Consider the following 134,064-nt stretch of genomic DNA (forward strand, 5'->3'; position numbering starts at 1 on the left):
GAAGGCAAATAAAACATAATTCAAAATATTATTTTAAAAATCTCATTAGTTTCCAGTCAATGTCATGATTTGGGTGAACTGACCCATGACTTTGGAATATCGGGGAGTGCCAATAACAGTGTTTAACCCAATTTTCACTACTCACCCTGAAAGATTAAGCAGAGGTTAGATGAAAAACTACATTTCCCAGAAGCCTTTCCGGGGGACTTATTTATGTCACTGAGCACAGACTTTGGAGCATGCTTATCAGGAGAGAGTGGCGTGGAGTCAGTGCTAATTGGTGTTGCTGGACCTTTGGGAAAATGACCGCAAGCGAGTGACTCGCTGACTTTTAATTCTTTACGGATTCTTTTGGGTGGGTTAGCCTGTTATGTTCCAAGCTGAATGTGCCCCCAGGAGGAGAGGAGTTTGTCTTTCCCAGAGAGATGGCCCCGAGCCAGCAAGTTCACGCTGTCAGCCTGTGCAGCGGCTGTTGCAGAACTAGGTACTCGCTATTGTGATCATTAGAGGGACGAGAGTCGTGATTAGGGTTCGGGTGGGGAGGGGACGAGGGAAACTTCACCCCACTGCTTCGGGTCCCTGTTTATTGCTGCCTCAACGTCCAACAACTTCCTGGCACCGGGACCTTTGTACACCCCCTTCTCCTCGGTATACTTGTCTGTGTTTTGCAGCTTACACAATATATTTCATCGCATGGCTTGTCCGGATCTGTAGGTTTGAAATTGCTCCACCGTGGGTATTTCAAACCTGAATCTTTGTTGCTGAGAACAGCACGAGTGTTGGATGCAGGAGTGAATTAAGACAATTTGGGAGTGATTTAAATGTGCAACATACTCTTCTTTCTGACCGAACACCAAAAAGGCAGACGTTGTCTGTAAGCCAAGGTGATTTACCTTCTACAGGTTAGAGTAGTACAGATTCCTCTTTCCCCAAACAAAAAGATCTAATCTAATCTAATTGAGAAGCAAGTGTTTCCAGTTACAGCAGATTTGTCTGTGGAGATGAGTACAACAAAGTGATAGAAATTTAAGGAAGAGGAATGCCTCTGCAGTGCTGCAGGGTCATAAATAATTGGATATTTTGTAATATCTATGAGTGAAAACTATTTGTACATCCAAACTTGGTGCAATATCCTAGTGATTTAAGGGTTCTCTTTTGTTTAAAGACACCCAATACCAGAAATAATTTATAATATGGGGCTAAGAAATTTATTATTTGTATCACTGTAGTGCCCCAGAGACCTAGTGGTGGATCAGAACCTTAGATGCTGTACAAGCGCAGAACCAAGAGGTAATCTATACTATAAAGAGATTGCATTCTAAGTATAAAAGAAGAGCCAACAGATGGATCCAGACCGCCTAGGGCAGTGTTTCTCAAACTGTGCTCCGCGGAGCCCCAGGGCTCTGCGAGACACCTCCAGGGGTTCTGCGAGTTGACAAACTGGAAACATCAATAGGTACAACACATACAATCAGTGGACCGCTGGGGTGCCGCATACATTTTTATGCATGTAAAGGGCTCCGGAGCCCAAAAAGTTTGAGAACCACTGGCCTAGGGAATACGAGGCAGTGTTTCTTAGCACCATGGGCAGTGGTCTCAGCACACCAGCAGCCTCACTATTGTCAAGGTTTTTTGATGCAAGGGGTAGCCTGTAGGTTCACTACCCCGGAGCAGCACAGGGAAGGGATTGAGGTATGATTAATCTACTAATCCACTTGTTTCAGGGGGTAGATGTGTTAGTCTGTAATTGAAAAAACGTAAATAGTGGGTAGTCCTGCAGCAACTTAGAGACTAACAAAAAATTTAGATGGTATCATGAGCTTTCGTGGGCACAACCCACTTCTTCAGATGGATGGAGTAAGAGGTCCGGAGTTGCAAATAAATAGCAGAAGAAGAGAGGTTCGGGAGGGAAAGAGAAAGGGGGAAAATTGTCAAGGGGGAAAATTGTCAATTGGGATGGGAAGGAAAAAAATTGTCAATTAGAATGTCCATGCTAAATGAGGCTAATAGAAGGGATATAAATACCTGATACCTATCTTGTAATGTCATTAGGGTGTTAAATGTAGCCCATCCACGTAAGGTCTTTGTTCAGACCTTAGTTCAAGGTGTCAAATCTGTAAATGAAACCAAATTCTATAGCGCCTCTCTCAAGTTGGTTTTTAAAATTGCTTTGTAATAATATACTCACTTTTAGATCCATTAGTGAGTGCTCGGGCAAGTTAAAATGTTCCCCAACAGTTTTCTGTATGTTACCATTTTGAATATCTAATTTGTGTCCATTAATCCTTTGTCGTAGAGACTGTCCAGTTTGGCCAATATACACGGTAGAGGGGGTATTGCTGGCACTTGATGGCATAGATCACATTGCTGGATGTGCAGTTATATGAGCCTCTGATGTGGTGGCTTATATGGTTAGGTCCTGTGATGATGTCACTTATATAGATGTATGGACAGAGTTGGCATTGGAGTTGATTGCAGAAGTGGGTTCCTGGATGAGTATGGGAGAGGTGTATTGTGTAGTTGCTGGAAATAATTTGTTTGAGATTAGGGGATTGGCCTGTCTTCCCAAGACCTGTGAGAGTGAGGAGTGATTTTCCAGGATAGTTTGTAGATTGTTAATAATGCGCTGGAGGGGTTTAATTTGGGGGCTGTAGCTGATGACCAGAGGTGTTCTGTTGTTAGGCCAAAAGTGTTCTTTCTTTGTTAGGCCTATCTTGAAGAACCTGATGACTGGGTAGTCGTCTGGCTCTGTCAGTCTGTTTTTTCACTTTCCTGGATGGGTATTTAAGTTTTAAGAATGTTCTATATAGATCCTGTAGGTGTATATCTCCATCTGTGGGACTGGAGCAAATCTGGTTGTATCTTAGGGCCTGGCTATAAACAATCAATTGGGAAATGTGTCTTGGATGGAAGCTGGAGGCATGTTGGGAAGTGTAATGGTCAGTAGGTTTCCCGTATAAAGTGGTGGAAATGCGGCTGTAGAGTAATTTAATTGTACTGTAGTGTCAAGGAAGTGGATCTCTTGTGTGGACTGGTACAGGCTAAGGTTGATGGTAGGATGGAAGTTATTGAAATCCCTGTGGAATTCTTCTAAGGTCTCCTTCCCATAGGACCATTGAAAATGTTGTCATTGTTGAATAAATAGAATAATGGTGTGAGGGGGCGAAAGCTGAGGAAACGTTATTTGAAGTCAGCCATAAAGACATTGGGATATAAATTGTCCCCAAATTGGAAATAGGTGTGGGTGAGGACAAAGTTGCAGAGCTCTGTAACCAGGCGTGTTGCGGCGTCATCCGGGATAGTGTTCCTGACAGCCAGTTATTCATCATCGTGTGGAATGTTGGTGTAAAGAGCTTCTACGTCCATGGTGGCAGGATGGTGTTTTCAGGAAGATTACTGATGCTCTGTAGTTTCCTCAGGAAGTCGGTCATGTCTCGAAGGTAGCTAGGAGTGCTGGTAGCATAGGGTCTGAGGAGAGAGTCAATATAACCTGATAATCCTGCTGTAAGTGTGCCAATGCCTGAGATGATAGGTTGTCTGGGATTTCCAGGTTTGTGGATCTTGGGTAGCAGATAGAAAACTCCTGGTCAAGGATTTGTGGGGGTGTTTGTGTAGATTTGTGTAGATTTTCACTAATCCATGTGTAATCCAGAGGCACCGAGAGACAGGGGAGAGTGAAGTCTTCTCTACAGCATTAGCTAACAGTCAATTGACTTTTAGCTCATGCTATGAAGGCACATGGATTTTGCCCCTAAGGTTTCAGTTTCAATCCCTCTTGCTGAGGACCAGGGTCCATTGACTTTACACATGCCAATAGCAACTTGTTTCCTCCTCTGCTTGAAGCAGCTCCCTCATGTTGCAGGATGGAGTGGTCAAACATCTGTCCATTTAATGCACCCCTGCATGGGGATGAGATTACTGGCTGTGGGGGGCACAGACGAAATGAGGAGTAAGTGGGCACCTGACCTGCCCAAATGCATTGGTCATAGAGTATGTACAAATGTGAGAGTAACTGGTAGGTATTTAACGTGCTCCTGCATCTTCCAGAAACTCCAAATGCTTCTCCAAAGAAACCTCAAAAGCAGGGGCAGGTGGTAAGCCTTGGATCTGGAAGGGAAAAACCTTGGGATAGAATGCAAGATGATTGATGTGTTTTAGTTACCTTGTCAAAGGCACGATGAATACAGCTCTTAAGGAAGAAGCCGCAGATTCCTATATTCATGGGCAATAATGAGCCCCTTGCCTCAGTCAGGATGAGCACCAGCTAAGAGCGCCTGGGGCAAATGCTGCCAGCCTATATTTCATACCAGTGTGTTCTGCAGCATGGGGCCTTGTTCATCTGTGTTCCCTGTTCTTTTCTACTAGTAACCTTTCCCCTGGACCTCACGAAAACGCGACTGCAGATCCAAGGTGAAGCTGCTGTTCATCGGTATGGAGCCGCTGCCGGAAGAGCTGTCCCCTACCGTGGCATGCTACGTACTGCAGCAGGGATTGTTGAAGAGGAAGGCTTACTGAAACTCTGGCAAGGAGCTACGCCTGCTGTCTACAGACACATAGGTGATTCTCTTGTCTCTCATCAGTGAGCCAGAATTCTTTATGCCAGTGTTTTCCCAAATGGTGCACTGTGGAATTCTGGGGTTCCATGAAGTGAAAATAGGGGTTCTGCGAGAAAATTCCATTACAACCTGAATTATTGGAATGGAATGAAATTTTCATTAATTTATTAATTTTATTGAAAACAATTTTCATTTCTGTTTGCCACGATAAGGGTCCCTGTGTAATGCCAGCTTAGCCAGAGAGCGAGGACGATGTAATGCCAGCTGAGCCAGAGAGCGGGGATGATGATGTCACTACTCAGCACTGCGCGTGCAGTCAGCCAGGGGTTCCACAAAATTCGTTCAGGTTCAAAAGGGTTCCATGGCCAAATAAAATTGGGAAACACTGCTCTATGCTATGTGCCAGACCTGTAGGCTGTGTCTACATTGGCACCCTTTTCTGGAAAAGGGATGCTAATGAGACAAGTCGGAATTGCAAATGCCGCGGGGGATTTAAATATCCCCCACGGCATTTGCATGAACATGGCTGCCGCTTTTTTCCGGCTCGGGGCTTTGCGGATTTTGAGAGGAATAAGGGATCTTCCGGAAAAGGCTTTATTTTCCGAAAGATCCCGTCTAGACTGGCACTTTTCTCCGGCAAAACCCCAAGCTGGAAAAAAGCGACAGCCATGTTCATGCAAATGCCACAGGGGATATTTAAATCCACCGCAGCATTTGCAATTCCGACTTGTCTCATTAGCATCCCTTTTCCGGAAAAGGGTGCCAATGTAGACACAGCCGTACTGTCTTGTGCGATCATCGTGCCATGTCAGTTTGTAACCCCTCTGGCAAGCGCCAATGGCAGCACAAAGACTCATTTGATATGCCTAGAAGTCTTCTAAAATTATGGCTTGAGCCCTCGGCCAGAGCCATACTCTGACTTCTGGCTCTGGGAAGTTAAAATAAACTTCCTCCCCTGTTACCTTTGCAGGTTTGTGTTCCCCTCTCACAGGCACTCAGCATCCTTGGGATCAGATCCTGGAACTATTACTTCCTTTTATATGGCCAGGGGAAGACAAATTCCAAGCATGATTACTGCACATGTATTTATATGAAATACAACTGTGTCAGCTGCTCAATCCTGCAGACCCAAACAGTAACTGAGCAGCTTACTGGGGATTCTTAATCACACAACAATTCTCATGCATGTGAAACCTCACTCCCAGCTCCAATTGGGGCTTGTGTAAATGAGAATACTCTGGAAATTTAATCCAAATTAAATGTTAAAGTAGTTTAGTAAAACCACATTAAATACCTGTGTGAACACTTAGGCTATGTCTACACAGCAGTGTTATTGCGGAATAACTGACGTTATTCAGAAATAGCATAGTCTGCGACTACACAGCAAGCAGTTATTTTGGCATAATGTCAAAATAATGTCGAGCTGGAGGACTTCTTACTCTGAGTCCTGTAACCCTGATTTTTCCTGTAACTCATTTTACAAGGAGTAAGGGAAGTCAGAGGAAAAGTGCTCTAAGATTTCCTGCTGTGTAGACAGTGCCAAAAGCCAAAATAAGCTATTTTGACTTAAGCTACTGCAATTGATGTAGCTCAAGTTGCACAGCTTATTTCAGCTTTAGCCCTGCTGTGTAGACGTGCTCTTATTCAGAAGTGGCCTCATTTGATTTAGCTTGTTGCACTTTACAAGTGGTCTGAGACTCGGTTGTTGTTAGAGGGAAGCTCCCCTCTGTCTTTTGTCTGCTCCGGTCCAGAGAAGTCCCACTCCATGGTGAAGCTACCTAGTCCAGTTAAAAGAAATCTGCTTTTGTGATGCTGATTCAATTGGGCCTCACTGAGAAGTCAGTTTTGCACCCCAGGGTGGATCACACTGAAATGTGACCTCTGTCCCTTTGCTGCAGCTAGTCTGGTCAGGCCTTGCCATGATGTCAGTTCTTGCAGCTCCACTTCAGTTGGTTCAGTTGGACCTCACAGTGTAGTCACTTGTGCACCACTGCCACAGCTAGTCTAATTGAGTCTCACCGTGAAGTCAGTTCTGCATCCCTGCCATGGCTAAGGATTCTTTCATCCCCAGAATACAGGCTGTCGTACCTCGGTGTTTTCGTACCTCGGTACCTTCGGTGGTCTGGACTGTCAGTGTCAGCGTCGTCTGGTCAGGGTTGTCCTGGCGCGCTCCTGACAGGACCTCTACTCCATTGATAAACTTTCGGCTGCGTGCGTAACAATCGGTACTCCCTTTATCTAGAGTGTTAGACCCCGTGCACTTGGGTCAACACAAGAGATCTCTGAGAGGCCCCGGAAATGACAGATGCAGGCAAGGTTTGAAATCAATCGAGCAGGTTTATTGTCATATGTGAAGCTCTACCAGTTGGTAACAGAGATCAGTACAATGTTACCCCACTGGGCACTATGGCCCGCGTTGACAAGGTACCAACACCGGGCAGGCCTATCGCCATATAACAGATATTAACAGCAGTTAGTCAAAGTTAAGCTACTGTGCACTCTGTAAGTTTAGGCAATGACACCTGCCGTTCAGGCGCCTAGTGCGCCCCCCCCCCCAAGGTCGGCTGGAGAGCACCCTCTGCGGTGTCCTTTTATAGACAGGTACAAACAACTTACATCATTTCTTTACGTACCAGGTTACCACCCTCTGTTGCCTAGTTACCACCCCTCACCTTACGGAAGGGGGGCTTACTTACTATCCTTCATGCTGTCAATTTCGACCCAGTCCTGAACCTAGGTCGGTATGTGCATTAGTTTTTAGGGAGTTTTTGTACCAAGACATTTCTTATTAAGATGTTCCATTACTCCCCTTTGGCTTACAGTCTGTACACAGTGCCTCCCTGTGTCCTTCCATGCTCGACCTAACTTACACAATCACACAATTATCAATAGGGCCTCTTTCTTGGCTCTTGTTACTGAACCAAAGTCTTGCTCACTAGATTGCAGGCCTGTTGCTGTTTTCATGTTACAGGCCTCTATTTAGGCCTGCTGACTCCATGTTACTGACCCTCAATTTACTACACAGGCCATTCCAGTACTTCTGACTACAGCATAGATCTGCCCTCTAGCTGCATGACTTTACTCTCACCAGAGTGACCTCGTATTCATGATGCGTGTGAAATCATGCCAGCAGAGGTGGTGCATTGTGCACTTCAAAACGTTACCCCCCATCTATGATACCAGGCAAAAACTGCATCCTGTATTGTCTCAGTACAGCGTATGGGAGAAACATTGTAAAAACAGGTCTTTCCAGCCTAAAACTGGAAGAATGGCCTATCATGGCTACTCTAATTGGGTCTTGCCATGAAGTCCATTCTGTATCCCCATCACAGCTTGTCCAGTTGGGCCTCATTGCTGACATGTCACAGATGGTGTCAAAGTTATTCCCCGCTCTGGCACTACGAATGCAGAAGGTGGGGGCATGCAGGAGAGCTCCAAAACCTTGCCTCTACAGGCACTGGTTACAAAAACTTCCCCCCAAATCCTAATACACAGATTTTGGGGGATTTGCTGCCATCATGAAGTGCTTTTTGATCCCTAAAAAAGCAGGGGTGAAGACTTGAAACCACCCAAAGGGGTACCCCAAGCTCTTTTGCTGAAAAACAACTTGAAAAAAAAATAAAACCAAGCTGCAGTCTCTGATAGCTGACCCCTGAGTCAGAGGCAAACAGATACACACAGACAGACCTTCCAGGACACAAGAATCAAACCACCTTAAAAGAAGTGATCTTTATTACAAAACAAAAGATAAACTTGGTAAAGCATACTTGGTTGCTAGATGTACAGAGCAACTAAGGAAAACAAATTTAAACAAATCAGAGAACATCTCTGGCACAATGCTTAGTTGGTAAAGGGAAAAGAGAGGCATAGACTCACACAGAGCAGTTCAAACAAAACCACAAAACAAAGAAAAATTATCCTGAAGGTGACTGGACTCGCATTTCCCTGGTACTCACTTCTAATTTTTCTCTTTGGCTGTGTCCAGACTCAGGGGTTTTTTCGGGAAAAGTAGCCTTTTTCCGAAAAAACTTCACCTGCGTCTAGACTGCAGCCGCGTTCTTTCGAAATTAAATCGAAAGAACGCGGCTTTTCTTTCGACGGCAGTAAACCTCATTTCACGAGGAAGAACGCCTTCTTTCGAAAGTGCTTCTTTCGAAAGAAGGCATTCTTGAATGTAAATAGGGCTTCTTCGAAAGAGAGCATCCAGACTCACTGGGTGCTTTCTTTCAAAAAAGCGGCTTGCTCTTTCGAAAGTTCCGCGTGCAGTCTAGACGCTCTCTTTGTTCAGTCTGCTCCCATGCTCTGAATTCTGGGGGGCGGGTATGGCAGTCCTGCCTGGGTTTAAACCATTGTCTCTCTCAGCTCCTGGTGTTAACTCTCCCCCCACAAAGAAAGCAGGCAGGGAACCTATATCCCATTCAAATGTCAAGCCTCTATCTCAGTTGGCTCTCTGAGTCCCCTGGCCGACACCTTTGCTAGGTACCTGAGTTAACCCCTTAATCACCGGGTGCTGGTCAGCACTCCCCCTGTTTATAACAGATGGTCTGGTCAAGGTTTGCTGTGAGGTCAGATCTGACACTTCTGCCACAGCTGGTCTAGTCAGCCTTATAGTTTGGCTTCATTGCCGTTGGCACTGCCATCAGTTCAGTCCTACAGAATCACTCTGCGCAGGATTCAGAGTCTCCAAGTGCAGAATGCTGAGACTGAGCCATGCTTGCTGGAATAGAGCTCCTGGTCTTCGGAGAAGATTTCTCCCAACCTTGCCTTGCCGAACTTGAGTTTCATTCCCTAATCAGATTGTACTACTTGTGATGTCTGGTTGACCCATCTACTCCAGGGCACGTCGCACCTTGCCTGTGAACTTTCATGTCTCTAGTCACATAACAATTTTTTATTCATGCAATCAAAATGAAAACTAGTTCCAACACGCTATATAGAACGATGAGTAAACAACATTATAATTACGGCTAAGACTTAATTGTGGTTATTTTTATTAAGGCTCGTGCACAGACCATGGACAATAAACAAAACTTCATGGCCCATGACCTGACCAGACTTGTATTATAAATACCCCTCACTAAATCTTAAGTGCTTTGGGGTGCTCCTGGGGCATTGCTGCTGCACAGGTTGGTGGGAAAGGAGGAAGGATAGGGCTCTGGAGTGCCATTGCTGCTCTGGAGGGGGGGCAAACAGGGTTCTGGGGCACTGCTGCTGCTCTGGGGGAGGGGTGTAGCGCTCTGGGGCATTGCTGCCTGGGGCTTATTGGGTAGCCCTGTGGTCCGCTATACTGGCTGTAACTTGCAGGAGTCTTGGACATGCAATCTGTGACTTCCATGACAGACTTACAACCTTAATTATAACTGAGGCTGGCCTGAGGTGGCATTTCCCTTTTAGAGGGAGCCAAGTGCTCCATCTCTAAACCTTTTCATGGTTATTTATGTCCTCGCTTGAGCTGGCATGTGCAGACAAATAATACAATCAGACATTTTCATTTAACCCCCCTAGTCTTCCTCTGAGGACCAGGACTCAAAGGGTACATCAACACAACAGCGTCATTTTGGAATAACTGATGTTATTCCAAAATATCATAGTGTGCATCTACACTACAAGCCTTTATTTCAAAATAATGTCGAGCTGAAGGACTTCTTACTCAGACCCCTGGCAACCCTCATTTCATGAGGAGTAAGGGAAATTGAAGGAAGAATATTCTTCGTTCGACTTCCTGCTGTGTAGACAGCGCCAAAAGCTGAATTAGGCTATTTCAACTTCAGCTACGCAACTGACTTAGCTAAAGTTATATAGCTTAATTCAGCTTTAGCACCCTGCTGTATAGATGTACTAAAAGAGCTTTGTTTCTCAGGGACATCCAGGAAAATAAATCCAAATTAACTAAAGTTTGGAATTTGAAGGGGATAATTATACAGCACTTTTCATCAGTAGGTCTCAAAGTGCTTTAGAAAAGACATCACTATTACTATCCTCCATTTGTAGAGGGGAAGTGGCTTTTTCAAGGTCACCCAGCAGGTCCATGGCAGGGCTAGGACTCAAACCCAGGATCGCTGAACTCCAGTCTAGTGCCCCACTTTGCCTTTCCCTTAGCAGTGAGAGGTTCTCAGAGAGACCTAGTTTGTATTTTTTTTAAATTGCAAATACAGTTGACAGTAGTAAATCATAAAGGGAGAAAACACACACAGAGGATTCTTTTATGACTAATTTGCTGGAAATAAAACAAATCTCACAGAGTGGTGAGATGGACAATGAAGTAAAGTGTCTTAAAGTGCTGACACAGCTCGTCTTTGTAACAAGAAATACCGTTCAGCAAAAAAGATTCCCTTACACTAAAAAGTTCATGGGAAGGGCAGATATTCCATTCAGCCTCTTTTTTTGCTCCCCTTTTGAATTATTTGTTATTACAGAATCAACCAAATCCTCAGTCAGGATCAAGGGTCCCATTGTGCTAGGTGGTTTACAATTCATCTCTTGGTTTTCTGTTATAGTACAAACAAAAGAGATGGATGCTCTAAGCCTTCTATTGTGGTTTTGTTTTCTGTAGTATACACAGGAGTGCGGATGGTTACATATGAACATCTTCGTGACTCCGTGCTTGGCAGAGCTGAAGACAAGAGCTTTCTTCTTTGGTAATTCTGAATAAATCTGCTACTGCTTACTGTTGGAATTGTTCTTGTTATAGCAGTTCTGTTAGCCCTGGAATATTGTCTCTCGCAGTTTACCTACATAAAAAAGCTGCATTAGTTTAACTAAGATTTGAATTTAAAATGATTTAATTAATCCAGTGCAAATATCTGTGTGGACACTCTTACTTCAATTGAAAAGAAGCTTCCTTTGGTTTAAGTTGTCTGGGAACAGGTTTGAGCAAAACTGAAATAAGAGTGTCCACACAGTTTTCCATTCGTTTGACCAAATTGGTTTAAAAACCTGTGCAACCTTCCTATGTAGACAAGATCCTGGAGTGAAACTCATTCATATGCAAGTCGTATGCAACATGGTAAATTACTATTCAGTCTCTACTTTGAGGATTTAAGTGGTTGATAGTCCTTGCGTTGGCCGTTTGCAAGAGTGAATTTCACCCTAAATCACTAACTTGCAAAAGTCAGTAATTTGCGGTGAATATCCTTATCATTTAAGAGAGTTGGCAGTTTTTCAACAAGACGTTTATTAAGGACATAAGAGTAAACTATCCCACTGCATAGGAAAGAAAGGACATATGGCAAGAGATGACCCTCGCTTAACCAGGATCTTCAAGAATCTGAAACTCAAAAAAGAGTCCTACAAAAAGGGGAAACTAGGTCAAATTACTGAGGATGAATATAAACAAACAGCACAACCATGTAGAGACAAAATCAGAAAGGCCAAGGCAAAAAATGAGATTAAATTAGCTGGAGACATAAAGAATAACAAGAAAACATTCTACAAATACATTAGAAGCAAGTAGAAGATGGACAAGCTTGTATTCCTTCCCTCGGTTGTTAATATTCATTGTGGTGAGCATCTTAGGCTATGTCTACACTAAATGGAGATTACCACTGCTGTGATTGTTCTTCTGGAGTTCAATTTAGTGAGTGTCATTAAGACTCACTAAATTGAACTCAAAGGTGGCTGCCAATATTCCTGCTTGTGCGAGGAGTAAAGGAAGCTAATGGGAGCATTTGCTTCCATTGGCCTCCCACTATGGGGACAGTGGGGAAACATGAAACAAGGTGCCTCAAATCCAGCTATGTAATTAACATCGCTGGAATTGCGTATCTTGCTTCAATGTCTCCTTTTAGTGTGTAGACCTGGCCTTACCATCATTAACCTTTTTAGTGAAGACTGAAGCAAAATAGGTGTTAAACACCTCAGTTGTCTTGATGTCATTTTTAGCTCTCCTTCCCCATTAACTTTGACTTTCTGTTGTTCCTAGAATTTTTAAATAAGCTCTATTTATTGCCTTTTATGTCCCTTGCCAGATATAATACATTTTATGCCTTAGCCTTTTTGATTTTGTCCCTACGTGTATGTGCTGGTCTATTGTACCCTTCCTTACCAATTTGACCATCTTTCCATTTTTTTACTATTCTGTTTTGATTTTCAGGTCATTAAAGAACACCTGATGGAGCTTCTTTTTTTAACCCTCTGTTGAGGTCATATTTTGTAGTGACAATCATTTAGATTTAGTAATAACTTTTTGTTATACTAGTAATATATGGAGCAAGAGTAAAGACTTATTTGTAAATTATATGTTCTTTTTTATCTTGTCATTGTGCCTTTAAATCATAAGTGTGGAAAAATTCTAAACATAAGAGGTTATCAGAAGATTTTATTTTCTCTTCACCACAGAAACCAGCTTCTGTTTGTAAGTGGAAGTATGGGAATAAAAATATTTTTATTGAGACATAGAAAAGGGTACCAAACGTTAAAAATCACCACATTCCCGGTCCCTCATCGTTCATCACAATTGACATCAGTAACTGTGATACATTTAGGGGCATCTCAGTGGAACTAGGTTCAGTGATGCACAAGTTGATTGACTGTTCAAACAGCCAAAGAAACAAGATTCCTTTTGAAGTGCTAATATGTTGAATGTCCCTCCTTCTCAGCCTGGCTAGTTGCATGACCTGCCTGTGCTCAGACTTCTGGGGGCTACCTCTAAAAATCTCAGAGCTTACGGATGGGCTGCAGGTGGTGTAATCATGAAAGTAACAACTTGGAATGCATTGGGAATAGCAAGAGTTGTGAAGAAGACTATTCTTGAGCCCCAGTGCTCTACGAATTCACTTAAAAAAACTCTAGGAAAATCCTATACTGACTTTAAGTATTTGATACCAGCTTCTTCCCAAATAAAAAGAAATCACAAAAGGAAAATGCAGTTAAAGGCACATATAGTTCCTGAGTGCAATTAGCATATTTTGGTGATGTATATTAAATATTTTATTTCCAAGTCACTTTTAACACTGTATTATAGACTGTACTATCCATATGAAGTTACTACAATTATTAAGTTCTGGCTGTTGATGCGAGAAGTGGTTGCTTAAGATTTCATTTCAACTGGAAGATGCTACAAAGCTCATTAGCTCAGGCATTCATTTTCACTGGGGAAACAGGCATTGTGATTTCATAGTTGTTAACATCTTGAATGTAGTTTGGAGAAAAATGGGAGCTTAGGTCCCACTTTAATTTTTTCCAGGAAATCTGTAGTTGGAGGGATGGCAGCTGGTGCTATTGGTCAGTTTTTTGCCAGTCCAACTGATCTGGTGAAGGTGCAGATGCAAATGGAAGGAAAGCGGAAACTAGAAGGGAAACCATTACGGTGAGTTCTCAAGTAAGCTCATTTTAATTGTCATTTTTTTATGTTGTCAGTGGTCATTCTGTGGATGTTGACAATTGTCATGTAGTGTGGGACAGATTTTTGGGACTTTGAATCTGCGATAATATATTACCATTACTACACAAAACCCTGTGGTTTAGGTAAGGACTTTTGTTTGCTTGTTTTTTACACAGGAGAACACTGTTACATGGATTTTAAATGATTAATGGACATGAATAGTGTAGCCCCTAGGCTGGTGTATTTTAGCATAGCTTCATGAATGGAACTGTGCCTATTTATACCAGCTAAGGCTGGAGACTGAATTTCCATCAAAATAATTCCTTGAAGTTATGATTATGGCAAATTGGTGGGGCAGTGTGGGGAAGCTTGCCTAATCGCTGCCCTTAATGTAAAGGATCTCTTTTGTGAGTAAATAGAGGACTTCAGCTTCCACGGATGCCATATCACTAACCTTTAGTAGCATTAAACACTCCTATTATTTTTTTAATTGTGTACTACAGAAAGCACAAGAAGTCCTCCGGCTATGTGTACAACAGGGGCTCATCTACACTGGCCCCTTTTCCGAAAGGGGCATGCTAATTTCACAGGTCGTAATAGGGAAATCCGCGGGGGATTTAAATATCCCCCGTGGCATTTAAATAAAAATGTCCGCCGCTTTTTTCCGGCTTTTAGAAAAGCCGGAAAAGAACGTCTACACTGGCCCCGATCCTCCGGAAAAAAGCCCTTTTCCGGAGGATCTCTTATTCCTACTTTGAAGTAGCTTTGAAGTAGGAATAAGAGATCCTCCAGAAAAGGGCTTTTTTCCGGAGGATCTGGGCCAGTGTAGACGTTCTTTTCCGGCTTTTCTAAAAGCCGGAAAAAAGCGGCGGACATTTTTATTTAAATGCCGCGGGGGATATTTAAATCCCCCGCGGATTTCCCTATTACGACCTGTGAAATTAGCATGCCCCTTTCAGAAAAGGGGCCAGTGTAGACGTAGCCCCAGAAGTTTGACTGTCACTGAGTTCTTTACTCATTAGCTGTATAACTGAGTGTTTGTGAAGACATGTGTCATCTGTCATGCTAAATAATGTCAAATGTTATGTATTTCAGATTTCGTGGAGTGCACCATGCATTTGTGAAGATCCTGTCTGAAGGGGGAATTCGGGGCCTTTGGGCAGGTTGGGTGCCAAATGTCCAAAGAGCTGCTCTGGTAAACATGGGAGGTAAATCTAATAACGTAAGGCTGAGCTCCTTAAGTGATTATCTCTTTGTCTTTCCAGAACGGTTGGATTATCTTTGCCACCCTTCCTGAGGCTTTTTTTTTTCCTGCAGGATGATGAGGTCCTTTGAGTTCAGGAATGTTGCCTAAGGAACTCCCTTCACAATCATGTCCCAATGCTCAGAGTGGCTTCTAATTTCTAGGCCATTTGACTCAAGGTTATTTTAAGTATCGTTGCTGGTGTCTGTGAATCCTGTTTTAAGACTGAGGGGCCAGTAGTAAGGGAGTCTAAGACTAGTGTTAGATAGAAGTGAGCCTGAAGTGAGAATTAGAGAAAGGATAACAACTAACAAGAAGATATAAAAGTTAAAGTATTAATTTTGTCACAGGTGAGACCGGTCTGTTACTTACCTCTGAATAAGGTTTTTGGGGGAGGAGCATGTGGTAATTATTAGGAAGAAGGAGGCTAGCAGGACACTGGAAAAGCAGCAGGGTAGGCCATGTAAGGGGACCTAGAATCCCTGATTTGGGGAAGAAAAGTGATTGGGGCTTAGGGAAGAAGCCGGCTGCTCGTGAAGGCCTTTGGAGGAGCCACTTTGTAAAGGAAGTCTGGATGTACAGTTATTGAGGACTGGGTTTAAGACAGTTTTAAGGAAGAACAGCCCAGGAACGGCTGGACTGGAAGAACTTTGGGGAAGAGGAGCCTGTTGTTGTATCTGGAGGTTGGGTGTCTGAAGGTGGGGAATCCTCCTGTGACTGAGGGAGTAAGAAGGAAAAATTGTGCCAATAAAGAATTCTGAGTTGAAGACTGGTATAATTCTTGTATAAAACCATTGCCTATGGTTTAAATGAGATAGGCACAAACTGTGTTGCTGAGCGTGGCCTTTGGAGGATACTCGTGCCTGGGTGTTCTCTCTCTCTTTCAATCACATACATACACAATCTTTAATTTAGTCTTTCCATCCCTCAGAACAAACACAGTAGCAATTCAGACTCCCTTACATTTACTTACAGCTGCTTACTTCTACCACCCTACATATTTGGTCTGAAAAACACTATAAAGTACTAACTATGAGCAGTCCTGTGGCACCTTAAAGACTCACACATTTATTTAGATATAAGCTTTCATGGGTCAAAACCACTCCATATATCTGACAAAGTGGTTTTGACCCAGGCAAGCTTATGTCCAAATAAATGTGTTAGTCTTTAAGGTGCCACAGAACTCCTCGTCATTTTTACAGATACAGATTAACATGGCTACACCTCTGAGACTTATAAAGTACTAAGGAAGTCAGCATGGCTCTGTAGATAGAGCATCAAATCTAAGGTCAGGACACCTGCCTTTTACTCCCAGACCTACCATTAATTTTCTAGGACACTACTGGCCTTCATTTAAATCCTTAGGCACTTTAACTTACACTTACTTCCAATCCCTCATCAAGTTATTCCAATGTAGACTCCAGTGAGCCCTCTATTGTCATTTTTGCCATCTGCAAAATGGGGATAATGGTATTTACCCAGGAAAAGTGTTATAGAAGTGAAAAAAATTATCCTTGTTAGGACTATGTTAATGTTCCCAAATTTGTTTGACAACATTTTAGCCAAACTTCCCCTTGGAAATTTGTTTTCCATGTTGCTGTTTTCATGTTGAACAGGAGGTGAGTGGTTTGTGGGGAGGAGAGAGTTCAATTATTCTGTATATTAGGGATGTGAAAAGTTTACCAGTAACTAGTGGGAGGCTGGAGCAGCTCCCTACCTGCTGCGGACAGGGGGCTGTTTCTGCCCTGCAGGGGGCTGACTGCTGACAGGGATTGCTCCTATGTCAGAAGAAGCCTCTGTCTGCAAGGAGCCTGGCCTTCTATTATCGGTGCTCCTCTGGCAGGGGGCTGGGAGCAGGAGCTGGCAGTAGTCCCAGCCCCTGTGCTAGGAGCTGGGAACGGGAGACCCGTGGGCTGGGGGGCTGCTGCAGCCATGTTGAAGTGTTCACCTGCCTGGATCCTGCTTAATCAGCTAACCAGTTAAACATTAGGTTAACCTAACATTTAACTGTTTAACCAGGATTTTACATCCTTACTTTATACATACTCTACTAATATGTTTTGTGGTAGAGGTGGGGGAAAGCAGAGGGACTCTAGATGTAACTGATGGGAGTAGAAGAGATGAAAAGGGCATATGCCTGCCTGGTGCAATGGTTGTAGTTCCACCAGGGATTTATTTATCTCAGGACTCCTAACTCCATCACAAGCAGCCTGAATACCATGTCACTTCTCATCATGCTTATTTCCCCTAATTACTCTCTTTACAGATCTGACTACTTATGACTCAGTGAAACATTTTTTACTTCTGAACACACCACTTCAGGACAACAGTGTGACTCACAGCATTGCAAGGTGCCTCATTATTTTATTATCCTCTCTACCCCACATATCTAATGAGATGACTCTTAGCCACAAGCTAATCATTCAATGATGTTCTGTTTTTCAGGACTATCACATTGCTGCTTCCCTTTGTCTGCTAATTGTTTCTTGGAGGTAGCCAGAAAAGGGCACGCAATGTCAGCCTAACTGTCAGTAATTTGCTGTGTAGTCCTGGGCAAGTCACTTCACTTTTTATTGCTTCAGTTACCCATCCTGTAGCTGGGACTAGTGCTACTACTTACCCAATGTTACAAAGCATTTTGAGACTGTGTATGCAAAGTGCTAGGTGGTGTTGTTAAATTATATACAGTGTATTTGGAATTCTCTGACTATTAATTCTTCCTTGAGGTAGAGAAGGAGCAGACCGAGGATAGACATGAGCTGATTGGTAATCAAAAAGCAGGAACTTAGAAAGAATAGGAGACCCACTTAATGTTGATAGGTGCCTCCATGGTTAAGAACGTGATCTGAGGCAGAAGTGGGCCAGATGCAGAGAACAGGGTGTTCTTTGAGTGCTGTCCCTGCGGGATACTCCACTTTAGGTGTTGATGTGCCTTTGTGCACGTAGCTGTTTAGCCCACACATGTGCACCCCCTCATCTGGCATTGCCTCAGGCGTTTAACTGATGCTGTGTGGCTATCCCCTTATGCCCCCACTTCCTTCTCTACCACCACTGGCTAGAATCGGCGCTTTCAGCAGCATCTCGCAGTTACTAATTCCATCTTCTGTCCTTTTCTTTACCTGTAATCAGTAGTCCTCATTGAAATACAGGCAGTCCCCGAGTTACGCGGATCCAACATGTCGGATCTGCAGTTACGAACGGGGCCGTCTCCCTGGTCTCCAGCAGACCAGGGAGAGGAAGCAAAGCGGCGGAGCACGCGGGCAGCGGACAGCCTAGACGCGTCTGGGCTGTTCGCTGCCCGTGTGCTCCGCAGCTTTGCTCTGCTTTGCTCCCCGTCCCCTTGGTATGCAGACCAGGGGGACGGGGAGCAAAGCAGCGGAACATGCGGGCAGCGGACAACCCAGACGCGTCTGGGCTGTCCGCTGCCTGCGTGCTCCGTGGCTTTGCTCTGCTTTGCTCCCCGTCTCCCTGGTCTGCAGGCCAGGGAGAAGGGGAGCAAAGCAGAGCAAAGCCACAGAGCACGCGGGCAGTGGACAGCCCAGACGCGTCTGGGCTGTCCACTCCCCCCTTCTCCGCAGCTTTGTTCCCCGTTCCCCCTGGTCTGCAGACCAGGGAGAGAGGGAGCAAAGCAGAGCAAAGCCGCGGAGCCCGAGGGCAGCAGGACAGCCACGGCGCGTCTGGGCTGTCCCGCTGCCCCCGTGCTCCGCGGCTTTGCTCCGGACGCCTGTGGTACAGCAGCTGGGGCGCTGCCGGTTGGTCCCGTAGCGCCGCTCTGGGCGCTACTGGACCGACCCGGCAGCACCCCAGCTGCTCTGCCCCAGGCGTCCTGATTCAGCCACTGCTGGTCAGTTTCAGCAGCGGCTGAATCAGGACGCCTGGGGCAGAGCAGCTTGGGTGCTGCTGGGTTGGTCCAGTAGCGCCGAGGAGCGGCGGCGCTACTGGACCAACCCAGCAGCACCCCAGCTGCTCTGCCCCAGGCGTCCCCAAGTCAGCCGCTGCTGAAACTGACCAGTGGCTGACTACAGGAAGCCCCTGCCCCGGGCTTCCTGGAATCAGCCGCTGATCAGTTTCAGCAGCAGCTGACTTGGGGATGCCTGGGGTTCTTAAGTTGAATCTGTATGTAAGTCGAAACTGGCGTCCAGATTCAGCCGCTGCTGAAACTGATCAGTTTCAGCAGCGGCTGAATCTGGACGCCAGTTCCGACTTACATAGAGATTCAACTTAAGAACAATCCTACAGTCCTTATCTTGTACGTAACCCGGGGACTGCCTGTACTGCCTCTCCTTTTTCTCTTTCCCCATCTCAATTTTTTCCCTTCATAGTACCCTAAGTTTCATTTACCTAGTGACTGCAGCAGCTCTACAACCATATCTCTCTTCTTACAACTGACAGACTAGGCTCCTTCTGCAGCATGCCTGCCCCCTCAACTTTAAATGCTGCCTTATTTGCTGGCTGTCAATACCCCTCTCAGACAGCCACTCACAGTGTGCTTGGGGTCTTGGTGAGGACACATGCAACAAAAATGTCTGCACTGCCACCACCACAAATCACACACAAGAAAGGCAAGAAATATACAGCTGAATCGTTTCCTTGTGGAGAAATCTCTTCACCCAGCATCTGAGCCAGAGGTATGAATTCACCTGGCCAGAAATTACCCACAGCCGCATCAAACAAAGGCCCTTCTTCCAGGGCAAAGCAGCCCAGCCAAACTACTAAGAAGGCGGCAAATAGACAGGAGACTGCATCCCTGTCCTTAGAGTTGTCTAAGGCCTTGTCCATACTATGGGAAGATCAATGCTCTTTCAGGGTTCAATTAGCGGATCTAGTTAGGGTCTCTAGTAGTAAGGGAAATCAACCCGAGCATTTCTCCTATTGACTTTTGACAGTGGGGCTGCCCCAGAATTTCATTTTAAGGTATGGCAACTCCAGCTATGCAATTCTCATAGCTGGATTGGCATATCTTATATCAAATTTTTACCGTAGTGTAGACCTGGCCTAAGAAAAGCTGCTCCAGTAGCACCCAGGTTCTCCTGGTACCAGCAGCACCAGCTATATTCATGTCCCTCACACCATGCACTAAGGGGAAATCCTACATCTCAACATCTACAACAGCCAGTAAGTCCTGGGTACTGAGCATTTCAGTGCTCATGCTGCCACCTGCCATTGGCACTATGAATTTCAGCCAGACACCTATGAACACAGTGAGCTATATGGTCCTGTGCTCTCCTATCACACCCGTAGCGACCTCAACCATACGAAAACAACTCCTGCACCACAGAGACTAATCTCATCAATACATCAGTCCCCTTCCTCGGTGCTTTGATACAAAGGACTCTTTCTCAGCCCAGCTTTTCACAGTTGTCAACACACTGCTTCAGTGGGGAAGACAAGGAAGAAGAAGAAATGATTGGCTTGCCTCAATATTCCTGTAGTTAGTTCTGCCACACAGATACCACCAGCCACTGGCTTCTCTGCAAACTTTGCAAACCAACCCTGGTTTGGCCGGCCCTGGATGCCTTCTATACCATTCCAACCCCGGTGGCATTCCAATCATTCTGGCAACTTTGAGCACTATACCACAACAACAGGGGTGATCCTACACTCTGCCCTGCAACTGATGCATACCAACCACCCTGTGCTGCCATCACATACACCTCCTAGTTTCTCTAAACAGGAGGATGAAGAACCAGAGGAATTCTTGGACACACATGACACAGCCAACAATCTTTTTTTCCCCTTTTGGATGACTGCCTACTGAAAGCACCATCACTAGTCATAAAATCCAACCAACTTGCAATCCAGCTCTTTACCTTCTTAGGGCTTCAAATAAACTTTCCAAAGTCCACCCTAGCACCGGTCCACAACCTCAAATTCATTGGCAGACCTTCACTCCCTTAAAGCAACTGCTTCCCTTCTAATAAAACACTGAGGCTCTAGCTGACTTAGGGTACGTCTAGACTACATGCCTCTGGCGACAGAGGCATGTAGATTAGGCTACCCGACAGAGTAAAATGAAGCGGCGATTTAAATAATCGCCGCTTCATTTAAATTTACATGGCTGCCGCGTTGAGCCGACAAACAGCTGATCAGCTGTTTGTCGGCTCAGTGCGATAGTCTGGGCGCTCCCCTGCCGACATCAAAGGGAGTTGTCGACAACCCAGGTATGCCTCATCCCAGGAGGCATACCTGGGTTGTCGACAACTCCCTTTGATGTCGGCAGGGGAGCGTCCAGACTATCGCGCTGAGCCGACAAACAGCTGATCAGCTGTTTGTCGGCTCAACGCGGCAGCCATGTAAATTTAAATGAAGCGGCGATTATTTAAATCGCCGCTTCATTTTACTCTGTCGGGTAGCCTAATCTACATGCCTCTGTTGCCAGAGGCATGTAGTCTAGACGTACCCTAAGTCTCAACAGCATGGTAGAGCCTGCAGTTTTCTGCCAGGATGTACCTATAGCTTCTAGGCCACATGGCCACTGTGACCTTTGTTGTCCATCACACGAGGTTTCACATGCTGTCTTCACACCTAGCTATGGACACAGTATGTTTCTCATAGGGAAAGCATGCACAAACTCCCTACCATGCCCAGCACAGTCAAGGATTCCCTGTTAAGGGGGAACAATCTAGATAATATCTGCATTGGAGTGCACTTCACACAGAATCCACCTACCCTTGCCATTACTACAGACAGGTCCCTCCTAGCTGGGAGGCACACCTACAGACTCATTCTGTACAGATCTGCTGGTCTACCGTGGAGTCCCAACTTCAGATCAGTCTTCTGTAGCTTCATGCAGTTTGCAGTGCCTCACACTTCCATCTGTTGATCCAAAACAAAATGATACAGATCTTCATGGACAACATCACCAGTATGTTCTACAAAAAAAGACAAGGGGGAGCACAATCACATTCCATGTGCATGGAAGCCATATGCCTCTGGCAATAATGCATCAAACACAATGTCCGTGTGATAGCATCATACTTACCTGGCTGCCAAAATAACATGGCAGATGCAACCTCACAAAATTCCAAATCCCTCTGATTCTGCTCCAGGGTGACTTGAATCACCCAGAGAGTGATGGCTCTCATTAAGTGGAATGTTCCCTTCCTCTATGCCTTCCCCCACCTCCTGAGTATTCTGCAAGATAAAACAGGATGGGGCCATAGTGATCCTAATAGCCACCACATAGACATGACAAATGTGGTATCCATACTTTCTCCACAGGCCAGTCTGTTCACTGCACAAGCTCTTGCCTCTGCCTTGACTCCTATAGCATCCATCCAGATCCCCACAAACTTCAACACAAAGCATGGATACTGAATGGCAAAATGACATAATGGTACAGAGTATATTGTTAAATAGTCATTGGAAAACTACTCAGCACACATAAACACACATAAGTGGAAACACTTTGAATCATGGTGCCAACATAAACTGACTGCACTTGTCGGCCTCTTTTTTCCCCTTATTCTAGATTCCCTGCTGGAACTCAAACTAACTGGAATTTCTATACCCTCAATCCATGTCCACCTGTCTTCCATTACGTTTTTTCATTAAAAAACCAATGGATTCTCTATCGCACATCCCATCACCACTCTCTTCTTAACGGGCTTCTCAAACTTCTATCCAGATGTGAGAGAACCTGCCCCACCATGGGACCTTAGTCAGTTCCTCCATGCCCTCACCGGACCCCCTTTTGAGCCCTTAGAAACAGACTCCTTATTACACCTTTTCTAGTGGCCATTACATCATCCAGATGAGTGGGAGAGCTAGTGGCTCTCATAGCTGACCCATCTTGCGCAGTCTTTTTTAAAGTGTGTCAAGACCACATCCTAATTTTTTACCTAATGTGGTATCATCCTTTTACCTCAACTTAAGGTACGTAACTCCAGCTGTGTAAATAACGTTGCTGAAGTCAACATACCTTAAGCTGAGCTTAGCATCGTCTTCACAGTGGGAGGCTTATGGGAGCAAATGCATCCCTTGGCTTACCTTACTCTTCACGGCTGCTAGATCTTACTAGACCCGCTAAATTGAACCCAGAAGATTGATCTTTGGTGTGGTAAGAATAGATGTGGCTTGCATTTGGGGAGTTGTTAGATCTTCCACTGTTGTAAATAAGTTTATCGCCTTTAAAAACAATGAAGCAATGCTAATTTATTCCAGTTACCTTCCACTTTTCCTCTGAGTATAATCTTCTGTTTTATTTTATTGTATGCTTGGCTCTATTATGGTGTGACTCTACAGTTCTTATATATGCTATTTTTCCAGAGAGCATTTCCTGGTGTTTTAAATATTTGTAGTATAGTCCCCTTGGGAAGGTCCCATGTTCCACAAAACTTCAAGTTGTACTTCAAGAATATGTACCACTTCATGACAACACATGCTTCCTGCTACTGAGGGAGCACAGTCTACAGGGGAGAATACGTGAGAACCTCGTGGGTCTCCTTCACTCAATGATCTCCCTGCCCAGCAGCTACCTGGAGCCACCACACTCTTCTTGCCCCATCAGAGTTACCAACTGGGGTTGGAGAGGCTCTGTCCTTCTCCTGCTATGCCTCCCCAGGTATGTTGGATCCTGTTCCAGGCAACTGGGCCCAGATGGAGAGCCGAGGGAGGAGGCAGGGGACCACTTCTCACACCAGCCGAATCTGTCTACTCCAGCTTCTAACTTTGTGCGGTGTGTCCAGTGCCTGAGAGAGAGTCTGGTTGGGCCAGCGGACTGCTGCTCTAGCCAGGCTCTCTCGCAGGCAGCAGCTGTGCTGCATAGAGCAACAACCTGGAACCACTGGCATGACAAGTTTGCTGGTCCTGCCTTTTCTGCTCTCCACTCGGCCTTGATGCCAGGAACTGAGCATGCTAGTGCAGCAGGCATAGCAGGAGAAGGGAGCTACTCTCCCACCCTATGCTGGGCAGGACAAGCAGAAATGGGGGAGGGGGCACTTGATCTTGCATGACCTCCATGCACTGTGTATGCGTCACATTGTACTAATGAAGCTAGGGCAGTTGGTTCTGAGTGGAGATATGGGAGCCAAAGCTGGGCCAGTTCTTCCCAGCTCTGTCCTAACTGGGAAACCCACATTAAGTTATAAGGTATTAATAATGATTTAGTGACAATAGCCCTGAAATGTCTTTATTTTTGAAACTGGGATTTAGGTGGTTGAATTAGAATGCTAACCCTTGATTTGTTTTTTCTTTAAATACCATCTTTTGTTACTAGTGTGTGTTCTGGTCTGGTAGCTGCAATCCTGGGAACTCCTGCTGATGTCATCAAAACACGGATAATGAACCAACCAAGAGATAAACAGGGAAGGTATAGATATTTCCAAGAGGGTGTTTCACAACTTCAGTAGTAACTTAGGACCTGGACTGAACTCCCAATGAAATCAGTGGAAAGATTCATATTAATTTCTTTAATGCATCATGTCTTGGACATCTAGACTCTTAATCTTTCTGCTAATTGTTTTGGTGTTTGTTTTTGCATATAAAAACTATGCTTGTAGTAATGGTCCATAACTACTTTCAGAATTTTACATATAGTTTCCTTTTTGGTCTAACTTCGTAGACTCCAGTGGGTCTATGCCAGGGATATTGTTTCTAAATGTAACTTTTCATAGGAGCTACCCTGATGATTTTGGGGTGGTGAGCATGCTGAAACACTTTCATTTCATAGTCTATTTGTGTATTTGTAATACTAACTTTGATTTGTTCTTTTTCCTTATTTGTAGGGGACTACTGTATAAGTCTTCTACAGACTGCTTGATTCAGGCTATACAAGGTGAAGGATTTATGTCTCTATACAAAGGCTTTTTACCAACCTGGATGCGAATGGTAAATTACTTTCTCTTTTAGTATAAACTCTTTACAGTTAGTTTGTAATGCAGTGTTGTACAACTACAACACTGATGTGTTAAGAGCCTTATCCTGACAGGTGTTGAATGTCTTCAGTTCCCACTGACTATGCTAGGAACTGAAGTTGGACTACTTTGTAGGAGGCACTGAGCACCCTGCGGGATTGGGTCTTAAAACAGAATGAGCACACTACACAGAATACATTACAGCAATACTGATTCTCAGATATGTATTTCATAGTCCTTTGTCATATTTATTAAATCATTAAACTTGGAAAATACTAATATGAGGTTTTAAAAATGAACTGAATTAGAGTACATTGTTAGTGCACTAGTCAATTAACTCTTGAGGCATGAACCCAAGCCTTGCCTCCAGTTACATGGGAAAGACAAGTCTCTGTTTAAATACCTTCATGACAGGCATCATAAAAACTCTTTAGCTAGATTTGAGTTCTCATTTGTCCACCTCACCAAACACCCACGTTGGCTAACATGATCATCACTGTTTGCTCAGAAGAGATCCTGGGCCAAGACTGATGTGTACTGACAGAACTTTGTGTTTGGTTATCCTGAATTGCTAAGTTCTCAGATCACATAACCTAAGTGCTTCTCTATACAGGTAATCAGACAGGCACAGATATAGTGGGATAATAATTCTGCTATAGCTATGCCAGTACAGTATAACTGTGTATGGATACTCTATTCCAAATAAACATGACTTTGTTACTCTGCTTGTCCCAGTCTTTTTGTCCAACCACTGCAATTCTTGTCCTGCTCTCCCTGCCCAGTTAGATTCAGCCCTCCTTTAGGTGCTTGTCCAATGTCAGTCTTCTCCCCACTCACTTAGTCCCAGAATCTAAATCCCCTGGTTTCTCTGTCCAGCTGCCTGTCTCCTTTGCCAACTAGTCCCAGTCCCACTCCCACTGACATCAGTCTAACTCTTGTTCTCTGCAGTCAAGTCAAGCAGCTTCTTCCTTTAGGCTCCCTGAGCATCAGCAAAGAGAGCACTGAGGCCTGGTCTACACTACATGGGAGGGTCAAAGTAAGATATGCAACTCCAACTATGTAAATTATGTAGCTGGAGTTGATGCATCTTAAATTCCCGTCCACAGAGTGGAAGGTCGACGGAAGCAAATGCTCCTGTCGGCTTCTCTTACTCCTCGCAAAGAGTAAGAGTACCGGCACTGATGGGGGCTCCCTGTGAGTTCGATCTAGGGGGTCTGTACTACACCTGCTAAATTGAACCCGTGGCAGCGCTGATCGTCCATGAAGTGTAGACATGCCTTGAGAACACAGAACATAAAATATTTATGCTCTCAGTTCCTCTGCCTGGTATCACAGCAGCTAGAAGGAACAATTACAAGAAAATCCCTGCTCAGCTATTGCATCCATGAGTTGGACTATGCCCAGTAAAGTCAGAATTTCAGAGAATTTAGGAGCCAAACTCTAAGGCTATGTCTACACTGGCACGATCTTGAGCCAGAGCTATGCAAATGAGGCTAAGCATGGAGTATCACCGAGCCTCATTTGCATATCTAATGAACCGCCATTTTGTGGAAGAGGCTTTTGCACTAGAAGGAGCTGTCTACACTGCCCCTTCTTGCGCAAGAAAAACCCTCTTGCGCAATGCCGTTATTCCTGAAAATAATCAGTGTAACGGCATTGTGCAAGAGGGTTTTTCTTGCGCAAGAAGGGGCAGTGTAGACAGCTCCTTCCTGCGCAAAAGCCTCTTCCGCAAAAATGGCGGCTCGTTAGATATGCAAATGAGGCTTGGCGTAGCCAGGGAAGAGGCGTTCTTTTTAACAAAGAGGAAAAAGTACAGGTATCCTGGAGGCCACTCCATCCAAAGTGATCATAGCTTAAATGCAAGATAGTGTCCATTCAGTGTGGATGCTATCTTTTGAAAAAGCAGATTGCTTTTTCAATGCGCTTTTTCTGTGTAGATGCTCTCTTTTTGCAAGAAGTTTTTTCAGAAGATCTGTGCTGGAAAACCTTCTTCTGAAAAAAAGCCTGCAGTCTATACATAGCCTAAGTGTCCACTGAGCATGTTGCAAATTTTTTTTTCAAAGATTTATAATTTGGCCAAATTTGGGGGGTTTTTTTTGGGGGGGAAGCAAAAGCACATCTGTGATAGAGATAGCATTCTGTCAAATTTCAGTCCCTTTCCACAATATATGTTGGTATTACAGCTGTTCTTCTAAATAGCTGTAAGAATTGCTAGAAGATGGGCAAAATGATGTATTTTCCCCTAATTTCATTTTTGAATATAGCTGAATGCTTTTTGCTGTAATTTCTGAAAGAAGTTCAGCCTTCAGCAGATGCCTGACATGGAAAATTTCAGTCCAAAAGCTTACATTTTAGCAAAATAAATTGGAAAGGGTGTCTTATGGGAAGGATTGGGCAATGTTAACTATAGGCAATGCTATCACCTTGACATGTAATACATAATACTGCACCCTCCATAAATGTTAAATCTAGCTAAGAAAAACATAAATAGTTTAATATAGTTATATGTATCTCTGTTAAACTGGCTAATAAACACTTATTAAAATATTACCTCTGTTCTAAGTTTGTAATCATTTGTGTGGTTTCTTTTGCAGGCTCCTTGGTCATTGGTGTTCTGGCTTACCTATGAACAAATCAGAAGGATCTGTGGAGTTCGTTCTTTTTAAGGTCTTGAAAGCATCTACTAATCACATAAAAAATAAAACAGAATTGGAAATCCAGTAGGTCATCAATAAAACAACCAATCCCTATGGAAACTGGCTATTTTGGGAGATTGGCAGTAGTCTCTCATCTTTAAGTCATCACTTCAAATTTAGGTGGATGGGCAGTGATTCAATGTTACCTTCTGATTGCCACTTGACAGACTCTTGAGAGTTAGCAAAAGTGGTCACTTTGAAGGGCAACCACCTCTTAAAAGGTTTGCACACAGGAGAGCATTGGCTGTTGGCTGGATGCCCAGGTTGGCCACTCTCACCAGCAGTGCTGCCACCAACAACAGCACAAAAGTACAGATGGTGTGGTATGGTATGCTAGTCAACTACTGATAAGTGAAAATCAGTTTCTCCTACAGGTTTGTTTTAATGGATAGGAATAAGAAAATGTGGTCACTGGTTGCAGGTGACTATCTGGTCACTCTTTATAGTTTCTTCACAGATAAATTACAGGGGGAAAACTTTCCATGGCCTCTGCAAGTAGTCACTCATGAAAGATGGTCTCTCTTTATATAGTAGAACCTGCTTTAGCAACTACCTCTTGTGTTGGTAGTCTCCACGAAAGGGTCTATTACAAAAAGCATTACTCCAACTGGCAAAGTGTCAGCCATGCCGGAAGAGGCAGCAGAGGCAAAACAATACACTAAGGGTACTTCTAGACTACAGGCTTTTGTCGACAGATACTATCGACAAAGCTTCTGTCGACAAAGAGCGTCTAGACTACATTCAGTTCTGTCGACAAAGCAAGCTGCTTTGTCGACAAAACCCTGTAGTCTAGACACAATCCTAGATGCAATAACATCTTCTGTTGACAGAACTGTCAACAGAAGGCATTATGCCTCGTAAAATGAGGTTTACCAGCGTCGACAAAACTGCTGAGTTCTGTTGATGTTATGTCGACAGAACTCAGCGGTAGTGTAGACGCAGGTTTAGTTTTCTTGACAAAAGTCCACTTTTGTCGACAAAACCCTGTAGTCTAGACACACCCTAAGTAAATACATTTTTGATCCTAGAGAGGGCTCCTATAGCTAAGGATGAGACTCTAGGTCAGGGCTACTCAACACACAGCCCGCATGCAGCCTGCAACCTGTTTGTTTGCAGCCCGCGGTGCAGTTTGGGTTTACGTGGGCTTAACATGCGGCCCATTGGTGGGATCCTTTGAACATGGCCTCCACTGGGAATACACTCCACAACAACGAGGTGTCCCCCAGGCGGGGTGAACACTGAAAGATGCAAGTGGATGGGCTGGCTGGAACAGACGGGTACAGGGTGTCAGCATTTCTAGCCCCCAGGGAGGAGGTGTCAGGAGTGCCAGGGCATTGTGTGAAAGAAGCTATTTGCATATATATACAACCACACTTAAGTTGCAGCCCTCGGCATGTTCTGTGAGTATCATTGTGGCCTCTTGGGGCTTCCAAAGTTGAATAGTCTTGCTCTAGGTACTTCTGTAGAGCTCTAGGTACTTCTATATAACACGTATCTTTTAAATCATGTATTATATAAGTTCTGTGGATTAATAAAAGACCTGAGTGTAAATTTTGGAGCTTTTTATTAGAATTATACACACGTGTACACACTAAATAAAAGTACATCTCATATAGGTCTGTCCTTTCTTAGCAAATCAAGCATTAGGTGCTGTAATAGATTAATACAGTAGACTTAGCTGTGCAGACTTGACCTCAAATGTGTTTGATATAACGCGAAAGAAGTTGATAGGCTCAACTTATTTCTCAATGGATGTATACCCACTTTATTCTACCACTCCCTGTTTGGAGACACTCCTGTATAAAGGGAAGCTCAATGATTTTAGACTGCTTAAGTCCCACATAAGGTCTTTTGGACAGCTTTGTCTTTTGAGAATCCCCATGGTAAGTAAGCAAGTCAGGACTAATTTGTACCTCCAGAGCTTCATGTAAAAACATGTATAGTACCTGCCAAAAATATTTCCAATCTACAAATTGTTAAATAATATGAACAATTTGAATATCTTAATCAGGATGGATGGTAAATGAAAAACATCCTGTAATGGGAGGATCTGAACAACATCCTGTCTAACCATACCCTTTACCAAATGCTGCCTGGACTGCAGAGGAGGTGGGAGGATACAACCACCTGATACTGTCCTGTGACCATCAGCATTTGGAGAGTGTGCTGGAACACAAAGTGCAAGCCTGCTTTCTAAAACTGTAGGACCCCATCTTCATGTCTCAGTGACTTTGATGTCAAATGTTTTCTGTTCATAAGTAGAATTTTGTTCTATCTGCTGTGAAGACTCAACCGGGGTCTCTTATTTCTCACACATCATCACAATCAGTAATAAATTCTGCCCACACCTTCTGTGGCCCTGCAATTCTTGCCACCCAAATACACATAACTGTGGATACAGGTAGGTAGCTTTCTCTTCAGATGCTATTTTTACAGTTACTTTTCAGTGTCTCACAGCATTTATTTAAGGAAGAAACATAGGGTACATCTAGACTACATACGAATGTCACCAGAGGCATGTAGATTAGGCTACCCGACATAGGAAAATGAAGCTATACCTGGGAGGTTGAAAAGTGCCTTTGATGTCGACCCCCCCACGCGTCCAGACTACCATGCTGTGCCGACAAACAGCTGATCGGCACAGCGCAGCAGCCATTTAAATTTAAATGAAGCGGCGATTATTTAAATCGCCGCTTCATTTTCCTATGTCGGGTAGCCTAATCTACATGCCTCTGGCGACAGAGGTATGTAGTCTAGACGTACCCATAGTGTTTAATAAAGTCACAGAATTCATTATTTTGAGTGACCTCTGAGTCTGCAGCCCACAGCCAGCAGCAGGTGTAAGGTCTGCCTGCAGCAGCTGGGATCTGCAGGGACTCCGTCAGAGCTCCTGGCCACCATAGGTGATGGTTCCCTGGAACTCGAGGCTGCCACAAGCAGTGGGAAGACCCTGGAACTCCAAGCCCTCACACGTGGTAGAAGCTCCTGGATCTCTGAACAGGTCCCCATTGCAACCTAGGCACTATGGCGACACCACTGCTCAGCTTCCTACAATTCACAAACAGGTCATGGGCTTCCATTATTTTTGCTTTTTGCCCATGATCTGTCTATGGCTGTGTCTACATTGGCAAGATTTTGCACAAAAGCAGACACTTTTGCGCAAAATTTTGCCACCTGTCTACACTGGCTGCGAGTACTTGTGCAAGCACACTGACGCTCTAATGCAGTGGTCTCTGACCTTTTTACACCCAAGATCACTTTTTAAATCCCCGAACAGGTGAAGATCTACTGCCCTGCCCCTTTCCTGAAGCCCTGCCCTCTCTGTTCTCCTCCTGTCCATCATTTGCTGTCCCCAGTCCTTACTTATACACTCTGATAAACAGTTTATTTTTAAATTATGCGATGTATAAAATTAAAATCATGTGTTTATAGTTATGAAATAAATGGTCTGTTTTTTATTCATGCTATTTAAATCTAAAATGAAGCATTTATAATTATACATTTTGTGGGGACAGAGTTCTGCAGCTGGGGGGCAGGGGAGAGGTAACAGAGTGCTGGGAGGGAAGAGGACAGGGTTCTGCAGCAGGGGACAGAGTGCCAGTGGGGACAGGTTTCTGCAGCTGGGGACAGGGTGCCAGTGGGGACAGGAATAGGGACAGAGTTCTGTAGCTGGGAACAGGGAAGTGGGAACAGAATTCTGTGGCTGGTGACAGGAGAGTGGGAACAGAATTCTGTGGCTGGGGATGGGAGTGGGGACAGAGTTCTGTAGCTGGGGACGGGAGTGGGGACAGCGTTCAGGGAGTGGGGAGGGGAGGGGAGTGGGACAGAGTTCTGTAGCTGGGGACGGGAGTGGGGACAGCGTTCAGGGAGTGGGGAGGAGAGTGGGGACAGAGTTCTGTAGCTGGGAACAGGAGAGTGGGGACAGAATTCTGTGGCTGGGTACAGAGGAGTGGGGACAGAGTTAGGGGAGTGGGGACAGAGTTCTGTGGCTGGGGACAGGGGAGTGAGGGCTGGGGAGTGGGGTGCCAGTGGAGGCAGAGAGTCCCCTGTATCTGCCTCCTCCCAGGATTCTCCCGCCCCCAGAGGGAAACCAGCATGTGCCTGTCCCGGGGCCGACCCACCCGTGGTGCAGGGAAGCTCCAGACGCGCCTGCCCCGGGGGCCGACACCCCGGTGCAGGGAAGCCCCACGTGCGCACGCCTGCCCCGGGGCCGACCCCGTGCAGGGAAGCCCCCTGTGCGCGCGCGCCTGCCCCAGAGCCAACCCCCCAATGCAGGAAAACTCTGCGTGCGCCTGCCCTGGGGCCGACCCCCCCAACGCAGGAAAGCCCTGCGCGCACCCCCCCCCCCGGTGAAGGGAAGCCCCGCGCACGCCTGCCCCGGGGCTGACTCACCCCTCCTGTGCGGTGCAGGGAGCATTACTCCCTCCCGCAGTACACCTGGCAGAGCAGCTAGTGCTATTTCCGGAATCGCTGGAAGTGGTGTTAAGCTGTGGGACTTCTGTCCATCCCCGGGAAGCCTACGCTACCTCCATTTTCACTGGAGGTAGGTAGTGGGGCTTCTCGGGGGTGGGAGGGAAATGGGGGCGGGGCGGACAGGACACCTCGCGATCGACTGGTTGAGGCCTCGCGATTGACCAGTCGATCGTGATCGACCTGTTGGTGACCACGGCTCTAATGTATAAAATCAGTGCTTCTTGCGCAAATACTCTGACGCTCCGACTCAGGGATAAGCCCTCTTGCACAACTGTTCTTACGCAAGAGGCCAGTGTAGACAGGCAATGTTAATTTCTTGCGCAAGAAAGCCCGATGGCTACATCTCTTGCGCAAAAGCACATGCCAGTGTAGATGCTCTCTTGCGCAAATACTTTTAATGCAAAAACTCTTGCGTTAAAAGTATTTGCACAAAATCATGCCAGTGTAGATGTAGCCTATGACTTTTACTAAAATGTGAAAAAAAGACCTCAGCCTTGTTTATACACATTGCTTGGTCAACACTTCCAATTATGCAGTGTATCAAATTTCTTGAAAACGTGTTTAAACATGCTGGCCTCATTTCTCAGCTGCACTCCCTCTCTGAGCCACAGGAATGCAGACAGGCCATTTTATCTGGGAATTCCCCACCCTAAGGAGGGCTTCCTGGAAATCATGGGAGTGGTGTAATACCTTTATACTGACTTACCTCTGCTGCAAGGATGTATCAGGGCAGCTGTGGGGTAGTTTGCTCTGTTCATTGGCTATGTGGGGCTGGTACAGTGGCCCACAGACAGATATGGGAAGCTATATTAGCTGTCTCCATCACGCTCATTTGAAAAACTACTTTTGACACCTCATGGTTAATATTAGCCTATTGTCCTGTGTTTTTTGGGGAGCTGTGCTAGCACCAGGACCCAGCCCTGGCCTCATGTGCCTTGCAGAGATGTTACATGCTAACTGCATGGTCCCCCTAGTAGCGGTGTAACACAGATTGCACCCACCCCGAAACTTGCTGTTACCTGTGCACTGCCCTCACAACCACTGGATGTGGTGCACACACACACAGCCCTGAGCCCAAACTGCCACTCACAGAGACAAGTCCCAGCATGAAGTGCTGCCCCCTGAGCGTCAGTGTATGTAGGGACAGGCCCCCGCAGGCGACACTGCACCTTGAGCTCAAGTGGCCTGTACACCCATCCCAGAGTGTAACTTCACCCTGAGGGCTGCCTGCAGAGACCGCTCCCAGCAGGCAACGCTTCAGCCGGGGCCAAGAGGCCAGCGGCCTTGGACACCTCTCGCCCTACAGAGCGTCACCCTGCAGTTGTCCAGGCAACGGAGACCGCTCCCAGCATGCCGTGCTTCGCCCTACCCTGCCAATCAAGGCTCCAGGTGGGGAGGGAGGCCGAGCTGAGAGCACACAACTCGCAGGAGCGGGCCGCCCCACCAGCGGGCTGAGGGGTATCTTCCTTTCCCGCTGATGGGGCCACACCACATAGACCCCCCCCCTTCTCCCCGCACACCTGGGCGAAATGGACTGACCCAACGCCACCTCCCTCCTCTCACCGAGTTGGCTTCGACGAATGCTCTTTTTTTAGGGAGGCCTACGGACGCCGCCGTGGCGGCGGGAAGGGTCACGTGACGAAGGAGCGCCTATGGCGGGGCAGCTCCCTTGGCGTGGCTGACCGGCCTCGTGCGGGACAGTTTGGGGTGGTCACGTGCCCCCCCCCCCCCCGCCACAGAGGAACGGCCGCCAGCGCGCGGCCGAGGCGGCGAGATGTGCTCCGTGCCCGGGATCCCCAGCCCCGGCACCACCGTCAGCCTGCGGGTCTCCTTCGTGGACGTGCACCCCGAGGTGCCGCTGGTGCGGCTGTGGGGCCTGCTGGGCGAGCGCCGGGAGGAGTATGCCCGGCTGCACCAGGACATCCAAGCCAAGGCCGGGCCCCGCCTGGGCGGCGCCCCGGGAGCCGTCTGGCCGGCGGCGGGGGCCGGGCTGTGCCCGGGGGACCTGTGCCTGGTGGAGGTGGGGGACCGTTGGCACCGCTGCCGGGTTGTGAGCCGCCAGGGCCAGCACTACCGAGTCTTCCTGCTGGACGAGGGGCGCACGGTGGCGGCCGGCGCCTATTACCTGGCCCGGGGCAGGGACGAGTTCTTCCACCTGCCCTCCGAGGTGCTGGGCTGCGTGCTGGCCGATCTGGTGCCGCCGGGAGCCGGAGCGGCCGCGACGGGCGGAGGGGAGCAGCCGGCCGCCGGCTGGACGGCGGGCGCCGTGGAGTTTCTCGGCTACCTACAGGCCAAGGAGGTGTCGGGGCTGGTGCGGGAGGTGCTGCTGCCGCAGCGCCTGGTGCTGCTCGAGCTGCCGTGGCTGCTGGCCCAGATGCACCACCTGGGCCTGGCCAACCAGGTCACCCCCAGCTGCTTCCGAGCCCTGCTCAAGCGTTGCCTGACCGCGTCCCGCCTGCACTGTCAGTCCAAAGCGGACCCCCCCGACTCTGCCTCAGCTCAGCACCACTCTGTTGCTACCGCTCCCCATCCCGGCCCGGCCCCCCTGGACTACTTCTACCCGCGGCTGCAGGTGGGGGTAACTGAGCCGGTGCTGGTGACCCAGATCTCTGACCCGCACCGCGTCTATTGCCAGCTGCAGAGCCTGTCCCAGGAGATCCAGCGCCTCTCGGACTCCTTGCACCAGATGTACGAGGCGGCGGCCGGGCGGGAGCAGGATCCGCTACCCAAACCGGGCTCCCCTTGCGCCGCACGCGGCATAGACGGCCGCTGGTATCGCGCGCTGTTGCTGGAGATCTTCCCCGGGGCGCAGGGTCGGCTGGTGGCCCAGGTGATCTGCGTGGACTACGGCAGGAAAGAATTCGTCACCGGGGCTAACCTGCGCCGCCTGCCGGTGGAGTGTTTCCGCATGCCGGTGGTGACCTACCCGTGCGCCCTGCAGGGCATCTCGGACGGGGGCTGCGGCTGGTCCCGGTCCCAGCTTAGCGGGCTCAAGGCGCTGCTGCTGGGGAAGGCGGTGAGCGCGCGCATCGAAGCTTACAGCCCCTTCGAGCACCTCTATTATGTGAACCTGTATGGGGAGAACGGCCTTAGCTTGAACTGCCTCTACGGCGTGCAGGCCAGCTGCCTGGCCCACAGCCTCCTGCAGGGAGCCGCGGAGGAGAAGCCGGAAGAGGAGGAGGACGCCGCCCCTGCTAAGAAGCCAGAGCCGCCGCCAGGCGTACTCCCTGCAACTGCGGCTCAGAGAGACCCGGCCGCTGCCCCGCTGCCGGTTGTACGGCTGAAGGTGGGAGTGTTCTACGATGCCCAGGTGTCCTTCCTCCGAGATCCGTCCGAGTTCTGGCTACGGCTCAAGGAGCACCAGCTGCCTTTCAACCAGATGATGCGGAACATGAGCGATTTCTACTCCCGAGCCCAGAAGCTGGACGGCATCGTCCTGGAGCCCCAGCCGGGATCCCTATGCTGCGCTAAGTGGAAGGAGAATGCTTACTATCGAGTCCTTATCACCAAAGTGCTGGGGAATGGGGTGAAAGTGCACCTGGTGGACAGAGGCAACACTGAGCTTGTGGACTGGTATGAGGTGAAGGAGCTGCTGCCTCAATTCAGGGAGCTGCCTGCTGTTGCTCTGAAGTGCTGTTTAGCAGATGTCTCTCCCCTGGGAGAAACTTGGAGTAAAGAGTCTGTGGCTCACTTTAGAAGGACTGTGAAGAGCAAAGAGCTGGTGATCCAGATGTTGGGCACACATGCTGGCAAGCATGTGATTGAAGTTCTTGACCACTCTCAAACAGGGGAGAAAAATATAAGCAAAATCCTGTCCCAAGCAGGCTATGCAAAATTCCATGGTGCTGAGATTCCAGAGACTCTTCAGAAGTTATCTGCTGAGCCTCTGGGGCAGGCTACCAATGAACCTGTTGGGGAGGAGGAGCTAGTGAGTTCAACAGCCAGGAAGAGGGGCATGCAACCCAAAACAATAAGAGACAATATAATGCTGATTCCCTCTGTGCCTTTAAGACCCAAAGCCCAGCCTACTGCAGAAACTTGCCATTTACTGAGTGACTCCACTCCTGCCGAGAGAAAAAATAACGGAAAGCTAAATCTGCCCTTCTCTCTTGCACAGAACTACTTGGAAATAAAACCAGGATTTCCTTATGAAGGTCAGCTGGAAGTTGGTTGTACAGTTCAGGTGGTAATATCTTATGTTGAAAGTCCTGGTTACTTCTGGTGTCAGTTGAGTGGAAACAATCAGGAACTTAAGACATTAATGGCTGAAATTCAGGATTATTGCAAGATTTCAGTTCAGCCATATTGTGGGCCAAGTCCATTGTGTTTAGCTAAGTATTCAGAGGATGAGAAATGGTACAGAGCTTTGATTATTAGTGGAGAGCATTCTGTAGAACAGGTAGAAGTAATATATGTTGACTATGGGAACAAGGAACTGGTTTCTGTAAAGAATCTCTGCTCAATTAGTTCAAATTTTCTGAAACTAAAGGCTCAGGCTTTCAGATGCAGCCTTTACAACTTAATCCAACCAAATGGTCAGGATCCTTTTGTTTGGGATGAAAAAGCAATCCTAGCTTTTCAGGAGTTTGTTGATGATGCAGCAAATCAATTGGAATTGAAATGTACAATATTTGCTCTAGCTGCCTTAAACAATAAGGAACTGTTTAATGTTGTGGACTTAATTACTCCTTTTCAGAGTGTGTGCCATTTCTTAACTGAGAAAGGGTTGGCGAGATCAGTACCACCTCAGAAACCTCTGGCATCTTCTGTTCAGCTACACTCTTACTACTATTCTACACATGACATCAAAATTGGAAGTGAAGAAGAGATTTATATAACACATATTGAGAACCCATGGAAATTTTACTGCCAACTTGCCAGAAGTGCAAATGTCCTAGAACAACTTACAGATAACATTAATCAATTAAGCAAAGTAGTGAACAGTTTAAAAACATCACAAAACTCTGGAAACCTATTTCTTACAAGGTATACTGACAATAATTGGTACAGGGGAGTAGTTTCGAAATCCAAGCCTAATAAGGAAGTCTTCTTTGTAGACTTTGGGAATATGCAAGTGGTAAAGAAAGAAGATTTGATTCCGATACCCAGTGATGCCTATGATATCTTGCTTTTGCCTATGCAAGCCATAAAATGTTCACTATCTGATATTTCTAATGTATCGAAAGAAGCGACTACATGGTTTGAAAAAGCTGTTTTGGTTAAGCCTTTAAAGATGATAGTGGTAGCAAAAGAATCTGATGGAAAACTGATAGTTGAACTGTATGATGGTAATATTCAAATTAATGCAAAAATGAAAGAAGGTTTAGGCTTACCAAGAGAGAGAGAGTCTAACAAATATGTAGAAAATGAAACTCTTCATTCTAAAAACATAAATGCTAAAGAAGTGAGGAATGAAAACAAGAGGCCATCAGCAGCACATATGGGAGAGTCTGAAATTAAAACTTGGCGATCTGAAATCCAAGGAGAAGAGTGCAATACCAAAACCAATTCTGTATGTAAGGATGTAAAATGTTTCCAACCTGCTGCAAAAAGAGAATTGCCAACCAAGTTTCTAGGCTCTGTGGAAAGATTTAACACTAACAAAGCTTTTCCCTCAGTAAGTACTCTCTTCGCTAAAAAAGTAGGTGAAAATAAATTGTTACCTTTAATAAACAAAGACACAAAGTCTGGTATTGTTAAACCTGCAACTATTAAAACTAGAAATGAAGGAGAAAACAGTACACTCTCTTCACTTAAAAGCATATGTGATCTGCCTCCAAAGAACATAGTGCCTGGTCTGAAAACTTTAGTATATGTTTCTCATGTAAATAACCCTTCAGATTTTTATATTCAGTTAGTAACTGATGAACCTCAACTTAACAGTATTTCAGAAGTATTAAACAAAACAGGAACAGAGGGTCTCAATCAACAGCAATTGCAAGTAGGCAACTTAATTTGCGCAGTTTTTTCAGAAGACCACTTACGGTATCGAGCTGTAATAAAAGAAAAACTATCTGACGAACGGATCAGTGTACAATATATAGATTATGGCAATACTTCTGTAGTTAATGTTTGTGAAATAAACAAACTGCTTGAAAAATACTCCTCAGTTCCAATTATGAGTATTCATTCCTCGCTGGCTGGAGTTCAGTGTAAACAGCTTACAGATTGGACACAGGAAGCAGTGAGTTACTTTTCAGAAAGAACAAGCGAAGTTCAAATAAACTGTGAATTTGTGGAGAAACTTGAGGACAAATGGGCAATACGTCTTTATGATGAGCAAGGTATGATAGCGGATTTAATTAATGAAACCTTTGCAATGAGAGAAGAATCTTGTGCAACAGAATCATTTCACAGAAGAAAGAGTGGTGCTGATGTGGCACATCTGTGTGAACCTCTGCCTTTTGATGAGAAAGGTAAAGCTTCTAATGTAGCTGACACTAAATCACTTTTCTGGAAGACTCCAGAGGTAGCTCAGACTGTAGAAACTTATGTCACTGTTGTAAAGGGTCCAGAAAACTTTTGGTGTCAAATGGCTAACCCAGAAAATATAAACTACTTAGAAAAAAACCTTCAGGAAACTGGAGAACTTGAAATAAGCAATGTGGATGACTTCAGATCAAATATTAGAAGTGGAGATATTTGCATAGCGAAGTATAGTGAGGATGGAAAATTTTATAGAGCAGAAGTTAGAAGCATGAAAGATAACAACCTAACTGTCAGACATGTGGATTATGGATCTGAAGAATGTATTGGTATAGAAATGATTAGACAAATTCCTGACCAACTCCTTACAATACCTATTCAAGCATTTCCATGCTGTCTGTTTGGATTTAATTTGCTAAAGGGTTCATGGAGTAGTGAAGCAAAAGACAAGTTCTATGATATGACTGGAGAATATTTACTAAAGGTCACAGTAATGGAAATACAAAAGGATAATTTTTCTGAAATTCCCTTATCTGTTGTGAAACTGGAATGTAATGGAAAAAACATTAATGAGGAGATGGAATGTTTTTGGAAGTATAACACAGATGCTGGTATGACTTTGACAAACATTCAGAATACTTTCAGTAGAAAGAATGACTGTCCAGAAACAGATCATGTTTTTCTTGAAAAAGCTGCTGCTTCTATTGGAGATGCTGAGGAAGAACATAATATTCTGCAGGATGCTTTGCTCTGTGCAGAACCATTTCACCTTAAAGACGATGGATGTCTAAATAATGCAGAAATCAAAGAACAAGTGGTTCTCAAAATTTCTAATGAGCATCAGACCGATTTTGAAATACTTAATGATGTAGAGAATCATTTATTGGAAAAAGAGAGTGATAGCAAAACCAAGATACATGTAGAACCAAAAATATCTGAACCTAAGTTATTTGCCAATGATGAAATAAGAGACTTATACCTTGAGCCATTTGAAACGCAGTTCTTAGAAAATAATAAAGTCAAAGCAGAAATGTTAGAATTATCACTTGAAGTAGAGTCTTTCCTAGGCGAAGAAAGAAAGCTGTTGGAACCACCATCTCAGATGCAGGATTCCCTGTATGAAAATGTGAATCTGTTGGAAATGGAGCAGTTACAAACACACACTTCACACGATGAACTAAAAAAGCTCATACTTGAGCTAGAATCACTTGAAGGGCACCCTTCCTTAGGTGACAAAGCAAAAGAAGTGCCAGAACGGGAGTCACTAGAAATACAGACTTTCTTGAATGATGAAACAAAGGAAGAATTGTCAGAATTGGAATCAGTTGAAGCACAGCTTTTGGGTGATGAAACAGGGGACTTAACAAACCTGAAATTGGTGGAAGTGTCTTCATTCAGTGATGGAGCAAATTGGTTGGAAAAAGGCTATATTTCAAGTGATGGCTCCATCTGTGGTGATGAAAAGGAGAAACTATTTGAACTAATACCCTGTGAGGTACAGATTTCCTTGGGTGAAGAAACTAAGGAGAGATTGGATTTGAACTTGCTTGAAGTTCATCAGATGACAGATGTACCAACTGAGTTGGAAGTGGAGTCAACCTTAGTAAGACCCTTACTTGCTAGTGGAGCTAGGAAGGAGTTGGAACCAGAGTCACATACAATACAGTCTTTGCTTATTGCTGAAAGAAAAAATGGATTGGAATTGGTGCCATCTGATGTGCAGGCTTTTCTGGGTAATGAAACAAGGAACAACATGTTGGAGTTGGAACCATCCACTTTAGAGCTTTCTGCAGATACTTCAGTTCAGCTTTCGTTTCCCAAAACTGACTTAAAGCAAATGTCTCCTTGCCCTGTAGAGCTGGGTGTTATAGGACAAGATGGCAGCAAAGGTGAAAAATTTAAGAAATGGCTAACTCTGCAAGAGAAGAGTTGTACAGAACAATTTAAACCAGACTTGTGTGATGTGTACAGAGAGTATAAAAACACTTTTGTGAGTGGGGAGTCCTTGAAGTCTAAACCCTCAGATAATGAAGAAGAAGAAATTGAAATAAGAGAAAAACAAGATGCAATTTTAGCTGGTTGTGGTGCAGGTATGTGCCTCTTTAAAATACTGTAGTCTCAAATTGTACAGCATACTAACACTTTTAAAAATCAGTAGTTCCAAATGCAAAATTTAGCTTAAATGTTTAAAAATACTTGACTTGAAGTGTGTGAGGGGTGTGTGTGGTGGTGGTGTTGTTGTTGTTGTTGTTTTTAAAGAATTGTAATGTAAAGTCTAGATCTTAAGCTAAGACTTGTGGGAAGGGGATGGGGAATGAAGACTGTGGTGAGGTAAGGTGCATAGAGAGTGCTGTAGTTTCCAAAAGAATACTATATGAACAGATTGTTTTATGTGGTCCATGAGAGAGTGTTCCACCCGTAAATCCTCTTACATTCTGGGATTTTTAGTAATGAACTGTAAATGTCTTGTGTTAAACTTATCCATTACTAACTTCTTAACAAATAGATTGGTTTCTTATATACAAATGGAGACATGAAAAGCAGCAGGCAGAAGCAGTTAAATTGACACTTTTTAATAAAGTCTAAATCTGTTACAGCAAACTTTGGTGAACTCTCAAATCTTGTAGAGCAAAGTGAGCATGCCTGCAGTCTAGAAGGGTTTGCTGTTGGCTCCAAATGTATGGTGTGGACAAGTCTGAAGTGGTGTGAGGCTCAGATTTTGGAGGTATCTGATGAAGGCACTAGGGTAAGTAAGACTTCAGAGCTCTTTTCTGTGTCTTTAAAAAAAAAAAAGATTTAATGTACATTAGAAATGCTCTGGTTGTCCCATGTGCATCCTACCTTCTCCAGATGTTTGAATTACTGGAGAGGTTCCAGTTAGAGATTAAAACACTTACAGCAGAACCTCACAATTACAAACTGATCAGCCAGCCACACAGTTCACTTGAACCAGAAGTACATAAGCAGCAGTAGCAGACCCAAAAAAAGAAGCAAATACAGTACAGTATTCTGATAAAAATGTAAACTTACAAAAAAAAGGATAGCAGCATTTTTATTCATAACATTGCAAAGTCATATGAAGTCAACATTCATTTGCAAAAGTTTGCAAGAACAACCACAGTGTGATTCAGAGTTAAGTGGGCTATGCCCACGAAAGCTCATGATACCATCTACATGTTTTGTTAGTCTATAAAGTGCTACCAGACCATTTGTTCTATTATTCCTGGGGTGAATAAAGTGAACTTATACTGGAGTTAGTGTTGTTAGCTGCTTCTGGATGTCTATAATACATAATTACAGGTGTCTCTTGTTTTGCTAGATAGAATTTATATTGAGTACTTGAGGAACCAATGTAAAGGTTTTCAAGAACTCCTAGTAAATCTTTTTAATCAATCAGTTTCACACATACAGAATGGGAAACGACTGCTTGCTGGAAAGGGTCCAGAGAAGAGCAACGAGAATGATTAAAGGTCTAGAGAACATGACCTGTGAGGGAAGGTTAAAGGAATTAGGTTTGTTTAGTTTAGAAAAGAGAAGATTGAGGGGGAACATGATAGCAGTTTTCAGGTATCTAAAAGGGTGTCATAAGGAGGAGGGAGAAAACTTGTTCATCTTGGCATCTGGGGATAGAACAAGAAGCAATGGGCTTAAACTGCAGCGGGGGAGGTTTAGGTTGGACATTAGGAAAAAGTTCCTAACTGTCAGGGTAGTCAAACACTGGAATAAATTGCCCAGGGAGGTTGTGGAATCTCCATCTGTGGAGGTATTTAAGAGTAGGTTAGATAAATGTCTATCAGGGATGGTCAGACAGTATTTGGTCTTACCATGAGGGCAGGGGACTGGACTGGATGACCTCTCGAGGTCCCTTCCAGTCCTAGTATTCTATGATTCTATGCTGTATAACTGGTAGTGCTTGCTATACGATGGTTAATATCTTATCTGTACAGGTTTTGAATCTGTCCAGTGGCAATGAGGAAGTAGTGAATCCTGAGAATGTTTGGAATGGTATTCCTGATGTGACTAAGAGTCCATATGAGGTACAGTGTTATTGCTCTTGGTAAATATTTGGGAAACCTAATAAAGATAAATCAAATGTCTGGAGTTTTGAGCTGTAAACTTTGTGTGACCATGAGGGTTGTTTAATATACTTAGAGAGACACACAGACCTTAATCTGGGAAATCTGAATGCTAAAGTTCATCAAACTGCTTGATACACTGTAGCTTCCTTTTAAAAACAACAACAACTGAAGAGTGGAGTAGAACTGGCTACCCCTCAGCAAGCTATTTTGATGAGGAATATTCTGGATTATGTGAAATCCAGTTCCAGGAAAAAAAGATGAAATCGAAAGTGAGTCGTCAAAATATTAAGCTGAAGAAATACCAGTAAGTGCAGAAAGCTGGTTATTGCTGTCAGATTTGGTAGTTCTGATTTATGCTATTCATGCATCAGTTCTGAAAATATTATGTTAACAAGGAACTTAAAGAAACAATGCATAAGGAGTAGTGTAAAATATTTAATAACTATTTAGTAATTTAAACTATCTTAAAGAAGTCCAGTATTTTTATGTTGCTTTGTGGACAGTGCTGTTGTGGCAAGACATATGTCCAGGAATTTAATATTAAATTATTCTAGAGTACTTCACAATAACCAGCATCTGTGACAAGGAAAGTGGAGGAATCAATTTTCAGCGTCTTCCTCCTGGTTTGAAAAAATAAGAGGGATACAAGCCAGTTCTAGTGGTCGACATGGGGAAAATAATTCACATATCTCAGTATGAACAAATACCTAAGTGTTTAGTGTAAAAATCAGTCTACTTTTAAATGAGATACAGGTACAAAAAGTCTTTTGGGGTAGTGCCTTTGTCCTTTTCAACAGAACTTGGTTTTGTTTCTACTTTAGACAGCGTTCCATGTGACGGATAACTTGCACTCCTTAGCAGCAGAGAACTTGGAGTTGAAAGGTAGTACTTGAATTTTACTTTCTAAACTTCATTTGACAGGAGAGTTCATTGTTAAATGGATAAGTACCTGTCGTCGTCTTAAAGTCTCTAAAAGCGTGATATTCTGGTCTCTCTCTACATAAAAAAAAATCTTTTTCTACCGGACGACAAAATGATGTCCGCACGTTCTCTGGCTGCAAAAGTCCCATCTGCAGGGATTGGTAACATATGGCTTCCAAGCCAAATATGGCTCTTCTGCAGCTCCAGCTAGGCCCCCCATTACTACCCCTGTAGCAGGGAGCCTGTGCTGGTGCTCTGGCCTTCCCCACCCCGCAAGATTGAAGCACCAGCGCTGGCTTCCTGCGGAGGCGGTGGTAGAAAGCCCCAAGGCTCCCTGCCAGATCTGGCTTGCAGGAAAGAAGCAGAGCCAGAAATGGCTCCGCACGCTGCTGCTTTCCTTCCCTTCTCCCCAGTAGCGCAGGGATGTGCTTCCTGGAGGTTTTTCCTGCTGCACCAGAATCTGGTCAATAGGAGCACTGGGAGGCAGTGCCTGAGGTACCATGTTGGGAGCTGCATGAAAGCAAGAAGTGCCCCCTTCCCCTCATGCCAAGATCCTGTACCCCCCAGTCCTCCCACCCTCCTTCCACCAAAACCCCACTCCCCCCAGCCTGCTCACTCATACCCCTCCAAGCCAAGACCTTTCCACCCCCTCCTCACACATCCTCCACTGAGACCCCCACACTTCCAGCCTGCTCCTCCACCCTCCCTCCTGGCCAGACTTTGCACCCCCATCCCTATCCCACTCACTGACAGCCCTGTTCTGCACTCTTAACCCCTCATTTTGGCCCCACCCCAAAGCCTAGGAGGACCCACAAAATTCACTAACTCTGGAATCCCAAAAGAGTCAGTCTGGCCTGAGGCCTTGAACCATAGTCCTCCCTGTCCCTTCCCCCACCATGGTGTTGGAGTACCTGGGGAGTGAGCTGTTTCAACTGGGAATCAATGAGAATTGGGGGTTGTTTGGAGGGGGTTGGCGAGCGTAGCAGCCAGGAGGAATGGAGGGTTGGAGAGTGTAGCAGCCAGATGGAGTGCAGCCCCCTAGTATACTATAAACAGAATAACTTATAGCTGTGAAATGTAGTTGAACTAACTGGCAATTGTTAGGGATGTGAATAAGCCTCACCCTGAGCAGACCCTGCTTGTGGGACAAACAGGTGGTGCAGCTCCTGCCTGCAGCAGGAGGAGGCCCCTCCAGCCCAGCAGCAGGCAGGTGAGGGCTGTTCCAGCAGAACTGGAGCCTCTCCCTTCTCCACTTCAATTGGTTAACGGTTAAACAATACGGTTAACCATTTTACCAATTAAATGAGATTTTACGTCCCTATTACTTGTGGAAGAATTTTGGGGTCGTTCTTCAGTAGCAGGTAAAACACTGGTAGTAACATTGCAAGCTTCCCCACATTGCCTTGTCTAGAAAGACCATCCCCTAAGGGAAAATAAGTTATAGTTTCATGCCTGGTCAAATCCTTGTCCTTTATGCTTAAGGTGCCAAATGTGGTAACTGTGCAGTAGCTTATATCTTGGATACTTGTCCATTTGGAGAATTGAACCATGATTACCAAATCTGGCCTTGTAGGGCCCCCAAATCTTTGTAAAGTGGTAATGACTGTCACATGGAAGTTTTGTATCCATCACTGATCACCTGAAGCATATGGTGCCTTTTCAGGTCTTCTCTTATTTTTGTTCTTTCTTACAAAAAATACAAGAAACCTCATGGCTACGTCTAGATTGCATCCCTTTTTCGTAAAAGGGATGCAAATTAGACGTATCGCAATTGCTAATGAAGCAGGGATTTAAATCTCCCCTGCTTCATTAGCATAAAAATGGCTGCCGCTTTTTTCCGGCACAGAGCTTTGCTGGAAAAAAGCGCCAGTCTAGACGTGGATCTTGCGGAAAATAAAGCCTTTTCCGAAAGATCCCTTATTTTAAGAGGGATAAGAGATCTTTCGGAAAAGGCTTTATTTTCCGCAAGATCCACGTCTAGACTGGCGCTTTTTTCCGGCAAAGCTCGTGCCAGAAAAAAGCGGCAGCCATTTTTATGCTAATGAAGCAGGGGAGATTTAAATCCCTGCTTCATTAGCAATTGCGATACGTCTAATTTGCATCCCTTTTACGAAAAAGGGATGCAATCTAGACATAGCCCATATGTTTTTGTTTTTTCTCTGAAATGAAGGGGTTTAACTTAGGATTTTGTAGTAAAGGAGACTGTTGTCTGTAAGGTCCTGCATTATTTGTTGCAGAAGTTGAAAGGAGGGTAATGAATGATGCAGCACCTTGCAGGGAGAGAAAGTCGGTCTGGGGATCAGGGAAATAGAATGTTATCCTGGATAACTGGATTCTGTCCTTGACTGTGCAAGTAGTGTTCCCATGATGCTGGTATTGTTCTAATATGCTCTTAAACTTTCAACAGGCAATTGCTGATTCTGTTCCTTGTTTTCTGGCTGCCCAAACTGAGGCCCTGGTTTCTGATGTGTTGAGCATTCACATCTGCTGATATCAATGGGAGCTGGCTTTTAACTTGTAGAGGGCTGTATAATGCTAAGTACTCGGAAAAATCAAACCCTAGGCATCTCCGTGTACCCAAAATTAGGTGATACCTTTGGCCTTATTCTGTCTCAACTTCCCACATGTAAACTTGGGATATAGTATTCCCAAAGGATGCCAAAGAGGAATAAATAATCCTCTCTTCAGAGCAAGCCTGAATAATGTGTGGTATATAAGGTCTAACCAGACAATGAAAATAAAGCAAAATATTGAGCGCCATCCATCCTGGCAAAGACTGAAGTAAGGCTTCTGTAGATACAATAGTATGTAATTGTGTAATCAGACTGTGCATACATAAGTGCACATGTAAGCTTCATATTGTCATTTCCTAACTCTTGAGTTTGTAACTGCAATGTTCTATTAACAGTCTTTCTGTGTTTATAAAAAAGCCTGTGCACATGCGTATGACAGAGCTCAAATTGGAATATCTTAGACACGTGTATATAAGTCTGCAAATGGTGGCCTGCTCAGTTTCACTCAATCCTGTTAATGACTTTTTTTACTGATGTAACTTCAGAAAACTGAAGGAGATACTGTTTCGGTGGCTGGATCAGTTTGTATCTGAATGTCAGATACAAACTGTACATTTAATGAAATCAGTGTTTTATTGATGTAAAACAGTATCTGAAACTACATTTTAAAGTACCTACTGTGACTGTCATGTTTCACCTGCAGGTGGATGGGTTATCTCTTAAACTGAAGATACAACCCAAAACTGGCGATTTGTCTTGTAAACATTGCATACGTGTGTCCATGTAAATCATTTCACCTTTGAGTAAAGTTTCATTTGTCATAATTGATAGTTATTCATTGTACACAATGATCTTTCAAATGAGTACTATTTGGGCTAAACTTATACAAGACTATAAAGTAGATAGTGTTGGCCTGAAATTGTACTACAGTTTTTCAGTTTCTAAAAAAAATACAGATCACACTCTTTTTAGTGACTATTATTGTGTAAGTGTGTTTGGATCTTCATGGTCCTATTTTTTATGTCTGTCTTTCTCTCCTCTTTTTCTAGAAAAAAGGGCTAATTGTGGCTCAGATGTAATGGATGATCCGTATATGTTGTCCTGCAATCCTGAAAATGCCACCGAGTAAGGCTTCTAGTTAACTAGAGCCATGCTGGAGAAGCAAAGTCTTATGAACATGTACTTTCTCAAGACTCTGGTATTACTGAATTATACATTTGTAGAAGTACTTCGAGCATGGTTTTCAAGCAGCTGAGCAAGTAATGTCTAACTTATATGCTGTATTTCTGTAATAGCTCTTCACACTTGTAAGACTACAAAATGCCTATATGGAATATAAAGGAAAATGTTTTGATAGTGCTGGCATCTAACTTCTTAAGCTTGCACTGCCTTCATTTGAGTGAGAATTTGAGCCGCCCTTGACTGGTGGAGTTTCAGCTATTGAAATATTTTAGACTGTTGTACAAATAGTTGTAATAACTAGATTGTTAAACTTGTTTTGCATATGTAGATTGCTGAAGCTCTATAGTTCTATTGGAACTATACTTGATTTAAGTTTTTTGGATTTGCTTAAATGAAGGTTACTTGGATGTATGCCAGCTACTGTACATTATGCAATACTTCTTTCTGGTAAGCACTGAAAATATTTCTCTGTTAGAATAGATTTCCTAAAAGAATGAGGATATTTTGCGCCCGTTACTGTGAATGTTTACCATAAGAGGAAAACAATATTTACTTCAGTTTGCACTTATATTACTATACAAACAGTGAAACAAGCTGGAATAAAGCTGGTGCATTGTTATCTGGTCTTGATCTTTCCGACTTCTCCATTAATTTTTTTTTGGTGTATAAAGGGATACTGCCTTTATAATTGACTACAATCTGTTGGCTGAAAGGGCTTGTTAAAAATAGGACCAATCAATACAGAGCATTCCAGGAATATTAAAGATAAAGGCATAAGGATAACCATACTGGGTCAGATCAATGGGTCCAGCTATACTCCTGGGACAATGCTGTGCCACTGCATGCTCCCAGCATTCAAGTCTCCTACAGATTTCTTTGCTTCCCCATAGAAATTGGTGGGGAAGCAAAGGAAAGCTGCTAGAGTGGTCGTGTGATCCTCCTCAACAGTGCTGGCATGATTCAGGAACCTGAAGCAGTTGGCAGACAGGTAAATCAATGTGAAGGAGGGCCTGGGTGCACTCTAGCCAGTGGCTTAGTTGCTTGTGCTGGCTGGGTTGAGGAAGGATGAACATTCTCCTCCCTTACCTTGCCCTGGCCATGCTTTGAGAGACCTATCCCCAGCAGCCTCCCCTGGCTGTAGAAAGCTCAACACATATCTGTGGCTTCTTGCCCACTCACTGATCCCTCATGCATCCAGACTACCCCATACCTAGAATTTCCCTGCAGATTCTCCTGCACCCAAATCTCTACCTCACTGAGCCTTGGCTCCTGCATCCAGAGCTCTCCTACACCGGAACCCCTCTTCTTCTCCCCCTACTGAACCCAACACCTAGATCCTGCTATCAAGCTCCTCCCCTGGGTATCCAGATCCCCACTCTTTGCAGTTAGACCTGAACCCCTTGAACCCAGATTCCTGCCCCACTGAGCTCAACCAGCTGCATGTGGACCTCCACTGTATTGTCTCCCCCATTACCTGAACCCCTGGTAGAGTCCAATTTCCCCTCTCACCTGGTACCTTCAGCAAACCTCTGTGTATCCAGATCCCCCATCAAGTCACCCACACCTAGATTACCTCTCAGAGAACCCTCTCACGCTACACCTGGATCTCCTCACATTAAGTCCCTCCACAGTTGGCTGCTGCTAGGCTGAGACTTCTTGTTCCACATCTGGGCCAGGGGTGGGCATGGTAGAAAACTGTCCTTCTTGCTTATTATCTTGGTGCACCTAGAATCTTTGTAGGGCAGAATTGGCCTCTGCAGTGTCAGAGTTGGGTGAAATCTGGCCAAGTATAGGTGGGGATGTGAGGGATTACTGCAGGGTGATCTTCCACCTCAGTCTACTGGCTGCACAATACTCCCCACTGTCATGCTGGAACTTCTGGTGTGTTTATTGACAGATAAGATATACTGAATCTTAAAATATTGTGCATAGAATTCCCTTGGGAGTATGTCTAGTCCCAGGGGTGAAAGTAACTTACAGTTTCTTACAGGTACTGTCCTATTGTAAATTAGCCCCCTGCCAGCTCTTTAAATAGCTCACTGCTGGCTTTTGCCACAGCTCAGCCAGCTCTTGTCGGAGCTGTGCACCAGGTTGCACCCGCTTACTTTCACCTCTGTCTAGCCCAGTATCCTCTTCCAACAATGGCTGGAGCCAGATGCTGCAGAGGAAACAACAGAACAGTCCCATTATTTAGTTTCATTATCTGGTGCTGTTCTGAATGTTTGCAAACATAACAAATGTGTATGCAAAAGTTCTGACTTGCTTGTTCTTACTTTACAAGTGGTAACACACCTTTAAATAGAACTGTAAGCACAGCGAGTGAAATCTTTTTCTGATGCATGTGTGGAAATTGGCATGGAGCAGAGCAAGTTTCATTAGATATTACCATTTTCTCTTGGAGGCAAAAGAACGCTGCCGTGGGATGAGTAGTATATGGGAATGCACACAAAGTTGGGTAAGATTATGGCACAACAAATTTTTCAGCTTAATTGTGTGAGAGATTCTCAATGAAGCTGTAGGATTTTTCCCTATGCTTGTGGTTTAGGAACACAAGTAACCTAAGTCCCACCAATAGTCAATAAGACTTAAGCACTATGGAAAATGCCACTTTGAAAAAAAGTTTTTTTTTTTTAAATCTCTTTGGTAACAAGAATTATTCTGCAGTATGTTAGTAAATTCACAAAAAATAAGCCTGGAGGAGAGTGGTTTTAATAAAAAATACTGCTACATGTACTATAAAAATTAGAGTATCTTACAAGTGCAAATTCTGGTTATTACAAAATTAAATGCGTGTTGCACTTTTTTTCTATAAAACACTTTGAATCAAATTAACTATGGTTAAATGTAGGTAATATTTTGCAAGGTTTATTTTTAAGATTGGGAGTCTTTTGTAAAACTCTTCTTGAGAGTTGACTTCATTTTGCTCCACCTGTAGACAAGTCCAGCTGGGAGGACCATGGCTTTGTCCATCAGTTTCTCCATATTTATAGCTACCTAGGCCGATTACAGCTCTGATCTTCAGAAGATGTTCAGCTACTTCTAAATGGTGTCTCAGATGTAGACAACTACATAATTAACCGATGAGCCTGGGCTTATCGGTTAATCCTGTCGATGACATGCATTCCGCCTCCCCCTTGCTGCCTCTGTATCAGAGGCAGCAAAGAGGAGGGCAGCGGGAGCCAGCTGCCTTCCCCACCCCGTACTGCTGTCCCTGAAAGAGAGGCAGCACTGCAGAGGGCGAGAGGGGCAGGTGCAAGCCGATACAGGAGGTGGCATTTAGGTGGCTCTCCATGTGCGCTGGCTCCATGTACCCACCTACCCCCCCTTCTTTGCTACGGAGGCACCGGGGTGGAGTGTGGGGAGCAGGCAGGAGCCAGTGCTGGGAGAGCCAGCTTAAAAGCTGGCTCCCCGCCCCAGCACTGGCTTTGGAGTCACTTGTGCTGCATGGCCCGCCCCCCTTTCCCCGGGGCTGCTGCCTCTTTGAGAGGCAGCAGTGTGGGGAGGGCAGGGGAGACTGCCGTGAAGCAGCCTCTGTCCATAGTGAGCCTGGGCTCTCCATGGACCAGTACTGTTCCATGGCAGCACCCTGTTCACGGGGATGGGTCCAAGCTCACCAGGCTGCAGTAGCCTCTGTCTGTAGGGAGCTTGGACTCTTCGCTGACAGGCTACTGTGCCACTGTATCAGAGGCAGTGGAGTAGCAGGTAAAGCTGGTCTGCACGGGAAACTGGTTTTTAAACCGGCTCTCCTCATGGACTGGCTCCTGCCTGCTACCTCACACTGTTGCCCTTGATTGACAGCAACACGAGGTGGTAAAGAGCTCCCTGGAAGTGGGGTTGGGAGTGCGCTGGCTGCTTTTCCTGCCCCCAGGCACTATTGAATAGTTGTGTAACTGCTAAAATTTGATACAGTTACACAACTATTCAATTACACGCTATTTAACATCCCTGCTCTCAGGTGTTCCCTCTGGCTACTCTCTCTCACCTGGACATGGTATAGAGAAGGCCTGGGCAAAATATGGCCCATGGGCTGGATCCAGTCTGACAAGCCACCAGATCTGGCCCACAGATACTGTGGGGAGCCCCAGGCAGGTTCCCCGCTTGCTTCTCCCTACCTGCACGCCACTCAGAAAAGCGGCTGTGGGGCGGTTTCTCTTTTTAAAAACTGAGCCCTGAGGTGGGGAGGCTTCAGGTGTAGTCCCCTCGCCCAGCCCAACCCTATTTGCTGGTTTCTGGTCAGAAACTGGCCCATGGGAGCTGCCTGTTTGAATAACAGGCAGCCATGGAGCACCAGGCCCTCTCCCCTCCTGGACTCGTAGTTATTCACAAAGCACATGGCTGCTACCTGGGACGGGACAGGCAGGGAGCCTGCTTCAGAAATGTGCTGGGCTTCTGGTCAGGAGTCCCCCAGAATCTCTCCGTTCCCCAACCCTCTGCCCCCCTCGTGTATCCCCCCTGCCCCACTTCTGTACCCATATCCCCTCCCAGATACAGCACTCCAGTCCCCTCCTGCCCTAGGTCACAACCCAACCCCCTGCACCTCAGTCCAGTGCCCCAGGTCACAACCACCTCCTTCACCCAAACTCCCTCCTGCACCCAACCTCCATCCCAGACCCCACATCTCCTCCATTGATATCAGCCTTCAATCACTTTCCAAATTCTTGGAGTGGGTCCCTGTCAATTATTGCCCACCCCTGACATAGGGCAAGACTGGTAACAGCATAAGTCTGTGTCACATCTCACCTGCTAGCTATGAGAATGTGTAGACTTAGCTTTAGGCAATCAGTTTTGTCAGTTGGGGGTGTGAAAAAACCACCTACCTGAGTGACACAAGTTTCAGCAACAAAAGTGCTGTGGACAGTGATGTCAGGAGGAGAAATTCTCCTGTGGACTGAGCTAATGCTGTGCGTTGGGGAATGGCTTAATTATGCTTGCAGATGAGCTCTCTGCTGCTGGTGAAGAGGGGGTACATGAGAAACCTTACAACAGCCAGCTGTAGCAGTACTGCTGTAAGTTCCATAGTGTGAACATAGTTTTGTTCTCATAGTTGCAATAGCCTAGGCATACTATCCCCCAATGCTTGTTAGAGAAGATGGAAGGGAAAGGGCAGTGGCTGATCCTGCAGGTGTTATCGCAGCTGTAGCATTCTAAGTATATCAACCTAATGGGTAATGACTAGGAAGTACGTGTCAATTACTTGTGCTAAATGGAAAGGTGGGAGTGAGGGGAAGGTGGTAATGCCCTGGGTAGAACTGTGAATAAACCATCTCTATTAGGTAGTAATGTGTCTGGGGAATGCATGTGCATACATGAAGCTTGGTATTCTTAAAATTGAAATTTTATAACAGCATAGGGGTTAATGGCCTGCCCTAGGCCAAAGCACAGGTTCTCTATTGGGGGGGGGGGGGACTGTCCCCTATCTGTGTGGCAGACTGGTAGGGTTGCCAGGTGTCTGGTTTTCTACCGGATAGTCTGGTATTTGCACCCTCTGTACTATAGAAAAATTCAGAAAATACCGGCCATATGCAATGTCTGGTATTTTCTGAATTTCCCGCTGGGCGCCAGATGGAAGTCTGGCGGAGGTAGGGGAGTGACTGGGAGGCGGGGCCGCGATTGGCACTAGGAGCTCTGTGGTCACGTGCAAAAGCCAGGCAGGGCGGGGGCAGTGGCTGGGACTCCCAGCCACTCCCCCCACCTGGCTTCTGCACACAACCAGTGGCTCCCAGCGTCAATCATGGCCCCACCTCCCAGCTGGGAGCCTCTGGTTGCATGCAGAAGCCGGGCAGGGGGAGCGACTCCCAGCCACTCCCCTTGTCTCTGCCCGGCTTCTACTAGCAACTAGAGGGAGTGCCTGCTGGGGGTGCAGCCTGTTGGACTCCGGCTGCGGCCAATGGCTGCATGCCTCCCCCCCCGCCCTGCTTCCTGCCCCCCTTCCTTTGCCCCCCCTCCCGTTCAGCCCGCCCCCCCCTGGCTCCCGATCCCCCCACCAGCCCCGCCTCCTGCCCAGCCCCACCCCCTCCCAGCCGGTCCCTCCCCCCTGTCTACGATCAAGTGTGTCCGGTATTTTGAGGGGTTTACTTGGTAACCCTAGAGACTGGTCTTAAAGTTCTCTTCCTCTTAACTGCTAATGAATCTGTGAAAGTTCAGTTGACTTTTGCCAGAATAGTGACCACATTATGATCCCATGAGGGGGAGGTGTTTATTTTGGAAGAGTTAAAAAGGAGAGCTCCTGCATTCTAACAGGCTCAAAATGACCGTGTGTGGGAAAGGCAGCACAATTTTAAGTTGGAGATAATGTCGCTTAACAATTAATTTTTCTAGTTACCTTTGTGCAGCAAATTCCAGTTCAAGAGCCTGTTAATGGTTAAAAACATAGATTTGTATTGGAATGGCATACACCATGTTAGAAATCTGCAACTTGCCCAGAAACTAGGCTACAGTTTTCTTATAATATGTTAAAAAGCATCCTTAATAATTTTGCATGTCACATATTGAGATGGCTGTTGAAGATAAAGACAAAACAGTTACTCTTACGGATGAAGGCTATGCTGCCTGAAGAGTTCAGTTTTCTCTCCAGTATCAATCTCATTCCTAACTGATGATTATAAAGCAGGCAAAAGCTGTATGGCAAAGGTGCACAAGTCCCATTGATTTTTAAGGGACTTGTGCTTCGATGTCTTGTGTGCTTTGGAGAATCCTACCCAAGTGCTCTGTGCTTTCATTGTCTGTCAGAGGGAAAACATTTCAGTTAATTTGTGTAGTTTTAGTTCGCTAAAGCATGGTAGGAATACTTAAGCATGTGCAATGTGGTTTCTAAAACACAATCAGTTATTAAAGTATGTAACGACTAAAAATACGATATATAGCACCTACAAGACTATTTGGATTGAATGTTAGGAGGCAGGAGTGTGATTCAAGTCCCTAGATACTAATCTGTCCTTGTACTTTTGGTTCTGGGTCAAATCCAAAACTACAGTGAGCCTTCTTTCAGTCTGCAGCTCAGATGGAACTGAACCTTCACAAGAAGTGACAACTTATAGAAATCTTGAAAGAATTCTCTCAAGAACGAACTGCTCTGAAGAGGCTTCCAGTGTTGCTGGCAGCTAATGGAAGTGGATTTTACAAAATATCTCCTTTTGAGATCAAAATCTTAAACTGAATTGGGGCTTCCTATTTGATGTTCTTGAAGTCCAGCTAGCATAGGCCTAGTAATTAAAAACAAATGAGTATTTATGTAGCACTCTAAAGCTGGAGAGCTCAGAGCACCCAATAATGCTTGTTGGGTATCTTCATGTTAAAGATGGAGATGCTGAAGAGCAGAGAGGTTAACCATTTTGTGCAAGCTCTTGCCAGAACGAAAGTCTCTTGCTGTAAATGCTGATCAACATTGCTTCTTTCCTAACTTAGAGCTAGATATCCATATTATAGCTGTTTTAATGTTTAATTGTTAGAAAAAGTTATTGCAGTATTTTAAAGAGTAAGTTTATAGGCTGGTATGAATTTAAACTCTAAGCTTTTATCAGTTGTGCATTGAGAACGCCTAATAGTCACCTGTCTTCATAAGGGGGGAAAAAACCCAAAACAATGTAGTTGTGGGAAGTACTGGCCAGCAGTTACTGTCTTCTAAGTAACAGCTTGTTGAAAACTTCAGGAATGTTTTAGTATACATCGTATTATCAGTTTCTTCATTCTAGTGATTCAGGCTGAGTTGAGGGTAGATTAATGTTGGTGCCACGAATGACATTATTTCCTTCGCCATCTACAAGAGTGTCCCACTGATTAAAGTCTTTCTCCAGACCTGTGAAATGCAGGAGCAAAACAAACGTGATTAAAGTAACTACTGTCTAAAGGAGTCAAATGCACAAGCTAGTTACTTCCCAGTTTCATCTCTTAAATTGAACTGGTTGGTTTGGAAGAAGTAAGAACAAAATAAAGTCTGAAGTGTGGAGATGTTTAACTATTTACACTTCTCTTGAATTAAGAATGAACAAAATGGAAAAATATTAAATGTTCCTAGCTTGAGGCACTTGAATCTGATCTTGAAGTTGGGAGAAACTTTTTCCCTCAAGGCTTATAACCAGACTATAAAAATTCAATTATTAAAGAATTAACACATTGTCATCAAGAAGCAGGTCAGATTCTCATTTTAATTTTTATCCTCAAGAAAACAGTGATTTAGTACGAGGGGCTGCATAAAAATAAAGAATTGATTAACACTTACTCATATGGGACTTGAGTCTTTTAAACAAAACTACTTTTTAAATGTTGCTACTTACCTAAATGTTTCTGCAAGAAGGCTAAAGAAGCTTTGTTGCTAATATCTATAGCTATGTTTGGGTCTATATCTCCCTGTAATTTGAAAATCTTTCCAACAAAGGTACCAGCCAGGAAAGTAAAATCTGGAAAACTCTGATGTACTGATCCCCTGTAAATAGAAAAGAGAGTTTTAAATAAATTAATAGGAAGGCAGTTTTGAAATGAAGGTAATGCATGTAAATCAAGTCTTTTGCAAAGGTAATAATAGATTATATACTTAATTGTGTTAGGAGACTTGCATTCCCCTATTGTTATTGCTACCTCAGGGCTTGTCTATATTCTGTTATTAGGAATAGCTATTGTGTGATTAAATTTAAATCTTTCCTTAATCTGAATAACTTTAAAGTTAAGAAGAATCCTAAGGATCAGTTCTGCCTTGAGGAATGTCTACATGACCAGCCTTGAAATCAAGGACAGCACGTGTGTACAAATCTGAGATCCTTAGAGTTGCAGTAGTGCTTTGCCCCTAAAAGTTCTTGCCCAGTTGGTTGGGGTGTATTCATTGGATCTACTACCCACATGCTCCAAATGCCCTTGAAGGATCCTTTAAACTGTTCATAGTCATAGATAAGATTCCTAGGTCAGAAGGGATCATGTGATCATCCAATCTGTCCTCCTGTATTACACAGCCCTTAGAACTTTCCCCCAGCAATTCCCAGAGCATATCTTGTAGAAAAAAATCCAATCTTGATTTTAAATGCTAGTGATGGAGCATCCATGACCCTTAGTAAATTATTACAATAGTTAATTACCTCTGTTAAAAATTTGTGCTCTATTCCCAGTCCAAATTTGTCTAGGTTCAACTTCAAGGCACTGAATCATACTGTACCTTTCTCTGCTGGATTGATGATCCATTTTATCACTTTTGTTCCATGTGTAGATACTTATAGACTGGGATCAAGTTGCTTCTTAACTTTTGTTAAACTAAATAGATTGAGCTCCTTGAGTCTTGTATAAGGCATGCTTTCTAATCGGATCAGTTCATTCCTTTGAATCCTCTTCAGTTTGACAGTCTTGTTCTCTGTGTCACTCAAGGAATACAGACCCCTTGAGTGGGCTTCTCCTGTTCTCATCCCCATTGTCTTCAGAGCCTTCTATACCAGGGGATTAGGTCATGGATTTCTCCTAAATATACAGAGGTGCTCTCTGCTTAGAAGAGGTGAAAGCCTTAGAGGAGGCTCCATTTTATGGCCTTGGTCAAGTCATGTGGCTCAGCTTGACAAGTATTTAAGCACATACCTTCAACTGAAAGGACATGGGAGTAGGCCAAAAAAGTGGCCTATGTTCCCATTAAGTTGTGCAGCTGGGTGGCCTTCCAGAAGTCTATCAAGGACTGTGTATTTCAGGTGTCCCTTCTACCTCACTGCCATGTTGCTCCTGCCCTCTGCTTTAGAGCCCATGGCCAGCTGCTTCTGGGAAACTCCTGCTTGCTGTGAATAGTGGGAAAGAGAGGGAGTGCTGATGTCAGGGGTTCCCCCACCCCCTCTGAACCTCATCTCCACTGAGTGGGAGCAGGGGAACAGGGCAGGGTTCAGGAGTGGGACCAAGGAAGCTTGCTGGCAGCTGCTGCTGTGTCTAAACAAGCAGACTTCGGACTGCTGAGTGCCAATATACTTAGAAGGGCAATGTACATAAATGGGGGGCAGAGTACTTAAAGGGGCAATGCACATATGTATCTCTTGCACACGTACACACACTCTCTCACTCACCTTCCACCACATACTTGTACTGTTGTAGTAACTTATTGATACTTTTTAAAATGTGTTATTTTAGATTTTGACTGGCATTTGCATTTCATAATTTTTGTTTCTTTCTTATGCTTAAATTTAATTCTTTGAGTAGTGAGTTCTCTTAGCTGTTCTGGCTGGAGTAATTATCTACATGATAACTTTTTAAAAATATATATTTAGGTTTTTGTTTCTACTGTGGTGCACATCTGCACATTACCTTCATATGGTGCATGTAACAAAATTAATTACGTACGTGGATGGAAAAAATTAGAGGGAACACCGGAAGTGGCTAGGGTATGCAGATTCACTAGTCACAAATTCCACCTGGGTGTTACATAATTGGTTGGACTTGCTGCTCTAGCCCCCAGTCTCACAGCCAGATTAGAGATACTATGGTAATGGGCACAGCATAAGAACCTGAATATCTTAGAATAGATCTCTTGCATCTTTGGTTGGATGACACAGGAAGTCTGTATTAGTTTGTACATAAAGCTCTTTATTATGCCATCTGAGTTTTATATGAAGAGATCTGACGATGAAAATGCACTGAATAGTAAATACTTCTCTGGGGAGGTTTTAATAACTAGTGAAGCACTACTAGATTCCTATCGGTAAGCCATCAATTCTGGTTAGAATCCTGTAATTTTCCTCTAGTCTCTAGAAAAGAAAACAAGACTATAGTGCTGTAATACTTACTTGATAGTGATCATTTTCCTTTCTGTATCAGAGGAGTCCAATTTCTTCATTTTTAGAACATTTGTAGCCCACTGGAATTTTTCTGAGTTGATAAACAGCAATGGCTGATGCACCCTGGGATAAACTTCATCATCGAGAGGAAGCATCCATGCATCTAAGGCAATGCCACACCTGCAGAAAAGGACTATGTGGTTATATCACTGTCATAGAATGGTGCATAGGGTAGTCTCCATATGCTTTGAGTTGCTATGTACATAGATAAGTGGGCTATATGAGAGAATTCCTGGAGGGATATCATGCTTTCATTTCATACTGGAACACCAGTTGGTATTGCAGAGAGCAGGCCCTGTTCCCTCAGTCCTGTCCCTGTTAAGCTCCAGCAGAGACACTTCTTCTAGGTACCAAGGAATGAGGAAGCACATGACTGTATTCCAGGGCTGTGTCTAGACTGGCCAGTTTTTCCGGAAAATCAGCCGCTTTTCCGGAAAAACTTGCCAGCTGTCTACACTGGCCGCTTGAATTTCCGCAAAAGCACTGACTTCCTACTGTAAGAAATCAGTGCTTTTTGCGGAAATACTATGCTGCTCCTGTTCAGGGAAAAAGTCACTTTTGCGCAAAAGGGCCAATGTAGACAGCTGAGATTTGTTTTCCTCAGAAAGCCCCGATTGTGAAAATGGCGATCGGGGCTTTTTTTCGGAAAAGCGCGTCTAGATTGGCATGCCAGTCTAGACGTAGCCTAGATGTTCTGGCTCCCGAGAGCTCACAGAAGCAGGAATAAGGGAAAAATTGTCCATAGGAAGCAAAGCCATGTTTTTATAGTTGCTGTAATAATTACAGTTCTTACTAGTAAAATGAGATTTCAGCACAATCAAGAAGAGCAAAAAGCTGACATGCAGAATACCATCTAAGAGCCCAGGGGCTTGCCTTTGCTTTATGATACTTACTTGAATCTAGTTTCTTTGCTAAGAGTCTCAATGGCTGTGGCAGCACCAAAAGAGTGTCCCATCATTGCTATTTTGTTATTATCAATAGAACCCTGTAAAAAAAATCAAGGTGCTGTCAGGAACATTCCTAACTTTTAGTCATGACTTCATATCTGCTTTAAAAGCTAGAGATTACTGGGATGGAAATCAAATGACAGCAGATATAAAAACACAAGTTCAGGATTGCATGAGATTGACATTCAACTTGTTTTTAGCTGATGTGATTAGACTTTTATTAAAAGGAGTCAAGATCTCTTCAGTCACCTTTAGAAGAGTCCAATCAAAGTTTGAAGGCAGGACATTCTCTACATGTTTTCCAGAATTAATATCAAGAATGAGGTCAAGAGCTTTGATACACTCCTCTCTTCTCTGTTGCACCTAGACACAGATAACAGACAACAGTAGTTACCCTTCTGGACAGAAAGAACAAAGTACTAGGCATTCTTTTAAAATACTTAGGAACAAATATTAACAACATCCAGGGCTTCAGGTCCATGGGATTTCTCTTATGGTCAAAGATAAGCATTGTGCAAAATTGGAGCGTGGATCCATAAAACAGAAAAAAAAAAAACGGTGCCGGACCAGTTTAAACCACTAAAGAGTTTGGCCCTTAGGACTGGAACGATGCAATGGAAGTCTTGTGACTGCACAAGACTTTTCAGGAGCAGGCTTGTCAGGAGTTGAATAAAAGATGTATGTAAAACTTGGCTGGTCCTGATGTCCCTTTGTCTCTCTGTGGGGTTTGCTTGAATGAGCTACCATGTTACAGTACATCTTGCCCTTTCTATGCTGGAGTTCTAAAGTGTGTTAATGTGCTGTTTGTCTTCATTTAGACAAGCCCTCAATGGGAACTAGTCAAAGCCCATCTTGTGTTATACCTATATTACCATATGACAGCTCTGAAGTGGTTTTATCCCTTTTAATATTTATATTTTATCACACAGTAAAAATAACATTTCTCTCTTTCTTTGGAACTAGAGTTCTATGTGAGGCTGACACTCACCCCAGTCCGGATGGCCAGCACAAGGCCATGAGCCACTGAAATCTCTCTGCCAGAAAGATCATTCCAATGGGCTATAATTCTGCAGGTTTCTCCCAATCTTTCTCTAATTGGCATGAATTTAGGATCATAAATAGGATGTTGGGTGTATATATGAGATGTCAGTTGCCTTATTTGTGCACGCACTAACACCAGAAACTCACTAAGGACGTCATCCAAAGCATGTTGAAGTCTATGGAAAGACTTCTACTGACTTAAGTGGGAATTGGATCAAAAGAGAAAAGATGCCGGCAGGTTTCTGAAGCCATGTCTGCACTTGGAATGTTTTACGAGTACAGCTATGTGGGTGTACTGTACCAATTAAGCAGTCTTAGGCTACACTAGAGGGTTTTGCCAGCAGAGAGTATGCTAATAAAGTGTTCATTAGCATTTGTTGTGCTGTCATTAGCATATTCTCTGCCTGAGACTTTTTGCACAAGAGGTTTTTATGCAAAAACAAGCAGGCTACGTCTAGACTGGCATGATTTTGCCGGAAATGCTTTTAACGGAAAAGTTTTTTCCGTTAAAAGCATTTTCGGAAAAGCAAGTCTAGATTGTCAGGATGCTTTTCCGCAAAAGCATTTTTTGCGGAAAAGCATCCGTGCCAATCTAGACGCGCTTTTCCGCAAAAAAGCCCCGATCACCATTTTCGCAATCGGGGCTTTTATGCGGAAAACAAATCTGAGCTGTCTATACTGGCCCTTTTGCGCAAAAGGACTTTTGCCCGAATGGGAGCAGCATAGTATTTCCGCAAGAACACTGACAATCTTACATGAGATCGTCAGTGCTTTTGCGGAAATTCAAGCGGCCAGTGTAGACAGCTGGCAAGTTTTTCCGGAAAAGCGGCTGATTTTCCGGAAAAACTGGCCAGTCTAGACACAGTCGCAGTGTAGACAGATCCGTTTTGCGCAAAAAATCTCTTTTGCACAAGATTCTTATGCCTTAAAAAAGGAGATATCCAGATCTTGTACAAAAGGGTGTTTTTGCACAAAACGGGTCTGTCTACACTGTTTGTTTTTGGGCAAAAACCTCTTGCGCAAAAATTCTTGGGCAGTGTACACGTAGCCTAGTGTACACGTAGCCTTATTGTGGACACAACTTATACCAGCAAAGCTCGCTTTTGTGCTGGTATAACTTATTCCAGGCCATCCTCTTTCTCTCACCTATGAGCAAAATAAGCTGTACTGCCAAAAGCACAGTTTTGGTGGTATAGCTACATCTACGCTAGAGGCTTTTGCAGGCAACGCTATGATGGTCACAAATCGTAACTCATCACACTCCTGAACACCATAGAAAAGTCTGTAGTACAGCCCTGGGCTGAGGCAGGAAGCCTGATGGTTTAGTGTCTTTGCAAATATGCCAGCCATAATCAATCCCTTAGCACCTACTGGGTGCTAGATTGCTGCTTCTTTATTTGTTAGATCAGCATTCCACAACAAATACCTGTTGGTGGCGTAGAGGAAATTCCTGTTCACCTTGTTTTAGTCTTCTGTAGTAGATCCATTCCTCTTCCAAACCTGCTGCAGCCTCCTCTCGTGCTTCAGAAACAGGACTCTCTTTATAATAATAAGTAGCAGAAGAAGATTTGTCTCTATAATATAGAAAAGAAGTTATTTCTGAAGGCTAGTTCACACTGATGCAAACTGCATTCAACTTGCATGAACTTCAGCGGTGAAATTGTGGCTCCATTGAATTTAATGGGGCCAGGATTTCACCGTCTATCAAAAAGAATTAGCACCAAGAAAATAACCAGAGCAGCATTATAACTGAATGCATAAATTAAAAGAAAACTGAGCTGATCTTGTTTCATCAGCGTCAAATATTAAATAGTGCATTTTAAAAAAATACATAGAAAACTGACAGCTACCCTAGTCAAAGAATTCAAATAATTTGCTCTTTGTTTAGCTTAAGAGTTGAGCTTTGAGAAAAACTTTTGAAGAAAATTAATAGTTTAATCTTTTTAAATAACTCTAAGTTAGTCTGTACAATACACACTACATTCTGTGTGAGTCTTTTAGACTTAAAATGTTACTGAGAAAAATAATCTCTCAGTCAAATAAGTGCTTTTCAAATTTAAGAAGGTCTTAGGTTTTGCACACAGCACCTTGCAAGATCAAATCATAAGCATAGGACTTAGAAGAGGCGAACAGTTATTTTACAAAGTCAAAAACTAGATATACTGCACATACCTGTGCTCTACAGCAACAACAATAAAACCCTGAGATGCCATCTCAATGCAGATAGCAGAATATATAGTCCTGAAATCAAAAGCATACACTGGTTAAATACACATGGTTTCAATGTTTGTTCCTATAGGCAATATTTGTAGTGCATCTAATTTAATTTTGTGCATTGTATATTAATCCTTCCTTTCTTTCTCAAGTTACTATTGGACTGATTTTTATGTTGATGTCTGTAAGCATGTTCAAAGTCCCACATTAATAATAATAATTAATAATAAATAATTACAAATAATACCTAGATCATATGGTGCTTTTATTCATAGAACTCAAAGAATTTGAGAGAGGATGCCACTATCATTATTCTAAGTTGTAGCTGGAGAAATTGAGGCACCTAGCAGGGAAGTGACTTGCTTAAGATAACCAAGCTAGTCAGTGGTGCAGCTAGGAATCCACCCAAGGCCTCTGAGAGCACCAGACTGGGATCCATCCACTAAGCCGCACAGCCTCTCTACCTTTTTATATCAACACACACTTTGTAGAGGATTTTTTGAGGAAGAGAACTAATGACTATATGTAATAATAATTTCTGCATAATACTTTACATCTTCAAAGTGCTTTAAAAATGTTAACTAATTGATTCTCACAACACTGCGGAGAAGCAGGCATTTTCAAATAAGAAAACATATAGGTAAATTGGAGCATGCCCCCAGTTATTATATAACTGGCATTGATTTCAATATACTAATTTACACCTGAGGATCTGGCCCATTGTTTTTAAAATCAGTTTTAGCTAATACTGTGATGGATCCAACACAACTTTACTGAAATCGTGTTTGAGATCATTCTCAAGAACTGTCAATTTTCTGGGCTTAAATTCCTCCCAGGCATACCTCTGCTGATCTCAATGGAGTTACATTGGAGATTTGCTTGTCCCCGTGTGGTCTAAAGCCACAAATGGCAGCATTACCTGAACGCGCCAAGTCCATGGGAAAAAATAATGAGGGGGTATTTCTCTCCAGACTTGAAAGCAGCATTCCATTTTGCAGGACATGTCACTGAGCCTGGATAAAACAAGGTATCTGCAGTTAGTGTAGTTTTTCATGTAACTACTTCTTTGAAACACTTTCTGATACCCTCCCTTATCTTGGGTAGGTGCTTTTTTCCTCAGGTTGCCCCACTGATTTCAATAGGTTATTTAAGTGAGATACACAAGAAGACTAAGAGGAAAGGCCTTAGTTTGTATTCTACACTAAAAGCCTGATCCTACAAACACAGGCAAAGGGTGAAATTCCCCCATACAGAGAGCCCGCATCAGGCCTATGTTCTGCAGAGAAAGATTTTCAGGGGCATAAGACAAGCGTCCAGCTCTTACTGACTTTCAATCTTAGTTAGACACTTAGCACCCCTTCCTTCCCTGCGCTTGTGCCTTCAGAAAGCTTCCCTAGGGGCCTTAAGTGATAGACTTTTGCACAAGAAGGAATTTTACCCATAGGCTTCGTCTAGACTGGCATGATTTTCCGCACATGCTTTTAACGGAAAAGTAACATAATTCTCCAAATGACATTCCCTTGAGCTCCTGCTGTATTAACACGTTCCTCACATATAGGTACCATAACTAAACTGACCAAAGCGCACAATGTCTCAGCAGTAAGGCAATAAGAAATAAACCCATCCTACCAACGTAGTACTGCAAAAATTTCTCTCCTAACAACCGGTACATGTTTAGGAAGTCGCAGATTCCGCGATAATATTCCTTCCTGGGGATCCACTTGGTGTCTTCACTAGTCGTGCCATTTTGGGAAGGATAATACAGACGAAAGAAGCTTCCCTGCAAATGAATCAGAAAAAGAAATCGATTTTTATCATGGAAGTTGCTAAAAAGTAAAAATATTTTTGCCAAAGAATTTAACGTTAAAATGATACTAGCAGGTGTAAGAGAGAGTCCAAGAGGAAAATTAACAATGAAGCTCAACTGTGATCCCCACCAAATGTAGCTGTTTTTTTCATACCTAGGAACCAAACAAGCATGAGGTCTTGCTAAAGCTATGAAAAACTAGTTAATTAGCTAAAGTTAGCTAACATTCTCTTCCAGGCTGAACTGCCATTAAAGTATTGTTTAAAAATGTGGTGCAGTGAAAACTATTAACTTTAGAGCATTTGCTGCCTCTATTCTCTTCTTTCCCTGTTCTCTTCCTATTTTCTATTTCTTCCTGTGTCACATTTTGTCAGGTATGTTCAAAGCTTCCATATCCCTCAGACTTGTTTCAGGGAATGTGATACAGCAGATAGGTCAAGGACTGTGAGTCAGAAGATTTGGCCTTTATACCCAGCTTAGGCACTGACTTGCTTTATATCCTATACTCCACAGTGCCTCAGTTTCTCTGTCTAATTTGAGTCCCGTGATCTACCATCACTTGCTCTGTTAAGGGGATTTTTCTGATGGGGCCAGCTGCAGTTGTAGGAGAGGAATTTATATTTGTATTTTAGGTTTAATAATGTAGTACAGGCAGGCCCCGACTTACGCGGATCCGACTTATGTCGGATCCGCACTTACGAATGGAGCTTTCTCGCCCCGGAGCTCGCAGGCAGCGGTCCGCCACCTCGACCTCCGGGGTGAGAAAAGCTGTTCCCGGTGCCCCTGGTCTGCTGGGGACCGTCTCCAGCAGACCAGGGACACCGGGAGCGAAGCCGCAGCCGCGGCAGGGTCCCGCGCCTCTGAGGCTTTGCTCCCCGTGTCCCTGGTCTGCTGGGGGGGGGGCCCAACTAGTGTGCCCCCCACTGGCAGACCAGGCTTTTGTTGTGGACCCTGGGGCAGAGCAGCTGGGGCGCTGCCAGTTGGTCCCGCAGCGCCGCTCTGGGCACTACTGGACCAACCCGGCAGCACCCCAGCTGCTCTGCCCCAGGTGTCCTGATTCAGCCGCTGCTGGTCAGTTTCAGCAGCGGCTGAATCAGGACGCCTGGGGCAGAGCAGCTCTGGTGCTGCTGGGTTGGTCCAGTAGCGCCGAGAAGCGGTGCTACTGGAGCAACCCAGCAGCACTCCAGCTGCTCTGCCCCAGGCATCCCCAAGTCAGCCGCTGCTGAAACTGACCAGCGCTGACTACAGGAAGCCCGAGGCAGAGTTGCTCTGCCCCAGGCTTCCTGGAATCAGCCGCTGATCAGTTTCAGCAGCAGCTGACTTGGGGACGCTTGGGGTTCTTAAGTTGAATCTGTATGTAAGTCAGAACTGGCGGTCAGTTTCAGCAGCGGCTGAATCTGGACGCCAGTTCCGACTTACATACAGATTCAACTTAAGAACAAACCTACAGTCCCTATCTTGTACGTAACCCGGGGACTGCCTGTAATGTATAGTTAATGTATAGTAATGTATACATTACTACATTATTAAATCTAAAATAAAAATATAAATCCCACTCCTACACAGTCACTGGAGACGTGGGTGGTGGACCTCTATTGCAGCCAAGTTACCAGGAAGTTTGGATGTTGAAGCAGGTATCAGGAATCCAGAGGCATGGGGGCTCTGTGGGATGGTTCTGCATATCCCATAGGATATGGGGCAGCACCTGTGGCTCATTCTATTGGATGGCAAAGTACGAGGATGACCATACAGCCTGTTTAGCACAGCACGGTCCCTTTTTTAAGTTCTCTCTCCCTTTTTTCCCTTCTTCCAAAAAGGGGCATTTGTCCCGTGTGCTTTTGCCTGATTCAATCAGCTGGCAAGAACAAAGAAAAAAAATGCTCACTTTTGTCAAAAATGTGGGGTATGGTGCAGAGGGGACAAGCAGAGATTCCAACCACCTAGACCCAGAGCTGGTGGGAGAGGCATCCTTCCAACATGGGGAAAAGGGTTCCAGCCACAGGTGATAGCCTTTTGAGGGTTCCAGTGATGAGTGACAATTTGGGAGGATGGGTGGCAGGCTTCCAGTGAAGGACAGCAAACTAGGGGCAGGGAGAAGGCCCTCAGGCAAGTGGCTGGGGTTATCCTGTTTCTTCTATGAGAAATATGGTCACCCTAACACAGAGCTACTCAACATATGGCCCATTTGTTTGCGGGCCCACAGTGTGGTTTCAGTTTACATGGGGCTCAACATGCGGCTTGAAGGTGGGATCCTTTGAACATGGCCTCCACTGGGAACACGCTCCACAATGGTGAGTCAATATAATGGTCTTCTGTCATTGCTCATTAAAAGTGCTGTCATATGGGTGGAAATCGGGTGAATATTGCATTTTATTAATATCAGCAGAACTGACTTAAATGGGGCCTGCTGTGTAGTCTTGCCTTAATCTTTGTATTTGTGCCCATATGTGTAAAAGAAGCTATTTGCATATATTTGCATATATATTTTTGCATGTATATGCAACTACACTTAAGCTACAGCCCTCAGCATGTGCTGTGAGTATCATTGTGGCCCCCAGGGCTTCTAAAGTTAATTAGCCATGACCTAACACATTCCCCATTTTCACTGTGCCAAATGGAACGGTAAAGAGGTGTTTTCCTGCCTCATTTCAAAGAATTCACTATGTGAGCTATATGAATTCAGTGGAAGTTACAAGCCTAAATAACTTTGAGGAACTGGACTAAGGAAGATTGCCTTAGCTGGGAAAGCTGGATCAGGCTCTTAAATTGCACTTAGAGATGGATGGTGTATATACAGTATCTGGACATATTTATCTGTCAAATCCAGTTTACAAAACCTGCATCCTAGTATCTGACAAAATCCATCGATTTACAGTATATTTCTGTCATTACAGCCTTACACTTCCAGTGATACTTGTGCCACAGTAGTCATCTTATGTCATTACTCTTACAGAATTAATGAAAATGAAATATTTTGTACACAAAATATAAAATGCCTCAGAGCTGAAGCAGGCTTTGTCCTGCTCCTCTGCACCTGTGAATTTTCACTTATCAGAACCAGGGGAAGCTTCCATTTAATAAGTATCTCATAATATGATGAAGGCTGCCATGTTGGACTCATGGCTTATGTAAAAATAAAGGAGTGAGAGGACCTTTTGGCTTTCATACCTGAGTTGTGTGACCAGTCATCAGATCCGTGCAGCCAACAGAGTAAGGCCCCTTCCCCCGAGGAATTCTATACATCTTTGCAGAGTTCTTGCTCTCCATATCCTTCTGTGCATTAACACACAAACCTGGGGGTAAAACACAGAACAGGTGACTACCACCTCCTTTGCATACCTGCTGAAGAGGACATCACAACATTACAGATTCAGGACTTTGAGATTCAGGGCTGAGCTGACAGTCAAGAGTGATGAGAAGCAGGCAGAGGATTCATAGATTTTAAAGCCAGAAAGGAGCATTATGATCTCCTGTGTATCTCAAGCCACAGAATTTCACCTGGGAGAGTGTCATGTGGAGGAGCCACAGATAGCTGGGAGGGAGGAGAATGATGAAGGGAGGAGTAAGAGAGCCAGGGGCAGCGATTATTAGAGTGACACAAGGACTAGGAAGCTGGCAGAAGCCTGGGATTGCTGTGGAGATGAGTGGTGATAGTAGACCTTTGATGAGGCAGGGTTAGCAGTTCCTGAAGTAGCCTGCATTGAGGAGTTTGACTCATCCTCCCCTCTTCTAGCATTTGCTACCTCCCCATGTTTTGCTTGTCTACATTAGTGTTCTCCACCCTAGCCTGTCCTTTCAGCTCCTACTTTATTCTAACCCCCAAGGTGCTCGCAGTCTTTCAACCCAACACCCATCCTGTGTCTCAAGACTGATCTCCTTTTCCCAGCTAGCTTCCCCTTGACCCCTTCCTCTTTGCTCCTCCCTACTCCTCCCGGCTCCCTTGCCAACAAGAACACCTCCTCCTTCCAAGTGCTCCATGTTGGTTTGCATCCTGTCACAGGCGAGCTGCAAGAGCAAGGGGAGAGGCCGTTTGGAGGTCTGAAATTCCTCCACTTTAGCTGTCCCTGTTGGCCAGGAGGAGAAGTTCCTGCTGAAATTCCTGCAAACCTGCTTGATGTGTGACATGGCAGCAGGACTGTGGATCAGTATTAACAGGGCTTCTGAATATGTCTCCTGTGATCTCAGACACTCTGCAGGCCAGCCTTCAGCAAAGCCCAAAGGAAAAAGCCTGGTAGTGACCTAACTTATTCTACCTCCAGATTAATTCTTCTAAGGTGCATAATAATTAGTTGGCGCACCGGTTGATAGAGTTGGTAATGTTTATAACGCACACTGGGATCGACTAGAAAAAATGCTATCCCTTCCTTTACCGCAGGGGTGGGCAATAATTTTTGACAGGGGACCACTCCAAGATTTTGGAAAGTGGTCGAGGGCCGCACACTTCCATGATATTAATGGAGGAGGTAGAGGGTCTGGGATGGAGGTTGGGTGCAGAAGGGAGCTTGGGGTAAGGTATTGGGGTGCAGGAGGGAGTTTGGGTGAAGGAGGCAGTTGTGACCTAGGGCAGAGGACTGGGATGCAGGGGTTTGGTTTGTGATCTAGGGGAGGGGACTGGGGTGCAGGAGTTTGGGTAGTGACCTAGGGTAGGAGGGGATTGTGATCTGGGAAAGGGGATTGGGATGCCAGATCTGGGAGGGGATATGGATGCAGGAGAGGGTCAGAGGGTTTGGATATGTTGAGTGGGGGGGCAGAGGGTTGGGGAAGAGAGGGTCTGGGGTGTGAGAAGCAGGTTCTGGCCAGGAGACTTATCAGCCAGTAGATCAACCAGCCTGCCTGCCCTGCACCTGCACCTACACATGCTTGTGTGAATAACTGAGCTGAAGGGGAGGGGGGAGGCATGGTGCTTTGTGTGCTGCCCATTATTCAAACAGGCAGCTCCCGCTGGCCAGTGTATGGCCAGAAGCCAGCCAATGGGATTGTGCTGGGGGCGAGAGCAGTGTCTGAAGCCTTCCCCCATTCACAGTTTTTAAAGAGAAACGGACCTACCACCACTTTTGGGCTGTGGCGCAAGCTAGGGAGCCTGCCTGGAGCTCCACACTGTGTCCATGGGCCAGATCAGGTGGCTTAGTGGACCAGATCCAGCCTGTGGGCTGTACATAGACCAGGCCTGCACGAAGAGGTCTCAATTCTGCAACTGCTTCTTTAGGACACTTCATGTGTGTGAGTTAATTAATGGGATACATCATAAACTGACAGCCTGCACATTTACTAAAAGCTTTCAGGTAACAGGTGCAAAATCACATTCTCCCCCCCCCCTTTTTTTTATTAGCCTCCTACAAATAAATAATAACTGTGCCACTGAAGGATACATTTCTTACCTGCTAATTTAATTTGTCCCAATTTCCCTATGCTAGTCCAGAGCAACCAGTAACGGAAATGGAAAAGTAAATGAAATTTTGAAGACTGCATCTTCTATTCATGCAACTTCTCAGTGTTTCAGCTTCATGACCTTTGCCAAAGCAAATAATGTAAAACTATATAAGCAACAAGTATTCAAAAGCAACAGATATTTAGTTTTGTTTTTAAGGGTGACATCTGGATTAGCAAATGATTCAAAGCCTCCAGTCAGTCTCCTTGACCATTCAAACCTTGCTAAGACTGCCAAGAGAATCAACTAGGAAGCTGGTTTTAGTGATGCGAATTCTTGCTTCACTACAACCAGAACTGAGAGCATCAACTCTTTTCACATAGCACACCCACCAAAAAGCCATCAGATCATAGTTGCACTGATGGTCATTGCAGTCCATTCTGCATTGCGCCTCCTGTATTCTGGGATATAGTGGGACCCAGTCCAGTCTCCAGCATAATTTAGAGCATTTCCTTGGCATATTTTACATTAGTTGCCAGGGCCCCCTATTGATAGGTAAGGCAGAATTCATCCCTATATATATATATTGCACCCTCCCCACACACACTCTCTCTCCAGCTGAAGGAAAAGGAGGGGGGGGACATTGATTGTTTGGTCCTGGGGCCCAGAATTGCTTTTGTCAGCAGGCCTAGGAATAGTTAAGCTGACCTAAGTCCGCATGTAGACAAGCACTAGGTCAACAGAAGAATTCTTGGAGAGGTGGATTATCTGCCCAATGGGTGAAACCCTCCTGATGATATAGGTAGGGTCCACACTGAAATGCTACAGCAGTGCATCTGTGCCACTATGGTAAGAAGAGCCCTCAGTCCTCATCTGAAAAATGGGAATACTACTGTTTCCCTAATTCACAGCAGTGTGTGAGACACTTCATGATTTGTAAAGTTGCATAAGAACCTTGTATGAAAAGCATGACAGAAGCACAAAGTATGTTCTCTCAGACATTTTTGAGCCTTTAAACTTGTTATACTTGAGTCAGTAAAGAGGCCGGTTGAGTCACCTAAGACAGGCATACCCCTAAACACAAAAGGGTAGCAAAAAGTATCCCAGGATAGCTGATTACAATAGTCCAGAAGTTATTTGTGCCACATATTCGGAAAACTGAAACCCAGCACTAGAGAAGATACTTGTATTTGGAATCTCTCATGTTGGTTAAAAAATGCTTTTTTCTTCAATTCTGTCAGATGTTTCTGGACACTGTAGTAGCCGAACAGCGGGTCTGGTAGCTTGCTATGTCTCACCGCCCCTCCCCCGAGTTGCTTTAACTTTGCTTTCATGGTGCAAGGCTGCCTTGTATTTGCCTTTAATACACAACTGTTTAGTGGGTGTATACACAACTTTAATACACAACTGTTTAGTGGGTGTATACACAACTTTAATACACAACTGTTTAGTGGGTGTATACACAACTTTAATACACAACTTGGGAGGCCACATCAGCACTGGGCTGGTGGCTGTAAAGCAGGAGTGGGGATCCTTTTTTGAGTGGGGAGCCACTGACGCACAGAAAAAACAGTCAGGGGCTGCAGACAAAAACCCTTCACTGGCATAGCCCCCAGCTAAGGAGAAAGACACTCCCCACATTCCCCCTGCACACCAGAGCCTAGGGGGACCCAGCCTGGCACATTTTGAGTACTGGAGCCCCATGGTGGAGCAGCAAGGGGGGGTCTGGAGCACCAGCACAGGCTCCCCAACTCAGGGGCGATCCTGAGCCTCGGGGGCCACGCCCATGCAAGCGCCCTGGCGCAGCACCACTCTGTGCAGAGACTCGCGACCAGCCAGCCAGCTTGGCGCATGCGCACCGAAACCACCACCCGCCTGGCAGTCCCTCTCTATCCCGTCATGCGTCACTCCCCAAGCCGCCGCTCTTCTTTCCCCCTATTGAAAACGTGACCGGCGGCAGGCTCCGCTTCTTTCTGGCCAATGAGAGAGAAGGGCAGCAAGCCCCGCCCCCCTTGCTCGGAGAGCCGGAAGTTCCGGTTTCCCCCCACACGCACACACACTCGTGGTTGCCAAGGGCCGCTCGCGCTCGTAGCCTCCCCGGCGGCAGGATGGTGCGGAAGCTGAAGTTCCACGAGCAGAAGCTGCTCAAGCGGCTGGACCTGGTGGGCTGGGAGGCGGCCTCGGGGAACCTGGCCGAGCTGCGCGTGCTGCGGCGCTACCGCCTGCAGCGGCGCGAGGACTACACCCGCTACAACCAGCTGAGCCGCGCCGTGCGCGAGCTGGCGCGCCGCCTCCGCGACCTGGGCGAGGCCGACGCCGCTTTCCGGGCCCGCTGCACCGCCGCGCTGCTGGCGAAGCTCCACGGGCTGGGGCTGGTGAGCTCCAAGCGCTCGCTGGAGCAGTGCGACCGGGTCTCGGCCAGCTCCTTCTGCCGCCGCCGCCTGCCCAGCCTGCTGCTCCGCCTGCGCATGGCCCAGAGCCTGCGCGACGCCGTCACCTTCATCGAGCAGGGCCACGTGCGGGTGGGGCCCGAGGTGGTGACCGACCCCGCCTGCCTGGTGACCCGGGCCATGGAGGATTTCATCACCTGGACCGACTCCTCCCGCATCCGCCAGCACGTGCTGAACTACAACCAGGAGCGGGATGACTTCGACCTGGCCTGCTAGCGGGGCAGGGACCCCTGGGGGTTGCTGGCTAATGCACCCCACCATCCTGGGAAGAGACTCGGGGCCCAGATGATGTGCCTCTCCATGCCACGGAGAGCAGTGCTACCCAGGGGCCAGCTCGTCTGTGTTCTGCCTGCCCTTGCCAAGAGATGCCTGGCCTGGTTGTCTTAAGCCTGCTCCCCTCTCTCTCTCTCTCTGCAAAGGGACTCAGTACACTGTTGTGTCACCAAGTCTGGTACCACGCACCTCCTCTGTGAAGGAACTCCTTGCCCAGATGGACCAAGCCTGGTACCACCAAGATAGGCCCAGCCTGGTACCACCCACCTTCTCTGCAAGGGGACTTGTGGCTCAATTATGCCATCGTGCCTGCTGCCTGTCCCCTCCCACTAAAGGGATTTCTGACCCTGATGTCATTACTACGATGAGCTATTAAGCAGATGTCATAAGTCACTGTCCCTAAGCCTCTGCCTCTGATGTGATGATATACCCTCCTGCTGCAAAGGCCATTAGCAAAATAGACTGAATGCTGTTATGTCATCACCACCAAAGGGCCATCTAGAAGGGACTGATGAACAAATGGCTCTCCTGGCCAGATCTGTTGTTCAAATGTGATGTTAGAAGAGATACAGGGTTTTATAGTTTGTCTTGTCAAAGGACTTCTTAACCAGCTTCCCTTTTGCTTCTCATAATAGTCCTTCTTTCAAAAATAAATCAATGGGGATAATTCTGTTTTCAGAACTGATCTTGGCTAATTATGCTAACGTTGTAATCTGCAGCATTATCTACACCAGTCATCATAATTTATATGTAATAAAACTGAAATTCAGATTGCTTCTTAGAAAATCTATTTAATTTCTTGAAAGCAAGAACTGAGCTCTTTCTTGGTAATATTTTTCCCCTGTCCTACTGTAGTAACATTGAATGTGTTCTGGTTTCACTGCTGAACTGGTTTCACTACTTAACCAACAATTAAATCTAATTGAATTTTAAATGGTTCATTATTAATTTACCTGTGGATTTGCAGGCACCTTTCCTAGGTATGTTCTGTCTTCGTAACAATCACAAATGCATTTTCTGTTGTCTTTATTGTTAGTGTTCTGTTGCATAGTATCTATTACATCTTGCAGATGTATTGTTTATGCTACTTATGTGCTAAATACTTTGCCCCAAGGAGCAAAGAAAGCTAAATCCCTTAAAGGCCGGATCTACTGGTATAGCTGTGAGTTAACACTACGGGGGGGGGGGGGAGCCCTAGGCAGATATACCAGCATAAGCACTTGTTTAGCTTATTTTGTTTGGGAAACTGGTAGCAACTGGTCTCTTGACTAGGAAGTAGAAATATACCAGCAGCTCCTTTCTAGTGTGGCTAAGGCCTTAGAATAAATAATGTGTATGTCTGTTACTTGTCTAGGCACTTAGATGTCTGTTAATATAGAGTCTGGGCATCTTTCTTTATTCTTACAAAACAGTAGCATGGTGGGAGAGGTACAAATGTATACATGTTATAGAGGGGAAACTCGGGCACAGAAGGACTAAAGGCTTATCCTGACTTCACAGGAGAAGGGTATCAGAGGGGTAGCCATGTTAGTCTGGATCTGCAAAAGCGACAAGGAGTCCTGTGGCACCTTATAGACGTAACAGATGTATTGGAGCATAAGCTTTCGTGGACGAAGACCCACTTTGTCACATGCATCTGATGAAGTGGGTCTTCGTCCACGAAAGCTTATGCTCCAATACATCTGTTAGTCTATAAGGTGCCACAGGACTCCTTGTAACATACTTCTCCTGTAAAAGCAACAACGGGATCTGAACTCGGGCCTTCTGGGTTCTAGGCTGTGCTTCCAGCACAAGTTTCACACATGCACCATAGGATGAAAGTGACATTCTGGCACCAGTGCTATCACTATGAAAGCACTTCAGTTGCATTTCTTCAATACTGGTGTGGTTGGAAAGTGGAGTTTGAGTCTGTGTGCTAATAGAGATCAATGCACCAAAAGATGGTGATGGTAAAGTGGGAATAGTTTTCACTTTACCATCTACTTTTAAAGTACATTTTTGATCAGCTGGATTCCCAAGTTGAAATCTAGTGAAATTAAAACAGATCCTACCTGGCTCTGCCTGACAACTTGACTAAACAGAGGGAAACCAACTATAGAATAGAAACCATAAAGTTGTCTTCACTACATGTTGTTAAATCCATAACATGAAAGTGACATATTTTCTCTTTATCTTATCAAACTGTAGTGCAGAGAGGTATTACTGTTTATTTTTGTTGTGTTTTAAAGCTCCTGTCCCTTTCACATTAAAGGGGGGAAATACTAAATGAGAAATACCATACATTTTTAGTAGCACAGATGTAATTATATTTTTCTACTAACCAGAGTGTGTCATTAATAATTTTGAGGAAATATATTATCAAGGATGCAACTAACACTTTTTTAAATAAATTGAAAAGTGCTTTGAAATTTTCAAACCTAACCAAATGAAACAGAAGTAAGTGGGTAGTTGTACAGTAAACCTTTCGGTCACTAACACTTGATTCAATGAAGGAATTTTAAATTCCCTCTACTCAGTGATATTGGTATGCTAGTAGCAAGGAGATTGAGAAAACAAGCAAAGCATGTAAAGCAATACATACATAATAAGGTGTGATCTATTTTTTGCCTACCAAGTAAGCAAGGAGGTAGTATGTGGAGCTTGACTAATGTTATGGCCCTATATCTAGTCCCCACAAACATGCTAAAATGCTGTATTTGTTTCATGGCTGTGTGCTCTCCTGCTTTTATAGTGCTAGGACTTCGCAGAGGGAAAAATTCATCTAGTTTTGCTCTTTTAACCCTTTAAAAATTAGCTGCTCTATGTAGGTCACAGAGTTTAGCTCACATCCAGGATTAAGCTGGTGATGTAGGGATATTTAAGGAGGAATTGGGCCTGGTTTCATGCCTGTTCTAAGTCTTTCCTCCCATCTGCTATTTCTTCTGTCATTTTAGGAACATTCCACATCCTACTCTCACTCACATACACTGTCCCCTTTTGCTTCAGGTTTTTTTCCAGAGGCCAAGGGTTTTCTGCTAACTGGAGAGTTAGTATGCATTACTGTTACAGAGCACGAACAGCACACGTGAGATCATCCCCAAGACAGTGGGGAGGAGAGGCATTTCATAAGAACGGCCACACTGGGTCAGACTAAAGGTCCATCTAGCCCAGTATCTTGTCTTCCAACAGTGGCCAATGCCAGATGCCCCAGAGGTAGTGAACAGAAGAGGGAATCATTAAGTAATCCCTTTCCTGTCACCCATTCCCAGCCTCTGACAGAGGCTAGGGACACATTCCTACCCATCCTGGCTAATAAGTATTGATGGCCCTATCCTCCATGAATTTGTCTAGTTCTTTCTTGAACTTAAGTCTGGGTCATCACAACCTCCTCTGGCAAGGAGCTCCACAGGCTGACCATATGCTGTGTAAAGAAAAAAAATCCGTTTGTTTTAAACCTCCTATCTATTAATTTCATTTGGTGACCCCTAGTTCTTACATTATTCACTTTTTCTACACCAGCCATGATTTTATAGACCTCTATCATATCCCTCCTTAGTCTCCTTTTTTCTAAGGTGAAAATTCCAAGTCTTTTTAATCTCTCTTCATATGGGACCTGTTCCAAACTGCTAATCATTTTTGTTGCCCTTTCTGAACCTTTTCCAAAGCCAATAAATTTCTTTTGAGATCAGGTGACCATATCTGTATGCAGTATTCAAGATGTGGGTGTATCATGGTTTCATATAGAGGCAATACAATGTTCTCTGTCCTATTATCTATCCTTTTTTAATGATTCCTAACATTGTTTGCTTTTTTGACTGCTGCTACACATTGAGTGGATGTTTTCAGAGAACATCCACAATGACTCCAAGATCTCTGGAGTACTTACAGCTAAATTAGTCCCCATTATATTGTATTGTATAGTTGGGATTATTTTTTCCAATGTGCATTACTTTATATTTATCAACATTAAATTTCATTTGCCATTTTGTTGCCCAATCACTTAGTTTGGTGAGATCTTTTGAAGCTCTTCACAGTCTGCTTTGGTTTTACCTGTCTTGAGCAGTTTAGTATCATTTGCAATTTTTGCCACGTCATTGTTTACCCCTTTCTCCAGAACATTTATAAATAGGTTGAATAGGATTAGTCCCAGTATGGACCCTCGGGGGACACCGCTAGTTACCTCTCCATTCAGAAAACTTACCATTTATTCCTACCCTTTGTTTCCTGTCTTTTAACCAGTTATCAGTTCATGAGAGGACCTTCCCTCTTATCCCATGACAACTTACTTTACTTAAGAGCCTTGGGTGAGGGATCTCAAGAGGCTTTCTGGAAATCTAAGTACACTATATCTACTGAATCTCCCTTGCCCACGTTTGCTGACCCCCTCAAAGAACTCTAGTAGATTAGTAAGGCATGATTGCCCTTTACAGAAACCATGTTGACTTTTCCCCAACAAATTATGTTCATCTATGTGTCTGACAATTTTATTCTTTACTATAGTTTCAACTAATTTGATGTTAGACTTGCTGGTCTGTAATTGCCAAGATCACCTCTAGAGCCCTTTTTAAATATTGATGTCATATTAGATATCTTCCATTCATTAGATTCCATTCATAACCTTAAAGGATAGGTTACAAACCAGTTCATATTCCACAATTTCACATTTCCTCAGTAAAGAGGAGGTTAGGGGCCCTTTGACAAGGAAAAGAGGGATACTGCAAATAATCCCTCAGACCCAAGTGGCAAGGATGAATATCTGTTCACTGTCCTATGGGTTAAGCCATAGGTAGGCTTAAATATGGAAAAAAAAACCACACCTCCATAACTTTTTAGTAAAGATTCTAACTGGCGAGTGATGGAAATTCTGACTTCAGAAGCACCAGGAGTTGAGTATATTTGATATATTCCCATAACTAGTAAGCTCCAGAATTCAACCTATAGCCCTCACTTTTATACCACTGTTTCATTAATGTTGCAAACTACTGGTAAAACTGGACACTGAAATGCAAAATTCATGACAATTCTAGTCTTAGTAAGACTCTCAGAAAAATAAGACTTCACTGAAAAATTCCTTCCGTACGACCTTAAAAACAAATTTACAATAAAACTATAGATTGTTAAAGGGCACCTAATTTCAATGTATAACATATATTTGTAGTTAATAAACAAGCTCCTAACACAGATTTTCATCTTTAAAGCACTTCCTGCACTTTTAATCAAGGCTACAAAGGAAACTGGTGTTACAACTACTGGAGTAAACTTCAAGGAATCTTTAATCACTGGCCCTGTGCCTGGAGCATTAACCTACATTTCCGTTCCGAAAGATTTGAACAAATGTTTTAAGGATGGCATATTTAAACACTCTCCTCTTATGATGGAAACTGAAAAATTCAACAGTACCATGCAAGGGCATGAGAGTCAGAAAGTGAAACCCAACAGTCTAATGTAATAGTTTATTCTAATTAACTTGAACTACCATAAATGGCAATGAAACAAACTAGATTTCCAAACTGCTTTCTACTTTAGTCAAGATATTAGTAAAACAAGAAATTTTGAAAAAATCCTTAAGTGAAAAATGTATTTTTTTTCAGATTCCAAAAGATTTAGGGAGAACAGGAAGCTGTTGAAAATAATAATCTGCGTTTACAAAACTATCTTCCTAAGAAACTGAAAAATGTCTCCCACTGTGGATGAGTATTGTGATTATTGTAAACAAGGGAACTAAAATAGATTTAGGAAGGAACTGGTCTTTCAGCCAAAGGGAAAAAACAATTCCTACGATAAGGGCTTTGAGAGACCAAGCATAGTTAAAATACAACTGACCACACTTTGCCAATGTATTTTGGGAATGTGAAAAACAAATACATGCACTTGCAATTCACCTTTTTCTGCACAACACCAATTATACCATCGTTCTAGTGCTTGTCTCTTGCCTTCTATTGCTCAGCTAGTTCTAGTCCCTCCTTTCCAATATAAAGAAAAGGCTTCAGAGAATCTTGAGGCCCTTCCTGGTTCAAATATAAAAGGCCTGGGCATCCATGAGAGAGGTTGGTTCAAAAACATTCATTTGGTGCTGACAAATCAGCACATCTCTTTTTGGTTGTGGGGAGCTGTGCTTGCCAGAACCCTACTTATAGGAGGAAGAGCCCAATTATGCTATTAGGTCTATTCAAGTCACTCTAGTGATGCCCTGGGGAAATGAAGCTGTCTATCTGCTGTTAAACCTTGAAATATGATGTATGTTAGTGATCACTGTGGTGTGGGAGGAGCTTCCCAATCAGCCTGAATTTAACAGGAAAACACCCATGTTATTGTACGACATCTCTGTGGCTGAGTTAGTAAAATGGGATTGGGGAGCTAGAAATGCTGATCCTTAATGTGGTGGCATTTGTGGGCATCGGTCTTTCATTATCATACTACTACTTTGTACCTTTCTCCTAAGCATTTCCATACTCCTTGCAAATGTTACATATTAGTCCTATTTTATGGATGGAGAAACTGAGACAGAGAGACTAGCTCTCCGATGCTGTAGCCAGTTATGTTAATCTGAGATGCAATTATTTCTAACTGATTTCCCTTAAGAGACTCAGTGTTATCTGGAAATGGTACTCTGATTCCTAGGTCACTGCTTTGGAAAGTAAAGACTTGATCCTTTGTTTCAGTATATCCTGCAGATTGTCTACATGTGCTCAGGACACACTGGGGGTACGTCTAGACTACAGGCTTTTGTCAACAGAAGTTTTGTCAACAGATACTGTTGACAAAGCTTCTGTCGATAAAGAGCGTCTAGACTACATCCAGTTCTGTCGACAAAGCAAGCCGCTTTGTCGACATGAGAGTGTAGACGCAAAGGACAGTATAAATGCAATAACGCCTTCTGTCGACAGAAGGTGTTATTCCTCCTAGAACGAGGTTTACCGCCGTCGACAAAACTGCTGAGTTCTGTGGACAGAACTCGGCGGCAGTGTAGACGCAGGTATAGTTTTGTTGACAAAAGTCCACTTTTGTCGACAAAACCCTGTAGTCTAGACACACCCACAATGTGTGAGAGGTATCTGAGCCTCCACCTCTAACTCTTCCATGGATCATGTCTATGTGCATGCTACAAAAACGGCACTGTATAAATGTGCTAAGAAAGCCTTCTAGCTCCAAAAAGAAAACTCTGCGCAACAGCAACATACCAAAATATCTGTTAATAGTTAAAGGAAATGGTAGCACGCAGATAAACTTCAAGCCTTATTTGCAAGGAGTTTTCTGTATGGGAACCAATCATGTTAAGACTTGAGAAAAAGGAGAGTGTATGGCATTACCGAGGAGGAGATGCATAGTTAAAGGAAACAAGTGGCAGGGGCGTGGGGGGAGAATGAAGCAAAAAACAACAACCCTTGATTAGATCAGCAGTGCTTCCTTTGGGGGTATGCAAAGATGTTAAGTTTTTTTGCATTGTGCTGACAGCGGCTTTTCTTTGGCAGCGTTTGACTGAAGTGATCCTTTGCCATAGGCATCTCTTTGTGTAATACTCGGTTGCAAGCATGTTATTCCCCACTGTTACATGTGGGCCTCAAACTAGGAGGAATACTGAGTGTACAGATGTATAATATAAGGCAACATGTCTGCAGCTACATGCCATGCAGCAGAGCATCAGGCAGGAAGAATTAGTGGAGGAAGTGCAGAAAGGAGAGAGCTGGGGCAAAGTGCGTGGAATGTCAGTTGACATCAGATGCAGGAGGAACCAGAGTGCTGTGCTGCTTATCACACAATTGTCCATGTTAACCATTCTGCCACTTCACTGGTGGCAAACCACTACCTGTCTGTGTGGAGAGCCTCAGTAAGGAGCAGACAGAAGTCAGGGAGGGAGGCCTCTCCTTTATGTGCTCAAAAGGCTCATATGAAGATTCCTATTCATTTCTAAACTCCCATAGGGGTATATCCAAAGCCGGGGTGGATCAGCACTGACTTGAGTAGAACTGAGTTCGGATTTTGGCCTCTCTTTGTCGCTTTAGGCCTCATCTTACAGTTCTCTCATACATAAAACTCACATAGGATGCAGTGGGAATTACATCCGCCTCAGAGTGGCAGGATCAGGCCCTAGATGATTACCATTAGAAGCTCCCTTGCCTGTTTCTGAGGTATCCCAACTACTCAGTTTGTTATGAACACAAGGAATAATCACCAATGTCAGTGAGTGACCCTGACCACCAGGGAGTTTATAAACACAAAAAGGCTACAGTGGTGCAATGGAATTTAGTGTGTGTGACTGGCCGATGAAGGAAACGAACTTGCTCCATAGTCTGTCACACAAATGAATGTGTTCCTGAGATCTTTAATCTAAAATGTAGGACGCAAAAGAGCAGCAGTGAAGGAAGCTGGAAACAGTGTAGAAGAATGCATGCCAAACCTTGTTATAGCATGGCATGCGTCAGCACTGCTGATGTCAGTGCTCAGTTAGGATTACATATATGAAAGATAAAGGCAAATGTGGGGCTAAGGTAAGTGACTGAAGTCTCTTTCAATTAAATATCTATGCAAATTAATTTTGAGCCGGCGCCTCCCCTCACATATCCAGCAACTGGAAATCTCTCACACTTTATGGTGGTACAATTGGAAAATTAGTCTCTTTAATAAAACTCTGTCAGATTTTCTGACCTTGGTCTTGTCCATAACCTCTGTCAGCATGTACTATTCGGAAGGCTGACAAAGAGGAAGAGTTTAGTCAGAGAGATTAAATATTTACTCATGGACGAGTGTGGTGAATCAGACTGAGATTGGGTGAAAAGGGAGAAGGTCCTTAAAGCAAAAAGTCTCAGAGAGGTAGCTGTGTTAGTCTGTAACTTTAAAAACGAGTAGTTCTGTGGCACCTTAGAAGCTAACATATATAGAAACATGAGCTTTTGTAGGTAAAAACCCACTTCATCAGATGAGATGGAGTGGAAATAACCAAAAGCAAAAGGCTTTTGTACTGCAGGGGCTGTGCACAACTGAGCAAAATACAAAAGGGCTGCTCTAGGCACCAAGTCTGGTATTGAGAAGACTTTGCACTTCTATAGCAACTTCTAGCCAATGCCTGGAAGCATTTTACACACTGACTAAATTAAGCCTGAATATGTCTCCAGCTGCCATCATTGTAGCATCAAACTGCATAAGGAAAAGCAAGGAAGCAATGGTATTCCCATCGTATTGAGAGGGAAATGAGGCTCTGAAAGGCTGTGACTTGTCCAGGGTCATACCATAAATCTTTGCCAGATCCAAGCATTGAACCTATAACTCCCACTTTGGTGCTCTTACTTGGAAAACATCCTTCTGCCTCTTGGAAGCTGCTTCCTCCTTGGGCACAAGGATTCCTTACATTAATGCCTCTTGGTTTTTAATAGAAAAAATACCCAACTGGCAGGTGGCAGAGGGGCTGGAGAGACACCTGTCTAATCTAATGCACTGGCTGTAATTCTAAGACACCTGATGCCTGGTACTTAGTGACCCCTCTCTTCTTTGGGGCAGAATGGCAAACTCTTCATCCCGCACACAACTGAATAATAATCGTAATTAATAATATCAAATGTCTATTGACTCTTCTGCTTGTTTAATGAGAAACTTCCTGTGTCAGAAACTTTCCGACACTAAGAAGTCCAAATAATGCGTCATAAATAACTCTTACAACTTCTTTCTTCTTTAGAAGCTTTGCAGCCCACACTTGGGCACTGATGGGAATAAAGAACAGTGCTAATAACACAGATTATGTTTTACCCTCACACACGCCACTGTGAACAAAACCCAACACAGGGCCAGATTTTGAGCTGCTGTAAATCAGCCTCGCTCCACTGAGGATCTGCCATTGCTCTCCTTCATATCACTCCTTAAAACACTCCTTTGCTATGACATCTACTAAAATCTGACAGTGGCTAGGCAGCTGACCTGCTGACACCACTGCCTATCATGCTGACCATCATGATTTAATTGTTTCCTGGTGCTTCCCCTACCCCACCATCAATTTACATCCACCTGCTGCCTCTTGTCTGGTACTTAGTTTGGAAGTTCAACTTTTTTGTTCTGAGTTAAGACCCTAGCACAATGGGGTCCTAATCCAGGACTCAGATTCATAGGTACTATGGTAATGCCAATAATATTATAACTGCTGTAAATCCAGCTGACACTTTAGCCCGTTTCTACTGACAGAAGCTCCCATGCCAGTGCCATGTGGTACAGGCTCAGGCAGAAGGGGTGCCAGGGATGCTGCAGCACCCCCCAGATTTTGCATCCCACACTGCAAAATGTCTGGTGGCTCTGCTGCTGCCGGGGATACCGACCACCAGTTCCAGGGAGTCCTGGCTGCTGACCCCTCACCTCTGGGGGTCCAGGCTGCCGGCCTTGGCGTTTCTGCTGCCAGCCGCAGGGCCTCAACTGTCCCCATCTGTAGCCCAAGCCTGGGGCGCTTAGCGTTGCTGACAGTATAAGGGGGGGTGCAGCTCAGCACCCCCATCCTAAAAATGATTCCAGCGCCACTGCCCTGTGAGGGAGGGCACCAGCTGCTTTGCGCAGAATGTGGGTGTAAGTTTCTCTGGATTCCCCTGGCACCCTTCCTCCAGCTCACTCGGTACCCACCAGATACACGCCAGGCCGCCTCCTCGCCCTCCCACGACCCTCCCCTCCCCTCTCGCAGCGGCCATGGCACAAGCATTTGGGGGCGCGGGTGGGGAGAGGGGGGGGCACGCTGAACCCAGGGGCCCCAGTTAATCACTGCGCAAAACGCCCCTGCCGTGTGTCTACTGGAGCCGCCCTGTGGGGTGGGAAGATGCTGGTCGGGGCAGAGGAAGGGGTGAGGAGCTGGGGGACATGCCGCTCTGGGATCATGGAGCCCGTCTGGAGGGAGGCAGCTGCGGGAAGGCTCAGTCTGGGCAGGAGGGTGCCGGAGCCAGGCTGCCCCGAGGAAGAGGAGCAGGGCGAGAGACAGCAGCTAGGAGCCCTGGCCGGCGCACTGTGCTTACCCCAGGCTGCCAGGGCCCTGGCTAGACCCGCCCGGCTCGGCCCGCAGCCCGCGCCCCTTACCTCCCTGCGCGCAGCTCCCCCGCTCCCCGGTCTGGCTGCCGCCGCCTGCAGTCCGAATGGTTCGCAGCGCGTTGCCAGCCGCGGCGCTTGGGGTGCCGCTTTCGCTCTCGGACTCTGGCTTGCTCGCTACAGGAGGGAGGGGCTTGGCTTGGCTGGCCCACAGGCCGCTCGTCCTGCTTGTGCGGCGGCCCCCGGGCCTGGAAAGTCGAGGCAGGGCCTTGCGTGTTGGCAGGCGGTGGTGTCACAGCGCTCTGTGCGCACACAGGCTGTGACTCGTGGCTGTACCTGCTTTTGCTCCCCGGCTTTTTTACCGGGGTGTTGCCACGGCACCAGGCTGCTGAGCAAAGGTGCTGGAGCTAAAGTGTGTGTATGTGTGTGTGTGTGTGTGTGTGTATGGCGTTGGAGTGGGGGAAGGGCTGGTGCACCCCTTGGCTTGAAGTGGTATCCATCCAATGCAGGGCTTGCCGTTTGGTGGAATGGTGCTCCGCACCTCAGCACCCTCGCTACACAAATTGTGCCCGTCCCCCTGTAGCTGGGAACAGATTTTGGCTCAAAGTCACAGCCACCAGGTGTTTTCTGTGTCAGAGCTGGATCCTCCTGTGTGTGAGGGGGGAGAAGACAGCACAGGTCCTGGATTGCATTGTATAGTAGAGGTGCTGTGAGCCATTCAACCAAACCCTCCTCAAGCCCTAGCTGCAGCAACACTCACCAGGACCCCTAGTTCCAGCACCTCTCCTGCAACATGTGAGAGGGGGAGAGCAGAAGCTCTGCAGAGTGAACTTCACAGATCGCTGCACCTGCTTCCACAGAGGGTAGGGGAGGATGTGGTCTGGGGTTGTGAGATCCACCCTCAACGCAACTATAAATTGGGGGTGAAGGGGACTGAAAGCTGGTTGGAATCTGAATGATCTTGCTTAGCTGAAAATGGACACCATGTTGCAAACATTCTCCAGATTTCCCCCGTTTTTTAACCACCTCTATTCCTAAATGAGGGCTGGAGCCAACAGAGTATATCCTTTGTTTGGTAGAATTTAATGTGGGTAAAATGTAGGCTGACAGCCCTGAGGATCTGTTTATTCAAGAAACAGGTTCAGCAAGGACAATTAGCAGTGTCTGAGGGAGTGCTAGGGGAGGGAAATACAGTACATGTGACACCACTTGCTGCAGAAACTCTGAAACCAATGAAAGGTTCACGACTTCCTATGGTAACAAAATACGACTTTTTTCACCCTCTGTATTTTGTTGTTAATAAATACATAGATCTTAGCGCTTTTCATCAGTAGTTCTCAAAGCATTGTACAAAGGTGTTCACTATTACAACCCAATTTTACATATGGGGAAACTGAGGCACCACATATACTATGGAGGCACCACATGGAATCATAGGGTTGGAAGAGACCTCAGGAGGTCATCGAATCTAGCCCCCTGCCCAAAGCTGGACCAACTCCAACTAAATCATCCCAGACAGAGCTTTGTCAAGCCAACACTTAAAAACCTATAGGGGTGGAGATTCCACCACCTTCCTACGTAACCCATCCCAGTGCTCCACCACCCTCCTAGTGACATAATTTGTGCTAAGTATAAGGGGGTAGCCGTGTTAGTCTGAATCTGCAAGAACAACGAGAAATCCTGTGGCACCTTACAGACTTATCCACCTGAGGAAGTAAGGAAACAGATCAACAGAGCCAGATGTATACCCAGAAGCCTCTTGTTACAAGACAGGCCCAACAAAGAAAATAACAGAACACCACTGGCCATCACCTACAGTCCCCAGCTAAAACTTCTCCAGTGCATCATCAGCGATCTACAACCAATCCTGGACAATGATCCCCCACTCCGACAGACCTTGAGAGATAGGCCAGTCCTCACCCACAGACAACCTGCCAACCTGAAGCAAATTCTCACCACACCAGAGCAACTATACACCACACCAGAGTAACTCCCACTCTAAACCAACCCCTACAATAAACCTTGGTGCCAACTCTGCCCACATATCTACACCAACGACACCATCACAGGACTTAACCACATCAGCCACACAATTACGGGCTCATTCACCTACACATGTACCAATATAATATATGCAATCATGTGCCAGCAATGCCCCTCTGCCATATACATCGGCCAAACTGGACAGTCCCTAGGTAAAAGAATAAACAGACACAAATCAGATACCAGGAATGGCAATACACAAAAACCTGCAGGAGAACACTTCAATCTCCCTGGACACACAGTAGCATATTTAAAAATAGCCATTCTGCAACAAAAAAACTTCAAGAACAGACTTCAAAGAGAAACTGCAGAGCTACAATTCATCTGCAAATTTGATACTATCATTTAAAGATTAAACAAAGACTGTGAATTGCTAGCCAACTACAAAAGCAGTTTCTCCTCTCACGGGCTGTCTCTACACTGGGCCACTTATTCCGGAAAAGCAGCTGCTTTTCCAGAATAACTTGCCAGCTGTCTACACTAGCCGCTTGCTTTTCCAGAAAAGCAATGACGATCTACTGTAAAATTGTCAGTGTTTTTCCGGAAAAACTATGCTGCTCCCGTTCGGGCAAAAGTCCTTTTCCGGAAAAACTGTTCCAGAAAAGGGCCAGTGTAGACAGTACAGTAGTCTTTTCCGCAAAAAAGCCCCGATCACGAAAATGACGATCGGAGCTTTTTTCCGGAAAAGCGCGTCTACATTGGCCACGGACTCCACATCAGCTGCTAAAAGTGGACCTCATCCTCCCTGACTGAATTGACCTCATTATCTCTAGCCTTACTCTTGATTGGAACTCTTTTCTTATGCCTGTATATTTATACCTGCCTCTGGAATTTCCACTACATGCATCTGACCAAGTGGGTCTTTGCCCACAAAAGCTTATGCTCCAATAAATCTGTTAGTCTATAAGGTGCCACAGGACTTCTTGTTGTTCTTGCATAATTTTTGCTAATATCCAACCTAGACCTCCTCCACTGCAGTGTGAGACCATTGCTCCTCATTTTGCCTTTTGTCACTACTAAGAACAGCCTCTCTCCATCTTCTTTGGAACCCCTCTTCAGGTTGTTAAAGGCTGCTATCAAACTTCTGCAGACTAAATAAGCACAAATCCCTCAGCCTCTCCTTGTAGGTCATGTGCTCCAGTCATTTTGGTTGCCGTCCGCTGGATCCTTTCTATAGTGAGGGCCCTCAAACAGGACGCAATACTCTTGATTTGGTCTCACCAATGCCGAATAAAGGGGGATAATTATTTCTCTAGATCTGCTGGAAATGCTCCTCCTAATGCACCCTAATATGCTGTTAGCCTTCTTACTTACAAGGGCACTCTATTGACTCACATCCAGTTTCTCATCCACTGTAATCCCCAGGTCCTTTTCTGCCAAACAGCTGCTTAGCCAGTCGGTCCCCAATCTGTAACAGTGCTTGGAATTCTTCCATCCCAAGTGCTGTCCTTGTTGAACCTCATCAGATTTCTTTTGAGTCAATCCTCTAATTTGTCTAGATCACTCTTGACTCTATCCCTGCCCTCCAATGTATCTACCTCTCCTCTAGCTTTGTGTCATCCGCAAACTTGCTGAGGATGCAATCCATCCTCTCATCCTGGTCATTAATAAAGATGTTAAAACCAGTCCCAGAAACAATCCTTGGGGCACTCTGTTTGAGACCAACTGCCAACCAGACACTGAGCCATTGTTCACTACCCATTGACCCTGACAATCTAGCCAACTTTCTATTCACCTTAGAGTCCATTTATCCAACCCATAGTTCCTTAACTTGCTTGCAGGAATACTGTGGGAGACCATATCAAAAGCTTTGCTAAAGTCAAGGTATATCACATCCACTGAATTCTCCATGTTCACAGAACCAGTTACCTCATCATAGAAGGGAATCGGGTTGGTCAAGCATGACTTGCCCTTGGTGAATCCATGTTGACTGTTCCTGATCACTTTCCTCTCTTCCAATTGCTTCAAAATAGATTCCTTAAGGATCCCCTCCATGTTTTTTTTTTTTTCCGGGGACTGAGGTGAGGCTGAAAAGGCTGTAGTTCCCTGGATTGTCTTTATTCTCTTTTTAAAAGATGGGCACTATATTTGCCTTTTTCCAATAATCCGGGACCTCCCCTGATCTCTACAAGTTTTCAAAGATAATGGCCAAAGGCTCTGCAATGACATCTGCCAACTCTCTCAGCACCCTCAGATGCATTAAATCCTGCCCCATGGATTTGTGTATGTCCAGCTTTTCTAAATAGTCCTTAACCTGTTCTTTCTCCACCGAGGGCATTGTCCACCCTCTTCTCATACTGTGTTGCCTAGTGCAGTAGTCTGGGAACTGATCTTGTCTGTGAAGACAGAGGCAAAAAAAAACAAAAAAACAACAAAAAAAACATTTGAGTACTTCATCTCCAATCATGTGAGTCATCCCATCAAGACTCCATTATTCCAATCAAATCATAGTTCTTTGACTGTGCCAGGACTTCTAATTCTTCCTGCTTGTTTCCCAGGCTTTTTGCATTCATGTACAGACACCTTAGATAACTAGATGATTGCCCTACATTCTCTGTACAAATCAGGGGTCCTCTGTTTGCACCTTCCTCTTTGTGTTTCTTCTGCGTATCTCACTCTCCACTTACCTCAGGGCTTAGGTCACTGGATTTAGTGGAGCCCAAATCACCATTTTGAAACACTAGTTACAACATGCACAGCCTACTTGCATACATATACCCTGCACTAACAAGGTTCTGGTGGCTTCTGAAACACAGAAGACCATGAGGGCCATTCGAGAATATTTCTGCTTAAGATCCATTTGTAAACCTTGATAGCCTGTCATGACCCAAGATGCCCTCAGACCCAATCTCCCCTTATACTTCCTCAACAGGGCTGGAAGCTAAGATTCCAGATTCTCTGGCCTGATGTGAACATGTGGGTAACCTTCCACTGGCAGTTGGAGGATCATGAACCCAGAACTTCCCATAATATACAGCCCCCATATGACCCATGTGGAGGTCAAAGGTCAAGGGTGATGTGGGGATTTGCGGCTTGACGTAAGGAAGGATTTGGAGGGCTGGGGAAGGAAGCGGGCCGAGCTGACGGGCATGGGATTGCAGATGTGGCTTGCTGGGGGAAGGATATGGAAAACAAAAAGTCTGGGGGAGGTTCTGTGAGCTGATAGCTCCCAGAAAAAAACACAGTCCCCACCCATGGCACATAAGAGGGAGGGATTTGGAGTCCTGGAGATAGTGAGGGGAGGCTGGGGGAAAGAGTGGGGAGCAAAAGGGGCTGGAGGTGCAATCGCGGAAGATCTGGGGAACCAGGATGAGTGGCATGACAGAGAGGGGGTCACCTGGCTTAGGGAAAGGTGTGCATCATAGGGCTCTGGAGGTCGGGGAGACAGGGAATATGGAAGATGGGGTGTCACTGCAGGGATACACTGGAGGAGACCAGTGCTTTCCAGGGAGCGTGACACCAACTGTTTCCTCTAGTTTCCATTGGCGTCATGGTGCTCCTCACTTAAATTTGGCTTAGCCAGCGCCCCCATCATCATGATGGAGGAACAAGCTGAGTGGTGCTGAACTGCAACACCCAGGGTATGTCTACACTACCACCCTAGTTCAAACTAGGGTGGTAATGTAGGCAACCGGAATTGCAAATGAAGCCTGGGATTTGAATGTCCCGGGCTTCATTTGCATATTGCTGGGCGCCGCCATTTTTAAATGTCCGCTAGTGCGGACTCTGTGTCCTGCGGCTACACGCAGCACGGACTAGGTAGTTCGGATTAGGCTTCCTATTCCGCACTACTGTTACTCCTCGTGGAACGAGCGTGGAACCTATGTTGAAGGAAAAAAGCAAAAAATGGCCTGAAATTGGTCCGTGATAACTACAACAGCTGCTTTAGTGATACTCCAAGCAGTGTCCTGGCATGAAGTAAGAACAGGACTGGCACACTCAGACTTCTGAGTTCTAGTCCTATTCCTGCCCTAAGCAATCTGTGACCTTGAACAAGTACCTTTGTCTTTCTCTACCTCATTTTCCCCATCTGTGAAGTAGGGATGATGGTACTTACCTACTGCCCAGATGCGTTAGTTAATGTTTATTCAAAAAAACCTGTGAAATTTAACATGGTATTTCTGTGGTTGCAAGAATGGCCTCTTGAAGTATAGAACAACCAGGAATAAATTAGAGCAGCCATTAGGCTGTTGTAGTTTATGCCAGGGATTTGATTGATCATCCCCTGGCCACTCCTGAGATAAGAGGACTATAAAGACTTCAGTTTTGCGCCCCTTTTTATGTAGCTTAGCCAGATCAGAGAATGTGCCCCAAGGACTTTTGCATCCTTCTAGAAATTTTTCTGAGAAAAGAAGGAAACTAGCAGAAAAGAGACATTTTAAAAAAGCAAAGGCATGATTTAAATCCAGAAAAGTCTGGCTATTCATTGGCAAGGCAGGTATTCTGTCCTAACCTTGCTGACTTTGATTTTATCCTGTCAAATTTTCTCTGTCCCTTTTGGTTGGCAGGAAGCGGCAGAGCTGTGAAAGTCTGTTCATATCAGGAACAAAAGACAGGACTATGCCACACTTTAAAGACTAACAAGATGGTTTATTAGGTCATGAGCTTTCGTGGGCCAGACCTAGGTGGGCTCATCACCTAATAAACCATCTTGTTAGTCTTTAAAGTGCTGCATAGCCCTGTCTTTTGTTTCAGCTAGACCAGACTAACACGGCTGCATCTCTATCACTGTTCATATCAGGGATTGTTATCAGAAAGGTCTTTAGCCTGTAAAACAGTGGTTCCCAAACTTTTTGGCATCACGCTTCCTTTTTGATTTTTGAAAAACCCTCACTCCCTCCAAAAAATAACAAAACTTGTTGAGCAAAAAAAAAAAGGAACTGACCTATTCCTGCCCTAAGCAATCTGTGACCCCCCCCCACCGGAATTTTTTCATGCCCCCCCCCCCCCCAGTTTGGGAATCCATGCTGTAAAATATATTACCTCACATCCCCACACCTCCAATTAACCCCTTCTGTCGGTTCTCGGACCATGCAACCAATCCCTCTGAAGCTGCAGGAGAGCATGTGTGCTCCCTCCCAGTGGAGGAGTGGTCCATGCACTATGGTACTGATTGAATTGGACATTTTGGCCAACAATTCTTTCCTGGTCTGTGATCCCCTCATGACTCATCTCCCACTTTGCAACTTGCATCCCTGTGTTACCTCAAGCCTCAACTGCCTTGCTCTGTCCCACTGTCTGGTTTCCTTGCCATTGGCTTTGCTCTGTGAAGTGTGGGAAGGGGTTTGGTGGATACACATTGTATCTGAGCTGCCTAGGCTGCATTTTTTCTGTGCCACCTGGGCTAGCTGCCTCACTTAGCTCAGTTGGCTCTTTTCCCTCTTGAGGGATTGTGTAAGGAGGGGTGAATGTCACCCTTTGCATAAAAGGAGATGATCCCTTTGCCCCTTTTGCTTGGGCTGTGCTGGTAGACCCTGTGCACCTGTAAAACCAGTATCAATCTGCCAAGCCTGGGTCTTAGGTGAGTACTGCATTCTGCACTTGTGATGAGGGAAAACTTTCAGAGCAATGACCCTTCCAGCTGGGTATGTCCCTGAAGGAACACCTCCCCATCCCCCCATGTTCCCAGAAGAGCTAGTTTTGTTTTCTGGGGATGCACGTAATATGTCAGCAAAGCAGCCACAAAGGGCACATCTACACTCAGCATTATTTCAAAATAATGAAATAACCAGCTTCTTATTCCAACATCTGTAACCCCCATTTCACAAGGAGTAAGGGAAGGCAAAGGAAAAGTGTTCTTCCTTTGCCTTCCTGCTATGTAGACAGCGCTGAGCTAAGCTACTTCGACTTGTAGCTGAAGCTGTGTAGCTTAATTCAACTTTAGCCTGCAATGTAGTTATAGCCAAAGTAATTTCATAGCACAACGGGGCACCCCAAGTGTGATAACACACATTGCACAGGCCTCTCACCCTGTTGGATTCATAGTCCCATGCCTGTGCCATGGAATAGCTTCAAGGCTGTTGCACAAATGCAACGCATGACCCTGGGGGCGAACAGCATTATATGCCGGTTTTTATAAGCAGTGTAACTGTGTGGTGTGTCAAGATCTGCCTCGAATAAAATGGGAAATAGCTGAGCTGTAGCGTCTTTAAAAAAAAAAAAGTCTGGATAGTAAGCTTGCAGCTTTAACAAGGGAGGAGCCAGTTTCCATGGTTAATAAGTAACAACAGACTGGGAGGCCAATGTATGTTGTGAGCTGGGAGATCTTCAGTGACCTTTGGGAAAGACACTGTGGATTGTCTGTGGTTTTCTTTATTTACTGAATTGCACTTTGTAATAGATTTCCTTGAACCAAGAAACTAAATACCTAGCAAATGTCTCCATCAAACTATAATCAGTGACTGGTTTAGATTCAATTAACTGAGGGTGCTAATTTTCTTTCTCTATCTTTCTTGTTCCATAAAATCTTGATGCTGATAGTTAATGTCTTAGTTTTCTATGTGGGCACTGGCAAATCCATTCCCATTGTGTCTTGGGTGGAGTGGAAGCTTTCTGAGCCACAGGTACTGAAAATGGCCACCTAGAGCATGTGCAGGGAGTTATTATTTTGTCGTTGAACCAGGGCATTTATCAGAACTGCACGACATGACAGAGCTGCATGAAGCTGTGGCTTTGGGCGATTATGATTTGGCGAATGAGCTTCTGAAAAGGGGGCTTTGTGATGTGAATTGCAAAGATACAGACTGGAATGACAGGACACCCCTACACTGGGCTGCTGCTAAAGGTAAGAATAGCTCATGTACATATTGACATTAAAGTCAGAGAAAATAGTGCTGCTGCTTCTTATGTTACACTCTGCAGCATAGGTGCTGGAAGTAGGGATGCTGGTGGCTGTCACACCCCCTGGCTTGCATGGTTTCCAGCATACACACGGTTTATAGTTTGCTTCAATGACTCAGCACCCCCACTCAGCAAACTGTTCCAGCACCAATATTAAAGGGTTATGCAGAGTGTTGATACTTAACACTGAGCAGTTCTGATCCTGTGCTCCTGGACCACACAGGAAAACTATTGAACTAACAGGGAATTTTGTCCGTGAAAAAACTTGTGGGATTGGACTCCAAATGATCATTTTTTGTTCGTATAAAGTTTGATTATTTGAAAGAGATAATGTATAATAATATGTAATATATAATAGAACATAAAGACACAAGTAACAACAGGCTCGGATAATATGCATATAATGGCCCAGTTTCTACCTCCACTTTGATTTAACTTTGGAGTAGCTGCACTGATTTTAGTCGATTTATTCCTGGTTTACACCTGTGTGAAGGGGGAATCAATGTGTAGACTCAATTGACATTTATGAAAAACAGACTGAGCACGGTAACTACACAGTGGATTAAACTCCCCTCTTTCATTTTCAGTATTGGATTTTTCAAATCAGCAATGCAGGACCACATCCTATGCAGCTGTGACCAAAATACAGCTGACATTTTGAGGTTTAGCATCAGAACTGTTTATTAAAGTGACCCCTAGAAGGAAGTGGGGTGGGAGTGTGCAGATATAACCAAAGGCTTAATTTTAAGAGGTTCTGTATAGGGGTCACAGTGAGCTTAATTTAGCCTGCCATATCTTTACAATGACAATGCATGAGAAGGCAAGAATCCATCTTGACCCTCAGATTTGAATTTCCAGGGCAAGTAGTGTGGGAAAAACAAACATCTTTTTCTTGCAAAGGAATTGAAGTCACCAAACTGGATTACACCCAAAATCCATCCAATCCAGTATTTTGTCCCTGACTGTGATCAATACCAGACACTTTAGAGAAAGGTAAAAAAACTCCACAGCAGGCCGATGCGGTATAATCTGCTCGCCTACTTAGAAATTGGCTTAAATCACAAATACATGAGGTCTGTATGGGTATGTCTACACATCAAAGTTAATTTGAAATAGCAGTCGTTATTTCAAATTAACTTTAATAGCGTCTACACAGGCAAACCGCTATTTCAAAATAAATTCGAAATAGCGGAGTGCTTATTTCAAATTTGGTAAAACTCATTCTACGAGGAATAACGCCAAATTCGAAATAGTTAAATCGAAACAAGCGCTGTGTAGATGCTTATTTCAGAAATAGGGGGCCTCCAGCCCTTTCCCAGGGTGCCCTGGTGGCCACTCTGGGCCAAACCAGGAAAACTCTTCTGCTCCCCCGCATCCAGTCCTGGAGCCCTTAAAGGAATAGTCTGTTTGGCCACAGGGCCTGTGCCAGGTCCAGGTCTGCCAGCCCAGAGCCAAAAGGTGCTGCCCCTGACCTAGTTGCCAGCATGAGTGAGCCAGCCAGTGCCAGCCGGCCCTCCACCGCTCCCCAGGAGCAGGCTAGCAGCTCCCAGGAGCCTGTCAGGGGCTGGAAAAGGCGGGCGCCTTCCTGGTCCACTGCGGAGATCATGGACCTCATTGAGGTTTGGGGGGAATCCTCCAACGTCCATGATCTCCGCACTAGATGCAGGAACGCGGTTGTCAACAGACGGATGGCTGGCAGCCTGGCCACCAAAGGCCACATGCACACCCAGGAGCAGGTGTGCATGAAGATAAAAGAGCTTAAGCAGGCCAATGCCAGGGCCACAGGGAGCAGCTCACAACCAGGGGCAGACCCAGACCCCTTCTCCTACTTTGAGGCCCTGGACTGCATCTTTGGGAACCGGACGGTCCGTGCCCCCCAAGTGGTCATTGACCCTGGGGCAGAGGGCCCTGAGCAGGGCACAGAGCAGGAGGAGGCCAGGAGTCGCAGGAGCCTGGAGGGAGCGTGGCACTCACCTTGGACCCCCAAGGCATACCAGCAGGACTATCACCACTGTCTTCCGAGCCAGGGAGGCCTTGACATGTGAGTGCCATCACTGTCCCCTTATGTGGGGCGGGGTGGGGGGGAGAAGGAGCCCGGGGAGCACGGATCATGCAGCAACCTGTGCATGTGCCATGCCAGCAGGGGCAAGTGGCCTTGGCTGGCTGCCACACAGGGACCCTGGCACACATGTATGTATGAAGGCACATGACATGCTCCGTACCCTGGAGAGGGACACTGCACGATGCCCTCTCTCCACAGGCCCCCTCTATGCAGAGGCAGGGCACATCTCCTCCCCGCCCCACACACCCACACCCACACCCACACTATATACAGCACAGGGGCATGGGTACAGTCCCGGGCCAGCTCACACTCCTGGGGATAGCAGGACATGATGGTGCGGAGACCTGCTGTCCTCACCTTGCAAAGGGGGGCTGGGCTTCACCCACTGTGTCCCCAGGGAGAACTGACCACCTGTCTGGTTTCTCCACAGCTACACCAGCTATGGGTGCAGGGTGCACCACCCTGCCTGGGACACCCTCCCACACCTGGGCCAGAAGGCGCACCCAGAACCAGGAGGGATACCAGTAGCAGCACCTGGGGTTACTGCAAAGGCAGGTCCACAGCCAGGAGCACTGGGTTCAGGAAGACCTCTAGCTGCGGTGGGAGAGCTTGCAGGAGCTGTGTGACTAGGGCTGTGCCATCCACGACCACCTGCAGATCATGGCGCAGAGATTGCTGCCTGCTGCCGCTCCAGCCCCTGCTGCCTCTCCAGCTATTGCTTCTCCTCCCACTTCTGCTCCCCTTCCCGCTTCTTCCTCCCCCCCCACCTCCCCTCCATACCCGCTCCCTCCCCGCCGGGGACGCTGAGGTCCCCGCACCTGCAGTGCTGGGAGACAGGTGGGCCGGCAAGACCCCCAACCCTGAGCTTCTCTTCCCCCTTCTTCCCTTTGCCTCCCCCTTCCTGCTCCCAGGTTTCACCCTCTCCTCTCCCACCCTCATCCCTCCCCCACCCCAGTTATGGTCAATAAAGAGAGGGGTTTTTGGGGAACACGTGTGTTTTTATTTGACATCAGGAAGGGGGGTTAGGGAGGGGAAAGTGGAAGGACATGAGGGTGGAATAAGGCACAAGGCCCCAGTGGGGCACGCCAGGGAGACTTCACTCCTCCTCCATCTGAAAGGTCTCCCACAGGGCCTCCTGGATACCAACAGCCCCCCGATGGGCCTCCCGGCTGGCAGCCATGTGGGGCTGCGCGTACAGGCCAGCCAAGTGGTCGGTCTCTGCCATCCAGCCTGGCAGGAAAGCCTCCCCCTTCCGCTCACACAAATTGTGCAGCACGCCGCCATCACGTGCGGAATATTGCTATCGGAGAGGTCGAGATGGTGAGGAGGTATCAAAATTGGGCCTTCCGCCTGCTGAAGGCCCCCTCCACCACAATGGGGGCCCTGCTGAGCCTGGCATTAAAGGTCTGCCAGGAGGGGTTGAGGTGTCCCATGTAGGGCTTCATGAGCCAAGGTTGTAGCAGATAGGTCGCATCCTCCACCAGGCACACAGGCATGTCCACGTCCCCAACCCTGATGTGGCAGTCAGGGAAGAAGGTCCCGGCATGTAGCCTCTGGCACACATTGGAGTTGCGGTAAACCCATGCGTCATGTGCTTTGCTGGACCAGCCCATGTTGATGTCCAGGAAGCAGCCCCAGTGGTCAGACACGGCCTGCAGGATGACCGAGAAGTACCCCTTCCAGTTAATGTACAGAGAGGCCTGGTGGTCCGGGATGGGGATGTGTGTCCCATCGATTGCTCCCCCCCGCAGTTTGGGAAGCCCAGGGTGCCGAACCCCTCTATGACCGCGTCCACATCAGTGAGGCGAATGACTCCATGGAGCAGCACTCTGTTGATGGCCTTGACCACCTGCAGAGGAACACACAAAACCACCGAGAGTCACTGGGGTGCCAGGGTGGCTCAGAGTGCTCCTTCCCCGCCACTGCCCTGTGCCCCCCAATCCCCCAGGAGTATCCCCCCCTGCAATCCTGGCCACCATGGGCAGTCTGTAGTGCGGCTGGGACAGACCAAATCCTCCTGTGGAGGGGACTTGGACCCCCTTGCCTCTTTTCCCCTAGGGCAGTCCATCTCCTCCTCACACACACACCCCACCACCGTGGCCGGAGCCTGCCATACCTGCATGGATCTCCCCACTCTGAACTGGTTCCCCACGGATCGGTAGCTATCCGGCATGGAGACCTTCCATAGGGCGATGGCCACCCACTTGTGGAAGGGAATGACAGGCCTCATGCGTGTGTCCTGTCACTGCAGAGCAGGGGAGAGCCACTCGCAGAGCTCGAGGAAGGTGTCCATCTTCATCCTGAAGTTCTGGGTCCATTGTTGGTCTCCCCTGTGCTCCAGGATGATGTGGTCCCACCAGTCGCTGCTGGTGTCCAGACACTAGATGCAGCGGGGCATGCTGGCATCTGACTGTTGCTGCTCCACGGCCCCCAACGGGGTCTGGAAGAGGACCTGGTGGTTGGGATGCCGCAGAAACTGCCAGACAGTCTCCAGCACTTGCTGCCAGGCTTACAGCAAGACATCCAAAATGAGCACCAGAGTGCCCAGAGGCAGCTCTGTCTCCATGGTGCTGAGTGCTGTGGAGTCCTGAATCAGGGCAACCAAAGCAATCAGGGTATGTCTACACTACAAAGTTAATGCGAAATAACAGGAGTTATTTCGAATTAACTTTAGTAGCATCTATACAGGCAAACCACTATTTCGAAATAAATTCGAAATAGTAGAGCCCTTATTTCGAATTTGGTAAACCTCATTCTATGAGGAGTAACACCAAATTTGAAATAGCTATTTCGAATTAAGTGCTGTGTAGACACTTAATTTGAAATAGGGGGCCTCATGCCCTTCCTAGGGAGCCCTGGTGGCCACTCTGGGCACAACCAGGAAAACTTTCTCTCCTCTCCCCAAGCCCCAGAGCCATTAAAGGGGTAGACCCTGGCCACAGTGCCTGTGCCAGCTCCAAGCCTGCCAGTCCAGAGCCAGCAGTGGCCACTGAGGCCCCCTGACCCAGAGGCCCCAAAACATGAGCCAGCAAGCCACTGGCAGCCAGCCCTCCACCGATCCCCAGGAGCAGTCTGCCAGATCCCAGGAGCCTGACAGGGGCTGGAGAAAGTGGGTGCCTTCCTGGTCCAGAGTGGAGATCATGGACCTTATTCAGGTTTGGGGGGATGCCCCCAATGTCCATGATCTCTGCACTAGACAGAGGAATGCGGCCGTCTATGGCAGGATAGCTGCCAGCCTGGCCTCCAAAGGCCACATGCGAATCCAGGAGCAGGTTAGCATGAAAGTCAAGTTGGTCTGGCAAGACCCCCAACTCTGAGCCCTGAGCTTCCCCTCCCCCTTCTTGCCCTTGCTTCCCCCTTCCAGCTCCCTCCTCCCAGGTTACCCCCTCATCTCTTACACCCTCTCTCTTCCCCTCTCCCACCTCCTTTTCCCAGTCTCTCCAGAGGTTCAACCCCCCCCCCCCAGTTTTGTTCAATAAACCCAGTTTCTATTTTTGAACATACGTGTCTTTTATTTGACATCAGGAAGGGGGGCTAAGGAGAGGTAAGTGGCAGGACGTGAGGGAGGAATGGGGCACGAGCCCCTGGTGGGGAGGACTGGAGAGGCTCTGAGAGCTCCTCGGGGTGGACGCTCTTCCTCAGGGCCTCCTGGATCCTGACAGCCCCCCAATGGACCCCCGGATGGCAGCCTGCAGCAAGTGCAGCCGGGCTGATGGCAATGTCCCCACAAGACACACCGGCATGCCCAGGGGCAGCTCTGGCTCCATGTGGCTGAGTGCTGTGTTGTCCCGAGTGTGGGTACTCATGGCACTCCAAGACAGGACTGCTTTGCTGTCCCTCATCGAGGTAGACAAGTGGGGAACCCTGAGAACTGTCTGTCCGGGGTGGGTGTAGGGTCCCTTTAAGCATGGAGCTCAGTTAGCCTCAGGCAGCAGCCCCACACACTAGGTCCTAACCTGATGCCCTGCCAGCACTGGCTCCGGCCAGCCTTAACTTCAGTTCAGGGTCCACTCAGTGTGGACTTGCTATTTCGAAATAGCAAAACTCTATTTCAAAATGCATTTTATGTGTAGATGCGTTATTTTGAAATAACTTATTTCAAATTAACTATTTCAAAATAAGATATTTCAAAATAATGCTATAGTGTAGACATACCCTATGGCATTGAGACACACAAACACCAACCATCTCAATGCCATTTGAATCACTTTGCCTCCCTTTGGGTAGAGCTGCATTTGAGAGCATTAACATCTGTAAGATGTTGCTTGATGATGCTATAGAAGGACAAAGACATTCTTGCCTTATTCCAGTGACTTCTTTTTCATTTTATTCATTATTAATTCACTTTTCGTTGCCACTGGACTTTCCCCTGAGATGTTGTTCCCAGATGAGATGAAACAAAGTACTGCACATTCGATACATAATTACTATCTTACAGGAGCTACAGGCCTGATCTAAAATCCTTTGAAATCCAGGAAAAAGGCTTCCCTTGACTTCAGTAGCTTTTGGATCAGTCCTTATAAAACTGAGGAAGCTTGGGGAAGTGCCAAGAGAAATTTATACAAAGGAGTTAGGATTAAATTTACATTAATTGGCGTGCACTAAAAATAAACTGCACAAAAGCAGTTGTGAACTAGGTTTGCTCGAAGCACTCTCAATCCCACTTTATATGTTATGCCTTTGTAAGATCTGTAATCAGTTTTATCTCTGTTGTTATCTTCGTAAGTACCCACCTAAGAGTTTTATACATAATGTGCTGAGAGAGAGCCAGCTGGCACTGGCTTCAGTGTGTAAGCAATGTCTACTCAGTGTGGTATTCAGCTCACTGCAGAATTGGAAGCCAGGTTAGAAGATGGGATGATGTGAAATGTTGCAATTGATGGTAGCTGGGGAGGACAAGTGATGAAAAGTTAAACATAAAAGTTTATATATATCACACTGTGGTAGGTTAATGATAGATTTGGTATATAAAAGATAGGGTTAAGTTATTGATATTGGGCCGGTTCTCAGCTAATGTAAACTGGCATAGCTCCGTAGTCCCATTCAGTCCAATAGAAGAGCTGATCCACTGTGTGTTGTATAGTGTCACAAGAGTAAACAAAATGCTAACCCCCAGGAACCAGCTCATAAAATCTAGCCATCACACAGCCAGCATCAATATAAAATGCTCCTCAATATTTTTCATTGGCCTGGATGAACAATTTCTCACTCTCTGCACACCAGGGCTGTGCTTTGTATTCATGTCCAAACTCAGCCAGATTTTCTGCCTGTCCCTCAGCGTTTCCAGGAAAGAAATCATGTGTAAGCATGGATAGAATACAAAGCTGAGAACAAGCTGGAAGAACGTATTTTTTGCTCAGAAAAATCTATGTCTTTCCAGCACCCGGCAGAGCTTCCCTCTGTCCCTCCCTAAACTAAAACAAGCTGTGGGTCAAATTCTGAAATCTTTATTTTATTCTCAGCCTTCAGTCTGGCAAAACTCCCTTTGGAAACAAGGGTATGTCTACACTAGCCCCCTAGTTCGAACTAGGGAGGCTAATGTAGGCATTCGAAGTTGCAAATGAAGCCTGGGATTTAAATATCCCAGGCTTCATTTGCATGTTGCCGGGCGTCGCCATTTTTAAATCCCCCTTAGTCCAAACTCCGTACCCGCAGCTACATGCGGCACGGAGTAGGTAGTTCGAATTAGGATCTCTAATTCGAACTACTGTTACTCCGCGTGGAATGAGGTGTACCGGTATTTCGAATTAGAGATCCTAATTCGAACTACCTACTCTGTGCCACATGTAGCCGTGGGCACGGAGTTCGGACTAAGGGGGATTTAAAAATGGCGGCACCCGGGAAGATGCAAATGAAGACCGGGATATTTAAATCTCGGGCTTCATTTGCAACTTCGAATGCCTACATTAGCCTCCCTAGTTCAAACTAGGGGGCTAGTGTAGACATACCCCAATGGAGTAACAAGTAAGGACCTAAGTATCTATTACCATTAGAGATCTTAAGGTTTAACAGGTTAACCAGTCAACCGGTAGGCATTTCTTTACTGGCATGCTTACTGAGGTAACCGGTTAACTGGCTTCACCATGCCTAGCTGCAGGCAGGGAGCACTCCAGCCAAGCCAGGCCCACCATGCTGCAGGTGGGGGGCTGCTCCAGTGCCCACCCAGTTACGGTGCGGCAAGAGGTTAACCGGTTAAAGGTTAACAATTTACACAGGATTTTACATCCCTAAACGGTATGCTAGATCCATATTTAGTAGGCTTTGCAGACTTCTCTCCTCCATAATCTCTCTCCAAAGTCTTTTGCCTTCCTCATTTCCTCTCATGTCCTGTCTCCTCTCTTGTCTGTCTTTGTGAGCCATCTCTCTGCACTGCTTTCTGGTCAGCCATAGGGCATGCTAGGGATTGAGTGAAACTCTGCCGTTTCTTTCTTCCCATGCTCATAGCTGCAGAGGATACAGTTGAGAGATATTGTTTCCTCCACGATTGACTGGGGTTACCTGCAATGGATGAAGATTCGGTGAAATATAAAGAGTTAATAATGACAGAATGTTGGTCTGTGGTTAAATCATCTGCAGTTGAGCAGGCTCCTGACTGAGAAGCAAACTATCATGGCACATTGCTGGGATATAAGGGCTATTGTGGGTGAATTCTGAGCTCAGAATGTTACTTATCTGTGCTGCAGTGTTTGTTATACTGGGCTGAGCAAAAACATGTGTGTATTTCCCGGGAAAGCCATAGAACATGGGCATCCTTTAAGAAGGTAAGTCTCAAAGGGCACATTTACACAGCAGGGGAAAAGTGTGACAGCAAGTCTCAGAGCTGAGATCAAATGATTCAGGCTTGTGGGGCTCATGCTGTGGGGTTAAACAGAGCAGTGTGGTTAGTTGGGCTCCAAGATCCTCCCTCCTCACTGGGTTCCAGAGCCTCAGCTCTAGTCCAACTCTGAATGTCTCCACTGCTACTTTTATCCTCATCACCGCACCAGTCCTGCAAGCCCAAGTCAGCTGACGGGGGCCAGCCACAGCTGTGCCATGGGTCATTTATCCTGTGTCTATATCCCCGAGACACTTCGCTGAGGGTCTTTTTTGCTATGTACATGTACCCTGATTGGCTTATCTATCTCCAAGCTCATGAGGTCTGGACCGAGTGACTAGGAATTTGGTTATTTCTAAAAAGGTACTAACAATACAGAGTTTAATTATGCTCATGCATGTCCTTCATGAGTTTTTAAAATTATCCATGTCCTAAAAAGAAAACCACAGATTTGCAAGCTCTGGCAACACAGCTACGATCAGCCCACAGTCATAAGCCATGGCTGTCTTGGTCCCCCCTAAAGCTTGTACACGTGGCACGGCATTCTTTGGGGATGATGGCCAGGTGCTGGAATTTGAATTCCTATAGCCCAGATGCTCAGGCACAAGCTCTTTTTAGCTGGAGAGAGTATGTAATATACCAGCTGGTGTGACTGTGAGCTTCAGTACTGTCGTCTGGATGGAAGGGCAGATCTAATCAGCTGTCTATGGCTATTTTCTGTCTACAGAGGGCGTAAGACCTAACCTTAGTGCGGCTAACAGAGGCCTTGTTTATACTGAGAGATAAGGTTGAATTTATGAAGGTAAATTTTTTAGCACACAACTTTGTAAAGTCGAAGGTGCATGTCTCCGCTGCGCATAAGAATTCCACACAGTTTGAAGTAGCACGTCCCCAGTAGGGTGGCTACCATCAACTCTGAGAACGATGCACTGTGGATAGCTATGCACAGTTTTTAAATCAGCTCCCACCACAGACTGGCTCCCGCCTGCCGCCTCTGATCCAGAGACAGCAGTGGCAGGAGGCTCCCGGGGAGTGGGGCTGGGAGCACACTTGACAGCTGGCCCTGCACCCCAGGGACCATCAAATAATTGTGTAACTGATAACATGTTATGTGGTTACACGATTATTCAATTAAACAATATCTAACATCCCTAATGTAGACCTGGCCAGAGCATCAGCACAAGCGGTAGAGGCTTGTGCTTCTTGGAACCAGTGTTCTTAAGTAAGTGCTGTTGAGCTGGGACATCTCTTCAGTGCTTATTGTCTATGGACACAGATTCATGGCACTGCCATTTAGTTTACAGAACAGGAATGTTTCACCTTTGAACCGTTTTTCCTCCCTGTGTTTTGTGCATTTTTGCAAGGGCAATCGGAGATGGTAAAGCTACTTGTGCACCATGGCGCTCGCCTCTGCTTGAGAAATGACGTGGGTTGGACCCCCGCTCATTTTGCTGCGGAATCAGGGAGACTCGGCGTGCTAAGGACGCTTCATTTTTTGCATGCGGCCATCGATGCGGCCGATCTCTTTGGGGACACGCCGAAAAGGATCGCAGAAATCTACGGACACAAAGACTGTGTGAAGTTCTTAGAAATGTGAGTGTGGAGAGGGTTGTGCAAACAGCTGCCGTAAAGGGAGGGGGAAGCCAATGAAGGTGAAATGCACTTCAATACACAAAGCTGTTCTGCCCATAGGACAGTTCGAGGTGGCCCTGCACTTTGGGTGGCCCCATGGTGGCTGCCTCCACCATCCTATGGACAGGGGCCAAGTTGGTTCAGGGGGATTACTTGGGGTACTTGGCATGGGCCCACAGAGGGGTTGTCCCGCATTTGCAGTGGTGGGAGCTAGAGTAACCCAGCAGCCTGCTCTGCTCTACCTCGCCCCACGACAGGAGCATAAAGCAGAGTACCTCAGCCCCAGGCTGCTCCGGTTCCCACCATCAGGATGAAGCGGAGCACAATGGGCTGAGAGAGGGCGGTGGGCTGCTGAGTTTCTCCGGCTCCTGCCCCCGAGGTGAGTGTGTGGGGGAGGGGAAAATCCCTGCTGTCACCTTGTCACCCCAGTAATCCCCAGACTTGTGTTGTTCAGGGGAGGGGACTTCAGGCAAAGGGGGTGGGGTTTGGGGAAGGAGTACAGCAGGGCAGGGGTGGAACAGAGGTGGGGAGGGTCCTGCAGCGGGGGATTGCCCTGGGTCCTAGGTATGACCTTGCCTGTACAGGGGGTCAGTATAATGGCCTATGCACGATTTACCTTTCAACTGGAACCCTGCGCTAGCCCTGGGGTTTACGTGGTATATAAATGTGCTTAGCCCTTCTGCTGGGCTCCTGCCCAGGGGTGAGCAAATGGAAAAACCTTCATTGATTTCAGTGAGTCCATTGAGCCCGTTATCGGAAGCTTCTGCTGCCATTGGACAGGACTTCATCGTTTTCTATCACTTCAAGGTGTTCTGGTAATGGATGCAGGTTTACAAAAGAGATAAGCTCCCAGGGGCTGGCTGTAAGGCACATAAATAGGTGGCTGGAATTTTAAATGCTCACTAACTAAGCACAGAAACTATGTGGCCAGGTTTTCGAGAACAACAGGAGCCTCTAGGTACTGAACCCTTGTGAAAATCTGGCTGCTTTCCAGAGGTGTGTATCATATAATCATAAACTCCTAGGGCTGGAAGAGACCTCAGGAGGTCATCGAGTCCTGCCCTCTGCCCAAAGCAGGACCAGCCCCAACTAAATCAACCCAGCCAGAGCTGTGTCAAGCTGAAACTTAAAAACTGCTAGGGATGGAGAGTCCACCCCCTCCCTAGGTAACCCATTCCAGTGCTTCACCACCCTCCTAGTGAAATAGCTTTTCCTAATATCCAACCTAGACCTTCCCCACTGTAACTTGAGACCATTGCTCTTTGTTGTGTCATCCGTCACTACTGAGAACAGCCTCTCTCCATCCTCTTTGGAACCTCCCTTCAGGAAGTTGAAGGCTGCTATCAAATCCCCCTCACTCTTCTCTTCTGTAGACTAAATAAGCCAAAATCTCCAACCTCTCCTCGTATGTCATATGTTCCAGCATCCCTAATCATTTTGATTGCCCTCTGCTGGACCCTCTCCAATGCATCCATATCCTTTCTATACTGGGGGGCCCAGAACTGGATGCAATACTCCAGATGTGGCCTCACCAGTGCTGAATAAAGGGGAATAATCACTTCTCTGGATCTGCTGGAAATGTTCCTCCTAATGCACCCTAATATTCCATTAGCCTTCTTGGCTACAAGGGCATCCTGTTGACTCATCTCCAGCTTCGCACCCACTGTAATCCCCAGGTCCTTTTCTGCCAAATCATTGCTTATCCAGTCGGTCCCCAGCCTGTAACAATGCTTGAGATTCTTCCATCCCAAGTGCAGGACTCTGCACTTGTCCTTGTTGAACCTCATCCTATTTCTTTTGGCATACGGGGGAGCTGCGCTGTTCAGAAACCTATGGGTATGTTTCCAGTTCAATAAAACAATGTTATAGCCTCCCAGCCTGAGCCTGTGTCAGAGGACTCAGGCCATCTGTGGCTGTTTTATTCCACTATAGACATTCCAGGCTTGCCCGCAGGGGGGACAAATGGGGGAGCTGTTCCAGGGCGCATCGATTGAAAAGGTCCTGGGACTTCTGGCTACTACAGAAGTGGCAGCCAGAGCCCTGGGCCCTTTAAATTATCGCCGGAGTGCCAGGCGGTACACTCTAGAAGCTCTGAGGGCTGGCGGGGGATGGAGTGGTCTGCAGCATGATGCACACCAGGTAGCATTGAGAGCTGGCTGCCCCAGCCCCGCCCCTTTTGCCCAAAACCCCACCCCTTGTGAGACTATGGAGCCTCCCCCCTCTATCTTACCCAGGGGTCCGGTAAGTCTGTCGGCCCCCTTGCATACCCATAGTTTCCACATCAAGGCTGATGAGCAACAGCTGTGTCCTGGTTATATGATAGAAGAAAGAGAATACAGACTAACCAGCTTTCTTCAATTTGTGCTGTCTCTGCTACGTGTTTGCTCAGGATTGAATAGTGGGACCATGAGCTTTTCATGTTTATTTCCCAAAACAAAATATACTACTCTAGGCAATACAGCTGACACGAACCTGTTCCAGCTGTCTGTGTCTAACCCCAATAAATCCCAGCTGTTGCTTTGGAAGATAGAAGAGAGATTATCTAGTAGCCTGAGCTGGCCAGAAAGTGACAATTCAATTCTGCAAAGAGTTTTGAGATTTTGTTGTGTCTTGCCACATTTCAGATGAAAAAAGATTTTGTGCAAAATGCTCCAACCAGCTCTATTGTCTCAGAAATGCCTCAAGCATGTGTAAGGCTTCTCACTAGCAAGTGTTTGAATTCGGAATGGTTAACCATGCCTCTTTTTCTTCACAAACATTCATGCTGGGATTGCGTTGGGATTATGTTCCTCTAGATATTTATGGGGCGGGTTGGTCGTTCGTCAGATGGCTACCCAGATTCACATGCAAAAGGCGGTTTTCATGCATAAAGAGGACCGTATGTTTGTGGAAACTCTCTACACCAACATTCCACACAAAGGTGGACTACAACCTATCGGGAACTGTATCCCTGATGATGTCACCACAGCACAGCTGGTTGCTGAGCTTTGTGACTTTGTTCTCCCCCTAATCATTTCAGATTTGGGGATAATTTATAGCTTCAAGTCAGCAGCACCGCCATGGGTACTCAGATGGCCACCTGTATGCCGACATTTTTATGACTGACTTAGAACAACGCTTCATCAGTGCCCATCCCTAAGTGCCTCTCCTCTACTTGCATTACACTGATGACATCCTCATCATCTGGACCCACGAGAAGGAGACCCTTGAAGAATTCCACCAGGATTTCAATAATTTCCATCCCACAATCAATCTCAGGCTGGACCACTCCACACAAGAAATCCACTTCCTGCACACTACAGTACAAATAAGTGCTGATCATGTAAACACTACCCTATACTGGACACACGGTAACCACTTTTCTTACCTACATGTTTCCAGTTTTCATCCAGAACACATCAAATGCCACTGTCTACAGCCAAGCCCTAAGATACAACCACAGACAGAGACAAACACCTACAGAATTCTTAAACCTATAATATCCTCCTGGGTAAATGGAGAAACAAATTGACAGAGCCAGACGGGTACCACAAAGACACACCCAACGACGAAAGCAACAAAATGCCACTAGCCGTTACCTACAGCCCCCTGGTAAAACCGCTCCAACACATCATCAAGGATTTACAACCTATCCTAGATGATAAACCCTTGTTCTCACAGACCTTGGGAGGCAGGCCAGTCCTCGCTTATAGACAGCCCCCTAACCTGAAGCACGCCACCAACCATGCACCCCACGACAGAAACACTAACCCAGGAACCAGTCCCTGCAACAAACCCCTTTGCCAACTTTGTTCACACATCTATCCTAGGCTACGTCTAGACTATAAGACTTTTTCAAAAGAGAGTGTCTAGACTACAAGCAGACTTTTCAAAAAAGCGAGCTGCTTTTTCAAAAGAGAGTCTAGACACTCTCTTTTGAAAAAACACAGTTTGCATTCAATTGTGCCTTTTTTTGAAAGAGTACTTTCGAAAAAAGGTGTTATTCCTCGTAAAATGAGGTTTACCGCGATCAAAAAAACTGCCGCGTTCTTTCAATTTACTTTTGAAAGAATGCGGCTGCAGTCTAGATGCAGGTGAAGTGTTTTCGAAAAAAGGCTACTTTTTTCGAAAAAACCCTGTAGTCTATACACACCCTAGTGACAACATCATAGGATGTAACCACATTACCCATACCACCAAAGGCTTACTCACCTGCACATCTACTAATGTAATATACGCCATCACGTGTCAGCAATGCCCCTCTGCCCTGTACATCGCACAAACTCGACTGTCTCTACGCAACAGAATAAATAGACACAAATCAGACATCAAGCATGGTATCATATAGAACCAGTGGGAGAACATTTTAACCTCCTTAGACACACAGTTACAGACTTGGAAGTTACCATTCTCACCAAAACAGCTTCAGAAACAGGCTGTAATATGATATTGCTGAGCTGGAATTCATATGTAAATTTGTCATCATCAGAATGGGTCTGAATAGTAACTGGGGGTATGTCTACACTATCCCACTAGTTCGAACTAGCGGGGTAATGTATGCATACCGAACGTGCAAATGAAGCCCGGGATTTGAATTTCCCGGGCTTTATTTGCATAAGCGGGGAGCCACCATTTTTAAATCCCCGCTGGTTTGAACCCCGTGCAGCGCGGCTACACGGGGCTCGAACTAGGTAGTTCGGAATAGGAACCCTAGTCCGAACTACCTAGTTCGAGCCCTGTGTAGCCGCGCTGCACGGGGTTCGAACCAGCGGGGATTTAAAAATGGCGGCTCCCCGCTTATGCAAATAAAGCCCGGGAAATTCAAATCCCGGGCTTCATTTGCACGTTCTGTATGCATACATTACCCCGCTAGTTCGAACTAGCGGGCTAGTGTAGACATACCCTGGGAATGGCTCTCTCCTAAGTAATTTTCCACTTTAGGTAATCTCACCTTCTTAGCCACATCCTTGCTGTTTTTGCTGAAACAAACTAACACAGCTACCCCGAGACCTGTCTTCACCATTTGTTAATTATATTCTTTTAAAAGGCTCAGTCATCCATTGAGGAAACTGAAAGAACCCAGTTTGACTTACTTATGTGACCAATTTCATGGCATGAACACTGAACAGGTAAAGCAGAACAGTCTTGTCCAAGCTAACTGGTTAATACTTAGAAATAATGCTTACACTGGAAGAAATCAGGATTAGTTCACAGATAATTTGCAAAAGGAAGGGATAAATCAAAACAATTATTTATTCAGAATTAAAATAGTTTTACTGCTTCTGATTGCAGGCAAAAAAATATTATATTCAAGAAACATGTCCATAACCACCATTGTACTAACTATACATAATTATGAGATTAGAGCACATAGCCTTAATTTTTTCATGCTTAACATTCAAATAAAAATTTACCCTTTTAAATTTAGCCAGATTTGACAAGTCAGTATACCGTAATACAACAGTTAACATTTTCACTGTTTCTCACCTTTGGAATACAAACTTTTTAAGCTGTTACAACCTTTTATTTAGAATTACGCCTGTGATTTCCACATACAACTGGCCATGTGCATGTTTGGTCTGTCGAACATTTGCTTGTGGAATGGTGGTAGCACACAAGCAAATGTAATGGAAGCTGTTCCAAAACAGGAGGCCAGATACTCAGTTGATGAAAATTGGTGTTGACTTCAGTGGAGTTATGCTGATTTACCCTAGCTGTCGGAATTGGCCATGAGTCTCACAGGGATCTGAACAAAAATTATTTTTTGGCTTTACTAGTTTGGCTAGATCTCAAAGATACAATACAACTTCATTTAGAATAGTTGATTTCACCGAAACGGAATCCCAGAATGACATGAAGAGCCAGTGATACAACTACAAAAGGGAGACTAGTGCTTGGTCCTGCCATGAGGGTAGGGGACTGGACTTGATGATCTCTCACGATCCCTTCCAGTTTTATGATTCTGTGATTCTGTGATCTGTATCTGACTGGCTCAGATCACTGGTCTGTTCCAGTGTTTCAGGCGCCTTGTGAAATTAGCTATCAAATGTTCTGGCTCTGAGTTTCATGTACACTAATTTAGGGCCCTTCCACCTCAGAGTGGTGTAAAGGGGCCTTAATGTTAATGAAAACCAGGAACTCCATATTTAATTCAGTTTACCAGGGTGAAATTTTTAACAAATGACACCAAGCACATAAACATGAGTTATGAAGGAAAGTAACACCCAGGCACCTTCAGACACATAAAAGTGTGTTACCACGGTAAAACCAAATTCTGAAACATTTTTTAAATTAAATCCCTTTGGGTAGATCACATGCTGGTGATTAAGAAAGGACAACGGAGCCGACAAGTGATGAGATGTCCACTGTCTTAAGCTAGGAGGGGGTGACAACAGAAATTTCAGCATCAGCTCCAGTTTTGGGAGGCAGACAGGCAGCTGAACAGACCCCAGGCAGGTTTCATGCAGGTTCTGAGAACCAACTACTACATTTCACTGGTGTGAGAGAAATCCCCAGGCCTAGATGTTTGATCAAATACATATATTTAAAAAGAGAAACTGACTTTCCAATTCATATCCCTCAGTTTCCTCTGCTCTCTCTCTTGCTCTCCGAACCGCAGCATTCTCTCCGCACACGAGCCCTCGGCCTGGTCACTACTGTGCTTTCCAAGATCCCTGCTCTCCAGCCATCTCAAGCAGTTTCCAATTTCACTGCCTCACAGTGCCACTCCCATAGAGGCTGACCAGAGAATATGGGCCCACCCTCTACTCCAAGTTGTGGCTTAGGGACCCTAAGCTCCCGGGGGGAGAGTTCAGCAGCCTGGCAGCCACTATCTGTTGCCCTAGGGATAGAGCTGGCTCCTGCATTAGGAAGGCAGGATAAGGGATGCCCTGAAGGTAGGGAGAGGGGGTGGGTTCTGTACTGGCCTAGGGGATTTGCCTGGGGAGCAGAGGGTGGTGGAATCAAGTCCCACCCTCCCAGGCAGCTCAAGTCCCACCCACTCTGGGAGTGACCACATAGCCAACATAGGATAAGGGACCCTCAGAAAGTAGGGAGGTGAGGTGGGTTCTGGAGTGGATAGGGCATGTGCAGGGTGAGGCTTGAATCCCGCCCACCCTGTGAGCAGCTAGACAGCCGCTAGCTAGATGGAGTTGGCTACTCAGGCAGCAGCTGGGCAGCCAACACAGTCTGCCCCAGGGATCAAACTGCCTCCCATATCAGGAAGGCAAGATAAGGGATGCCCTGAATGTGGGGTGGGGTGGGTTCTTGACTGGACTAGGGGATAGGACATTTCCCTGGACCTTGCTGCCTTTCCCTGTTCTGCTTCCATACCTCTGGGCCTTCCCCACACCTTTGGGTTTGCCTGTTTCCCTCCTCCCAGGGAGTAACTTTAGGCAACCCAAACCTCCTCCCATTCCCCAGGCAGTAACTGCAACCTTCTCTCTCTGCTTCCAGATTTCTGTCTTTTGTAGCAGCACCACTTGCCCTTTACAGAGGAACTTCTCTCCAATTAGCTGCCTCCTGCCTAAAGCTCCCTGTTTACAACATAATGATCGGACTGGGCTCTCCTGACCTAACCAGCTCTTGCAGGGCCAGTGTGGGATCCACACCCATTACAGAAGGACATTATGATTTTTATTTCTTGAATGTGGATCTTTGTGCTCGGGTGCTTGAAACTGGCTTCCCTGTTTTGCATCTGCCGGGCATAACTTCGAAGAGAGAAGAAGAGAAGGGGAGAAAGGATGAATGTAGTGAAAGCCACAGAAAATCCAGTGCCACTGAAAAGAAAAACGAATTTGTCACCAAGATCAAGTCTTCCTGGGTATGTCTACACTACCCTCCTAGTTCGAACTAGGAGGGTAATGTAGGCATACCGCACTTGCAAATGAAGCCCGGGATTTGAATTTCCCGGGCTTCATTTGCATAAGCGGGGAGCCGCCATTTTTAAAACCCCGCTGGTTCGAACCCCGTGCAGCGCGGCTACACGGGACTCGAACGAGGTGTACCGGTAGTTCGGAATAGGAAGCCTAGTCCGAACTACCTAGTTCGAGCCCCGTATAGCCGCGCTGCATGGGGTTCGAACCAGCGGGGTTTTAAAAATGGCGGCTCCCCGCTTATGCAAATGAAGCCCGGGAAATTCAAATCCCGGGCTTCATTTGCAAGTGCGGTATACCTACATTACCCCGCAAGTTCGAACTAGCGGGGTAGTGTAGACATACCCCCATGGTATTATTTTCACAGAGCCCGGGAACAGAATAATTGCAGTGCGTTTTGTAGATATCACAGAGGAAAAGGATGCTGTTGCCTAAGGATAAAAACACAGGTAGGAGGTGCCATCATGCTGTTGGCTTGGAGGTTGACAGGTTTAGGTGGATAAAGAAAGGCGGCTGAAATTTGCAGTTCTCATGCACTAAAAGACATGTAAATAAGCAGCGAATGGTGAGGTTGCTGGAAGAGCATAGAAACCAGCTGATAGCTGTGAGTGCTATGCATTGGTGCTAGGATAGAAGCTAGCAGAGACTGCCATATCAAAAACCTTTAACACTGCTGTGCACAAGAAGCAAAAGCTGGACATCCTCAGGATGGTCAAGATCTTATCATTTGAGTTCAGGCCTCTCCTTTTTGACAGTGCATTTACCCCAAAGCCAACAACTGCTTCACCTCATGAGAATGGCAGGAAACCAACAGTGGAGGTGGAAAAATTTCAACTTAGGCAACATTTGCTTCCCATTGTATAAGATGTGCACAAGTTCTGTCCCAGAGGTCCAAGGTCTTCATACAGTGCTCTGTTAGAATCAGGGCAGCAGATGCACTGTGCTACTCTGTATATCCCACATGCAAAACAGGACTATGTAGCACTTTAAAGACTAACAAGATGGTTTATTAGGTAATGAGCTTTCGTGGGCCAGACCCACTTCCTCAGATCAAATAGTGGAAGAAAATTGACACAACCATGTATTCCAAAGGATACAATCAAAAAAATGAACACATATGACAAGGACAAATCAAATTTCAGAACAGAAGGGGGATGAGAGAGGTTGGTCAATGTCTGTGAGCTAATGATATTAGAGGTGATAATTGGGGAAGCTATCTTTGTAATGGATACGATAATTAATGTCTTTGTTTAGACCGAGGCGTAAAGCGTCGAATTTAAGCATGAATGACATTTCAGAGGATTCTCATTCAAGTCTGGTGTTAAAAGGTCTTTGAAGCAGGATGCAGGTAATCAAGTCGTTGAGACAATGCCCTTTCTGGTTGAAATGGCAAGAAATTGTTTTTTCTTTGTGATCCTGTCTAATATCTGTTTTGTGGGCATTGATCCTTTGGCGAAGTGTCTGAGATGTTTGTCCAATGTACGTAGCAGACGGACACTTTCGGCACATGATAGCATAAATTATATTTATGGATGAGCAGGAATCTCATAATTTCTGTTCTGGATCTTATAACTCAATTGGTTAGGTCCAATAATGGTATCAGCAGAGTGAATATGTGGACAAAACTGGCAACAGGGTTTGTTGCAAGGGAAGGTTCCAGGGTTGGTATTAGTGTGGTATGTCCTGTGGTTGTTGGTAAGACTCATCTTGAGGTTAGGTGGTTGTCTATAGGAGACTATGGGTCTGTCTCGCAGAGCCTCTCGGAGTTTAGTATCATGTTTGTGTCAGTGGCCTGGCGTTTGCTCTGGAACGATGAAAATCCAATTTACATCAGTTTTGATCTGAAGCAGAAGTTCTCTGTTGTAGGTTCCTTTACTCCCACTTTGCACAGGTGCCAATAGCTAACCAAGGTGCAAGGAAGTACAGAACCTGGTGCTTTCGTGTTCTTCATTTTCAGAGTGTTTAATGTTGAAGCCACATTTCTTGTTCAAGGAGAGAAATCTAACTCCATGGTCAAGTTGTCTTCTGTCAGCCCTGATGGGCCCTGACCCAGAGTGGTATCCAGAATCCACAATCTCTCTTGAAATCCAACGGAGTTGCAATCATCAGTACATTTTAGGAGCTGGACCTTAGTATGCTCAGTCTTTTGTTCTGAATCTAGGCTTTCTCCATGGAAAATCATCATTCCTTTTTTTAAAGATGGAGCAATGGTTTAACCATCAAGTCTCAGCTCTTAGGAACTGAAGGGGTAGTCCCTGAAGGGTCAAGGAAGCTCTTCTCCAGCCTCAGTTATTGCGATTGCCAGAAATATTATATTGGATGTAATAGCCATACCCCATTTGGAACATTACAGATGCTGGTTCTCATTCTAGAGTCTGTACAGAAGTTTTGTCCCAGAAAAAACATTCTCCCTGCCATGTTTGTATTGGTGTCTGGCAGAAATATGCACTACTCCAAAATAAAACAAGTGGATATGTTTCTTTTCCTAATGAATCACCTGAGGATTAATGAGGAATGTACACGGTCAGAGTATCTGCATAGGGGAGCCAGTGCTGGAACTCCAGTCCCCACCCCTCTCCTCGCTGCCGCCCTATCACGGGACTGGAACACACAAAGTCTACTAGCCTATGTCCGCCTAGGCTCTGGTGTGCAAGGGGAATGTGGGGAGTGTCTTTCTCCTTCTTAGTCGGGGGCTGCGTCAGTGAGGTGGTTTGGGTTTTTTTGGGGCTTCTCATTTGTGTGCAACCCCCAACTAATTTTTCTGTGCATCAGTGGCCCTCTACCCAAAAAAGCTTCCCTGCCCCCAGGTTACACATGTACAAACAGGGTGGGCAGGCAGGTTCCAGTCCTCAGGGAGAGCCAGCTAGCTCCCTGCAAGCACCAACTCCCGCCTGCCTTCCCACACTGCCTCTGATAAAGAGGCAGCAGCAAGGGAGGGAAGGCAGCTCCATGACAGCGGATCTGAGCAGGAAGCCAGCTTGAAAGCCACTTCCTGTGTGTACTGGCTCCAGCCTGCTCCCTTCACTCCCTGTGCTGCTGCCTCTCTATCAGAGGCAGCGGGGAGAGGAGCGGTGGGAAACCGGCTCCCCGCAGCACCAGCTCCTGCCTGCTCCTCCCCGGCCCTGCACTGCTGCCTCTGTGGGAGGCAGGAAGGGGAGGCGGTTCCAGGGAAGCTGGCATGCACAGGGAGCCAGCTGAAAAGCCAGCTCCCCACAGGCACCGGCACCGGCACCGGCACCCACCTCCCCTGCACTTGTTGCCTCTGATACAGAGACAGCAAGGTGAGGAAGAATTGTATGTAGTCCATATGATTAACCAATAAGCCCAGGCTTATTGATTAATTGTGTGATCGACTACAAGCTAACATCCCTAAATGCCACAGGCTCTACTAGCACACTACAGTAACTTTTCTTTAAGTTTCTAGTCTAAAATTCGAACTTCTACCACACAGTCTTATATAGCATCTTTCATGCAAACTGTACCCCACAATGCTATACTGAGCTGCCTTAGTGAACAAAGCCGAACAGTAAGTTTCTACAAAGAAGTGGGCCTGAATTGCCAAGGTCAGATCTGGATTTTGATGCAATATTAAGTTAGGGCTATTGTGGTCCAGGCTTGGTTCCACTTTAGAGACACCACCCCTTGCAAGGAAGAGATTGGGGCGGAAACTTCCCCAGGTTTCTGTGCTGTTCTGACCTGGTGTTTTGGTTCTGAATTATCTCTCGTGCTAAATAATAAGCAGACAGTGTAGAAAGGAATAGATTTAGGCTGGTTATATATAACTGAACTTTTTTTATGACCGATATGCAGTGTTTTAGACTGTTTTATTGAATGGAGACATCCATAGTACTCCTACAAGCGTGGTGTAACCGTGCAGGGTGCTGTGGTTAAGGCAAGACTTTTTCTTTCTTCTGCAGAGCTAAGGTGGAGTGCAGGGACTATCGCGTGATGGCAGGATTGAAAGGAATTCAACTGGACCAGACAGATGAAGACTGGGAACTCAAGAAAAAAGAGCTTGAGAAAAAGACACCCCATGCACAAGCAAAATATACACTCTCTACTCAAAAGAAAACCAGAGGAAAGACTGTGAAACAATAGAGTCTTCACATTCCAACGAGCTAGTCAAAGACACTAAGGCTATGTCTGAATTGCACGCTTATTTTAAAATAAGCTATTCCGGAAGAAATACTCCGAAATAGCTTATTTCAAAATAGCACGTCTACACTACAGGGAAGCCTCAAAATTAGTCCGAGGCAGGCTTCCCTCATGTAGAAGTGCTACCTTGATTTAGAGCCCCAGGAGGCACTGGGGAGTAATTACTTTGAATGGCCCGTAGGAGGAGCTATTTTGAAATTGCAGCAGTGGAGCATCAACACTACTGCCATTCTGAAATAGCTATTTCAGAATAGATGTTATTCCTCAGTGCCTATAGGCATGGAATGAGGTTTACAGACGTTGGAATAAGCCGTACTTTATTTCAAATGTATTTCGAAGTAACGGAATTGCTGTGTAGACGCTCGCACTGTTATTTCGGAATAATGTCCGTTATTCTGAAATAACACTGCTGTGAAGACACACCCTAACAGACCCCAAATGCATCTAGAGTATGAAATATAAACTATGTGCTTGTCTACGAGATGCTTTAGTCCATATTCCAGGGTTAAATTACAGTCTGCACTAGCATGCAGCATGCTAATTGGCTTGTGTGTACCCTGCTGGTGTGCCCTGAAGGTTCCCTAGCATGCATTACCTTATCCCTGTTTCAAATACACCTATGTTATATGTCAGTAGGGTCCACGTAGGTCAGTTAGTGCATGTCTAAAACCGACATCCCTCTGGTGTGAATGAATGTGTAAAGAAGCCTTACGAGAACCAGTGTTTTGTCCGTGTGTGGGCTGGTACATATGGCTATTAATGGCAAGCGGCTGGAAGTAGTGGATCCATCTATCTGTTGTGACAAAGTCAGTCCTGACAGATAACAGAGAATGGTGGAAGGCAGACATATCAGCCCTAGAATGGTGAAGGGCCTGTTCCCTATGAGCTGAAAAAAGAGTTAAGTCTGGTTTACAAGAGACACCTGAGGCCAGTGAAGGGCTGCAAGTGACCTTACAAATCCCTCTTCTGGTGAGCGCGAGGAGGGGAGAGATGAGACAGTGGGGACAGCAGGACAGTGGCACCATAAAAAGGTGGGAGGCTGAGTTAACAGCTGCTTGGGGGAAGTTGTCTTCAGTCAGCCTTGGCAAGGCCTGATCCAGAGTTAGGCCTGGCCAAAGAGTTTGCGGGGCCCAAGGTGGCATGGTTGTGATTAGCTGCACTGTGTGGCCGGGCAGTTCCCAGCCAGGGCAGCGAGTGAGCAGCCGGGTGGGCAGGCACCGGGCAGTGTGGGCCCTGACGGCACAGGACCCAAGGCAACCTCCTTGCTCACCTTGCCGTAAGGCCAGGCCTGTCCAGAGTGGTATCCACAATCTCACTTGAAATCCAATGGAGTTGCAATCATCAGCAGATCTTGGGAGCTGGCCCTTAATATTCTCAATTTTTTGTTCTGTATCTAGACTTGGTCCATGGAAAATCATCAGTCCTTTTCTTAAAGATGGAGCAATGGCTTAGCCATCTAGTCTGAACTCTCAGGAACTGAATCATAGAATCACAGAATACTAGAACTGGAAGGGACCTTGAGAGGTGATCAAGTCCAGTCCCCTGCCCTCATGGCAGAGCCAAGTACCATATAGATCATCCCTGAGAGATGACTGTCTCATCTGCTCTTAAATATCTCCAGTGATAGAGATTCCACATCCTCCCTAGGCAATTTATTCCAGTGTTTAACCGCCCTGACAGGAAATTTTTTCTAATTTCCAACCTAAACATCCTTGCAGAAAGTTAAGGGATAGTTCCAACCGGGTAGAGATAGACCTTCAGCAGCCTCCGTTATTGTGATTGCCAGGAATATTATATACACTGGGGAGGTGTACTGGCTGTGCCAGGGCCAGGTCACAGAAGTTAACTAATGCCTGCATAACCCAGCTCTTCTCCTAACTTAGATGGTCCCCTGTGTGGGGTGAGAGCCCGACCCACCTAGCTCAGCCCTCCTGTCACTAGCAGAGGTTGTTGTGATGTGTGGCCCTGCCTGCTGGTTCCCGTCCCTGGCCTGCACTCAGCAGAGCTGTTGTCCTTGGCAGGGCGCCATTCATGGCTGAGCCTCACAGGGCCCAGCCCAGGGTCAGTGACGCGGCTCTTTGAGCCTCCTCTCCTTTATCACATCACCCAGAACCACATGCACCTGTACATCAGCGGGAACCAGGTGATGTGGAATGTGCAGCCCAACGGGGTCTATGCGCTGCCTCCATTCTCAACCAGCCTCGCCAACTTCCCCTTCTACTATGACGCGCTGAGTCGTTGGCAGCGATGGTGGGAGAGGCTCTTAGAACTGGGCACTGGGGGGCTCAGGCCTGGCTAAGAAATGTCACGAGGGGGTTGGGCCTCAGGCCTGGTTAGGCATTAGAGCTGGCACTGGATTCCCTTGTTGCCCAGGCTGGGCAGGAACCTCCAGTCTCAGTAGCAGCCCAGCAGCTGAGGAGACTACAGAGGGATCATGGATTCTGGGTTTCTCAATGAGTTACAGCAGGTGGGTTTTGCTCAGAAGATCCAAGAGCAGGAATAGTCGGCGGTGGGGGAGCTGTGGGCCAGGATTGAGGCATCAGAGGTGGCGTACCAGTGGGTCACACACCCAGCTCTGCTGCTGCTGCTCCAGGATCGTGACCCTGCAGCGCCCCCTGCTGGTCCCGCCCAGCTATTCCCGCTGCTAGTTTGGGAGGAACCGGTTGGGGATTCACTCAAGTTATCCCCAACCCTAGAACACAGCTGGAATTCAGAAGGGGAGGTCATGGGCTCCATGGTACCCGTCACATTTTACAGTGTCCAGCTCTGCGTGCCCCTGCAGTCCCCCAGCCCTGGGCTGTCCCCCAACTCTGCCTGTGCCCCCCTTCCTTATCCACAGCCCCCTGCTAGCCCCTGCCAACTCTGAAGTGCCCCTCAGTCCTAACCCCTCCCCCAATATCCCAATCCGATGTGCCCTTTACACTGACTTGCTTCCCTTCCTTACAATTCCTTTCTTGCTGCTTCCATTTAGTTCCCTTCCCGCTGGCCAGCCCTGCGTGTTGTGGGGCTGCTCAGTTAAGGTATGTCTACACATCAAAGTTATTTTGGGCTACCAGAGGTATCCTGAAATAGCTACCCTGCGTCTTCACAAGCCACCTGTTATTTTGAAATATTTTTCGAAATAGCGGGCACGGTATTTCAACATCCCGGTAACCCTCCTTCCATGAGGGTTAAGGGATGTCTCGAAATAGCACTTTATTTGGAAATTTGGTGCTGTGTAGACAGCACCACATTTTGAAATAGCTTATTTCGAAATAAACTCAAAATAAGCGATGTAATGTGCATAGCGCAAATTGCATCGCTTATTTCAAGTGTAGAGTGCAGTGTAAACATAACCTGATCTCCCAGCTCACCAAAGCTGCATCAGACAAGCAGCTGAGGTTAGAACTTGTACAGCAATGCCACATCCCCCTCTAGTGGCTGCTCCAGGTAATGGTATTATGCCTTTAGCTGAAGGGGCAAAGATGGGCAGAAGACGGTTGGATCAAACCCGCCTTGTGTCACGTTCTCATCCTTGGCACGTAGGCTCCTGGTTTGTTTCAGGATCCCGCTTAAACTTTCCATCCTTGTTTCTGAACATGGCCTTCAAAGGGCGGCAAAAAGTGTTGTGGGGCCTTTGAGTGCTGTGTCTATGTTAGGGTTTCATCATGGGGCCCATCACCCTAGTATCTGGGCACCTTCCTCCTAAAATCTATAGCACCAGTGACACCCCTGCTGCATGTCACTGAAACTCTGGCACACGCCCTTTCAGGGACAGATATCTGCTGGGTTTGGGGGGGCTAGATTTGTTGGCAGATTTTATCCTTTTCCTCTGACATACGAGTATCAGAAAGGGAGGTTTAAGTTGTTTTTTTCTGCTCCTTTTCCAGTAGAAAGTCAGGTCTTATTTAGCTGGAGCTTTATGGGCACCACAGGAGAGTTGAAAGCTGAGTGAGTGGGCGGGGAAGGCATTTTTAATCAGATTGGTTACCCCTTTAACTCCATTGTCCAGCTGACATGAGAGAAAGGATGTCTCTGTTAAAGACTGATCTAAAATGTGCCTGGAATGACAGGGTAGGACTTCTCCATACACATCCAAGAATCCAACAAGTCCTCCAACAACTCAGGGAGACTGCACATGATGTTGCTGATATTTCTAAGGCTGTCAGACCTGCGGCTCATTTTCAAACGTCTCTTTTCTCCCTGCTTATGACATGTCATTCCTCCTCCTCCTCCGTTTTTCACCTATGACTAGAATTGGTCCATTGCTTCTGCCCTCCAAAGCCAGAGGTGTCTGTGCAGCCTCCCAGCTGAACCCTGTCAGGCACAAGCAGGTACACACAGGACCAAGGTATGGGGGTGGATGGGTCCCAATGATACCTGTGTTCAGAAACACAGTTTATGAATAGCAGACTAGTTGACTACTTCTGTATTTATACAGACTTGGAATGCCACAGGAGACAATTAATGGATTTACTTATAATTGTACATCACATACTACTGGGGTGATTTTTGACACTTGTTAGCCAGTACATAATGTAATACATAGATGACACAACAGTAAAGGTTATTATGTGTATAATATTAAGTGGGGGGGGGGAGGGGAGGAGGGCAGGGGAATTATGGTAATAATGTATTTTAACAATCTATCCGCAATTCTGTTCACCTAAGTATCCCACAATTCTTTGCACAACTGAAGTCAGCTTTGGCATTTGAAAATAAGATCCTAAAGACATACAAATTAAGAATGGAAAATTCTTATTAAATCACTTAGTTCAGCTCCTGACAATGCTACTGTTTCCTGTGATATATTTTCTAATGCATTGTCCAGTCCAGTTTTAGATGCTTCAGAACAATGGAGCTTCCTCCACTTCTCTCGGGAAACAATTCAGCTATAAAGTGAGATATTTGCAGCTATCTATCACCTGATACTTGCAGTCTTTTAGACAGGAGATTCATCCTGTAAGAAGTCACAAATATATTTCCATCATGAACTCTGAAGCAGCCTCATATCTCCATGAAAATTGAAGGTATAATCAGCTGAAGTGAGAGACAACACAACTGTCTTATGGAAAGATTATTTTTTATTTCTTAGATTTCCTCAATGAGCTAGAAGTCTTTTTGAAAATACCACAGCAAATTACATACCAGGAAACATACTAAAATGGGGGCCTAAATGATTCTTTTGTTGACACTGGTTTTACATGACTGCAGCTCCATTGCGTTCAAAGAAGTTTCTCTTACATTCTACCAGTTTGAGAGAACAATCTAGGTGAAAGACACATGGATCTGTGGTATTTCACACCAACAGAGAATTTAGAGCTTAGATTTAATAGAAAAGACTGAGTTTCTTCTAATGGATTCCATCTGAAGGATAAGAATAGATTTTATGACGTTCCTTCTCCTCCTCACCCCTTGCACTTCGCATAATGCAGAACTTTAATCAATGTGGTCTTCAGTTTGGGATTGCTCAGAATCAAGACAATGGAATGTACTGATGGACAAGCATCTATGATGATTGTACAGGCAATGCCCATAAGAGAGGTTTCTTCAAGTGTATTTGTTAACAAGATCAGCAAAGCTATGAAGTTAACAACATTGATGAGGAAGAACGACATGATGGCTTTCATGGCTTGAATATGGGCCTCCACGCAAGGGCTCCTAAAACAGCTGGAGTTGTTTTGCATCCGCCGGGTGTGTCTCCAGAGAGAGAACAGCAAGAGAAAGGCTGAAATGATGAATATGGTGAACGCTGCAGAAAATCCAGTGCCACAGATAAAAAGTACGTGAGAAACAGACGTTTCCACTGTGACATTCTTCACAGTGTAATAAACCCCTCGAAGGCTGGAGTTGAAATTATTATACCGTATTTTGTAAGGAGTATTAAGGAAAGGAAGGCTGCTGAACAAGGAAAAAAGCACAGAAACCAGAAGCAACCATGGCACCAATCTGGAGATTCTGAATTTTAGAGAGATGAAAAGGGGGTGGCTGAAGTTTGCAATTTTCACACAGTAAAATACACCCAAGCAAGCAGCAAACCATTGATTGGAAGAGTTCAGAAACCAGGTCACAGCTCGGAAGGCTTGGAACACGGTGTCCATGTAATAGATCTCTAGGTAAAATATTGAGCAAAAAGTCTGTAAGGTTGTTTTGAGCAAGACGCAAAATCTTGAGAATGCCACAACAGTCAAGATATTGTCACTTGAGTACAGGCCCCTGTGTCTGATACGTTCAAAGCAATTGGTGGCCACAATGAAGGAATTTATCCACATCCCGACAAAATCCTCAGCTACTAAGATTACCAGCATAATTATGCTTGGTACGGTGATGTCATCCTCTTGTTCAATGTCATAATCATTGTCTCCCATTCTTTAAGAAAGTTTTCACTCTGAAACAAGCATTTGTCATGCAACTTCTACTGCAGGCATGTTGGCATCCTTTGTCTCTGTATCACCAATAGCAAATACAGCTTTTTATAGTTGGGACAAAATCCTGCAGAGCTATGTCTCTTCATAATGAAGCATCTGCTTAACCAGGAATGTAAATGTGTGGAGTATTCTCTTACAACGTATCAATATCACTCATTAATATTTGCATTTTTATTTTGAAGAGCTGTGTACAGAGTAAAAACAATTTTAAAATGTTCTTTTAAGATGCCTTCTATTTATTCTAGATTAATGCAAACTAAATAAAACAAAACCCAGTAAGATACTACATTTGTGTTTGTTAATTTTCCATTGTGAAATTTGGATTACTTCCGTACCTAGACACAGCTGAAAAATAAAGAGGTGCATTGCGGGAGAAGCCAGAGGACTAAATTCATTGCTATTATGAAAGAGGGAGGGGTCTGAGTTGCCAAGTTCAGAGCGGGATTGGGGTGTCAATATTCCTGTAAGTTTAAGAGCCTTCGAATGCAGGCCTTGGTTCAGCCCATTTAAAAGAACTATCAGCTGCATAGTTCAAATCTGGATCCCAACCTTTCCAGATTCCAGCGGTGTTCTGACCAGGTGATTTGGTTTTGATCTATCGCTAGTCTACTGTATATTTGAGAGAGTTTGTCTGTCTGTCTGTCTTCCTGTTTGTGTGTTTGTCCATTTGTTCAAGAACTCCTACTACGTGGTGAGAGCTAGGACCACCAAATTTAGGATACAGCTTCCTCTTATAATATCTTAAAGCAATGTAGTAGTTTGTCTGTGCTGGGAAAATGGGATGTGCCTGGAATGGGATTGCTTCGCATAAAACCATACAGAAAAAAGACAGAATCACAAGGCAGGTGAAAAGGGCTGGCTGTCCCCTCTGCCTGATCCTTCTAGGACTGCTCCGGCCCTGAGTCTCCTACCTCCAGGTGCCTTGGTTGGGGGGAGCAGTGAAGGGGAGGGCGGAAGTTCCTTGACACTTGGAACAACAACAAAGTCAGGGGACTACAGTAGCATGCTATACCAAAGAGGTGAGCTCATGGCTTACCTCTTGCAGCATGTTCAATGCAAGATGTTTTCTTTTTTCTCCAGAGCTGCGACTGAGTGCAGGAGCTCCTGACCACAGCCTGGCAATGGAATGAAAGGAATTTTGATGCAACCTGACAGGTAGAAGCTGAGTACTCAATAGAAAAATTATGATCTTTCTATGGTCTTATCTATAAACTAGGGAAATGCAACCTAGATGGGGCTACTATAAGATGGGTGCATAACTGGCTGGATAATCATTCTCAGAGAGTAGTTATTAACAGTTCACAATCATGCTAGAAGGGCATAACAAGTGGAGGTTCACAGGGGTCTGTTTTGGGACCAGTTCTGTTCAATGACTTCATCGACGATTTAGATATTGGCATAGAGAGTACGCTTATTAAGTTTGCAGATGATACAAAGCTGGGAGGGGTTGCAAGTGCTTTGGAGGATAGGGTCATAATTCAAAATGATCTGAACAAAGTAGAGAAATGGTCTGAGGTAAACAGGATGAAAATTAATAAGGACAAATGCAAAGTGCTCCACTTAGGAAGGAACAATCAGTTTCACACATACAGAATGGGAAGCTACTGTCTAGGAAGGAGTATGCAGAAAGGGATCTAAGGGTCGTAGCGGACCACAATATGAGTCAACAGTGTGACACTGTTGCAAAAAAAAGCAAACATGATTCTGGGATGCATTAGCAAGAGTATTGTGAGCAAGACATGAGAAGTCATTCTTCTGCTCTACTCTGCGCTGATTAGGCCTCAGTTGGAATATTGTGTCCAGTTCTGGGCACCACATTTCTAGAAAGATGTGGAGAAACTAGAGAAGGTCCAGAGAAAAGCAACAAAAATAGATAGATAGACATCTATCAGGGATGATCTAGATGGTGCTTGGTCCTGCCGTGAGGGCAGGGGACAGGACTTGATCATCTTTTGAGGTCCCTTCCAGTTCTGGTATTCTAAGATTCTGTTTCTATGAAAACTATACCTTGTATTCAACTGAGAACCACAAAGTGTTCTTCAGAATGCATAGGACCCAGGAATGTCAGGAGGGACCTGGTAAATCAGGAAATTCTAACAGACCCCAGGCCTATCTTGAGTGTGAAAGCACATGGGTTTCCCCTGAATGCTGTGTGATGTGCTGTGTACAATGCTTTCAATGGGAAGTGGTTAGGAGTGGTGTGTCATCCATTTTCTATCTTTTAAACTAATCTGTGGTATCTAAACTTTGTAAAAGTTTTTTAATATACAATGCAGACTGCTACTGTGTGAGACTGTGCCACTTTTACCCAGTAATAACTAACCTAGGAGCAGGTGGGAGACCCAACATCTTGCTCTGCATTAGAAAGGTAAATAGAGACCCTGGCCTGATTTTAAACAGAGACCAGATCTAGTCCAGTCAGTGCTCTTCTTAAGCATCTGATACCCCATGTAAAGCATGGGGTGCACCTATTATTAGCCTGCAAGGCAAAATAAAGGCTGATGTAGTTTGGCGGACGGTGTTTGAGTGACTAGACGGTAGATGGTGTCAGGAATTAGCTCACCCAGCTAAGCACAAACAAGACTCCCTCATACTGGAGGCAGGGCCCAACAAAGGGACTCAGTCTTGGGGCATGTGGGATTGGGAGTCTCCCTGCTTCTTGTCTCCTGAACAGCAGTGTCCTATTGGTGCCATTTTCTTTAACGAATCACAGTGTCGATTTCAACAACTTTACTCCTGATTCAGGTTGTGATTTTGTTACAGAGGGCATGGAAATTACAGGTTCCATGACTTTCTGGGACTTCCATGGCTTCTGCAGCTGCAAATGCGATTGCCCTGGAGGCTGCCTGAGCAGCTCATGCAGAGTCTGAGCCAGCCGCATTGGGGCACTGCATTTTCCTCCTCCCCGGCAGCAATGATGGTCTTGGGCCAGAGCCCCCCACGCATACAGGCAGCAGTGGGGGTTCTGAGTCATGTCCCGTCATCTGCCCCCTAGCAGCAGCCTCCCCAAAATATCTGTGGTGCCTCTGGACCACCCCCTCTAGAGCACCTGTTATGCCCCCAGACTGCCCTGTGCCCCAGACCACCCAAGGTTTACTCAGGGGTATATGGACAAGCCCCAGACCATGCATTTTTGTTTGCTTCCTACCTGCTGTCCATGACTTTTACTAAAAATACTCATGACTCAAACGTAGCCTTACTCCTGATTAGCACCACTCTGGAAGAAGACCCATGAAGTAGGAGCAATGCAGCTGAGAAGATGGCAACTACACTCCAATCATCTATTCAAGAGAGTTGATTGATTCGTCAGTGGCTCCCATCTGAAAGACAGAGGTAGGTTTTGTGAAGTTCCTTCTCCCAAACAGCCCCACCCCCTTGCCTGGTGCAGACCCCCTGGTCCTTGCCTTTTGCAGTCTGCGGTGGCTCAGAATCAAGATAATGGAATATCTCAGCAGCCAAGGGTCTACAGTGTTAAACGGGGAAGCTTCATGCAGTTTTCATGCATTAGTGGCATGTGTCCAGCGTAGCTGTAAAGTTAACAACACTGATGATGACAAAGAGCATTTCTAAGTTTCATTGCCAGTTCTCAGGCCTCACTGCTGGGGATTGTGATACTGTGTAAGCTGATTAGTGTCTGCTAGGTGTGTCTCCCAAGACAGAAGTGTAGGAGGAATGGTGGAACTGGCAAAAGCCTGGGGAAACTCCCTAAACACAGAGAAAAAAGGTGTTTTCGGGGTAATTTTTCCTTGGTTTTAATACCCAAGTGGTTAGAAATAGGACTATTATATTGTGTTGTACAAATATCACAGAAGAAAGGGAAGCTGCTGACCAAGGACTAAAGCACAGGAGCAAGGAACCACTGTGGCATTTTTAGTGGAGATTTTTCGTTTTAGGCTGATGTGATGGCTGAAGTTCACAGTCCTCACAGAGTAAAAAACACGGACAGACAGAGAACCAGAGGGCTGTTCTGAGTGTTTGGTATATGGAGCTGGTGACAATGTGGGAGGGTTGGGCTCAGCTCCAGGTTCCCCCAAAAAGGGCAGGACCTCAGGCAGAAGGGGCTGGGTTAAGGCAACCAGCCCTCAGCATCACCCGGACCACATCGCCCAGGGCTCCGAAAGTGATTTAAAGGGCCCAGAGCTCCAGTTGCTGCAGTAGTGGTGGTGGTGGCCAGAAGCCCTGGCCCCTTTTAAATCACTGGGCCCCGGGGCAACTTTCCCCTTGCTCACCCGCTGCCGGCAGCCCTGCACATGACAGATCCATGGACAATCTCTAATCTTGTTATGCAGATGAAGCAAAACCTGGAGAAGCCCAGAGTGGCACTTGAAGACAGGAATCTGGGTGTGACCCTGTCAATGCAATTCATAAATTTATGAAGGAAAGCATTCACCTGAATTCCAACAGCGGCCTCAGTTTTTAGGATCATCAGGCCAACTATATTGGATACTAATTTTCGGAAAGATTTATACCAGTGGCTCCAATTCTTGAAGATGTTCAGAAGTTCCGTCCCAGAGAAACAGACCTTCTTGCAATGCTGTATGATTAAACTCAGATGGACAGAAAAAACACACTGCTGTCTGTATGACACATGGAAAACATCGCTTTACATTGCTGAAAAAAATACAGCTCTCATAGATGTCTCCTCAGAAACAAGCACCTGGTTTCTACTGGATGTAAATGTGAGGAGTATCCTCTTCCCAAATATCAATATTACTCACAGATATTTGCATTTTTAACTCAGTATTCAGCTCATCTGTGGAAAAAATGTTTAAATGGCCTTGCAGGAGGCCTGAAGTTCATGCCTATGCAATAAAAACAAGTTACAAATGTCCCACTAAGATGCAACGGGAAGCTTTTAATTAAATTCTAGTCTGCACATTACACTGCTGCACTACAGTTTTTCTTTTTGATGATATTGTATCCCACAGTGCTTCACAGAGTTAAAGAATGTAGATTTGGATTGCAGAATAAACCCTCCAGTGAGATATATACAAGGAATACAAAGCAGCAATAGGTCTGGTTTGCCATGTTTAGATCTGGATATGGGTGCAAACATTCCCAAAAATTATGGAGCTTTCGGAGTCAAGCTTTTGGGTCAGCCTGGCTGCTCTGTGATGATGATGGCCATTTAAATAGAAAATCCAAAAGAATCCTGAAGTGTTGGTTGTAACATTCCTAACCGTCAGGGTGGTTAAACACTGGAATAAATTGCCTAAGAAGGTTGTGGAAATGCCATTATTGGAGATGCCATTTAAGAGCAGCTTGGATAGACATCTAGCAGGGTGATCTAGATGGTGCTTGTCCTTCTGTGAGGGCAGAGGACTGGACTTGATGACCTCTTGAGGTCCCTTCCAGTTCTAGTATTCTATGATTCCCTGGGGTGTAACCTGAACTACTATCAGAGGGGTAGCCGTGTTAGTCTGAATCTGCAAAAGCGACGAAGAGTCCTGTGGCACCTTATAGACTAACTGAAGTGTAGGAGCATAAGCTTTCGTGGGCAAAGACCCACTTCGTCAGATGCATGTAGTGGAAATTTCCAGAGGCAGGAATAAATATGCAGGCCAGGATCAGGCTGGAGATGACCAGGTGGATCCAATCAAGGAGGATGAGGCCCACTTCTAGCAGCTGATCTGGAGGTGTGAATTCCAAGAGAATAGAAGCTGCTTTTGTAGTTAGCAAGCCATTCACAGTCTTTGTTTAATCCAGAGTTGATTGTGTCAAACTTAAAGATGAACTGTAGCTCAGCAGTTTCTCTTTGAAGTCTGGTCCTGAAGTTTTTTTGCTGCAGGATGGCTACTTTTAGATCTGCAATTGTGTGTCCAGGAAGATTGAAGTGTTCCCCTACAGGTTTTTGTATGTTGCCATTCCTAATATCAGATTTGTGTCCATTGATTCTTTTACGTAGGGACTGTCCTGTTTGGCCGATGTATATAGCAGTGGGGCATTGTTGGCACATGATGGCATATATTACGTTGGTGGATGTGCAGGAGAATGTACCAGTGACAGAATGGCTGATCTGGTTAGGTCCTGTGATGGTGTTGCTGGTGTATATATGTGGGCAGAGTTGGCACCGAGGTTTGTTGCAAGGATTGGTTCCTGAGTTCGAGTTATTATGGTGCGGTGTGTAGTTGCTGGTGAGAATATGCTTCAGGTTGGCGGGTTGTCTGTGGGCAAGGACCGGCCTACCTCCCAAGGCCTGTGAGAGCGAGGGATCATTGTCCAGGATGGGCTGAAGATCACTAATGATGCGTTGGAGAGGTTTTAGCTGGGGACTATAGGTGATGGCCAGTGGTGTTCTGTTGGTTTCTTTCTTGGGCTTGTCCCGTAGCAGGAGGCTTCTGGGTACACGTCTGGCTCTGTCAATCTGTCTCCTCACTTCCTCGTGTGGGTATCGCAGTTTACAGAATGCTTGTTGAAGGTCTTGTAGGTGTAGGTCTCTGTCTGAGGGGTTGGAGCATATGCGGTTGTACCTCAGTGCTTGGCTGTAAACAATGGATCGTGTGGTGTGTCCGGGATGGAAACTGGAGGCATGCAGGTAAGTATAGCGGTCGGTAGGTTTTCTGTATAGGGTGGTATTGATATGACCGTCACTTATTTGTATCGTGGTGTCCAGGAAATGGACCTCCCGTGTAGATTGGTCCATGCTGAGGTTGATGGTGGGGTGGAAGCTGTTGAAATCATGGTGAAATTCTTCCAGAGTCTCCTTCCCATGGGTCCAGATGATGAAGATGTCATCGATGTAGCGTAGGTAGAGAAGGGGTGTAAGTGGACGAGAGCTGAGGAAGCGTCGTTCCAGGTCAGCCATAAAAATGTTGGCGTATTGTGGGGCCATGCGGGTGCCCATAGCAGTGCCACTGGTCTGGAGGTATATGTTGTCACCAAATCTGAAATAGTTGTGTGTGAGGATAAATTCACAGAGTTCAGCCACCAGTTGTGCTGTGGCATCATCAGGAATACTGTTCCTGACAGCTTGTACTCCATCTGCATGTGGGATGTTTGTGTAGAGAGCCTCTACATCCATGGTGGCTAGGATGGTGTTTTCTGGAAGATCACCTATGCATTGTAGTTTTCTCAGGAAATCCGTAGTGTCACGAAGGTAACTGGGAGTGCTGGTGGCGTAGGGTCTGAGCAGAGAGTCCACATAGCCAGACAGTCCTTCAGTAAGAGTGCCAATGCTCCTACACTTCAGTTAGTCTATAAGGTGCCACAGGACTCTTCGTCGCTGAACTACTATGTCCCCTTAGCTCTCCAGCCCAAGATACCTTTTACACCGCTTTACTATCAGAACAGCCACTCCTCGCCTGTTCATGCACAGACGTTAGAATTCAAAGTCACTCCCGTCTGAGTACACTAATGCTATACCCAAGCCGTCTATGAATAGATTCAGAGCAACACCTGATATGCCTCAGTCCCAGCTCTCTCTGCCACCTTCCCCCCCTCCCCCGGTTTCCCCAAAATGTGTTTCTTGTCCCATTCAGAAGTCCACTGGACTGTATAAGCTCATAATTGGTTCATCATTCCAGCAAAGTGTAACAAATATGGTAATGAATATGTAGCAGTCTTGCTGTCTCAAGTGGAAGCTTCTCAATCACTTCAGCCAAGCACCCATGCTGAAATAAAACAATAAACAAGTTTATTACCAAGAGAAAGGTGGATTTGAAGTGATACCTCCCAAAAGGCAGTTGAAGCAAAATGCAGGACAATGTAGCACTTTAAAGACTAACTTTCTTGTTAGTCTTTAAAGTGCTACATTGTCCTGCATTTTGCTTCAACTACCCCAGACTAACACGGCTACATTTCTATCACTATTCTCCCAAAAGGCAGAGTGGGTTATAAAAGAAATAAAAAGATAAACACACAAATTCATTCCTAAACTTCACTAAGAGCTAATAAGTAAAATGGTTTCTCTCATCCAGAAGCTTGCCACCGTCTGTACTGGCTGGGCAACTTGCAGACCAGGACCACTCGCCTCAGTTCAATGAGGCACCTTTGTCTTTCCGTTGATCTGGCTGCTGTGAGCAGAGATGCAGCAAGAGGGGTGAAGAGGTTGCTGCTGGTCCTTTTTATACTCTGACCCTTTGCACTAGAAAAGTCTTTGCTGGATCCTTGGGTCAGCAGTTCCATGGTGTACTGCTCAGCAAGCTGTTCTATAGGTGAATTCGAAATACTTTGTCTAACCCTTCCCCCTACTGGTGGTGCTCTGATTAAGCAGGTAATGGTCTTTGAGTAGCTAGCACCTGGATCTTTGAGAAAAGAGTTGGAGGCTCGGGAGTTGACAGCTGTGTCCAGCCCCCTGGACAAGGTGGGGTGTCTATTTGAAAACATGGGAAGATGGGTGGGTGTGGTAGCCCGCCCACATTCTAAAAGCCCCTTCCTACTTCAAAGTAGGAATAAGAGATCCTCCGGAAAAGGGCTTATTTTCCGGAGAATCACGTCTAGACTGGCGCTTTTCTCCGGCTTATCTCCAAGCCGGAAAAAAGCAGCAGCCATGTTAATGCAAATACCGCGGGGGATATTTAAATCCCCCACGGATTTTGCTATTCCGATGTGCTACATTAGCATCCCTTTTCCGGAAGGGATGCCAGTGTAGACACAGCCCTAGTGTAGACATGGCCTTGGAGAACTTGGTTAGACCAGTCAGATAAGAAGTGAGAACTCAAAAAGAAAAGAAAAACAAACCGTGTTCTTGCTCAAATACAAGAATGAGTCTGAAACATGATGGTCTTCAGGTTCTTTAGAAATAATCAAAGTCAGGACAGAATTGGTCAAACACAGAGGTGATATCACACTTTTGATACATCCTGTGCATGAAGGATAAGCTACCAGAGAAGCCTAGAGCATTAACATCAATGTTTTATGACTGCTGTACACAGCGCTATCAAGAGCAAGTGGCTAGGAGTGGTGAGTCATCCTTTTATTTATCTCTTAATCTCATCTAATTTTCTTATTGCCTTGGTATCTAACACTGCAGCTGTTTTAAAACCACAGTGAGACCTGCCAGTAAGTTTGGCTCCCTAACCAAGCTCCAGGTTAGGCCCTGGACTGTTATTACAGCTCTTGCCACCACCTTGGTTTCCAATAGACATTTGATTTCCGTAGGCTTTGATTTCCATAGGCTTTGACTGGTCTTTTCTCTGTCTCTCTTACCCCCCAAATTCCAGATCCTGTAAGAAATTAACTGGGAAGTGCCAGTTTTAAGTGCCGGTTTTACTGTGGATGCCATGCTGACTAGTACAGGCTTGAGTTCATTGGGTTTTTAAATTAGCGTGGTTCAGATAGTACTCCAAGGAATAATAAGGATTGTGTGATGGTATGCAAAGGGCGCCATTCTGCTGCCATCTGTGTCAATGGTAAAACTCTTTAGTGGGAGCAGATTCTGACTCAAAAGCTTTTTATAGAAATGGAAAATGGGCGTTTCAGGGCTACTTTGCAAAAAGAAAGGGAAAGGTTAAGAGTCAAATTGACAGCACTGTGCCGCCACAGCAGAGTCTGAGCACAAGCACACACACGTACTTTCCAGAGCCGAATATGTTGCTATTAGACAGACATTCAGCCGGTGTAAAAGGATGTGGTTCCATTGACTTAAAGATTCTGGCCCTCTCTAGTAAGGCTAAAGTCCTCTTCGTGTTTTGTCTGCATCTGAATTATTTTTCAGAGATTTCAATATGCAAAAGAAGATGAACACAGCTGGCTGGTGACTCGATATGAATCCCTGCAGCCCTGGAACTCTGTAAGACCCAGCTAATATGTTCCTATGGATAAGTACATAGTTGTCTGATTTCAGGCAATTGAACTGCTCTTCTAAGAACATATGGGTCATCCCATATGACAATCCGTGGGTCTCAGAGCAAGCAGCTGAATGACAGCTACTGATGGCTCTAACACCTGAAATACTAGGAAGGTAAACAGTGAGTGACAGCCTATTTCATTGTGCTGGGACTGTGGGTATCCCAAAATAGCTACCCCGCATCTACACAAGCCACCCTTTATGACACATTATTTTCAAAATAATGGGCGTGCTATTTCTCCATCCCAGTAAACCTTTCTGCACGAGGGTTAAGGGATGGCTCAAAACAATGTATTATTTTGAAATTTGGCACTGACTAGACACACAAAATTTCAAAATAAGTTTTTTTGAAATAGCTTCGGGATAAGATACACAATTTGCATAGATCAAATTGTGTATCTTATTTTGAGTTTAGGGTGCTGTATAGATGCACCCTGTGCCTGCAAAATGGCCTAATCCCTGTTGTGTGTCTGATATAAAATCTCATGGAGTTAACAAAAATGACTCTATCCTTATCCACATGCAAGCAAAGGGCTATTTGTGAAAGAACGAGAGTAGTATTTTTTGTTTAGCCTAGTACTACTAGTAGCAGTAGTAGTAATCCAGTCAAGATTGGAAAAGATATACACACATAATCAATACATTAATAGATGAAGTAAACCGTTAATGAATCAACTATTGTCTGATTATTCTTCCATACTATTTGGTGACTATTTATAAATACAGAAAAAAATTAGGTGATCAGAATTCATTCATGAAAATAGGCTAAATTAATTAGAGAATGAGGCTAATGATCCTGACTTCCTCTTGTAAAATGCTATGAGATCTATTGATGGAAACTGCTGTATAAGAGCTGGGTCCTTATTTGTTGTTATTGTTATTATTCATTTAATTGACTTGTTAGGAATAATCCAGCTAGTTCTTTTTCTAAGTACTGGGAAGGAGGACTACAAATTCTATAAACATACATACAGCCATTGTGCTAATCATATTTATTTGTGTTTATACAAAGGGCTTTAAAAAGGTCATGGTCTCATATATGCTTGTTGTGTATAACTTTGCAAATAATGCAAATACAGTAACTTTGATTATGGTAATACAGTTCAATATATCCCACTTCCAGTAGGCCAAGCAACTTAATAGATCCCTTAACCCACCTCCTTGTTGAATGCCTGGAGAAATGGATGAGCTTTGCAGCATGTGAAAGAGCCTCAGATTTGGGACCACATGCACTTGACAATTAATTTTATGATTTGATTTTTTTTCGTAGGTGCTGAGCAGCCCCAGGTCCTGTTGCATTTAATAAGAGGCACAACTACCCAGGATCTTTGCATATCAGGGCATGACACACATATCTTTGTGACTGAATCTATTGGTTGGCTATAAATTGCACACTCAGCTAATTGATGCTAAAGTATCCTGTTACCTCTTCTTCCTGCCCACCCCACCAACTCATGTGTATCTTCAACCTTTTAGATTGTAAAATCTTTGGGGCAGGGACACTTTCTATCTTTATATAGGTCTTAATTGACACTTCTAGGTTCTACTGCAATATCTATGTTTAAAAGTACTACTTTAATGAAGTTCTCTTTATTCCAACAAGATTTTCAAGTTTAACCAAATCAGTACAAACAACAAAACATTTAACAATGATTAAAGTTCAGCTTTGTAATGCACCTAAAGAGGTGCTCTTCCAACATCTCTGGGCAGCCTACCCTCACTTAAAATCATATAGTTTTCTGCATGTGCTGCCATGATCATTTGCATGTCAAATGACCTGCCTGACTAATTGCATATGCAATAACAAATGTCAGCCTGTGCAGCTGTTATGGCACATGCAAATTATGTGCAGTTTTTTATCTACACTGATATAAAAATATGGGCTCAGGTTTTCAGCTGTTGTTAATCAGCATTGCTTCACTGTGAGTATTGAATCTCTCGCCCCTAGTCCTAAGGCCAGGTCTACAGTAGGCCAATGTTCATGTTTAATTTGCTGTAATTCAGAGGAGACTCACTCTTCAAGTGGTACAAAATGAATGATAATGATAAATTCATAACTAAACCATGTCTTCCCTCAAAACAGTGTTTTTGCCAGGAAGATAACAAAATAGTATTTTGCAGAAATTCAGAATTACTGTCCAGATTTCTCCCTTAATGCTAAGTAAACAGCTAGAAGCAGGTCAGAATAGCAAGCCAAAGCACTTTCCCACTAGAAAGTTAAGACTGTAGTGTAGACTGTAAATGTCATTCATGAAGGAAGGCTCTTTGTGAAAGATGGAAACACAGAACTTAGGAGCAGCCATAGCATCAGCCTGGATATTCTCAGGTTTCAGGTAGCTGAATGAATGGCTGACGTGCCATCTGCACATTGTAAAAACCAAGACAGGCAGCAGTGCAGATGTTGTAAGAAATTAGAAACCAGAAGCTATTGCTGAAGAGCATAGACCTGGACAAGATTTTACTGTTCAATATCTTATCAACTGGGGGTCAAGCATCAATTTTTTGGCCTGCTCAATGTAATTCATGGCCACAATGAAAGAATATACCCAAATCACTTCAACAGACCTAGTTACCAAGATGGTTACTGCAATTACCATGGACAGGGTAGAGTTATTTAATTTCAGAGTGTTGCTGCCATCCATTCTCGTTTTTCCAGGCGTATGAAAGTCCTGTACCAAAGGAGCAAGGCTCTGCTGGAATCCGGATGGCAGGTGCTGTAGCTGTCTGTATAGCTCATGTGAAAGGCACAGCTTTATACAGTGCGGCAGGTTTCTCTTCAAAATGGAGCCTCTGCTTAACGGGGCATGTAAAAGTGAGTGTTCTCCTATGGAGCAGCCAGTGCTATTTCCATGTTGTCTGAAGAGCTGTGAAGAGTTATTTTTTTGAACTTTCAGACCTGAGCACCCTGAGGCCAGATAAAGACAGACAAGTCCCCCTAGTATGTTGGAAAATTCTACACGTAACATGAACATAAAACTATATCCAGCCATATTGGGTCACACCAAAGGTCCATTCAGCCCAATATCCTGTCTTCTGAAAGTGGCCAGGTGCCTCAGAGGGAATGAACAGAAATAGGTAATCATCAAGTGATCCATCCCCTGTCGCCCATTCCCCGCTTCTGCCAAACAGAGGCGAGGGACACCATTCCTACATAGGAAATAGCTATAGATGGACCTATCCTCAATGAATGTGTCTACCTCTTTTTTTTTAATCCTATTAGTATAGGCCTTCACAACATTCTCTGGCAAAGAGTTTCACAGGTTGTCTGTGTGTTGTGTGAAACAAATCCTTTCTTTTATTTGTTCTAAACAAAGCCTATTCCGAACTACCTAGTTCGTGCCACATGTA

General features: G+C 45.5%; 6 protein-coding genes and 1 long non-coding RNA gene across 8 annotated transcripts; 4 read left to right on the forward strand and 3 right to left on the reverse strand.

Annotated features, from left to right (window-relative positions):
• Window positions 1–234: 234 nt before the first annotated feature.
• SLC25A27 (solute carrier family 25 member 27) lies at window positions 235–29,222 on the forward strand. The gene is given in 10 exon segments (XM_006120678.5): window positions 235–386; window positions 389–484; window positions 4,366–4,557; window positions 11,110–11,194; window positions 13,741–13,863; window positions 14,974–15,086; window positions 17,388–17,472; window positions 24,339–24,431; window positions 24,847–24,949; window positions 27,570–29,222. Coding segments are annotated over 10 exon segments (978 nt in total). The 5' UTR covers window positions 235–370; the 3' UTR covers window positions 27,642–29,222.
• Window positions 11,170–33,564, reverse strand: LOC142827751 (uncharacterized). The gene is made up of 5 exons (XR_012902472.2): window positions 33,235–33,564; window positions 27,527–27,598; window positions 22,104–22,255; window positions 21,791–21,993; window positions 11,170–11,287 (listed from the first exon to the last, which is right to left on the reverse strand). It is a non-coding gene; the product is annotated as an uncharacterized LOC142827751 (long non-coding RNA).
• A 178-nt stretch (window positions 33,565–33,742) lies between these two features.
• TDRD6 (tudor domain containing 6) lies at window positions 33,743–47,270 on the forward strand. The gene is made up of 5 exons (XM_025183400.3): window positions 33,743–40,660; window positions 41,168–41,316; window positions 42,518–42,607; window positions 43,471–43,531; window positions 47,133–47,270. Exons 1-5 carry the CDS (start codon window positions 33,919–33,921, stop codon window positions 47,210–47,212), a joined length of 7,122 nt encoding a protein of 2,373 aa, XP_025039185.3. The 5' UTR covers window positions 33,743–33,918; the 3' UTR covers window positions 47,213–47,270.
• A 6,177-nt stretch (window positions 47,271–53,447) lies between these two features.
• Window positions 53,448–83,540, reverse strand: PLA2G7 (phospholipase A2 group VII). 2 transcript variants are annotated; one of them, XM_006120679.5, is made up of 12 exons: window positions 83,175–83,540; window positions 69,443–69,573; window positions 67,233–67,357; window positions 63,887–64,037; window positions 63,177–63,270; window positions 62,216–62,284; window positions 61,470–61,617; window positions 59,252–59,365; window positions 58,949–59,040; window positions 58,005–58,175; window positions 55,539–55,687; window positions 53,448–55,060 (listed from the first exon to the last, which is right to left on the reverse strand). In XM_006120679.5, exons 2-12 carry the CDS (start codon window positions 69,531–69,533, stop codon window positions 54,948–54,950), a joined length of 1,317 nt encoding a protein of 438 aa, XP_006120741.2. In that variant the 5' UTR covers window positions 69,534–69,573; window positions 83,175–83,540; the 3' UTR covers window positions 53,448–54,947. The 2 variants fall into 2 exon arrangements, with proteins under 2 accessions (XP_006120741.2, XP_006120742.1); XM_006120680.5 differs by lacking the exon at window positions 69,443–69,573.
• On the forward strand, window positions 71,466–72,929 carry IMP3 (IMP U3 small nucleolar ribonucleoprotein 3). The gene has a single exon (XM_006120691.3). The coding sequence runs from the start codon at window positions 71,541–71,543 to the stop codon at window positions 72,096–72,098; it is 558 nt and encodes a 185-aa protein (XP_006120753.2). The 5' UTR covers window positions 71,466–71,540; the 3' UTR covers window positions 72,099–72,929.
• A 7,880-nt stretch (window positions 83,541–91,420) lies between the features above and the next one.
• ANKRD66 (ankyrin repeat domain 66) lies at window positions 91,421–116,716 on the forward strand. The gene is made up of 3 exons (XM_006120681.5): window positions 91,421–91,950; window positions 102,247–102,475; window positions 114,285–116,716. The coding sequence occupies exons 1-3, from the start codon at window positions 91,812–91,814 to the stop codon at window positions 114,463–114,465; spliced, it is 549 nt and encodes a 182-aa protein (XP_006120743.3). The 5' UTR covers window positions 91,421–91,811; the 3' UTR covers window positions 114,466–116,716.
• A 2,477-nt stretch (window positions 116,717–119,193) lies between these two features.
• On the reverse strand, window positions 119,194–121,048 carry LOC102461786 (taste receptor type 2 member 40-like). The gene has a single exon (XM_006120692.4). The coding sequence runs from the start codon at window positions 120,867–120,869 to the stop codon at window positions 119,910–119,912; it is 960 nt and encodes a 319-aa protein (XP_006120754.3). The 5' UTR covers window positions 120,870–121,048; the 3' UTR covers window positions 119,194–119,909.
• Window positions 121,049–134,064: the final 13,016 nt, after the last annotated feature.

Source organism: Pelodiscus sinensis, chromosome 3 (assembly GCF_052426305.1).
Source record: "Pelodiscus sinensis isolate ZL-2025 chromosome 3, ASM5242630v1, whole genome shotgun sequence".
In the NCBI taxonomy this organism is placed as follows: domain Eukaryota; kingdom Metazoa; phylum Chordata; order Testudines; family Trionychidae; genus Pelodiscus; species Pelodiscus sinensis.

Bases quoted from the DNA above. Each gene is read 5' to 3' on its own strand.
- TDRD6 (XM_025183400.3), top strand. From the start codon at position 33,919: ATGTGCTCCGTGCCCGGGATCCCCAGCCCCGGCACCACCGTCAGCCTG. The intron at 41,317-42,517 runs GTAAGTAAGACT...TTATCTGTACAG, and splicing joins TATCTGATGAAGGCACTAGG to GTTTTGAATCTGTCCAGTGG. The intron at 42,608-43,470 runs GTACAGTGTTAT...TTTCTACTTTAG, and splicing joins TGACTAAGAGTCCATATGAG to ACAGCGTTCCATGTGACGGA.
- PLA2G7 (XM_006120679.5), bottom strand. From the start codon at position 69,533: ATGCAGTCTTCAAAATTTCATTTACTTTTCCATTTCCGTTACTGGTTG. The intron at 63,271-63,886 runs GTAGGATGGGTT...TGTTTTATCCAG, and splicing joins ATTTTTGCAGTACTACGTTG to GCTCAGTGACATGTCCTGCA. The intron at 59,041-59,251 runs GTGACTGAAGAG...TTTTTTTTACAG, and splicing joins TTGATTGGACTCTTCTAAAG to GGTTCTATTGATAATAACAA.
- IMP3 (XM_006120691.3), top strand. From the start codon at position 71,541: ATGGTGCGGAAGCTGAAGTTCCACGAGCAGAAGCTGCTCAAGCGGCTG.
- ANKRD66 (XM_006120681.5), top strand. From the start codon at position 91,812: ATGACAGAGCTGCATGAAGCTGTGGCTTTGGGCGATTATGATTTGGCG. The intron at 91,951-102,246 runs GTAAGAATAGCT...CATTTTTGCAAG, and splicing joins ACACTGGGCTGCTGCTAAAG to GGCAATCGGAGATGGTAAAG. The intron at 102,476-114,284 runs GTGAGTGTGGAG...TTTCTTCTGCAG, and splicing joins TGTGTGAAGTTCTTAGAAAT to AGCTAAGGTGGAGTGCAGGG.
- LOC102461786 (XM_006120692.4), bottom strand. From the start codon at position 120,869: ATGGGAGACAATGATTATGACATTGAACAAGAGGATGACATCACCGTA.